Here is a 143,876-nt window from a genome sequence, read left to right as displayed (position 1 = left end):
ACGCACACATAGAACACACACTCACCACACACACAGAACACACACTCACCACACACACAGAACACACACTCACCACACACACAGAACACACACTCACCACACACACAGAACACACACTCACCACACACACAGAACACACACTCACCACACACACAGAACACACACTCACCACACGCACAGAACACACACTCACCACACACACAGAACACACACTCACCACACACACAGAACACACACTCACCACACACACAGAACACACACTCACCACACACACAGAACACACACTCACCACACACACAGAACACACACTCACCACACACACTCACCACATACATAGAACACACACTCACCACACACTCACCACACACACAGAACACACACTCACCACACACACAGAACACACTCACCATACACTCACCACACACACAGAACACACACTCACCACACACACAGGACACACACTCAACACACACTCACCACACACACAGAACACACACTCACCACATACATAGTACACACACGTAGAACACACGCGTAGTACACACACGTAGTACACGCACGTAGAACACACACGTAGTACACACACCACACACGTAGTACACACACGTAGTACACACACCACACACGTAGTACACACATGTAGTACACACACGTAGAACACACACGTAGAACACACACACAGAACACACACATAGAACACACACGTAGTACACACGCGTAGTACACACACACAGAACACACACTCACCACACACATAGTATACACACTCACCACACACATAGTATACACACTCACCACACACTCACCACATACATAGAACACACACGTAGAACACACACGTAGTACACACACGTAGAACACACGTAGTACACACACCACACACGTAGTACACACACGTAGTACACACACGTAGTACACACACGTAGAACACACGTAGTACACACACCACACACGTAGTAGACACACGTGGAACACACACCACACACGTAGTACACACACGTAGTACACACACGTAGTACACACACGTAGTACACACAGTAGAACACACGTAGAACACACGTAGAACACACACGTAGTACACACACGTAGAACACACACGTAGTACACACACACACGTAGTACACACACGTAGTACACACACGTAGAACACACACGTAGTACACACAGTAGAACACACACGTAGAACACACGTAGTAAACACACGTAGGACACACGTAGTACACACACGTAGTACACACACGTAGAACACACACGTAGAACACACGTAGTAAACACACGTAGAACACACGTAATACACACACGTAGTACACACACGTAGTACACACACGTAGTAAACACACACGTAGTACACACACGTAGAACACACGTAGTAAACACACGTAGAACACACGTAGTACACACACGTAGTAAACACACGTAGTAAACACACGTAGTACACACACGTAGTACACACACACACGTAGTACACACACGTAGAACACACACGTAGAACACACACGTAGTACACACACCACACACGTAGTAGACACACGTAGAACACACACGTAGAACACACGTAGTAAACACACGTAGAACACACGTAATACACACACGTAGTACACACACGTAGTAAACACACGTAGAACACACGTAGTACACACACGTAGTAAACACACGTAGTAAACACACGTAGTACACACACGTAGTACACACACACACGTAGTACACACACGTAGTACACACACGTAGAACACACACGTAGAACACACACCACACACGTAGTAGACACACGTAGAACACACGTAGTACACACACGTAGTACACACACCACACACGTAGTAGACACACGTAGAACACACGTAGTACACACACGTAGTACACACACGTAGAACACACACGTAGTACACACACGTAAAACACACACGTAGTAAACACACGTAGTACACACACGTAGTACACACACGTAGAACACACACGTAGTACACACACGTAGTACACACACATAGAACACACACGTAGTAAACACACACGTAGTAAACACACGTAGAACACACACGTAGTAAATACACACGTAGTACACACACGTAGTACACACACGTAGTACACACATGTAGAACACACACGTAGTAAATACACACGTAGTACACACACGTAGTACACACACCACACACGTAGTACACACACACGTAGTACACACACGTAGTACACACACGTAGTACACACCACACAAGTAGTACACACACCACACACGTAGTACACACGTATAACACACATGTAGTACACACACGTAGTACACACACACACACACGTAGTACACACACGTAGTACACACACGTAGAACACACACGTAGTAAATACACACGTAGTACACACACGTAGTACACACACCACACACGTAGTACACACACACACACGTAGTAAACACACGTAGAACACACACAGAACACACACGTAGAACACACACGTAGTAAATACACACGTAGTACACACACGTAGTACACACACCACACACGTAGTACACACACGTAGTACACACACGTAGTACACACACCACACACGTAGTACACACACACACACGTAGTAAGCACACGTAGAACACACACAGAACACACACGTAGAACACACACGTAGTAAATACACACGTAGTACACACACGTAGTACACACACCACACACGTAGTACACACACGTAGTACACACACCACACACGTAGTACACACACGTAGTACACACACGTAGTACACACACCACACACGTAGTACACACACACACACGTAGTAAGCACACGTAGAACACACACAGAACACACACGTAGTACACACACCACACACGTAGTACACACACCACACACGTAGTACACACACGTAGAACACACATGTAGTACACACACGTAGTACACACACGTAGTACACACACGTAGAACACACACGTAGTACACACACGTAGTACACACACGTAGTACACACACGTAGTAAACACACGTAGTAAACACACGTAGTAAATACACACGTAGTACACACACGTAGTACACACACGTAGAACACACACGTAGTACACACACGTAGTACACACACGTAGTAAACACACGTAGTAAACACACGTAGTAAATACACACGTAGTACACACACGTAGTACACACACATAGTACACACACGTAGTACACACACGTAGAACACACACAGAACACACACGTAGTACACACACCACACACGTAGTACACACACACACACGTAGTAAGCACACGTAGAACACACACAGAACACACACGTAGTACACACACACACACGTAGTACACACACGTAGTACACACACGTAGTACACGTACCACACTCAGACGAGAGTGGACACCTGTTCTGTGCGCGCCCCCTCCCTCTCTGCTCGAGCCATATTTAGTGTGTAGTAAATCCGCCCGCACATCGCCGCTTGAGGCGGCGCTCGGGACGCGAACTGTGGCCCCTGCTGCTCGAGAGTTTCACGGTGGCGAGGAGGTGCCAGGCACGGTTCATGACCCGCAGTGAAAAACGCTGAGTGTGATGTTTTACACACGCGCGCGCGCTCTTTTAAACAAAGACAAAGATCCCCCGTGTAGCCTTCACAGACTGTTGGGGCAAGTGCTGTCAGCGAGCACCTATGAAGGCCGGCACGGCACACGAGGGGGTGGGTGGCCAACACCACGCCCGGCCGCCTTTGTCTCCCCAGTGGTGATGTTTACACGTCGCACCAGGTACTCAATTTGAGGCTGAGTCGACCTAGGGGAGGCCTAGGACGGGGTCAGATAATCGTCGTTACTGGTGTTGGCCCGTGAGCGGGAATCGAACTCGGGTCGCTGGGTTCGTAGCGCAGCGCGCTTACTGCTACACTACCGCTCCCCCCCATCACACACGCGTACACACACGCACGTGTAACGCACACACGTGTGCACGAGGCGTCTATAATTAGCCGCTGGTCCTGCCACACGCAGCTCCTGTGCCCCTGCCATAATTGGGTGTCTGCTGATGTCACGGGAGTCTAACTTGGGCGCGATTCTGACGAGGGTAGGGGGCTGTTGGGAGGAGGGCGAGCGCTGTGGCCCATCGCTTCCTTCCTTCTGCCAGATCCCGCAGCTGTTGCAATGTCCGTGTACGTGACCTCCAAGGGACCACTTTGGCTGTCCCATCACCACAGCCAATCTGGCCGGAGAGGTCATCCACGTGCTCAGCACTGTCACTCCACTGCTGGATAAGGGGCCTGCCCACGGCGTGCGTGTAATGGGAAGGAGGAGGATAGGGGGGTGGGGGGTATTTGACCATACTTCCCCACGTTGGTCCGTGCGGATTGGTGGAGCCGTGGCGCATAGAAGTACAGTACAACAACGCACTCTGTTGCATTGCCCCTCTGCCGCCCCAGAATACGTCTCTATATTCACCATCCGATTGTCCACCAGTGGAAAGAGAATGACCCCAGCGCGTCACCTTTAGGCCGGCACTAAACTCTATCTGGTAGCCCAGGGGCTGATGAAAGTGATGTGGCGACCGAGCGGTGACGTAGCAGTTCGCGGACTACTACCGACCACGTGACCAAAGTCGCATTCCCGGCCACGGCTGAAACATAATCGGCGCTACTGGGAATCCCCCCCCCCCAACCAACCCACCACACCTCTAGGTCGACTCAGCCTTAAATTAGTATCTGCTACGGTCTATAAACACATCACCGCTGGGGAAGACAAAGGCGGCCGGAGGATTGGTGATCGGCCTTACCACCCATAACCCCCTCCTCCCCCCCCCCCGGTACGCATTGCCGACCTTAGGAGGCACTCGCCAACACCACTCAATCTCAATAGTCGATCATATAAATTATAAAACAACGACATAAAAATCCGCCGCCTCGAATATGTTGTCCACGCGCGTGACCTCTTGACCCCCGCCCGTCAGCTCGCTGTCAAACGTGGCCGCGAGAAGCTAAATAGCGCGGGCCAATTAAACAGCGCGGATTCAATTAGCGACGACCCCCCTCCTGCAACGCGTCTCAGTGACGTGTGACTGGGAGAGTGGCGGGGAGGTAGGGGCGGAGGGGGGGGGGCAGTTGAGAGGACACCGGGGAGGTCACGCGAGGGAGACGGGAAGGTCACGCTAATGAAAGTTAAATTAAAGAAATCGACAAAGACAAAGCCGAGCGATGACTGCACCAACACACGGGACGGCTCTACAGCCGGGGCCGCTGTGGTGCTGCTGTTGATGGTGATTGATGGTGGTGGTGGCGGTGGTGGTGTTGGCAGTGGTGTGGAGCTGTTTGTGTCGCTGGTTATGTGCTGGTGGTGGCGGTGTTGTTTATAGTGTTGGTTGTGGTGGTGGTTGAGATGGTGGTGGTGGTGTTGCAGTTGGCAGAGCACGGATTTTAAGTTTCCAAAGCTCGCCAGTTCCTGCTGTCGGCTGCGCGGTTCATTCCGCTCTGGATTTCATGGCGCCGGGGGAATCTCTATGCAGCCCTGCGGTGGAAGTATTCGTGGTGGTGGTGGTAGTGCTACAGGTGGAGGTGGTGGTGTTGGTAGTGCTGCAGGTTGTGGTGTTGGTAGTGCTGCAGGTGCTGGTGGTGTTGGTAGTGCTGCAGGTGGTGGTGTTGGTAGTGCTGCAGGCGGTGGTGTTGGTAGTGCTGTAGGTTGTGGTGGTGGTAGTGCTGCAGGTGGTGGTGTTGGTAATGCTGCAGGTGGTGGTGGTGTTGGTGCAGGTGGTGGTGGTGGTGTTGGTAGTGCTGCAGGTGGTGGTGGTGTTGGTAGTGCTGCAGGTGGTGGTGTTTGTAGTGCTGCAGGTGGTGGTGTTGGTAGTGCTGGAGGTGGTGTTGGTGGTGTTGGTACTGCTGCAGGTGGTGTTGGTGGTGTTAGTGGCACCTGCCACCATGAGGGGTGGACAGTCCTCTACACGGGGCAGCAGACTGCCAAACAACAGGGTGTGGCTCTTCTTTTGAACAAAAGAATGAAGGGGGCGTGGGAGCGTGGCGGTGAGGTGTGGGAAGCTGTAAGCCCCAGGCTACTTTGGGCTCGCCTTCCCATCAACCGAAAGCGAGGAGTGGTGGTCGTGGTTACTTATGCCCCCACCGAAGACGAACATCCGTGGAGGGATGCAGACAAAGCCGATGAGTCAGATGCCTTCTATGACCTCCTGTCACAGGTGCTGGCTAAAGTGGCACCTCGGGATAGAGTCATCATGTTGGGTGACCTCAATGCCCGAGTTGGTCATGATGCTGGCACCTGGTCTGGAGTGATTGGAGGGCATGGGCCAGATCAACTCAATAACAACGGTAGGAGGCTGCTAGATTTTTGTGCAGCCCATGGGCTTGTAATTACCAACACGCTGTTCCGGCATCAGCGCATCCACAGAAAATCATGGATGCATGCCGGGTCCAAGCAAGAACATCTGCTGGACTACATAGTGACGGACCAGCGGATGCGAGCCCATGTCCTTGACACCAGGACCTACCGTGGAGCTGATCTGCCCTCTGACCATCGACTAGTCATCTGTAAGATGCGCCTGCCATTCTTCCACTCCGGTGGTGAGTGTACACCCAGGACCCCATTCCAACCTAAAGTGGCCTGGTCTCAGTTATGTGATGAAAGTTGCGAGCGAGAATTTCATCATCACTTGCGGCTGGGATTGGCATCATCCTCCACTCCTCCTGATGTCGAGGGTAAATGGGCGAGGTTTAGGACTGTGACTCATGCAGCTGCAATGGCTGCTTTGGGTACGCGGTCCAGACCTCCCCAGAGACCCTGGCTGACAGAGGAGGTGTTCAGGATGGTTGAGAAAAAGCGACAGGCCCACTGTCATCGGCTACAGAATCCCACATCAGAGAATGAGGAGGCTTACCGCAGCCTTCGCTCGGAGGTTCGGTAAGCCGTGAGACGCTGCAAGGATGGGTGGTGGTCGCGGGTTGCTGAGGAGATGGAGTCTGCCTCAGTGGCCCGCGATCACAAATCTCTATTTAACTCCATCAAAAAAGTAACCTGCAGCGCTACACCTATTACCATCATTAGGGGAAAAAACGGTGATCCAATCTCCGACCCCCAGGAACAGGTTTGCAGATTTGCTGAGCATTTCTGTGAGGTCCTGGGGGAGGGAAAATCCCTCAGCCAGGAAAACATCGTGGCACAAAGTGAGGATGACACTGCTGAGGCTGCGGTGCCTAAAATATTGGAAGAAGTCACCCCCTGTGAGTGGCTGGCTGAAGTACAATCTGTTGAGGAAGTACTGAAGGCGATCTGGAGTCTGAGACCAGGAAAGGCAGCGGGCAGAGATGATCTCCCAAGCGAAATGCTGAGGGAGGGTGGCGTTTGTGCACAGACTGCCCTATATGACATTATAACAACAGTCTGGACCACCGGACGGGTTCCGCAGGATTGGAAGGATGCCCTGGTGGTCCCCCTCTTTAAGAAGGGGGACCGCACAGACTGGAACAACTACAGGGGCATCTCACTCCTCAGTGTGCCGGGAAAGGTCCTGGCAAGGATTATTCAACATCGCCTTGCCAGGCACGCTGAGGAGAGGCTTTCAGAGCCCCAATGCGGTTTCAGGAAAGGGCGGTCCTACACAGATGCCATATGTTCTGTCCGTCTGCTACAGCAGAGGTATAGGGAATTCCAACAAGACCTACATCTCTGCTTTATTGACCTGGTCAAGGCCTATGATACCATCAGTAGGCCTGGGCTCTGGGTTGTTCTTCGTGCTTTTGGAGTCCCTGACCCTCTGCTCATGATCATTAAGGACCTTCATGATGGTGAGCGGGCCCGGGTAAAACCACGTGGCCGGGAGTCAGAGCCATTCCCTGTACACCTTGGGGTGCGACAGGGATGTCCTCTGGCTCCCACATTATTTAACATCTGTTTTGACCACGTAGTTCGTGAAGCCTTCAATAGCTGTACCGGGGGAATCTCCATTTGGTAAAGATATAATGGGAGGCTGATCGATGCCCGGGTGCGGTCAAGGGATGGCTCCCTATTGCTCAACCACGTTATGTATGCCGATGATTTGGTAATAGCTGCTCATTCAGAGGAGGAGTTGGAGACGCTGCTGCTGAGGCTGGAGCGTGCCACTAAGAAATGGGGCCTTACCATCAGCCCCACCAAAACTAAGCACCTGCCTGGGTATTTTGTACCATCGGACACTCCACCCCCACAACTCCCAATCGGTGATGGGGCAGTTGTGGAGAGAGTCGAGAGTTTCCCATACCTGGGCAGTGTGCTTATGACTGGCTCCAGTTTAACAGCAGAGGTCTCACTCCGAATCAGTCGAGCGGCAATATCTTTTCATTGGTTGCGTAACGCTGTGTGGAAGCTATCTGGTCTGTCGCTCCACACTAAGCTTCTGGTCTTCTCGGTCACGGTCATTCCCTCCCTTCTCTACGCTTGCGAAACGTGGACCCCCTTAATGGAGCATCTTCGCCGGTTGGAAACATTTAGGCTGGCCTGCCTACGATCCATCCTGGGTTTAACCAGGCTGGATTGTGTGAGGAGCTCACAAATCCTTGAAAGATCTGGGCAAGGTCCCATTGGTGAGCTCCTCCGGCAGGCAAGGCTGCGTTGGCTGGGTCATGTAGCCCGCATGCCCAGCCACCACATGCCGAAACAGCTTTTGTTCGGCCGGATCGAGGGGGCTAACGGGCACGGCACGGGCTAGAGAAGAGATGGAGTGATGTGGTACAGGAGGACGTGGAGCTGAGTGGACTTGCCAATGACTGGTACCAGCGGTGTCAAGATCGGCCTCTGTGGAGGAGGCTCGTGAAGGACGCTATTGGGCAGTTGGAGGCAGTCGCCCTCCAACAACAACGGAGGGCGGAGGAGCGACGATCACAACAACGAGCGGAGCGCCGGGTGGCTAAAGCACAGCAGGTTGGCACAGTAGTGGGCACAGGTGGTGCACCAGCCAGTCATCTCAGTCAGTGGCACCTGGGTCTGCCCCGTGACCTCCTGCCCGCGGGCGTTCGACACTTCACGTGGCCTCAAGGTGCACATGGCCTGGCACATGCGTCGTGGTGACGTCAACGCCACTTAGTGGCGAATGGCGGTTGTTGTTGGTAGTGCTGCAGGTGGTGGTGGTGTTGGTAGTGCTTCAGGTGGTGGTGTTGGTAGTGCTGCAGGTGGTGGTGATGGTAGTGCTGCAGGTGGTGGTGTTGGTAGTGTTGCAGGTGGTGGTGTTGGTAGTGCTGCAGGTGTTGGTGTTGGTAGTGCTGCAGGTGGTGTTGGTGGTGGTGTTGGTAGTGCTGCAGGTGGTGGTGTTGGTAGTGCTGCAGGAGGTGGTGTTGGTAGTGCTGCAGGTGGTGGTGTTGTTAGTGCTGCAGGTGGTGGTGTTGGTAGTGTTGCAGGTGGTGGTGGTGTTGGTAGTGCTGCTTGTGGTGGTGTTGGTAGTGCTGCAGGAGGTGGTGTTGGTAGTGTTGCAGGTGGTGGTGGTGTTGGTAGTGCTGCTTGTGGTGGTGTTGGTAGTGCTGCAGGTGGTGGTAGTGCTGCAGGTGGTGGTGATGGTGTTGGTAGTGCTGCAGGTGGTGGTGTTGGTAGTGCGTCAGGTGGTGGTGGTGGTAGTGCTGCAGGTGGTGTTGGTAGTGCTGCAGGTGGTGGTGTTGGTCGTGCTGCAGGTGGTGGTGGTGTTGGTAGTGCTCCAGGTGTTGGTGTTGGTAGTGCTGCAGGAGGTGGTGTTGGTAGTGCTGCAGGTGGTGGTGTTGGTAGTGCTGCAGGTTGTGGTGTTGGTAGTGCTGCAGGTGGTGGTGGTGGCGGTAGTGCTGCAGGTGGTGTTGGTAGCGTTGCAGGTGGTGGTGTTGGTAGTATTGCAGGTGGTGGTGGTGTTGGTAGTGTTGCAGGTGGTGGTGTTGGTAGTATTGCAGGTGGTGGTGGTGTTGGTAGTGCTGCAGGTGGTGGTGGTGTTGGTAGTGCTGCAGGTGGTGGTGGTAAATGTACTCAGTTAAAAAGCCGTGCCATCATCATGATCATCAGATACGGTTGCTGAGAGCTAGTGGAGCTATCTCGATCGAAAACTAATTTCTTTACAGCTGCTTCCAGTGTTTAGTTGTTGCCCTTCCCCTGCACCTCCCGATGAGCACGGTTGGCTACGTACGGTGCGAAGGAAATTCAACAAACATACTATACTATACACTGCACTATACACTACGTACGGTGCGAAAGAAATTCAACAAACATACTACACTATACACTGCACTATACACGACGTACGGTACGAAAGAAGTTCAACAAACATACTACACTATACACTGCACTATACACTACGTACGGAACGAAAGAAGTTCAACATGCAAACAAAACCCAGCCATGTACTTGGACGCCGACCTATCCTCGTAAAGACACGGGGCAAGCGATGGGAATGAGAGGAGGATGACCCGAGACGAGATGCTCTCTGTACGGGTGTCTGTCGAACTCATGTCGCACACAAACACACGTACCGACACACACACACAGCCTCGCAGGCTGTCAGGGAAGGTGCTGTCAGCGAGCATCCATGAAGAAGGCCGGCACGGCGCACGGGTGCGGTGGTGTCGCTCGCGTCACGCGGGCCGCCTTTGTCTTCCCTAGTGGCGATGTTTTGACGCACCGCACCAGGTACTCGTTTGAGGTTGAGTCGACCTGGGGGAGGCCCCAACCCGGTGTAAGTATCCATCGCTGGCGTTCACCGTGAGCGGGAAGTCGAGACGCCGGGATCGTGGCTCATTGCGCTGGCCACTACGGCCACCGCTCCCCCCTTAACAGGCTCTTCTGGCCGTTAACGAACACCTACGGGGGCACACGAGGAGATGGGTGGCCTCCACCACGCGCGGCCGCCTCCGTCTTCCTAGTTTACACACCGTACAGGTGCTCATTCGAGGCTGAGTCGGCCTAGGGGGAGGCCCCGCACCGGTTCAGACATTCATCACTCGTGTTGATCGTGGGCTGGGGAATCGAACTCGGGCCGGCGAGTTTGTAGCGCGTCGCGCTAACCACTGCGCCGCCGCTCCCCCAACACGCGCGCTCATTAAACCCCAGGCAGGCGAGCGCCGCAATCTCCAGCGCGAGCAGGGCCCCCGTCTGTCACTCACCGATCCTCCTACTGCACTCCACTCATCTGGCCGCTCGCGATCAACGCAGATCGTGCGTGCCATCACGGCACCCACGATCGGCCACGGCATGATCCACACGATCAGCTGGGTGCGATGGTCCTCACGAGGCCAGCCCGGATCGAGGCGAAGGGTGCTGTGGGGACTATTTAAAGGGACTCTCGGAGCAGATGGTGGGAGACCGTGTTGGGAACGCAGGTCGAGTTGGTCAACCGCGCAGCAGATGTCAAGATCTGGCGGAGGGGAGCAGGAGATTGGGGAGTTTCGTGCGGCGGTGGCGGTGGTGCCGTCGACGGCTCTGGCCATGATCCTGACGCGGGATGAAGGTAGCGCGCGGTGGCGCATTGGGGTGGTCCCTAGTGGCACGCCGAGCCGACACCGCTGAGAACCTCGGTTCAGATCCCGGTTTTTCAACCGCCCATCACCAATCACTGCACTCAATCCCACAATGCACCGTGCCTATATAACAGGCGCTCGCCAACAGCACTCGCCTCTCATGAGTCCATTCGGCTACGCGGCACACTTTATTTAGCCGGGCGGTGGTGGCTGTGCTGCTGCTGCACGTGGCTACCGCCTGTGATCCAGCACTGTCGAGGGAGCAGCGAGGGAGTGGTGGATCACCACACACACAACACACAGATGGTGCGAAACTCCCTTCCCGTGAGCGTCGAGGTGCCGTACCCTGGCTCGCCAGGAGAAGGCGGTACAGCGAGTGGACTCATCGCCATCTGTTGACATCTGCACGGGGATAGAGCGTTGCTCCCTCGCGCAAGGCGTGGGGTTTCTCCAGGTATTCCCGTTTCCTCCCCCACTATAACAAACTCCGCCTGAATTGTCTGAGAACATCTTAACGAAACAAAAAAAAACTCAAGTGTAGCAGGAGAACTCTCCTGACGAAGACTCATACGAACTCAGTGTAGCTTTCCCGGATAAACAAGTAATTATTTAATATTTAGTTTAAAATATACGACGGTTAACAGCCGCCATCGTGTCATGAATCCCCCCCCCGCTCACTTTGGTCAAAGTCGAAGCCTGGCGCCACCTCGTGGCCGCGTCTGCTCCTTGCGCGTGGCGGCCGCGCTGTTGCCCTCCCGAGCCGCGTGACCACGCGACCAGGGCTCCGCCGCTCGCCACGAGCAGACGACTTGGGCAGAGTTCGTTCGCGTCGCTTTGCCATTCCCTCATCCTCCTCGGCCGTCGTCGAAGGGGCTCGGCCCTCAGTGGGTTTGCCGTGCGATCCACGGTTTGGGTGGCTCGCGTCTTAAAGTTTGCATTCGGGAAGGGGAAGGCCTGCCGATGTTCTGACGCGGTTGGCGGTTGCACCACCACCGGTGTCTTCAAGGAGTAGGAATGTCAAAGCCAGGAGGTTGCGATGTTTGGGTCTCGAATGAGGTCGTAAAAAATAAATACATAAATGCGCAGCCCTGCAATTGCTTGCAGAAGGGCCTGCGCAAGATTGCCCACCTCTGCTGAAGTTACTCATGGCCGGGTGTTCAACTCGGCTCGCTGGGTTTGTAAGCGCCGTTCGCTCGCCACGACACCACCACTCCCACAGAAGCAACTACCCCATGCAGCCTCACAAAGATCAACCCCCTCCTCCCCCCCCCCCCATGTCTTTACCAGACTGCAGGGGTAAGTGCTGTTATTAAGGCCGGCACCGAGAGGGTGGGTGGCCAACACCCCGCCCGGCCGCCTTTGTCTCCCCAGTGGTGATGCTTGCACACTGTGCTTGGTGCTCATTTGAGTCCGAGTCGGGCGAGGACCGCTTCAGGACCACGTCACTGGCGTTGGCCGTGAGCGGGATTCGTATCCTCGTGTGCGAACCACTGTCCCTCAGCTGCCTACCAATGCTCCCCCACGAAACAATAGACAAGGATCCTCCACGTAGCCTTGACAGACCGTCGGGGCAAGCGCTGTTAGCGAGCACCGATCGCCAACACACACGCGCACACGTGCGTACTCGCTCACACGCGTGTGTACTCGCGCACACGCGTGTGTACTCTCGTGCACACGCGTGAAAAGTGTAAATTCTTTATTGGCTTCAGAATCGCACGTGCTTCCGTCTTCATGCGGAACGCTCGACACTCATCACGAACACGACAGACGTCTCCCGAGATTCTCACCGGGCATCAGCCAGTGCCGGATTCAGCTAGTGCGGGGGGCCCTTAGCTTGATGTTATAAAGGGGCCCTAAATAAAAAAAGAAATATTGAAACATAAATGTTTAACTTGCATAGTAAAGTAATTGTATTTTTTCATTTGCTATACAGCCAGATAATACGACAAATCGCTAACCTTAAACAACCAGTCGTTCATAAAAGTTGAAGGCGGTATAGTGCTATAGTAATAGAGCAAGTGCAGAATCACTGAATCGGAATTGATAGCTTGAAAGCATTTAGCACGGGGCCCTTGAAAGTGCGGGGCCCGTAGCTACTACATGTAGCTACTACATGTGTAGCTACTTGTGTAGCGACATATGTAGCTACTTGTGCTACTGGGATAATCCGGCGCTGGCATCAGCACCGCCCAAGAGCAGCAGCCGATTTGGGAGAAACATCGGGGAGCAGAGACGACTGTCACGACGACCACAGATGGTGACAAATCAGGTGTGCGTTTAATTCATTCTCACGCGGAATCTCGCCGATTCCGCCGGTGCGAAGATCTATTCGACGTTCAGCAGGCGCAGCACCCAGGCGAGGGCCGAGGGCCCGGCGGACAGAGCGACAGGGGGCAGCCAAACCTCGAGGGCACCCTCCGAGCGCCACCTCAGGCCATCCGGGTACCCCAGCAGCGACACCTTGTGACCGCACGCACAAAAGACATAGATCACCCCCCACCGTATAGCCTTCACGAACTGTTGGGGCAAGTGCTGTTAGTAGCGAGTAGCGCCTACGAAGGCACGGCACACGAACGGGGAGGATGGCCGGCACCGTGCCCGGCCGCCTTTGTCTTCCCCCTAGGCGCCGATGTTTGAAGCGACCAGGCCCAGGACTGGCTCAGATAATTGTCACCTGTGTGTTGGTGGCCGTAAGCGGGAATCGAACTCGAGTGGTCGGAGGGTTTGTAGCGTGGTGCGCTAATCATCGTGCCACCGCTCCCCCACACGCACGCAGACACACGCATGCAGACACACGCATGCAGACACACAGACGCGCAGACACACGGACGTGCAGACACACGGATGCGCAGACACGCAATTCATAATGGATATTTTGTTGGTTAGGCCCGACTAATACTTCGGCCAGATTTGTGTCGTTATGCCTTCCCACCACCCGACACAGCCAAACAAAGTAAACTGTCCCTCTGGGCGTGGCTTGTCAGGGGTTTCCTGCCTTCAGGTGTCAGGAGGTCAGGGAAGGTCCACATTTTTAAAGCAGAGCGAATCATGGACCACACAGTCCATTACAATATTTGTCCAATAACCGACTGATTTGATTAAATGCTCTGAATGTCACCCAAGACTGATTCGTGGCGACCTGACCGTGACCTGGCCGCGACCTGATTGTGACCCCAGACCTTGACCCCGACCTGACCGCGACCCGACCATGACCCTGCGGAGGTCGTTACCTGTGTGTAGGGCGTGGCCTTCACGGACGTGAGGACCAGCATGTTGTCCTTGGGCCAGGTGAGCACGCCGGCGTACACGACGCCGCCCTTCTGCGTGTACCTGCAACCAGGGACCCAGCGCACAAAGACAAAAGATCTCCCCGTATGACGGGCCGTTGGGGCAAGCGCTGTTAGTGAGTAGCGCCTATTAAGAACGCCGGCATGACACATGGCGAGCGAGAAGTGAACTCGCGTCGCCGGGTCCATAGCCCACCGACCAGTGAGGGGAGAGAAGACCGGCTCTGAATGCTACCCAAGGGGTGAGCGAGTGGTGAGAAAGGGATGATGAGCGAGCGTGAGCGGTGAGCGAGAGGAGCAGAGGCCACGGCCACAGCGTCTTGCCGGAGGCGAGGGGGGCTGAGCGGCCAGAGTCGAGGCGGTGAGCGGCGGCGGCGGCGGCGGCGAGGCGACGGCGCTCACCAAACCCCCGGCGTGGAGCTGTCGTTCTGCGCTCGCCAGGGCCGCGAGCCGTAGACGGCTTCCCCGTTGACGCGCAGCCACTCGCCCAGCGCCAGCAGCGAGCGCTGGAACACGGGCGCCACCCAGCCCTCGCGCGACGGGCCCACGTTCAGGAGGTAGTTGCCTCCGCAGCTCACCGTCTCCAGCAGGCCCTGTGGCGAGCGACGGCGGGGGGGGGGGGGGAGAGCCGCCCTCCGTTATGCCGGGGAGACTCGGATGGATGATGGCTGACGATAATGACGATGACAATGATGATTATGATGATGACAATGAAACCGATGGCGATGATGATGTTGATAAAGATGATGACACTGAAGATGACGACGGCGATAACGAAGACGACCCGACGACAACAATGATGATAACGATGACAAAGATGACGAGGATAACACAGCGACGACGACGACGACTACGATGGTGCCCGTGGAACACGACGGCGAACGATGATGACAGTGACGACGACGACGACGACAACGATGACGACGACGGCTCACCGCGACGATGTCACGGCCGGTGAGGAGGTCGGCGGCGCGCATGTTCCGGCGGTAGCCCCAGGAGTGCGTGTCCACCGAGGTGCACATCTCCCATTTGTGCCGCTGCAGCGTGCCCGGCGCAAACTTATCGGCGCAGTTGTAGAAGCCACCGTGCCGGCACGAGGTGCCGGCACCCCAGCGGTCGTTCACCACCACCGTGTCCTAAATGGCGCCGTGCGCGCGCATGCACGCACGCACGCACGTGTCAGTCCTCATCTTACTTCATATTTATAGAGCGCGCCTCTTAGCTCAAGGCGCTGTCTCGAACAGAGTTTAAGAGCGGGAACAAAAAAATATTCGAGTGATTTAGATGGCAGGGGCAGTGCAAGGGCCGAGGAATGAGTGACCCTGACAGAGGTCACGTGGGGGTCACGAGAGGGCTACAGGGGAGGGACGGAGTGGAGGGGCGAGGGAAGCGGAAGGGAATGGGCGACGGGGAGAAAGCGTGGTGAGGCTTTAAGAGAGGAATGAGGGGAGGTCCATAAGGGGGACTGCTTAATGTACAGGGGTAGTGTTGAGTCTGGGCAGTGTTGATTCTATAGAGTGTTGAGTCTATGGGCAGCGTTGAGTCTATGGTGCAGTGTTGAGTTTACGGGGCAGCGTTGAGTCTATGGTGCAGTGTTGAGGAGTCTATGGGCAGTGTTGAGGAGTTTATGGTGCAGTGTTGAGGAGTCTATGGGCAGTGTTGAGGAGTCTATGGTGCAGTGTTGAGGAGTCGATGGGCAGTGTTGAGTCTATGGTGCAGTGTTGAGGAGTCTATGGTGCAGTGTTGAGGAGTCTATGGTGCAGTGTTGAGGAGTCTATGGGCAGTGTTGAGGAGTCTATGGTACAGTGTTGAGGAGTCTATGGTCCAGTGTTGAGGAGTCTATGGTCCAGTGTTGAGGAGTCTATGGGCAGTGTTGAGGAGTCTATGGTACAGTGTTGAGGAGTCTATGGTGCAGTGTTGAGGAGTCTATGGGCAGTGTTGAGGAGTCTATGGTACAGTGTTGAGGAGTCTATGGTCCAGTGTTGAGGAGTCTATGGTGCAGTGTTGAGGAGTCTATGGTACAGTGTTGAGGAGTCTATGGTGCAGTGTTGAGGAGTCTATGGGCAGTGTTGAGGAGTCTATGGTACAGTGTTGAGGAGTCTATGGTCCAGTGTTGAGGAGTCTATGGTGCAGTGTTGAGGAGTCTATGGTGCAGTGTTGAGGAGTCTATGGGCAGTGTTGAGTCTATGGTGCAGTGTTGAGGAGTCTATGGTACAGTGTTGAGGAGTCTATGGTACAGTGTTGAGGAGTCTATGGTGCAGTGTTGAGGAGTCTATGGTACAGTGTTGAGGAGTCTATGGACAATGTTGAGGAGTCTATGGGCAGTGTTGAGGAGTCTATGGTACAGTGTTGAGGAGTCTATGGTACAGTGTTGAGGAGTCTATGGTGCAGTGTTGAGGAGTCTATGGACAATGTTGAGGAGTCTATGGACAGTGTTGAGGAGTCTATGGTGCAGTGTTGAAGAGTCTGGGCAGTGTTGAGTTTATGGTGCAGTGTTGAGTCTATGGTGCAGTGTTGAGTCTATGGTGCAGTGTTGAGTCTATGGTGTAGTGTTGAGGAGTCCATGGGCAGTGTTGAGTCCATGGTGCAGTGTTGAGGAGTCTATGGTGCAGTGTTGAGGAGTCTATGGTGCAGTGTTGAGGAGTCTATGGTGCAGTGTTGACGAGTCTATGGTGCAGTGTTGAGGAGTCTATGGTGCAGTGTTGAGGAGTCTGGGCAGTGTTGAGTCTATGGAGCATTGTTGAGGAGTCTATGGGCAGTGTTGAGGAGTCTATGGTGCAGTGTTGAGGAGTCTATGATGCAGTGTTGATGAGTCTGGGCAGTGTTGAGGAGTCTATGGTGCAGTGTTGAGGAGTCTATGGTGCAGTGTTGAGGAGTCTGGGCAGTGTTGAGTCTATGGTGTAGTGTTGAGGAGTCTATGGGCAGTGTTGAGTCTAAGGTGCAGTGTTGAGGAGTCTATGGGCAGTGTTGCTCAATGCACAGGGGAAGTTTATTCCAGTGGTAGGGGCCCAAGGAGGGCGTGGGATCGAAAACTTGGATTGGGCACAGGGAGGAGGGACAGAGTGAGAGACAGAAAAGATTGTGAACGAAGATCATCACCCATAATCATCATCCATCATCATCAACCATTAGCAGCAGCCATCGTCTATCCACGGCGGTGGTGGTATTGGTGGTGGTGGTGGTGATGGTGGTGGCAGTGGTGGTGATGGTGGTGGTGATGGTGGTGGCAGTGGTGGTGATAGTGGTGGTGATAGTGGTGGTGATGGTGGTGGTGACGGTGGTGGTATTGGTGGTGGTGACGGTGGTGGCAGTGGTGGTAGTATTGATGATGGTGGTGGTGATGGTGGTGGTGATGGTGGTGGCAGTAGTTGTGATGGTGGTGGTGATGGTGGTGGCAGTGGTGGTGATAGTGGTGGTGATAGTGGTGGTGATGATGGTGGCAGTGGTGGTATTGGTGGTGGTGATGGTGGTGGCAGTGGTGGTAGTATTGGTGATGGTGGTGGTGGCAGTGATGCTGGGGCCGGTGGGCACCTTGACGGGGCTGGCGTTGTAGAGCCACGCGAGGAACCCGGTTGAGTTCCAGTACGTGTCAGGGGCCTCCCAGTCCCCGTCCGACCAGATCACCTCCGGCTCGTACCTGCAGGAGCAGCAGGAGCAGCAGCAGCAGCAGCGAGGGGAAACACAAGCTCTCTCTCGAGGTCTCTCTCGAGGTCTCTCTCGAGGTCTCTCTCGAGGTCTCTCTCGAGGTCTCTCTCGAGGTCTCTCTCGAGGTCTCTCTCGAGGTCTCTCTCGAGGTCTCTCTCGAGGTCTCTCTCGAGGTCTCTCTCGAGGTCTCTCTCGAGGTCTCTCTCGAGGTCTCTCTCGAGGTCTCTCTCGAGGTCTCTCTCGAGGTCTCTCTCGAGGTCTCTCTCGAGGTCTCTCTCGAGGTCTCTCTCGAGGTCTCTCTCGAGGTCTCTCTCGAGGTCTCTCTCGAGGTCTCTCAAGGTCCCCAAAACTCTCAGGATTATTTAGCTTTAGTAGGACCCTACATCAACATAAAAATATTCCACGCATTTTCTCTGGTCAATACCGATAAATACATTTTGAGGTCTCAAGGCGGGGGGTCGGGGGGGATCACGAACCATCTCCCTGTCGGACGTCGCACAGCAAGAGGGGGTGAGGCTACTGACTGTGCTGGGCCTTTGCAACCTCGGTCTGATTAGTGGAATCGTATTGTCGTGGCCCCACAATTGTGTGCGCGCGCTACCAGCATCACACCATCCCCCGTCGCTTATCATGCACGGCAGTGCCAGTCACCGTGTTAGAGAACGGCCCACAGAAGCGGACACCGCGGAGCTACCTCCGAGACCCTTGCAAGTGACATCTGCTCCACGAGGTCGTGGGGAGGAACTTTCCCACCCTCTCTGTGTGAGCAAGCAACGGAGGGAGAGCAAGCAAGCGAGGAAGGGAGCGAGCGAGCGAGCCGTACTTGTTCACGATCTCGTACAGCTCCGGCATCGTCTTCTGCATCACGAAGGACTGCGTCTTGAAGCCGCTCTCCTTGTCCTTGAGATAGAGCGGATGGAACCACTCGTAGAGCGAGTGGTACAGCCCAAAGTGGATGCCTCTGCACAGTGGGAGAGACACAGCGAGGTCGGGCACCACACATCAGCACCACCGTCACCGCCACCACCGGGCCAATCCCACGAATATCCACCGCATGCAGTTCGTCGGCGGTGTTCTGGTCGTGCCGCGCGTCGTTCGGCACGATGCCCGACACCTCGGCCCGTGATCGGCAGAGACTTTGGCGAACGGCTGACGATTGTGCCGCATTCGCGTCGTTTTACCCGTCGCGGTTTGCATCTTGCTTCCGTTGCACGCAACAATGGGTTTGGCATCACGTCGCAATTGGCACGCGTACGGAGCGACGAATGCGACAAACACGGACCCAGCCACAGACACAGACCCAGCGAAAGACACGGACCAAGCCACGGACACGGACCCAGCCACGGACACGAACCAAGCCACAGACACGGACCCAGCCACAGACACGGACCCAGCCACAGACACGGACCCAGCGAAAGACAAGGACCCAGCGAAAGACACGGACCAAGCCACAGACACGGACCCAGCCACAGACACAGACCCAGCCACGGACACGGACCCAGCCACAGACACGGACCCAGCCACGGACACGGACCCAGCCACAGACACGGACCCAGCCACGGACACGGACCCAGCCACAGACACAGACCCAGCCACGGATACGGACCCAGCCACAGACACAGACGCAGCCACAGACACAGCCCCAGCCACAGACACGGACCCAGCCACAGACACAGACCCAGCCACAGACACAGACCCAGCCACAGACACGGATCCAGCCACAGACACGGACCCAGCCACAGACACAGACCCAGCCACGGATACGGACCCAGCCACAGACACGGACCAAGCCACGGACACGGACCCAGCCACAGACACAGACCCAGCCACAGACACGGACCCAGCCACAGACACGGACCAAGCCACAGACACGGACCCAGCCACAGACACAGACCCAGCCACAGACACAGACCCAGCCACAGACACAGACCCAGCCACAGACACAGACCCAGCCACAGACACGGACCCAGCCACGGACACGGACACAGACCCAGCCACAGACCAGCCACGGACACGGACCCAGCCACAGACACGGACCCAGCCACAGACACGGACCCAGCCACAGACACGGACCCAGCCACAGACACGGACCCAGCCACAGACACGGACCCAGCCACAGACACGGATCCAGCCACAGACACGGACCTAGCCACAGACACGGACCCAGCCACAGACACGGACCCAGCCACAGACACGGACGCGCGTGAGGCAGGAGAGGCACCCTCAGGGCAGCCCCTCCACGAGGGCCGCAGGGGCCGCCACGCCCCACGCACCGTTTCCGCACAGCGGCGGCCAGCTCTCCGACCAGGTCACGGCGGGGCCCCACGTCCATCGAGTTCCAGTTCCACGAGAAGTTAGACGGCCAGTTGGTGAAGCCCTCGTGGTGTTTGGCCGTGAGCACCACGTACCTGGTGGGTGGGTGGGTGGGGGAGGGGGAAGTGGGGGGGGGGGTGCATGGGATGGAGGGGGACAGGAGGAGGAGCAAAAAACCACGGGGTGAGTTCATCCCAGAAGTTCACTTTTCACCGTGATATTATTATTTGCGGCTCGTAATTTATTTTTTGGGTTAGGCTAAGTTTGTGTTGTGAAGAGCCGCCACCAACCAACCCAGCTGAACAAATTGCATATTCTTTGGGTCTTTCGGTAAAGTCACGTAGATAGGTTCAATTTTAGATTGGTTTATTTTTATTAATTTGAACCTATCTACGTGACTTTACCGAAAGACCCAAAGAATATGAATTCCTGCAGTCACGAAAGCTTTAAGTCAAGATTTAACAAATTGCATTGTGGCGTGCACAGTCATTTAAACAAATACCTTATAAATGCGATGGGTAAGCGAGACTTGGAAGGAAGGTGGAATCGTTTTTTTTAGGGTCACGTAAAAACGAAAGATCACGTGTGCGCACAGACTTCACGGCAAGCCGTGTCGGGAGAACGGTCCACGTGTGACGACTGCCCGTGAGTAATCATTTACATGTGGAGGGTTCGTACAGAATGCAGGTCACGGACGGGGCACGTGTCAACTCCGTGCTCACGGCGAGACGGGAACACGGAGGTGGGGGCCGGGTCGCTCGGTGGACCTGAGTTCGACTCCAGGTAGCTGCCTATTAATGAAATTGCATTCTCAATTGTAGTGAGATGACGGTTTAAGCCCAGCCGCTAATGACTGCACGTAAAAAAGAGCATCGTCGCATTAAATTCGGTTCCGCGCTAAATTTGGCTAAATTCCAGCTCTGAAAATTAAATGTAAGGGCTTGACTGCCACGCGACCAACATCACTCCCACGGGTAGAGCCGGTGGGAAAGTGCTGCCCCATACTGACTGTGGACCAAAGGTTACTTGCAGGGCTCTCGAGGGGTAGTTCTGCGGTATCCGCTTCTGTGGGGCCGCTCTAACCACAAAGGGTCACACTGCTCTGCGTGACATTTTCGATAGATGATTTAACTCTCACATGACGCCAGTCGCACAATCAGCTAAAACAGATGTAAAGTTACATGAAATTACTTATTTTATGTAAGAGTCCATTGTGTTTAAAACATTTCACAATGCAATATGGATTTATATGGCATCTAAATGCGATTGCATACCTTAGATATGCTGTACAGACTCAGAGGGGATAGTCAGCATATTGAGAGAGGCAGTCAGTCACAGGCAGAGGAAAGAAGACAGGTCTGGAGCCTGGATCTGAACAGGAGCAGGAAGTCTACAGCACAGATGGCTGGGGGAAGGAAGATCCAAACTATGGGGACAGCAGGGAAGAATGGGTGACCTACAGAGTGAAGGTTGAATGAGGGCTTCGACTGAAACCCTTGGGTGCTGTAGTAGAATTTAGAGAGAGGTGAGGTAGGGGAGTCCGTGGAAGGGAGTGAGATGAGATGAGAGAGGTAGGAGAGTGTGTGGAATGGAGTAGAGTGAGATGAGAGGGGAGAGGAATGAGAGTGCATGGAGGGGAGGAGGGTAAGATGAGAGGGGAGAGGAATGAGAGTGCATGGAGGGGAGGAGGGTAAGATGAGAGGGGAGAGGAATGAGAGTGCATGGAGGGGAGTAGAGTGAGATGATAGGGGAGAGGTAGGAGAGTACGTGGAGGGGAGTAGAGTGAGATGAGATTGGAGAGGTAGGAGAGTACGTGGAGGGGAGTGGAGTGAGGTCAGAGGGCAGAGGTAGGAGAGTGTCTGGAGGGGAGTGAGATGAGAGGGGAGAGGTAAGAGAGTGCGTGGGCGGGAGTTGAGTGAGGTCAGAGGTAAGAGAGTGCGTGGAGTGGAGTGAGGCCAGAGGGCAGAGGTAGGAGAGTGCGTGGAGGGGAGTGGAGTGAGGTCAGAGGGCAGAGGTAGGAGAGTGCTTGGAGGGCAGTGGCATGAGATGAGAGAGGTAGGAGAGTGTCGGGAGTTGAGTGTGCGCCCATACTTGACCCCGGCGGCCAGGAAGAGGTCGGCCCACTCGCCAGCATCAAAGAACTCGGCGCGGAACTGCGGGGCGAAGTCTGCGTACTGGAAGTCGGGGGGGTAGTTCCTCTTCATGAAGTCCACGTACTCGGGAGTTCGATCCCCCTGGCGACACGCGGATGTGCACCGGGGGGTCTCGAGTTGTTAAAGCGTTTCATCTTTCGGAGATACATTTTTTTGAAAGGACAATTTTACGATATTTTTTGGCTCGGACACTGGGATCTCGTTTGCACTGCGTGGTAACTTTAACCAGCAAGTGATTGATGAATTAAATGAACAACATTTAGTCGATTATAAATTTATATTTTATAATACAGGTTTTTTTGTTAGTTCACGTTAATATATAAATGTGTCGTTAAACCCGCCACCACCCAACACAGCCAACTAGTAAGGATTGTCACGTAAACAGAACGTGGCCAATTCGTTACTAGTACAGCACACCGGTGTGTAGTGTATAGTGTAGTATACTAGTACAGCACACCTGTGTGTTTCAGAGCAAAGTCACAACATTTATAATCTGAGTACGACGTTTCGCCAGTAACTGCAACTAGCTTAATCAGGCAACAGCCAGATTCGTGTGCGTAACGAATTGGCACGTTCTGTTTACGTGACAACCCTTACTAGTTGGCTGTGTCGGGTGGTGGCGGGTTTAACGACACATTTAACAATTTACGCGATCTAACCACAAAAAAAAACCTCTATTATGGATATTGGTCGCGAAAGAGTACGTGTTAAATAGATTGTGTAGTTTATTCATCAGATTGCTTCCATCTGGATGCAGCTCTTACCCTGGCTCACACAACACACACACCATACATACAAAGACTGCCCGTATAGCCTCAACAGACTGTTGGGGCAAGTGCTGATAGGGAGCGCCTATAAAGGCTGTCACGATGGGGGGGGGGGATGGTGATGACCAGCACCACGCCCGTCCGCCTTTGTCTTCCCAAGTGTCTCCCAACACGCGCGTATGTTCATCCCAAGCCACGCGCGCACGCGCGCGCACCGCACGTCCGCTCACCTTCCAGTGCCACCAGAACCACTCGCTGCCGAAGCTGGGGACGGAGAAGACTCCCCAGTGGAGGAAGACTCCCACCTTGGACTCGTCGAACCACGCCGGCAGCGGCCTGGCGTCCAGAGACTCCCAGTCCGGGCTGTAGGGGGCCGTGCCCCCCGCAACCACGGAGGCGAGACACAGGGTGAGCGCGATCACCCGGGTGGTGGTCGTGGTGGTCGTGGTGGTGGCCGTGGTCGTGGCGGTGACCGCCCGGCCCAGCAGCTCCACGATGCGCCGCTCGCCCATTCCTGCGGGACCTGGGCGAGTCGAGATCGAATCCCGGGGGCCGCGTGCGTCCCGGATGACAACACACAGAGAGAGAGCGCGCGAGAGCGATATCCGAACCGGTTTTCTTGGAGTCTGCTTCCACTCTTTACGCCGAACCCGCGATGACCAGCGCGGTGAAGTATGGCCAAACCATCCCCGACGGCCAACACAGACGAGAGACCCGCGACGAGACGCTGCAATGGTGGCTGAAGGGCTTTGATCTACTGTTGTCTTCAAGTTGTTGCTTGCGACTGTCGGCCCGGCTTGTCGCTGTCGCTGCTGCTGCTGCTGGCGACTGGAGGGCGACGCCAGTTGCTTCCTCCCCCCCCCCCACTGTGGCGATTCGATTCCTGTTCGTCGCTCGCTCCCTCGAAAGGTTTCGATTCCCGAATCGATTCTTGTTAACAAGCAGGAGGCTGGGCGCAGGCAATCCCAAGGCAGCGGGCGAGCGGCCAGCAACGAGCAGCACCAACGTAGTCGCAATGCTGACGAGGGATGCCGACGTTATTGTCGTGGTTAGAGGTTGGGGGGATAGAGACGACGATGGTGCTGATGGGATCAGTCCAAGGGAATAAGCAGAGAGAGAGAGAGTGAAGTGAAGTGATATGCGGTGTGGTGAGTAGGTGGGTGAGTGATTGGGTGAGTGGGTGGGTGAGTGATTGGGTGAGTAGGTGGGTGAGTAGGTGGGTGAGTGATTGGGTGAGTGATTGGGTGAGTAGGTGGGTGAGTGATTGGGTGAGTGATTGGGTGAGTGATTGGGTGAGTGATTGGGTGAGTAGGTGGGTGATTGGGTGAGTAGGTGGGTGATTGGGTGAGTAGGTGGGTGAGTGATTGGGTGAGTAGGTGGGTGATTGGATGAGTAGGTGGGTGAGTGATTGGGAGGTGGGTAAGTGATTGGGTGAGTAGGTGGGTGAGTGATTGGGTGAGTAGGTGAGTGAGTGATTGGGTGAGTGAGTGGGTGAGTGGGTGGGTGAGTGATTGGGTGAGTAGGTGGGTGAGTGATTGGGTGAGTAGGTGGGTGAGTGATTGGGTGAGTAGGTGGGTGAGTGATTGGGTGAGTGAGTGGGTGAGTGATTGGGTGAGTGAGTGGGTGTATTGTGACTTGCAGTGTGGCGAGTGGGTGAGTGAGACAATCAGTGGGTGGGAGTTTGAGTCGGCTGTTGAGTAGGTGTGTGAACGATATGGCGAGTGCGTCTGGATGAGTGGGTGTGAGTGACAGTGAGTGATTGAGTAGGTGAGTGGGTGAGTCATTGGATGATCATTTGGTCCAAGTGTGGGTGGGTGAGTGAGTGGGCTACTGAGTATATTGGTGACTGACGGGGTGAGTGACGAGATGAGTGGGTGAGAGAATGAGTGATTTGGTGAGTGTTGGCGTGACCTGCACCTGCATTGTGCCAGCTGAAGTGTGGATGAGACGCCACAGTGACTCCTAGACCGAGTCCTCGACTCGAATGAATGGGGGGGGGGGTCACACTGTGGGCAGTGCAGCCAAATCCGTCGTTGTCACTGTAGTACTGCACTTCTATGCTCCCACATCTGAGGTTCACCAACCGGCACTTGACCAGCGTGGTTGAAGTGTGGTCAAATGAAATCACTCCCCGCGTCCCGCGCCTATGGGCGTGAGAGGCATTCGTCTCGCGGTGGAGAGACGCGAAGGGATCTCTAGCGGCCTCTAGCGGGCGTCTCGTGAATTCGTGGCTTGCGGCGTTCCATGCGAATCGAGACGCGTCGATTAAAACTCCTGAGCAAATCCGACGGATCGTGAGCGCGAGACTATGATTTTAAACCAGATAGATCGATTGTATTAGCCCCGATCACTGTTTGTACGCACGGGGAATGACGCGACTTGAATTTGCCGGTCTCCCCCGTGCATCAGCACCAATAGCAATTCCACTCAGAATCGTCTTTGTTTTGCACAGTTTTCGGTCAGCCTTTGTCTGGATGATTCCCCCCCCACACCCCCAGATCTGACGTGGGATGCGGTGGGCACGTGCCCGTCACGCGCCTCGTGGTCGACTCTCACGTGATCGTCTCGCGCGTGGGATTCAACCCAACCCAGCAGCCCTTACAATAATAAATCATCATCACCATCAGTTACCATATCTGTCAACCCCTTATCAGTGCCTTACCTTATTACAGACCAATTCAGATCTTATTGGTCACCCCGTGCCCCTTATAAATCTAGATAATGTTGCCCGTATTGAAACGGCTGTACGCCGTATGGACCTGAAGTCAATTTCCCTGTATAAGAATACGGGGTAAACTGTATATGTTGACACGGTATGAGTTACCATCACTGCCCACAACTTGACCGTCAAGGTGGCTAGGATAAGTTAACTACCTCGCCTGGTATGCATGAGGTCGTGGGTTCGATCCCGACCCTGAAACCTGTATATTTGGAGTTTGCGTGTCTCTCTCATCATCTTCACAGTGGCTAGGAGATGTTAAGTACCTCGCCTGGTATGCATGAAGTCGTGGGTTCGATCCCAACCCTGAAACTTGCTGTATATTTGGCGTTTGCATGTCTCTCTCATCATCTTTACAGTGGCCAGGAGATGTTAAGTACCTCGCCTGTTATACAGGAGTACGTGGGTAATATTCCGACCCTGACGCCTGCTGCTGTATATTTGGAATTTGCGCGTCTCTCTCCCCGTGGTCGCGTGGATTTTTCTCCAGGTTTCCTCCGGTTTTTCCCTCCACATTTCAATTCCACATCACGCGTTTCGAGTATTTGGCTGCAATACATTTCCCCGTGATGACGAAGAGCCACTTCGCTGTGCTATCATGTGGCCAGGTCGGATCTTAAAAAGAGCTGCATCGCTCAGTGGGCCTTACCTGGTCAAATAAAAGGTTTAGTTTAAGTTAGCACTTTACCGTCTCTGTACAGGAAGTTTTCCTCTTTCCAACGAGCTTCTCATATCCCGTGGTGGAAATTCCACAGTCCGATGCCTGGGGCCAGTCCATCCATAGGATGCACTCTGTTAACGTCCCATAGCCTTCTCGCCGTAACGACCACGTAAGGATGGCACGCCTTGTCCAGGAAACCCGCTACATTGGGATGTTTGGCCAATTTGAATAATTGCTACCATGCTCGATCCACTGCTGCATGGACATCACAATTATGCCCCTTGCGTAGTTCTCCGATCCATGCGTTTTGTCTCTCCATCGCACCTCCACGGCTCATCGAACACTTCCAGTGTTTCATATTCTTAGCTCTTTCGGTAAAGTCACGTTGAAGGGAAACATTAAAAGAGCTAAGCATATGAATTACTGCAGTCACGAAAGCTTTAAATCAAAACTTCCAGTGTTGTACAATTTGTGTTTTCTTCGCTGAATGTGGATGCTTCTGATCCACGTGGCATCAGCAGGCAAGGTGTACTCATAACTTATACTGCCAAACGCTTTGATGGCGAATTAAAGAAAAGACTGGCGAGAGAGAATGAGCTGAAGGAGGTGAGTGGGCAGGTGGTGGTGAGAGAGAATGAGTTGAAGGAGGTGAGTGGGCAGGTGGTAGTGAGAGGGAATGAGTTGAAGGAGGCGAGTGGGTAGGTGGTAGTGAGGGAATGAGTTGAAGGAGGTGAGTGGGCAAGTGGTAGTGAGAGGGAATGAGCTGAAGGAGGTGAGTGGGCAGGTGGTAGTGAGAGGGAATGAGTTGAAAGAGGCGAGTGTGTAGGTGGTAGTGAGGGAATGAGTTGAAGGAGGTGAGTGGGCAGGTGGTGGTAGTGAGAGGGAATGAGTTGAAGGAGGTGAGTGGGCAGGTGGTAGTGAGAGGAAATGAGTTGAAGGAGGCGAGTGGGCAAGTGGTGGTAGTGAGAAGGAATTAGCTGAAGAAGGTGAGTGGGCAGGTGATGGTAGTGAAAGGGAATGAGTTGAAGGAGGTGAGTGGGCAAGTGGTAGTGAGAGGGAATGAGTTGAAGGAGGCGAGTGGGCAAGTGGTGGTAGTGAGAAGGAATGAGCTGAAGGAGGTGAGTGGTCAGGTGATGGTAGTGAAAGGGAATGAGTTGAAGGAGGTGAGTGGGCAGGTGGTAGTGAGAGGGAATGAGTTGAAGGAGGCGAGTGGGTAGGTGGTAGTGAGGGAATGAGTTGAAGGAGGTGAGTGGGCAGGTGGTGGTAGTGAGAGGGAATGAGTTGAAGCAGGTGAGTGGGCAGGTGGTAGAGGGAATGAGTTGAAGGAGGCGAGTGGGCAAGTGGTGGTAGTGAGAAGGAATGAGCTGAAGGAGGTGAGTGGGCAGGTGATGGTAGTGAAAGGGAATGAGTTGAAGGAGGTGAGTGGGCAAGTGGTAGTGAGAGGGAATGAGTTGAAGGAGGTGAGTGGGCAGGTGGTAGTGAGAGGGAATGAATTGAAGGAGGCGAGTGGGCAAGTGGTAGTGAAAGGGAATGAGTTGAAGGAGGTGAGTGGGCAAGTGGTAGTGAGAGGGAATGAGCTGAAGGAGGCGAGTGGGCAGGTGGTGGTAGTGAGAGAGAATGAGTGTAAGGAGGCGAGTGGGCAGGTGGTGGTAGTGAGAGAGAATGAGCTGAAGGAGGTGATCGAGGGAATATGATCTGGGGAAAGACGGACAGGAAGACGGGCGATGCTGGACGACGTTCAACGAGGAAGGGCGACGTCCGGACAGAGCAAGGGTGGGAGGGGGGGGAGAGAACCGTACCTCGGAGCGGTCTGCGGACTGAATACACCACCAAGAAATACCTTCACGACTGCATACCTGTCAACCCGTACGGGGTTTACCCGGTCCGTACGGACGTGCTGCCGATTCAATGCGGGCACAAATTTGTTTAGCCCATTTGTTTGTGTTTCTCCCTTGTGATGGGACTTTGCAGGATGAACGTTGAGATTTATAAGGGCACGGGGTGACCAATAAGATCTTAATTGGTCTGTAATCATGTAGGGCACTGATAAGGGGTTGACAGGTATCCGGAATACAAAGGCGTCTCGAGATGCATCACAGAAGGCCGTACATGATTTTTATTCTTGATCGTTGCGCGTTCTGATTGGTGTTTGAATCTTTTTTTTTAATCGGTCCACATCGATTGTTTTATATTTTGTTGCTTTTTTATTTTCCGGTCACAAAATAATGCAGACACGAGCAAAATAAACGAGTAAACTCTCGATTATTTGGGGTCAGGTGAGGAGGAGGGTGGGGGGGGATAGGGGGTTGGGCAGTTTGAAACAAGACGCACGTGTAATAATAACACCACGTGTGTAAAATTAGCCTACAAGAACATAATTGCGTAATAAGATCCGCCACCTATAGTTCAAGTTTAATGTTGTTGAACCTGGTGGGGACTCGAGAGACCGGGACGAGAGTCCCACCGTCGTGTTTCTTAAACGTAAATCGGGAGATTTTGTTTTTTACCTGCCCACGTGTTGCCACTCGACGTGGGCACCGACTCCCTGACCGTCGTTGGGTGGGTGGGGGGGGTTGGGAGAGTAGCGTGAGGATATTCCACTCGTTCATTTGTTTTCTACCCGCGAGGCACGCTTAGATCCGCAAACCTGGGTAAATAATCGAGAGTTAACCGTGTACGCTTTTTGTTAAAGGGGCACGTCGCATATCCGACCGCACCACTTAACCGGCCGTTGGTGCAGTGCCGCACGCGGTCTACAGCAGTCGCGTGCCTTCGGTGTTCGTTCACACGCGGACTTGCGCCCTTACACCTCGCGTGCATTCGCGCACTCGTTAAAGCAACGGCGAAGCATCGCCCTGTGTGTTCGAAGGAGTTCTCATGTCCGTCACCCTTTTTTCGTGCGAACATCACATGTCCTACAGGTGCTCGCGTGTTCCATTGTTTTCGCCTAATTTCGCCGAACGTGCGGTGCGTGAAAGAAGTTCAACATACGTACACGTACAAAAGCAGCAAATCCGTGCCCAGCCAGTCGGGTATGCCACGATGTGCTGCGTATTGTATCGTCCGTTTTTGTTGCTATCGTTACAAAGTAAATCATCGAGGCGCGAGCAAATGAATGAGCGACTGGCAGGCATCAATGAGCTCAGGGTTATATCGCAAGGGCCCACACAGTCAAGACCAGATGCTACTGAACACAGACAAAATGCCACGGCACGACACGGCGTGAACACCTACAGCCAGCCCCCACACCGTCAAACGAGGTGGCAGGCTCCGAGCTCCGTGGTGCAATTCCACGTTCCCATGGACGGGGGTCAATATATCCACAGTACAACCGCAAAGTTGGTCAACTTTCTGCAAAGCGGAGGGGCCCTACTTGTTTTATTGACCCACAAAGATGGTGGTGGTGCTGGTGATGATGACATTTGGTGATGTGTTCATCAGAATGAAGAGTGGGTGATCAGGATTTGTGGGTGACGACGATTCTATGCCGATGATCGTTGGTGATGCCAATGTTGATGATTATGCAGACATTTGGTAATTTGTGATTATGCCACTGATGATGCTGATATTTAATAATGATTTGTGGTGATTTGTATATAATTATCAGTGATGGTTACAGTTGTGATTGGTAGTTATGAATGGTGGACAGGTGAAGCTTGAAATGTGATGATAGTTGGTAATGATATGATGATGCTGATATTTAATAATGATTTGTGGTGATTTGTATATAATTATCAGTGATGGTGACAGTTGTGATTGGTAGTTATGAATGGTGGACAGGTGAAGCTTGAAATGTGATGATAGTTGGTAATGATATGATGATGCTGATATTTAATAATGATTTGTGGTGATTTGTATATAATTATCAGTGATGGTTACAGTTGTGATTGGTAGTTATGAATGGTGGACAGGTGAAGCTTGAAATGTGATGATAGTTGGTAATGATATGATGATGCTGATATTTAATAATGATTTGTGGTGATTTGTATATAATTATCAGTGATGGTGACAGTTGTGATTGGTAGTTATGAATGGTGGACAGGTGAAGCTTGAAATGTGATGATAGTTGGTAATGATATGATGATGCTGATATTTAATAATGATTTGTGGTGATTTGTATATACTTATCAGTGATGGTTACAGTTGTGATTGGTAGTTATGAATGGTGGACAGGTGAAGCTTGAAATGTGATGATAGTTGGTAATGATATGATGATGCTGATATTTAATAATGATTTGTGGTGATTTGTATATAATTATCAGTGATGGTGACAGTTGTGATTGGTAGTTATGAATGGTGGACAGGTGAAGCTTGAAATGTGATGATAGTTGGTAATGATATGATGATGCTGATATTTTCCAATTATTTGAGATGGTGGTGATCTGACTATGGTTGATGGCTCATGACGGTCTCGGGAGACCCAGCTCCATTCCACTTCACTTGACCCCACGGGGTCACAAATTAAAGACCCAGACGACAATTTCTGGTCACAACTCAAATAAATTAAATAAATATAAAAAATACACCAAATACATAATTTTTAAAGGCTGTGCCTTTTTGTAAACACATTCCGTGACACGAATGTAACTTTGAACGCATTCATGATAATGAAACAAAGATTCCCAACGCCAAGGGCGTTCCGGTTGTTTTCCAGGTAAGGGCGATATGAACGAGGATGTCACAGCCTGGGCGACGACCTCCGTGACTGAGGTCGTCCACGGGTCACGATCAGAGGTGGCCCAGTGGCTCGGGGCGGGTTCAGAATGGCCGTGTCAGAGACATTGGGCCGGCCCTGCTGAGAAGCTGGCTTCAAATCCAGATTTCAGTCGCCTGTGGACTCAATGACTCACAGAGAGACCCGTAGACTCACAGAAAGACCCGTAGACTCGCATACCGAGTTTGTGGTTTTTAGCTGGTTACCTTTGTTAATGGTCTCAACCTGCTCACCATTGACCAAGCACACACACATACACAAAAAAACTAATTAAATTTGATTCATCACTTACATTTGGCAAAATTCCAGCTTGGATGAATGAATATAAAATATTAGTCTTGACTACCATCAAGGAACGCCTCGACAGCACGACGTGCGAGAGAGTGAACCACCACCTCGTGTGGATAACGGGAAATTCCTCCTTTGGAGAAGTACAGACGACAGTGGTTTACTATGGACCACAGTAAAGCATTGTTGTACTCTGGCCCATAATAGTACCATGGGGCACCACAGCAAACCACTGTTGCACTATGGACCACAGTAAGCCACTCCAATGTGTGCTTCTTTAATGGAGGAACATCAAAACGACACGAACTCTCCCCCTGAAGCCCTCTCGCCGTAGCTATCAGACCGACCTCGACATTGGCATCTAGCTCGAGAACATATTGCCATCATACGCAAGAATAGAACAGAACAGGCAATTTGAAAGGACCTCGGAAGTAGCTCTGCAATGTCATCTTCCAAGGTCGTTCTCCAACACCGGTTGACGCAATGCTTCATGATACAGCGATCATGATACAGCGGACACAGCGGTCTACAATCGGAATATAATTGTATAATTGGGAGAAAGACAAAACCGGGCATGAGCAGGAGGGCCCATGTGGTTATTAAGGTCCCCGAACCTCCCCCCTATCCCCCCCCCTTTCCCAAATGATTACGTAAAGCGCCCCCCTCCCACCATTAACCATGCAGTAAATGTATCAAATACCTTAGTGCATCGTCATAGATCGCAGTTGCAGTCCTGGCGAGTTCAGGCATGCAGTTTAAATGAAGACCGAGAAGTCGTAGCAAGCAATACCGTCTTGTGCCACCACACCCCGCCATAGTTTCCTTCATTGTGCCAGTTCCCACAGCTATTGCACAGCAGACACCCGGACCTTCAAGGTCCACTCAACAGTCTACTCATCGAGGTCATCTTCTGCAGCCGAGTTTCGGTCTCCTCCACCTCGTTGCAGAGTCGACACGTCCTTACAGAGGCTGCTATAACCGTTGTTGTCTCCGTCTGGGCTTCAGGTCTTTCCCCTTTGTTGCGCAGTTGACGCATAATTCAAGGGCCACTATTAACAGTCTCATCATCATCACCACCACCACCACTGGGCCATGTCCTCTTCCCTTGGGCACAGACCTTCAGGTGCCAATCGAACGTCCGTCTCTGTAACCGGCCATTCCACATCCTGCACACACGTGTCCAACCAATCCACAACCTTCTCTTCAATGATTACATCTATTTTGAATCACCATGTTGCTGATACCCCCTCCTTCCACACAGTTTCGATCACCCTCCACATGCACGGAGACTCGGGTTTCATAATTTTGAATCACCATGTTGCTGATACCCCCTCCTTCCACACAGTTTCGATCACCCTCCACATGCACGGAGACTCGGGTTTCATAATGGTCTCGCGCCATCCACACGACACATTTGGCTCATCAAATTGTGTTAGCAAGCAACCGTAAATATTCACACCGACACAGACGAGGTCTCACACTTACAGGTTACAGTCTATACAGCGTCTTGACACGACCGCATTTCAAGACAGCCGTACGAATAAAGGGGGTGGGGGTAGGCATGCACACCGATGGGGCTTGGAAGAGAGGATGGATTTTTGTTATTTTACGAATTATTTTGGAAGGTGGTACGGGAGTTTGCAAGGCAGAGGGGGATAGGAGAGGATGGGTTGGCCAAGATGTAGATCATGGATGGGGAACGCAAAGCCCCGTAAGCCAGATACGACCCACGACTTCATCTTGAACGGCACGAGGCCTCACCAATTATAGTTGCCGCCGCCTCCTCCGAGGAGGTGCAAACAAAACCGCGACACATCACGGGAAGAGGAGGAGCAGCTCTCGATGAGAGGGGAGGACTCGCACGTGAACACATTTGTCTAGAGTGCTGTGCGATGAACATCATTGTGCAATTGGCAAACACCTGGACTTTAAACGTCTTGGCAAGAGTTACAGATTTACCGGGACATCAACTGCCGGCGAACAAAATCCAGGACAGCTGACCAACATAAACGAAACGCATCGGTTATCGCAGGCGTCTTGGTCGCACTCATCGGGTACTAGAGGGGGGTAATTTTGACCCGGCAAAAGCCGTGTTTCTTATTGTTTTTGCGCACTCGGATCACCTCTTGTCGCCTTCTAAGTAGCTGAGAACACAGCTAAAGTTTGGTGTCATTTCACGTGTGGGCCGTCATTCGGGACACCGTGCTCAAGCCCTGGTGTAGATGAACACTCGATAGGAGACGGCTGAGATGATGAAGAGGAGGAGGGAGAGGATGTGCGCTTGGGGATATCGGACCAAAAGCCAACAGCGCAAAGGAGCAGACTTCACGCCCAAGCCCCGTGACCGACAAGGTAAGGCCGTCATCCAGCAGTGGATTGACAGAGGGGGGGGAGGGGTTACAATTTTAATAGACACGGATTATTTCATTCACCCTCGAACACATTTTTTTTGTTCGTCAAGCCCACGAGACAAACGCACCAGAGGTTTTCCAACAGGCGTTAGTTTAAGTTGGCAAATGCATCATGGGATTGTGTACGGGTTTGCAAGTTGTGCAAGCATCGTCAGCAGGGGGTGGGGCCCGTTCAGAACTTGTCTCTGGGCTATCCTGCGTTGTAGGCAAGAGCCATCCACGAACGCAGTGGGGTCCCGTGCAGTGCAGTACAGCAACATTGTGACACGGCGTGTTGGTGGCAAATCGCTGCTCGTGAGGCTTGGAAAGTGAAACCCGGTTCAAAGTTTGCCCGCTTTAATGAATGTAGCTGGAAAATATTGACCGAGCAGGCCAACTGGCTGATGGGCTGAAATATTATTTCATGTTAGGCATTGCATTGTGCATCAACTTCGATTCTGATGCTTATGGTAACATGCCTTCAAGTCGTGACCATCAGAAATGATTACTCACGAAGTGAACAAACGATATGCAAATGATATGCTGTTACAATGAGACCGATAGATTGAACGAAACGGCAAGCAGTACTGCACGATTTGAGAAAATACAGAAATTAGAAAAATAATTAATTCTGGTTTCGAACCACGAGCCTGAATCGTGACACTTCATCGAATCGCTGGCCAAAGGGGGTGGTGTGGAAAAAGTTGGGGGGTCAGGGTGTGATGGGAGGGATGAGGAGGGGAAGGGGATGAGTGGAGTGTATGGGGTTGAGGAAAAGCTTCCAAGTCTATGGGAAGCTCAACCAGAAATGACGGCAAACTGGCAGCCCCAGCCTCCCTATACTTCAGCCCCGCCTACTTTTACATAACCACGCCCACATATTCACCAGTACCGCCAACACGGAGTGGGGGCTTCCTCCATCTCTCCGACGTTTTGCCCACTGTTCAGGAGCCTCCGCCCACGACTCAGGTAGTTCCGCCCACGACTTAGGTAGTCCCGCCCACGACTCAGGTAGCCCCGCCCACTGCTCTGGCAGCTCAGCCCACTTGCTCAGGTAACATTTAAAACCCAGCGACAAAATCCCGATTTTCACGAAAACCTTCGAGGATTCCGGGACCACAGCATCCCCGAGACCACCGGGACTGTGCCGGTCGAACCAGGACGTTTGGTTGCCCTGCATGGATCGCTTCAACCTATGCCTGTTACTTATTACAAGGGCGGTCGTACATTTTCAGGCTGCAACCCACAACAAAGACAGTCACACACCGGGGACACGCAGGGACCTCGCAGGCCACCACACTAGAGGCCTGCCACCAAGATACCTCGTTGGGAGTGGAGCTATAAAACTGGCTTCAAGGGGGGGGGGGGGGGGGGGGGTTGGGGCGAATGAAATCACGACACGTTTCCAAATGCACCTAAATCTGGGATATCTTAAATAGAAGCGTTGTAGCCGAGGGGGCCCTTGACCGCCATGTGACAGACACGATTTACGTGATTTAGTTTGACGAGTTTAGTCATGGCCAGGTGGCAAAGTCGGGAGGAGGCCAGGTTCCCAGTGCACTCACCACTGTGCCACCACTGTCCCACTTCGTCACGATTCTGGGATGCTGGAGATGCTCGGGAGCACCAGGAGAGACACGTCCCCTCTGTCTATACGGATATTTAGTTGTGGCGATGGGGACGGTGCGGGGCAGGGGGATAGGAGGAGGGTGGGGGGAGGGGTTTAAGTATCTTCTTTTGGGTTAGACCACGTATAGCTTTCGATGTCCGACGTTTCGCTCCCAGTTCCGAAGACGCTCCCAGCACGTGGAGCGAATCGTCAGACCGTAACGTCGGGGACCCCCCTGCTGATAGCTGTCCCTGTGCGGCACGAGGTGAACGCAGCTCCGGCCTGCACGTGGGCGCTGTCTGCCAGTAGGGGGCTAAGTTTGTTACATTGTCGAGTCCAATAAAGTTATTTATTCGTTTTTGTCTCTTAACAGTTGGCAAATATGGACCGTGACGTCACGGGATCTTTCACTTCCGCTGCAAAGCGGACGGCGGGTCGTGGTATTGCGTGGTTCACACCGCGGTATTAACACCGCGGTATTTACACTGTAGTGTTAACACCGCGGTATATACACCGCGGTATTAACACCGCGGTGTTAACACCCGCGGGTGTTAACACCGCGGGTGTTAACACCGCGGGTGTTAACACCGCGGGTGTTAACACCGCGGGTGTTAACACCGCGGGTGTTAACACCGCGGGTGTTAACACCGCGGGTGTTAACACCCGCGGGTGTTAACCGGGGCGACCGGCGTGGGCAAGTGGGGGCCAGCGGGGAGGGGGGGGAGGGGGGGCTCGCACCACGAACCTCCTCAACAAGCGGCCACACCGCCGACTCCGGCAGCCTAGAGCTGTTGGGGCGCCACCCTCAGCCGGGAGAGCGCCAGCAGGCAGCAGCCGCGCAGCGCCGTCGCGATGTTGTAGAGCGGCTCCTGGCGAGCGAGCTCGCCGGCGCGGTGCCGGCTCACGAGCCAGGCCACCGTCGGCACGAGCGGCACCGCCACGGCCGCCCAGTCCAGCACGGCGTGGCGGCTCCAGAAGTGAACACCGACGTCGTCGTTGTTCGGCGACACGACGCCGCCGCCGCCGCCGCCGCCGCCGGCGGCCGCTGTGCCGAGGAGAAGACGTCTCCGGGGCGGCACGCAGCGGCAGCGGCGCCGGCCCGTGCCCGACGAGGGCGAGACCAGGAGGATGGTGGTCGGGTCAGACTGCGAGAGGTCGACGAGTTTGCCGTCGCTCGTAGAGGAGACGCCGCCGCCGGTGGTGGTGGCGGCGGACGATGATGACGACGACGAGGAGCTGGGAGGCCCCGTGTCGCAGATGACGATGTCGGCCTGGACGCCGAGTTCGGCCGACGTGGGCGACTTCCTGTACGGGCGGCAACGGCTCCGGATGGAGAGGACGCCCAACCCCACGTCCTCCTCCTGCTCCTCCTGCTGTCGATCGCTCCGGCCGATCTTCTCCTCCAGCAGCGACACCTCCAGGCCGAGAGAGCCGCGCGCCACTCCCCGCCGCAGGACACCGGCGGCTGCGGCCACGGCGATCCGCGGAGCTGCGATGTCCGTCGCCGCCGCCGCCCCCCGTGTTCCTCCTCCGTCTCCGCCGTCTGCTCCCACTCCCGCCCCTCCCGCTCGGCCGAGCGACTCGGTCGTCTCGGCGGTGAGCGATTCGTCGGCGAAGCCCAGGTCGTCGCCGCGGGAGACCGGGCTGTGCGCCGCATCGTGATCGCCGCCGTCGGCCCCGTCCTGGCGGGCGCCGCCCTGCGCCACCTCCATGCTGTGCAGCAGCGCCTCCAGCTTGCGGTTCTGGAGACCGATGTCGGCGAAGTACTTCTGGAGGCCCTGGTCCTTCTCGTGCAGGCTCACCTCCATGACGTCCACCGCCTCCCGCAGCTGCCGGATCTCGCGGCGCGCCTCTTTGAGCGCCAGCTGCGCCTCCACGCGGTGGCACTCCTCCTCCACCCAGTCCTCGCGCATGCGCTCCAGCTGGGACTTGAGCTCCTGCACCTCCCGCTCCCTGTGCCAGGTGGGTGGGTGGGTGGTGATGGGGGGAGGAGGAGATGATGGTTCGAGCAGCGGTAGAACACTCGCAGCAGAATATACAGCAGGCGCAGTAGCGGCGGTAGAACAGGGCAAGCAGCAGCAGCAACGGCAGCAGCAGCAGCAGCACAACCAAAAGTAGAAGCGGGAACATCAGAAGCAGCACCACCTGGAGCGCCGGGTGTTACCATCCCCCGGTGTAATGTGTGCAGAGATTTCTCTGGGAATTCCCGTTTTCTCACACGTGAAGGAAAGCATCGATCTGTAGTAATGCACGCCTCCATGTCCCACAACTCACGACTCTCTGATCATACTTGAGAACATTTTTCAATCAGTTGAATATCCCATGCCCCAGATGTACCCCACCTGTGCCACATGCCCCCCCCCAGCCACCTGTGCCCCAGGAGGCCCTCGCTGTCACGGAGCCGGGCCCGAAGGTGGCGGATGGTGACGTCGCGCTGCTGCTGCAGCGGGGTGAGGTGCTGCTCCGGGATGGTGGAGCGGGCCCCGTGGCCCTCGGAGGACGAGGGGTACCGCCACCTCCTGCACGCGCACAGCGGGTTACGCAAGGGGGGTAACGCCACCGACAAAACAGTATCTATTTTACCGACTCCATTATGATGATTGGCCGAGTTCCCCACCCGTAACCCACACACCTGGCCGGCGGGCTGGACGCGTCGCCCACGCGGTTCAGGCTGGAGCTGCTGCTGCTGCTGCTGGCCGGAGACAGCGCCAAGAGACCAGAGCCCCTTGTCGGGGGCCCAGGGGGTGAAACCAGACCCCCCGTTTTGGGGTCCGCAGACCCCACCGTTGTCTCCGTCAGCAGGGTCAGCAGAGGTATGGGACCATCCCGGGGGGAGCCCGTGGTGGGACTGGGCAGGGGCTTGGCCGGAGAACTGCGGGGGGACCATGGGGGATGGGGGGCACGGTGAGTGTGGGAGGCACGGTGTGGGGGGCACGGTGAGTGTGGGAGGCACGGTGTGGGTGGGGTTTGCTGTCTGAATTAATTCGTGATCGTGTCGCCTTCAGTCTCTACATCTCTTCCGATCTCCCCGTCTCGCTCTTTCTGACTCGTGTTAATTTATTTTACATACAGCTACAATCTGCCTCTTTTAGCAAGTCTGAACATTTGTTATCAGTCACTCTTATGAATTAAATCCATCACGAATGCGCCGCGCTTATCACGCACAGCGAGCTCTGCGTGTGATCATAACAACACTGCTTTCAGTTCGTTGCAAAACTGACTCGGAATCGAGGGTGGATCCCGAACATTTGCCGGTTACTGGGTCCTGGTCTTCGGGCCAGAGACCTCGAAACAGAGGAGTCTGCATCTGCCCATCCGTCTGACTCTCTCTCTGGCCGTCTCAGTGCAGAAACTATACACGCCACTGCTCCTGACTCGGTTATCTGGCTTGACCACCTGAATGTGAAATTGTAGTCTTTACTCTGCATCTACATCGGTCATACGAAAGAAGAAGAATCCATAAATGTAAATTATCAAGGGTTTAATTTCTCATGGAGCATATGTCAGGCGCTCAAACTCAACCTGGACCACGACACCATCCTCCACCCCCCCCCCCGGAGTCCCTCCCCCCCCCCGGGGTCCCTCTCCCCCCCCCCGGGGTCCCTCTCCCCCCCCCGGGGTCCCTCTCCCCCCCCCGGGGTCCCTCTCCCCCCCCCGGGGTCCCTCTCCCCGTCCTCACCGTGGGCCGAGCGCGAGGCTGTGAGGCGCCGCGCAGCGCAAGGGGAGGAGCAGAGGCAGCGCGCTGGGCCGGGCGCTCGCGGAGCCGGCGACTGAACTCGCGATGAGGCCAGAAGGAGAAGGAAGAGGAGGGGGAACACGGCCAGGGCTGGGCCGGGTTAGCGCAGGGGTCTCCGCGAGACCCCGACAAGGGGACGGGGTTCTCAGTGACTGGGCCCCTGTGATGCGAGCCCCTCGAGCCCCATGCTCCGACAGGGACATGCACGACGCGCTGTTGGTGCTGCCCGACGAGCTGATGTCCGCCTCGCAGCCTGAGACGCGGAGACGTGGACACAGTCGTGGGAAGATGGACGCGCGAGGGCACAAATGGATGGAACAAACGAAATATGGAGACACAGGAACGCACGGGGGTAGGGGGGACACAGGAGAATAGGATTAGGTACAGTGACACGGAAACACATGGACGCGTGGACATTGAGACACACGGAGACACAAGGACACGTGGACATTGAGACACACGGAGACACAAGGACACGTGGACATTGAGACACACGGAGACACAAGGACATTGAGACACACGGACAACACACAGGGGCATGGTTAGACAGTGACACGGGCGCGGGCCCACGCCCAGCTCGTGCCGCCCCTGCTCACCACCCTCCTCCTCGATTTGGCGTTCACTGCACCCACGGGACAGGGGCTGCGCCACTTAATTGGGCATCAATTCTAGAGCTCGAGCAGGAGACGGCGGCGTGGGGGGGATGGAGGAGAAATGTGCGGCTCAGTGTCTCACAGGGGGGGTTCTCCAGTACCTCGGGGAAAGGGGGGGGGTCTCACAATGGCCATTCCGGAGTGCCCAGTCGGTTGGGAAACGCCGATATCCAGGGGTTCAAATCCGGGTCACAGCCGCCCGTAAATGAACCTGGTACCTGTCCCATCTCTAATGTCTACGACACACAAGGCATCGTGATGCATTTCGTTTTCCGTTTACATGTGCTCTATTCTTACTCGGAGGATAATACAATTCGGTTTGACTTAGCAGGGCGCCTGAGAATGGCCGAACCAACGCCTGTGGTGCGGGGTGAGACGCAAGCAACCTCAGCCACCGTTCCGTGATTTAGTCCAGCGGAGCCGTTCTCCGGCACACTGTGATGCACTGCTTACCGTGAGAACTGCGAATGTGAACGGCTTCATCTCATGCCATCATTAGGCCAATAGCAACACAAGTGGAACATAAATAACATTTTATCATCACTCCAAGATTCTAAATATATATATTACACCATAGGAGTTCACTTAAATCTAACCCCCCATTTCCCCCCCCCCACACCCCTCCCCTTAATCACTTCCCCCCACCCCCTCCTCCTCCACCCCAATCCAATAGAATTTGGTAAAATCCATCCACCAGTTACCCGTAACAATACAACACACGGTGATCGACTTATAGATGTCCCTTCGATTTCTAATATTGTGAAATCGATGGCTCCCATATCTTACACGGGGAGAGCGTTACATTATTGATCCATTGTAGATCAATGAGAGTTATTTCTCAAATGAGCCATTCGAGGCATCGGTGTTCCTCTCGCGTCTACAGCCCTGCAGAGCCAGTGATGGAAATTCCACATTCGCTTGCCGAGAGGCGAGTCCGTGCATAAGACAACCGCTGCTGACTTCCCCGCAAGGTGGCGCTCACTTTAGCGGCCGCGTAGAGGATGATGGGGCCGCGAGTCAATCAATGTGAGAGGAATAGGATATAAAGTCGAATGCTGAAACCTGTTCATATACCGAATGAGTGAACCATGTTGCATTATTCACCGACCTGTGGGCTGTGGTCGTGACACGGGGTCTCTCCCCGAGCCGAATCTCCGTACTGCTCCACTCGTGATCTGCCCGGACAAGTCTCGGGGTCGTTTCTGCTGGGCTGATGGTTCCACTGCTGTTGCTGCTGCTGCACCACCATCTCCTCCACAACCACCACCACCACTACTCCTGTCTCCATGCAGCGTCAGGAGGCTGCTGGAATTGGACTGCGCGGGCGACCAAATGTGGCTGCTGCTGCAGTCGGTGTCATCGCCCTCGTCATCCTCATCACCACCGCCGCCCCCGCCGCCACCTGCGCGCATCGGTCGGGCACGCACGCTGCTGCTGCTGCTGATGACGACGACGTCGCGTCGCGTCGCGAACGAGCCGCGGCGATCACTGCGCCCGTCGCGACGTCTCATCGCGGCCGATTCTAGCCAAGGCGATCGCGAGTTTTCCCAGTAACACTCCGGGAAAACAAAAGGCGACACCGAGCACGGGCGGGGATGTGATGAACACAAACAGGATGAGCCACGCTGCCCGGCCAAAAGGAAACCACATGCGCGCTAGCGCGCTGGCGCACAACTGGGGTGGCTGGAAAATCCGGTCTGGATTGCTGGCTTCATTGGCGAACGAGGCTTGGTAAACAAAGGCGAAGGTGCGCGGCGCCTTTCATTCGCTCGTGTTACCGACGACAACCATCGTAATCGGAACCGTTTTCTATTTGCGCTGGTGATTTAGTAGCAGGTACATTGATCGATCGCGTGACTACCCGAGAGGGAGCCACGAAGAGCCCTCTAGCACAGGAGGGTACTTTGGCCTGTTCATCCACACTGGCCAAGACGTCTTCGAAGCGACGGCGTGTACTTACACATTACCTCAACACACTTGTTTTATTATAATTACCAGCCACTGTCTACCCACGCCGTCACCGTCTCTCACGATTTTAATAACAATCAATACAAAATAAATCACATGTCTGGGTTATAAGTTGAGACGTAGTTTTAATTGATTTTAAATTAATTAGTTCATTTAAATCGTGGCTGTAAGCTGTCTTATGTGGCTTTGCGTTTAAGGCGGCTGTTCTTTGCTCTCCCGGGGGCTGTTATTCGTCAGTTGGTGTTGGGTTTAACTCTGGCCACTGTGTTGATGTACAGCCCTGTTGATGTACAGCCCTGTTGATGTACAGCCCTGTTGATGTACAGCCCTGTTGATGTACAGCCCTGTTGAATGTGCAGCCCTGTTGAATGTGCAGCCCTACTGATTGTACAGCCCTTTTAAATGTACAGCCCTATTGGATGTACAGCCCTATTGAATGTACAGCCCTATTGGATGTAGATACCCATGTGTATGTAGATACCCATGTGGATCTGCAGCCCTATTGGATGTACAGCCCTGTTGCCAGTCTACTGCTGGATGAGGAACTCTCCACGCCGCACGGGTTGTGCTGGGATATTTGAGCATACTTCACCAAGATGAAAAGTGCGGGTAAGCGAAGGCCAGAAACATAGAAAATGCAACAATAAATGTTTTCTCCATTGCCCGCTGCTGTCCACCACGTAGCCACACAACTTATCGCAATCTGGTGTGCACGGTATTCGCTCATCCAAGCGCTATCCAGGCTCAACCTCAGCGTAGCTTGGTGGCATGACGACATCGGCCGCTTACCGAGTGAATTGCCAATCCACTGCTGGATGAAGGCCTACTCCTCACGCACGTGTCTACGGCAGTGGGGGTCCTTTTAACATACTTCACCAACGCTGGACAGTATGGATCACGAAGGGGGTGAATTACGCTACAGGGTAGTTGGAGGCAGTCGCCCTCCAACAACAGCGGAAGGCAGAGGAGCGACGCTCACAACAACGGGCAGGGTGCCGGGCGGATAAAATGTAGCAAGTTGGCAGAGTAGGGAGCACAGGCGGTGCATCTGTCGGTCATTTCAGTCAGTCAAAGCTTGGCACCTGGGTCTGTCCCGTGACCTCCTCCTACACTTAGCCTGGCACAGCAGTCAACCCATGGCACCTGGTTATTTCCAATGACGTGCTGCCAGCGAGCCACTGCATGTGACCTCAAAGTGCACCTAGCCTGGCACAAGCGCCGTGGTGACGTCACCGACACTTAGTGGCGAATGGCTGTTATTGTTGGGGTGCGCCAGGGGCGGTTCAGATATCACTCACCACTGATGTTAGCCGTGGCCGGGAATCGAACTCAATATCCAGCCGGGTTGATAACGCCTGAATATGTTAGGCGTGTATACCCCGTGTGGACTGCGTGGAGCGGCGGCACTGTCCATGGTGCTGAAGTTACGACCGCGTTGAAGCAATTGTCTGTGACGATCGATTGATTCGCATGTCGCATGCAATTGTTTCGCCCGATTCCTGCAACTAGAAGAGGCGTTATACATTTGAATATTTTTGTTGTTGTTGGTGTAAGTAATCGATTCATGTTTTTGAAATAGTGACGCAGAATCGTGAAAATCCAACGGATAGCGAAGGATGAGTTTGAGTTTACAATATTTTAATTAGTTTTGTTTGTTTAAAGGCCAACTCACTTTAATGACCCCATGTTGGAATGTTTAACTGAGTGTAACCCAGACCGGGATTTGAAGCCGGACATATCCCCAACTGCGAGTCCAAGGCTCTGTCTGGTGAGAGCGGGCCACCCGGGCTGACAATGAGCACAATATAACATCGTCAAGATGCACGCGCCATCAAAGCTAAAGCCGTTGATGCCACCACCAGACTTTATTGTCAGCGCTTCTACTCTCGACACATTCCCGCAGCTGCTGCCAGTGCCGGATGAAGCTAGTGCGGGGCCTGTAGCATATGTTATAAAGGGGCCCTAAATAAAAAATAAAAAACACGTAAATATAAAAACACAAATGTTTTCTTTGCATAGTCAAATTTATTGTATTGTTTCATTTGCTATACCAAGGCCGTAGCCATGGAGTCAACATTGGGGGGGGACCAAATGTTCCAGGGGGTCTGGGGGTCTCCCCCCAGAAAAAAATATAAATTTGAAAACGAATTTCCTACCATTTCCTGCCTAAAATATAAAAAAATCACTAACACATAGGATGGACTTTTTAATTTTTACAATAATGTCTAATAGTGTATTGTATTACATGGCTGTTTTTTTCTTTTTTACCTGTCCTTGTTTCATTGTATGTAATGGCAGAGATTAGGGATTAATAAAGTACAACCATAACCACAATCATATATACAGAAATCTATTTGATAGCAATATATTAGGAGGGACATTTTAAGCATATTTGAATATTGGGGGGGAATGTGTCCCCCCCAATATACATTATAATTACGGCCTTGTGCTATACAGCCAGATAATACGACAGATCGCTAACCTTAAACACCCAGTCGTTCATAAAAGTTGAAGGCGGCATAGTACTATAGTAAGAGCAAGTGCAAAATCACCGAACCGGAATTGATAGGTTGAAAGTATTAGCGCGGGGCCCTTGAAAGTGCGGGGCCCGTAGCATATGTAGCTACTTGTGCTACTGGGATAATCCGGTACTGGATGTTGCACAAGAGGCAAGCGGCGACCTCCAAGACCTGCCCTGACCGTCTCCCACCATCTGCCCCGAGGTCTTCTCCTCCCCATGGGACCTCCTTTGCCAGTGTCAAAATATAAGAATCGATTTTTCCCTTTTTTGGCAACAAAACAGCTGTGTTCAGACGTTAAAACACCAAACTGAAACCTTTTGCAAGGAATCATGTCTGCATTAAGCACATATACTTGTGGTGAACATGCAAACAAAAAAACATGCTCTGACAGTATATGCATTGTCTTTGAAACTGATTGGTCCACACCAGAGACAGCTTTCTTTACAGCCTCGTCTTAAACAGCGTTAGACCAGAGGACGCCAAAAGGCGAACAGCACAAAGACAATGCCACGATCAGGACAATGAGAGCTCGGGGTGAGTAGCTACATCATGGGAGAGGTTTTCCCCTTTTTTCTGGCAACAATACAGTTGTGTTCAGATGTTAAAACTGCAACGTCGGGTCTCGGTCACCGGCCCTCAACCCCAAATCTGCACCCATGTGTCCCTCACAGTGCAACCGTTTCTGTCCAATCAGATATACAACACTCGCATACGACGTTCTCTTCCCAACCTCCAAGTTGCTTACCATATAATCGAGGGTTGTTTTTTTGTGGGGGGGGGGGGGGGGTGGTTTAGATCGCGTAAATATAAACGTGTCATCAAACTCGCCACCACCGGACACAACCAGCCAATTGGTAAGGTTTGTCACGTAAACAAAGCGTGCCAATTAGTTACGAGTTCAGCACACCGGTGTGTTGGAGAGTAAACCCACAACATGTATAATTGCTTACTCTGTTCCCCTCCACCATGTGCACGTGTCCAATCCAGCGCAATATATATTTTTTTAGAATACTCACATCTACAGCACGGAGCTGCCACGTGCCCTTCCGGACCTCTGTATGCCTTGACTAATTATGTCTTGCCGCGAATATTCATCCTTCCCACCCACTTGAGATCAAATGCCAGCAACCCTATACTTTCGCACTGCTTGGATAAATATAAATCATAATTCAAAATAATCAGGAATTGGTTGCCGTGGTTAATAATGAATTACAGCAGGCGTGGATATTAACTTTCAAACAGCACTGATTTCGAGAGCCTTTAATATTTAACGACGATGAAATATTAATGATATGGATTCAGCGTCTCCACAAACACTGCCTGGCAGCTGCCTCACAGGGACGGGTTAATATTAGCGTCTCTATTCATTCAGTCCCTTTAGTCCCATGAGCAGATCATCACATCTCGGAAGCTAAGTGGCGCTCAGCCTGGACAGTAGCGCTTGGAATGGACGACCACCGCGCACGTGCTGACAAGGGCTACGTTGTGGACAGCAGAGGGCAGCGGAGTAAAATATGTTTGTACTTCTATGCTCCCGCGTCTACGCTCCACGCCAACACGCACTGACCAGCGTGGTGAAGTATGGTCAAGCAACCCCTACGGCACTTCAATCCTCATGCGGCTTGCTTGCTGAAGGCTGGGACCTTGTTCACGTAGCATCCGCTACTGATATTAGAGGTGGCCTGGGATGGAACTCAGGTCGCCTGTCCATAGTGTCGCTTGCTTGGCACCTCGGGACCGCTCCATGCCCATGACACCACGATCAGCAGGAAGACTGCTACCGTGTTAGAAATCATACTGCAATTTTAACAACCACACATTCAGTGCTTGTAATAAGTTCCGTGCGTTTGCAGTGGTGCACAAATAACAAACTCAACACGTCCATCAATAACATATATTATAGGCGACGTTTCGGGCAACGGCCTTCATAGCACACGAGCAGAGAGGCTGGAGAGATAGTGGATAGGAGTTGGAGACTTCACCTTATGCCGTGGGGCTTGAAAATAATTTAAATGTAAAAATGTAATTCTAATGTAGCGGGACCTTCCTTAAAAATAGTCTCGGAACTCAGGGAGGCTTTTCTGCGTATAGTAAAAGGTCACGTAAAAAACCTGGCAGCTGTCCAGGTATAATGATGAGCACACTCGAATTGCAATCCAGAGGTAGCCGGCTCGATCAGATCTCTCGGGGCGGCAGGTGAAACAATGGGACAAGTTTATTGAATCGCCCCGCACCACCGCCTCGGTCTACTCAGCAGTATAAATCGATCCACCACAATTAATCGATCGGCAGGGTCGCGTTTTCTGCTGCTGCTGCTGCTACTGGCGGTGGTGGACTAGAGCGAGGCGAATTGTGCGTACTCCCACCTCTTCCAAGACGTCTGACCTGTGTGGAATAGCAGGCCAAAAACACCATCTAGATGGGGCTCTCCAGAGCTCCCTCTCGTTGGAGGCCCTTCCGCCAGCAGTGGCGCGAGCGAGCAATTGCAGGGGCCGCGCCTTTACCCTGAACGTAAATTGTCACGGGAGCTTCAGACAGAGTGGAAAGTTAAAGAACTCGGATGCCCTGAGCGCCACTCCCCGGAGAGCTCGCGCAGAGCACAACACAGGATCCTCCTCCTCCTCCTCGCGCATCCTGCTGCCTCCGCCTCGCGTGAAACCAATTCCCCCTCCGACTCGGTGAGTCACTGCGGCTTCTCACAACAAACGGCTCCACCCAGCTCAACGAGGGCGCTCTCTCCCCCTTCTAGAAGGGCGACAGATTGGCGCAGTTGGAAACATTCGGCAAGAAGCGCCCGGGTTCGATTCCCGACTCGCCTGCATCCCTCTGTGGAGTTTATTTCTTCACCCCCTCTGTTCTCCCCCCCACCCCACCTCTGTTCTCCCCCCCCCCTGTTCTCCCCCCCCCCTGTTCTCCCCCCCCCCTGTTCTCCCCCCCCCCTGTTCTCCCCCCCCCCGTTCTCCCCCCCCTCTGTTCTCCCCCCCCTCTGTTCTCCCCCCCCTCTGTTCTCCCCCCCCTCTGTTCTCCCCCCCCCTCTGTTCACCCCCCCCTCTGTTCACCCCCCCCTCTGTTCTCCCCCCTCCTCCTGTTCCCTCCACCCCCCCCCCCCCCGTTCTCTTCCCCCATCCCCCCCCCCCCCCTCTGTTCTCCCCCTTGAGGTGGCGGTACCAACGTTGAACCTGGACCAGCATTCGTTTCCGTCAGCTTAAAACAAAAAAAATAAATGACAGTCGCGTAACCATTCCGCAGGCAGTGGCCCTGCAGCGACCGCCACCCACGTGGAGGGCAGGCGACGGTCACGGGAGCAGCGTGAGCGAGCCAGAGCGAGGCTGGCTCGGAGCATGGCGCTGCTCAGTCCCAGCTGAAGCGCGCGGCGCCCTCTGCCCTCGCCATGCTCGTGCCGCGGTCTGCTCCGTCTCGTCGGAGGCGACAGGCTGCCGCTGCTCTCCGGCGGCTCTTAATCGGCGCTCCCGAGGCGGCACTCGGTCCTTCTGCACGGGCGATGCGTGTCGATGAGTTTACACGCCTCCTGGTGGTGCACGTAGGGGTGTGGTTGTTTGCATGAGCCCTCGGGGCTCGGAATGAAAGGTGGTCCCCTATCCCATTCGTCACCGGAGCCCACGGAAGGGAGGACGAGGGGGGGGGGGCCTTCCTCCTCTTTGTAGCCCAGCACCCGCCCCCCACCCCACCCTCTCCAGTCCGTGGAAATCTGCGCAGTTGCACAGCCTGCACACTCACTAGCTACGCCACCGCTGAAGCCTCAGGCGCTCACCGGACTGGGAGGAGCCGCTGCGTTGCTCTCGGCGCCGCGAGCGCTCGGGTGGGCCGGCGAGACCCGGGACCTGGGCCGGGGTGGCCGGGGTGGACGGGGTGGAGGAGGGTGTGGTGGTGCCCCCTCCCTCATCAGGACCGTCGGGGCTGTGCCGGGAAACCAGGCGGGGTATGCGGCTCCGCGATGACCCAGCACAAGATCGCGACTGGGGCTTCTGGCCCTGGGCGTAGTTGGGTGGGGGGGGGGTGGGGGGCGGGGGAGGGGGGGCAAAGGAGAGCGGAGGGGGGGTTGGGCTAGTGGGGTAGGCGTCACGGATCGAAGACTTCCATGAGGGGTCATGTCTGTGCGTCTCTGTCGTTCTCTCTGGCTGATATCGGTCGCAAGAATCGACACTTATCCTGGACGTCCAATAGGCCGCCTCTAGCCTGAAGCGCGTGCCTGGGGCGGTGTCAACACGTGAGCCCTGGGTCCCCTCTCCCTCCCATTTAAACACGACCCAACGCTGCGCCCCCCGTCCCCCTCAACCCCCACTGCCACCCAGCCCTGGCACCATCTCCCATCCCTATCAGAGTCTCCGCGCCTCACTAACGAGGCCCGTGGTGAGTTACCGACATTCATTCCATAAGTGATGATCATTTACTCAGCCGATTACGATAATTTAGTTTCTGCCGTCGATGAGGATTATATGATATGATGATTAAGATTGACACCGCTGCTTCTGCTGATGATGATCTTGCTGCCGATCATGACGCCTTAGTTGCTGTATTCGCGATGCCCCCATTCAAAGTCACGGACTGTTCACTCTGCTACCGTCTGGTAGACGGTACTCGGACCAACAGATTACGAAACAGCTTCTACCATCAGGCCATCAGACTGCTGAACAGCCATCACTCGCTGTCTATCTGCCGTGTACTCTAACCTGCACCTTAGAGACCTTTTAGTACACATACACACACACTCACACAAAAATAGACACACGAGATCACACACACACACACACGAGCTCACACAGACACACACACGAAATCACACAGACACAGACACGAGCTCACACGAGATCACACAGACACGAGCTCACACGAGATCACACAGACACGAGCTCACACGAGATCACACAGACACGAGCTCACACGAGATCACACAGACACGAGCTCACACGAGATCACACAGACACACACGAGATCACACAGACACACACGAGATCACACAGACACACACGAGATCACACAGACACACACGAGATCACACAGACACACACGAGATCACACAGACACACACGAGATCACACAGACACACACGAGATCACACACACACACACGAGATCACATAGACACACACGAGATCACATAGACACACACGAGATCACAGACACAGACACACACGGTTAAAGGGGGAGGGAGGGGGAGAGTGGGGAACAGGTGGAGCCAATTGGCTCGAGCATCAGATCCGAGGAATCCTCCTCACTCGGGGTCTCATTCTGGTATTTTGCATCGAGCCTCCAGGAATATTTCAGTGGCCCTCGCACGACTGCTGATGATCTATTACTGATGACCATGGTGATGATGATGGGTTGACGATTATTATATATGATTATATAAATTATGAAAATTCCCTGAGTTTATGTTTATTGACATGCTGGTGGATGTACTCCTGTTCCTGCTAGCTATGATGAGCCTGACAATTATTTACGAGTGTTTATATTGAAGTCATGCATCTCAATAATGTCTCATGAACAAGGGCCATTGCCCGAAGCGTCGCCTCATATTTTCCCTTTTGAGAAAGGACCATTGACGGATGGGTTGAGTTTGTGTCGTTGTGGTTTGTGCTTCTTGCGCCTCTGCCAACGCAATATCACCAAATTATTTAAATGTTAATGTAGGTCATTGTTAATATGCACGCAGTACAGAGACCGACCGGGTCCCGCAACAACCAGCAAGCCCATATCGCCTGGTAAGCCAGCGGCGTTGGTTTCAAGGCACCAACCCTGCTGATGACTCAGATAAGTCGAAACCGGTCCAAGGATCGTCAGCAAACAACATCACCAACACATGCAAATGCACTAAAATGTTAATGATGTATTCTTGATCATTAACGTCATTTTGATTTAAAGCTTTCGTGACTGCAGGGATTCATATTATTGGCTCTTTCGGTAAAGTCACGTAGAAGGGAAACAATAAAATAATTATTGTTTTAATTTTTTATTATTTTATTGTATCCCTTCTACGTGACTTTACCGAAATAACCAATTAACGTCATGTTTGTCTGTTTCTTTAATAATAATGTTAAGAACTGTTCTCATCAATTGCTGGATGAATGCCCTATTCCGCCATAGGAGATGTGTGACCATACTTCACCACGGTGGTCAGTGCGAGTCGATGAAGCGAGGGGATCAAGGACCGGTTCAGATATCGTGCGCCACTGATGTTAGCCGTGGCCGGGAATCAATCTCAGGTCACTGGGTTGATAGCGAAGTGTGCTAGCCACTGCGCCACCGCTCTACCACGTACGTTTATTTTAATCTCTCTACACGTTAGGTTTTTACAGTCCTCTGTGAATCGACAGAGGGCTGTAAATTAGCCTCATCATTTATTTCAAACATATGTGTACAGTATGTATGAACGTGCCTTTGCATAGGAGATGGAGCTATGACATCATCTCGTGACCAGGTGCCGGGTGGATTGTTACATCGCAAGATCGTGAGCGACGCCTACGGCTCGGTGGTGGTGGAGGCTAATTCAGCAGTGGATTGAACCTGTCCGATTGTGGTTATGATTACAAGCAACACGACGCAAAGCACTGGCAGCCAAAGGAGGGAACGTGCCCAAGATATCGTCCTCCGCGGAGATGGAGCGACGGGATCGGTTCGCGTGCAGATACCGGTTGGATCGTCGCATCGCAGGATCGTGATGGATGGCGACGGCTTGGGGAGGCCTTCATCCAGCAGCGGATCGATCATGGCTAACGATGATGACGATAGGCAATCGTGAAATCATCGCGATATTGAGTGTCACACCGACATAAAATCACACACACACACGCGCGTGCGCATGACATCATTACAGCACCGCACGAATCGTCGTTCCAGCTTTGCACCATCATCCCCCGCCGCAGGCCTCCGTGATGCGCACGGATAGATCGCGCGGCGGTGGACAGAGAAACAGACAAGGACACAGAGACACGGTCAGAGATGGACAGAGGCGGTGACAGCCAACGAGACAGAGACACACACGCACACAGACAGACTACACACAATGACTGAGAGAAAAAGGACACGTGCAGACGTAGAAGCAGAAATACCCGGAGAGAGCAGGCACAGAGAGAGATATCCAGACAGTAAAGACACAGAGACGGAGAATAACAGAGAGACAAAGCCGCAGATAGACACAGCCTGCATCAATGAGCGTACGGGATTATTTGTGGCAGACAGAATGTGTGGGTGGATCTTACCTTGATATCCGTGAAGGGGCCCATTTCGCTACAAATGAAATCTGTCTGCTGCTGCTGTTGCCTCTCGTTGTCTGCAGCAGCTGCGTGCATGGAGACGTGCTCTACAGAGGGCTGCCCGCTGCTAATGCTGCTGCTGCTCCTGCTGCTGCTGTATCATGCGTCAACAGCCAACCAGCGGCCGCCCCAACCCTCCCTGACACCGCCGCTCCTCCACCCACCCAGCTACCTTCCACCGCAAAGCGAGACACTCATCTACCCAGCTAACCACCCAACCACTCAGTCATCAACCCAGCGAAACCACCCTTCCACCCAACAAGCCAAGCAACCATCCACCCAGCCACGATTATACATTAAGACCTGTAAAATCTGTTACGACCAGCTCACCCATCCAATCAATCACCCAAGCCAACCACTCACCCAACCACTCACCCAATTATCTACTCACTCAACCACACTTCTCCCCACCCACCTATCCAACCACCAATTCACCAATCCAACCATCGCCCCATCCACCAATCTAATAAAACACATTCAAATCTGTCATACCAAATCCCACCCCCGCTCACCACACCCACATCCAACTCACCCCACCCCCCACCCACGATAACACATTCAGGCTCGTGATCTCACTTAAAGGCAGCACTCACTATACACGATATGGGCACAAAGGATGCTTGTGAGCTGGCGGGGCGATTGTCGGAAAAGATGAACATCGTGCGTCGTCTAAATGCGTGCGAGAGTAAATGTAAGCGGAGGCTCCCTGGCACACTGACACACATTGTACGAGTGCCACATGTGCAAGTGAACTTGACGTTGCCACTGCCGCGTGCTGTGTCAGGGCCGTGCTCGTGGGTTGCGCGCAAATAATGAGTGGGATGGTTCTCGCAAGCAACAAAGGCCGGCACGACGACCGTGGACAGAAGGAGGGGCTATCCTTAGTATCACGCTTGATTCGCGAATTGGAAGCATATTTCAAAGCATATATAGCAGTGTGATCGTGATCATGATAATAATAGCAATAGGAACATCACGTTTCAATTAATCATTATGATGATGCTTTGAACAATATTGTAATTCAGACATCGGTTAACTCGCGAATGTGCTATGGGCCTCCCATGTCGTGAGCCCAGCGAATTTTCATTGGGAACTCACGGCGCCAACTGTGCACCACCACCCTGTGTGAGAGAACGAGTCAATAAAAACAATGGCAATTAAACTCACGCTTCAAATATTAAATTAACAAATAAACAATAATACAATCCACCCCCCACCCACCCCTCTCACCCCACCCCCGCAACTTAACAGTGACCCAGACGACCACACTTTAAAGAGACACGCAATCTCGGCAGCGACACACCTGATCCCATAAATTAAGCCATTGATTAATTGATCGGACACACCTTGAACGTGCCCTGCGCGGAGCGGTCGGGTGTGGATCTCACGGAGTGGTGACTCAATTAAAACCTCCCTGCCGCTCTTGGCCATCTCCTCTGGGGGGGGGGGGGGGGGGGGGTCGGCGGCTGAATGGGGCTGTGGGTGGGGATGGTGTCATAGTTGCAATCAAACGGCGAGTCGTAAGCCTCTTCACTGGCTGGGTGGTGCCGAGTCAAAAAAGGTTTGCTGAAGGGTTAGGGCGCTCATACCATCGATTCATTCCATCCATTCATACCATACATTTACACCATCTATTAATTACCATCCATTCTTACCATCCATTCATACCATACATTTACACCATCTATTAATTACCATCCATTCTTACCATCCATTCACACCATCTGGTCACACCATCTATTAATTCAATTGATTCCCTCGTCCGTCTACGAATGTGATTGATGTTATCAATTGATGTAATCAATTACACACATATTTAATAGTCAATCAACTGATTGAGTCACTCATTAAATGATTATTCCATTAACGGCTCATTAAATTATTAAATGTACTTATGCTTTCACAATCAATCAATGTATTAATTTACAAACCTGTTTACCAATTAATACACTCATTCACCCACATTCCCGTTCAATTTATGAATGAGTAAATCACTAATTATTTCATGAACGGCCTTATTTATTTACACACCAAATATAAATCTACTCATTCATTCAACCATCAATTTATGAATTCACTCACCTATCAATCACTTATTTATATATAACTAATTCACCTATTTAGACATTACATGCACTGATCTTTGAAGCCGGTATGTAACGATTAATCGATTTTTGTTCTCACGATTGATGTATCGAATTGTACATGCATTGATCGATTATTATTGATTCATATTTGCTACTTCTGACTTGTTTCTGATGAATCGTTGACTTTCGATTCGTACATACTTTACTGTTTTTGATAGCGTGGCCATACTTCACGGCAGTGCAGAGTCTGTATTCCTTCACACACGATACGCAGCTTGCATCTCATCTCAACACACTCTTATAGGGCGCACCCAATGGCACACGTCCCTGCGCCCGGCACAAGGTGACAGCACCCGACCTGCACAGACGTGAATCTGTCAGTAGGGGGTCATGATTCATTCGCCTAGGGCACCCCGAGGTGGCAGCTGTCTCTTTGCGGCACAAGGTAGACTCAAACCAGGCCCTGCAATGCCAATTAACAGGGGAGTTATTTTCCAAATGTGTACCGTGATTAATCCACGAAGGAAAGCATCACAACACAATCATCTTGTGGGCAATATAACAAACAGAATGCACAGGCAGATAGTGTTTGATTTCACGAAACTATCCCTTTACACAAACAAAATAAGTATTTTGTACACATCCTGTCAGCCACACGACCTTGTTGGAGTGTGCGCTTCCAGCAGCATTGGTCTAGGTCCCACATCTAAGAGAGAGGCATGTTGCCTACAAACAGCTGGGCAGTTCAGCAGCATTGCTTCAAGCAAAGCCTGACTGCTCATGAGACACTGCATTCCGAAACCCGTTCAGAGTCTTGCGTTGTGTTGAACCAATGCGGCTGAAATGATGCACGCTCCCAGTATGAAGTTCCGTACGGCTGATGGGATGAGCAAAACTAACTTTCGCTTTGTATGTGGAGACATAAATACATAGCTGGCAACCCATACGGTTTACCACGGATTCTGGTACAGGGAAATTGAGTTTGCAGGTCCATACGGCGTACAGCTGTTTCAATATGGGCAACCCCCCACCCCCCCATAATGTGTCTATTTGTGTTTCTCTCTTGTGATGGGACTTTGTAGGATGAACTTTGAGATTCATAAGGGCACGGGGTGACCAATAAGGTCTGAATTAGTCTGTAATAAGGTAGGGCACTGATACGGGGTTGACAGGTATGGAAATGAGGGCGAATTTTACTTATTTTATTTTGTAACACTATAAAAAAAATCGGACAATTTGCCGTATATCTCTTTCGCTTTTATAGAGTTATAAAACCCACTGTAGTCTGCGCTCCTTCGCCCGCAGGAACAGCGACACGACACGAAATCTCTGCCTCTCAGCCGAAGCCCTCTGACTCGTTGAGACCAGACCCTGCACACGAATACAACAATTAGCAGTCACGTAGGTGAAAATAAAATAACAAAAATAACAAAAAATCACGACGTTTCGGCCACAACACAAGCGGCCTTCATCAGGTGAACGGACGAGACTGTCTGGAGGACAGCGCTGGAGTGGTGGTTTGGTTACCTTTCCACTCCTATCGCAGCGCTGTCCTCCAGACAGTCTCGTCCCTTCACCTGATGAAGGCCGCTTGTGTTGTGGCCAAAACGTCGTGATTTTTTGTTATTTTATTTTCACCTACGTGACTTTACCCAATAGAACCAAAGAGTATGGATCCTAGCAGTCACGAAAGCATTAAATCTAGAATTAAACAATTAGCAGGTTCCGTGTCAGGTTTTTGATCGGCCCTATTCCGACGAAATTAACCCCCCACCAGAATATATATATTTTTTTGGTTTTACTTTGCAGGAGCTATTATTTGTGGACCAGGTCGCTTCTGAAACACAAGTCAATACCTCAAGTGGCCTCTCTACCTGTTAAGGATACCAAAAACATAGATTTGAAGCTTTCGTGACTGCAAGGATCCATACTCTTTGGTTCTATTCGGTAAAATCACGTAGGTAAAAAAAATGTTGTTTCATTTTTTACCTACTTGACTTTATCGAATAGAACCAAAGAGTACCAAAAACATAGTTTCGCTGTATTTGTATATTATTGGGTGATTTGGTTACCTTTCCACTCCTATCGTGGCTTTGTATTGTTTGTTCTTATAACGTTCTGATCCCCCCCCCTCTCCCGGCTACTGGCCAGCTATGAAAAAGAGCTTTATAGCTCATCGGATTCCTCCTGCAGGCTAAATGAACTATGAACTAAATAATTATTCTGAGAGTTTCAGACGGAGCCGATAATATAATTAGATTTTACAACACGGATAGGGACCATTGGCCAATGTTGTTGCCATCATTGGTCAATGCGGTAGTGGGGGGGGGGGCTCTGACCACTCACCGGGCGTTATTTGCCCATCACGTGACTAGCCGCAGCCACACCCCCCCCTCCCCTGCGCGATTCGGCATCGAGGGTCGCCGGTCCGCAGTGGGAATTTCAGTTCGGGTGTCACGGCCGGGGCTTGTGAATGAGGGGACGTAATTTAGTTGAGAGCAGTGAATAAACATTCGTCGTCGGGACAGCGTGAATATTTAATATCTCCGTGGGAGTTCAACATTGGGATCTGGTGTCGAGGGTAACGGGGCCGAGGAGCGCCGCGATGGTGTTTTATTTCGTGAGTAACGGTACGTGCGGCCTATTCGATTAGGCTGTGTCACGCTTATTGGTGTCCGAATCAATACGAAGCTAAATGACTAATACACGTCTTGTAACAGCAGTGACACTGAGGATAATGATACGGCGATCACGCAGGGATAGTTTTTTAAAAGACAATGCGCTGTAACGGTGCTGTAAATACTCGTACTGTAGTACAGTATATACAGTATATACTGTACTACATACGGTACTGTAATTTCACCATTACTGTGTTGTGTAAGATTGAAGGCAGACGATGCAGAAATAGTCCTAATCGAGGACACTAGCGTCCATTCGGCCGTTTTTATTTACATAGATTTGGGGGGGTGAGCGACTCGCTCTTACAATCACCAACATTTGCGTCTCGTCCATACAGTGCTAAGCTACCAACACTGCAAGCCACAGCACCCACTCGCTCTCACCCTTTGAACATTTCCCTGTATGGTTTAACAGAGGGAGGGGTCTACGGCAGCGAGCATTGGTGACTCAACCGTGCTGATGAGTCCTCATACGGACAAAACTGGTCCACAATTGTGTCTGCATCGCGTCTGCTGACAGTCGATGACATTTGCTCACATTTATTGTGATGGTGACCTAAGTCAAGAGGACCACAATGCACTTCTTAAGCCCATGCCAATCGTTGGGTTAGCATATGCACAGAGGCTGTGTTTTTTACACGTTTCTGTGTGTTGTTTGAAGTATTACCCTCCGCAGCAGGGCAGGTAGAGAAAGTGCTGCCCGCTAATTTATGGGCTGGAGGTAATTTGAAGGCATCTCAGAAGTAGTTCCGCTTTTGCATGCCATTTTCTAGTAGTAGGATAGGATGCACTGCTCTGCTAGTTCCAAATTGTTGCTTCTTCTCATCACATTACATCCACAGCACAATCACAATAAAACTGGTCGAAAAATAACTAAAGAAAAGTAATACGTACATTAATGACCATAACTTACCTTTTTTCACAGTTGGTTCAACACCATACACGATATACGTGGGCAAGGACAAGTACGAGAGTGAGTATCTGTTTGTGGCCATCCCTGTCCATCCTGAGAGCTGGGTGTCCAAGGAGTGCGGTGTCCAAGGAGTGCGTTGTCCTCCCGGGGATGTTAAGCTCGTTTCTTTTTTGTGTGCCACCCACCATCATTCAGTTAGTATCGCCAGTTGTGTCCCAGCAAGAGCATTGGAACGCCCGAAAAATTCCAAAGGTGTAATAACTACCAAAGGCAAGATTCCTCTACTCAAGACAATGACTCAACAATCCAGAGAGTGGGACCCCTTTTTATGAACTCAGCAACCTTAGTTCAATTCCTACCCACGGCCAACATTGGTCGTGAGTGGAGTCTGAAACGTTCCTGGGCTCTCCCTTACACGAACCCGCACTGACCAGCATGGTAAAGTTTAGTCAACCCCCATGACCAACGCGGGGAAGCCTTCAGCCATCAAGTAAACACTCATTAATTGATCGATAACACCTCGTATATAGAGGACTGTAGAGCTTGGACAATTGTTGGCTCTGGCTCGCCGCATTGCTGCCGTCCGGCTCGCTCCTCTTGAGTCGTTCTCCCTCTTCGAGACTGAGTGAATAGTGTGCGTGTTACAAGTTTACATTATTATACTTGTACTGACAAGGGACTGCAATTGTATTATTTCACGTATTGTATTTTCACATCTTATACAGGTTCATTTACAGCTTCAAATCCTTTTATGCCACAGATGAGGAGCTTATTAAATACGGCTGGCCTGAAGATGTTTGGTAAGAACACATGAAGGTGTTTAACGCTCCCATTTTCATCGTAACTTTATTTTTGTAAAGTCATAAAAAAATCAAATTCTACCAAACATATCACAGTGCCGTACTTGAAAGTGGCTTTTGGATGCAACAACAAATGCACACGCGATTATGGTAACACTACATTGATTCGGGGTTCCCCTTTTTCACTTGACTTTCCACACCACAGGTTTCACGTGGACAAGCTGTCTTCAGCACACGTGTATCTACGCCTGCAGAAGGTGAGCTCTTTTTCAAAAACTAATTTGAAATGTCTTCTTGGTTCTTTTGGTAAAGTCACGTAGAAAGGAAATAATAAAATAATAAAAATAAAAAATAAAAACTTCTCACGACGTTTCAGGCCACAACGCAAGTAGCCGTCCTCAGGTGAAGAAACAGAACTGCCGGAAAGACAGCGCTCCAATGAATCAGTCACGAAAGCTTTAATACGAAATTTAATTTGAAATGGTTTCCCTCTTAAAAGTAAAGAGAATATATAGCAGAAGGGCATTTGATGTGCTGCGGGGCAACGTTGCCTGCAGAGGTTAGAGATGAGCCGCAGTGACCGAGCACACAACGGTAAAACATAACGAAAACTAGGGTTATAATAAGATATTAAAACCAAGATGCACCATCGCGCTGATCGGCCGGATGTACAAAATCCTATCTTACAAAGTGGGAACCTATTTGCCATATTTTTTAAAAGTACATTTTCTAACCACAGGCCCGAAGGCTTAAAAATGCTCTAAACATCATGTGGCCAGAAAGTTAAATTCACGTTGCTTGAATTTAACTTGGTTATTATTATAAGAGCTTGGGGAAAAGAGACGCCGATGGGAATTCCAAAGTGGAGCAGTGTTAGAGAAGCAGCAGAAAGAGAAGTGTTGTGACCTGCAGTGTGGTGAGTGGGTGAGTGTATTAGTGAGAATGTGACCTGCAGTGCGGTTTGTGGTTGTTGAGCACCCATTGTGGGTGAGACGAAACAGTATTTTAGACCGAGTCCGTAACTGAGGTGGGATATAAATCCACGCTCGTGCATCAAGGCGCCACTGCACTTTGTAAACATTGCTTTGTCCCTTGCTCCCTCGCAGGGTCAGACCATGGATGACATCCCCACGGAGGTGCTCATCGATTGTGCTCAGCTCGTGAAGGCCAACAGCATCCAGGGTGAGTGGCCAATCAAGAAAGAGAGATATTTTAAGGCACCCTAACACTGCACGGGAGATGGAGCAGCAGTGGATATATGTACGTATGCATGTTGAACTTCTTTCGCACCGTACGTAGCAACCGTGCTAATTGGAAGTGTGGGGAAGGACAACTGATCACGGATCTGGGGATGATGAAAAATGTAATTAACGAACCCAGGCACTCCGTGGTTGCAGGGAATAAAATGAACAACATCGCCGTGGTCTACACGCCCTGGGGCAACTTGAAGAAGACGGCAGACATGGACGTGGGGCAAGTTGGCTTCCATAAGCAGAAGGAGGTGAGTGCGTGTGTGAGTACGTGGCGCTATCTATAGTCTGCTAAGGCTATACGGGGGATATTGGTCTTTGTGGTGCTATCTACAGGTAGCAGTAGTGTAGCGGTTAGCGCACTGCACTACGAACCCGGCAACTCCAGTTCGATTCCCGCTCACAGCCAACACCAGTGGCGATTATCTGAATGAGTCCTGGGTCTCCCCTAGTTCGACTCGGCCTCAAATGAGTACCTTGTGCGGTGTGTAGTAAACATCGCCACTGGAGAGACGAAGGCGGTCGGGCGTGGTGCTGGCCACCGATGCCCTAGTGTGCCATGGCGGCCTTCATCAGTGCTCGCTAACAGCACTCGCCCCAAAAGTAGTTTAAGGCTATATGGGTGAACTTTGTCTTTGGTGCTATCTGCAAGCTGTATCATGGGTGATCGCTTGAACGGAAGTTGAGAAACACTGATCAAGACTCATCATTATGATACTCATTAGCCCTTATCGGGTTTTCGGTGTCATGATAATCAGCATTATTGTCATAAGTCATCAATATCATCGTTATTGGCAACAGCCACCAACACCCGTGCCAATGCCCCATTGTTACCCACAATGCACAATGGTCTAGATAGTGATGGTGATAATGACAGTGATGGTCTTCTTGCTGTTGATGTAAAAGGTCACTACCCAAGTCGCTCAACTACGGTACTTGATCATCCCTAACTTCGTCTAGTTCACCCAGCCTTCTCACCGCACCTTCAGGCCGTCGTAAGGGACACTCATCATCAATGTGCATGGCTGTCACATGCGGTAGGGGTGGCGCACGTGCCAACACGGCGCCACGTCAACGTGCCTTCACTCCCATAGCTACGCACCGATTCTGTTGTGCCCGATCCAAGACAATATGGATATCTGGTGCCCGTGTACAGGACAATAACGACGAGGCTAATGACACTCACGATGATGTGTGGCAGGTGAGGACGGTGACCGTGGAGAAGCGCGTGAACGAGATCATGAACCGGCTGAACCGCACGCGGGATGAACGGCTCCCGGACCTGGCGAGCGAGCGCGAGGATAGGGACCGCGAGGAGCGCGGCGAGAAGAAGGCCCAGCTCCAGGAGCAGAAGCGCAACGAGAAGGAGGAGACGAGGAGGAAGAGGGAGCAGGAGGAGCTGCGGTACCACAGCTGACACCCTCCCGATACGATTTGCAAGGAATAATAATCGCGCACATGCATGGATTCCGTAAACCCTTTCAGATTGTCCGATTGACCTCGTCGCAAGTTTTCAATTGGTAATGATGGTGACGGATGACGGTATTTTCCGAGCCACACAGCAAGGTGGCATCACACGACATGGCGTAGGGCGATGGTGTCGCACCCAATTACGTCATAGCCATTTGCTCCCATGGATTATTCCTTTAACCCTAATATTTATAACTAAATTTTAGGCAACTGTTTTTATCAATTTGGTCAGAGTCCCTAATATCGACACAGCTTTTGACTAAATTATAGTTCATATTGGATTCTCTTTATGACACTTATCATGCCTCATCTACAGGCAGACGGACATAGCTAACGCAAAAATACTTTCATCATTCGTTGGAAAACGTCAATAACGTACAGCTGTCAATCCACTGTTGGATGCAGACGCCTCCAACCGTAACAATCATTGGGGTTGTTTGATCATACTTGACCATGCCAGTCAGTGCAGGTTGATGAAGGGGGGCGACCCAGGACCAGTTAGGATATCACGAGCTACTTAAGTTTATCCGTGGCAGGGAATGAAAGGTCGCCAATTCACTCGCAGTGCAGTGTGCGAACCACTGTGCCGCCACTCCACCCAACATTTGTACCACAATGTGAACTTGGGAAGCTTCTATATGCCGCCGCATCTCGAGGCGCTGTGCAGAAACTGGGCATGTTGTGTAGAGAGAGGGGCAGTCATAGGCAGGGGAGAAAATACTTGAGCCCAGACTTGAACGTGACAGGGAGTCAACAGCATGGTTTGATGGGGGAAGTAATATTTGTGGTTATTGCTGTAGAGCACCTGTTGTTGACACGCCGCTGATTATTTTTTTTCAGGAGCTATTCGGCACTCATGAAAGAAGAGAACATGACCTCAAACCAGGTAACGAACCGTTTTGTGATGAGAGCAAGTGCAGGCGTCAACTGGGACACCAGTCGTGCTATTGTATTGCAAGATGAGCCATACGCCTATTATCTAAATCACCTGGAATGCAGGTCTTGAAGACGCGAGCATGGTGTGCGATATCTTTTTGGCCGAAATGCTCACTCCGATTTCACTGGTTTATTATCGCTTAGTTTTAGGTATCGCTTTCAGCAGTTTTCTTGATTTTTCTATCGAGTATTTTTGTCATAGTAACACAAATTTTTACTTTAAACATTTTTTATTTATATTTGGGCATCTTTACAAGAGCTATTGTGACCGCTCTCTGACACAGATAAACGTGAGGACAACCGCCAATGCGTCGTGCTTTCAACCCGAGTTGGAACGCTTTGAAAAAGAGTGCATTTGTGAATGGTATTGCCGGGGAGATTAATATATTGTACCATTATTTACCCTAAAAAAGCTGAATATTTTGCAAAGCAGCATGGAGAGGTGGAACGCAAAGGATTTGAGGAACATGACGCAATTTTAGATGCATCATATCGGCCGTCAAAAGAGCGACCTTGGCTAGGCCACATCGTGAGAAGGGATGATAGGCCAGTGGTCGAGACTAACCAGAGGAGCAAACATGCGAGACGGGACGTCCACCGCAGAGATGGAGCGATGAAATCGTCTTGTTCGCTGGTGCCAGGTGGATCGTGGCTGGTTAGTGGGCATGACGAGGTGGACAGCATTGAAGCATGGGGGCTGGAGTTTGAGCGCTGGTGCTGTGTGAGCGAGAGGCAGGGTTGACGTTTTTGTTTCTCCTTCTGTCCAGGATGGAAACGACTCCGACGAGTTCATGTGACTTCCAGGAGTGCTGCAACCGGGAGCGTGGGACATTATGGGCAAGGAGGGAGCGGCAGTGGTTAGCGCACGCGCTTGCCTGCCTCACGGTGCGGTTTACTCGTGTGGTGGAAAGGGCTCAGCATCTGGGGCACCCGTGGGGGGTGAAATGTTCACTACCTCGCCATGTATGCAGGAGGTTTTGGGTTCAGTTCCGACCCTGGCACCTGTATATTTGGAGTTTGCATGTACTCCCCATGATCGCGTGGTTTTTCTCCTGGTCCTCCGGTTTTTCCCTCCACTTTTAGAAACATGCATTTTGGAGTATTTGGCTTTCATAAATTTCCACACGATAAGCCACTTGGGCAAACATTTTCCGCTAGGTCAGGTTTGAAATGAGCTATACAACTCGGTGGGCCTTACCTGGTCATTTTTTTTGTTTATAGTTTCATCTGAACTCAAAAGACACCTCGACCCAAAAAACCAACCAGCTGTTATCTACTGACTGCACACCCCTTGCCTCTGTGCGCCCCACGTTGGTGTGAAGGTTCGTTCATTAATAATGAGAAACACTTAAAAGTTTTAGCTCTTCCTCGACGTTTTGCCGGGTTGTGCCGCGTGTTCGGCTCGATGCCCGACGTTTCCGCCGCATGTGCCCGGGAGCTTCTTCAGAGTTCGGAAATTGCTTTGGCTCCTGCAGAAGCTCCCGAAAAGCGGAGCAAAACGTCGGGATGCCTTTGCCGAATGATGCGCGGCGCAATCTGAAACCTCGTCGTGAGAGCTGTACAGCACAGCGACAAAGAAAACCTACGCAGGTGTACTTCCCAAAAATAAATATTTAAGTGTTTAAAAGTCACGCGTAAAAGCATTCGCTAAATAAAATTATGGTCCAGCACACCAGCATCGGGATGTCAAGCAGGGCTTAAGCCGGCTCCGTCCAGGTAAATGGCCTGAAAATATCTCCTGACCCAGCACGCCACATCCAGGGTACCTCGCACTACGGCTGTGGCTGCTACTCGTCACGTGCCTACTCTAGTTTACCAGCGAGCTGGAAAATGTCAAGTGATAATTTAAACCCTTGCTGTCGGTGACGTTTTGCATCCGTTGATCTAACAGCATATGCCAGTGATGTCGCTGGATTACCATAATGATGTTCTTGACAATAACTGTAAAGCATTTTTGCTTGTTATTAAAGCCTCAACATGGAGTCATAACTCCCTTGGACACCCTGCCTAGGAATATACACGAGCCATTTGTTTTTGGGATTGCATTTTTATTCACGACCTTGCTAGCATTGAACCATTTACCCCCTTCCTAGCATTAAACCATTTACCCCCTTGTTTTGTACGTGTATCAGCATGACAGAAACACATTCTTGACACTTCCATTGATGTGCCAAACATGGTTAGTGCTGTCGTACCTAGGGCAGATATTTCATTCCGGGTCTGTCCAGGTCGGCGAGGTGGAAAATAATTCTGCACTTGGCACGGCACGCCCAGTGTACGTGTGGCTAAGGCTAGTCAACGGGGCCAGTCAGTCTACCAGTGACCCGGAAACGTTGTGAGAGGCGTGCTCGTAGAACTTCGCCAAACGTGTCCATCGAATTCCCGAAGCTGCTCGCATGATGTCTGCACTGCTTTGGCAAGCCTATGGGGTCTTTTTTTTTTTACATTTCCTATTTTGTCATGTTGCCCACCCTGTAGCGGCATCATGTAATGAGATAAATACTCCACGTGGAACTCTCGTAGAGTGGTACAACCCGGAGTGTTTAGTCAACAGCCCGCGGAAGCGGATACGGCAGAGCTACCTCGGAGAATCCTTCAAGTGGCCTGTCGTGCACACACTAGGAGACAGCATCGTCCCGCCTGCCCAGCTGCAGACAAATGTTCTTTGCATGGCACTCAAACTGATATTTTGAATCTCACAGCTGGTATATAGCCAAAATAAGGGCATAATCAAGTGGGTCCCATTTTATACTCAGACCACAGGAAACCGGCCGTCAGATGCCAAATGTGCTTTTTGGAAATATTTCCCCGTGTTTAAATGAGATGTATTTAAATCGACGTACATACGGTAGTGTACAATCGTTACATCGTTTTGGGTATTTTTTTGTACACGTTGAGATTTTCAAGTTGGTGACTTACTTGGCTGCTTTCTGTTTGGTCTTCTCGCGTGCATGTTTATGTTCGACGCTATCAGAGATAATTTTTACCTGTCGGCTTGGGATTTGGACGAACACTTGTCAAAGAGAGGAACATGCCTTAATTGCCGGATCGTTGGTCAGTGTGCACAAACTTGAAGTTAATCAATAAAATCAAACGTGAATTGCAGGTCTTCGTGATTTTGATTTCCGGAATAAAAGCCATCGTGTAAAGCATGTTCGTGAGTCGTGTGCCCATTGTCTACGTCAGGGGTGGGGCACATTTGCCTTCCCAGGGACCAAATAGGGCTTCTCAATACCTGTGGTAGCGGGCCACCTATTAACAAAGACACGCACAGTTCTGCCGCTACAAGAGGCCCCTAGCAGTGATATACACTCAGACTTTAATCTTTTCAGCTGGGTTAGGCCCCATTGTACGGTTGGCACCTCCCGATCACCACGGTTGGCAATGTACGGTGCAAAAGAAGTTCACCACTGAGCTAAGCTCTTTTTTTTTCCCAGGGAGAGCCACTGTCCAAGGGCGTCGGCAGGTTAGAGGACGTCGGAGTTACATAGAGTTGGCTATAAATCCATAGAGTTACAGAGAGATCCATACAGTTACACTGAGACCCAAAGTTGCAGATAGCCCAAGAAACGTCGGCAGTGGTGGTGGTTACAGAACATCGCAGGGTAGAGGGAATGTGCAAACTAACATGAAACCCACACTACAACTCGCTGTAAACAGGATAATAAATAGCGGTGCTCAAATACAAATCAAAAACACTCATTGGCATATTTGTGCAGGCAGCGGATCGGTTTCGCGTGTGGCCGCGTCAGCTGGTGGGAGGGTGCTTCGTGCTCATTGACATCCCACACGATCCAACCACACGCGCTCGCACACTCGCGCACTCCAACCCAGGTACACACAAGACGAGGACAAAGATCCCCCGTATAGCTGTTAGCAGACTTTTGGGGCAAGTGCTGTTAGCGAGCACCTATGAAGGCTGATGCGCTACGAGAGGGGGGGGGCAACACCAAGCCGTGTTTGTCTCCCGAGTGGCGATGTTTACACACTGTACCAGGTACTCATTTGAGGCTGAGTCGCCTTAGGGGAGGCCAGGACAGTTTCAGATAACCATCACTGTTGTTGGTGGCCAGGTTCGTCGGCGCGCTGTGCTAAGCGCTGCACCACCGCTCCCCCACAACACGTGGTGGACGTGTAACACGTGGTGGACGTGTAACACGTGGTGGACGTGTAACACGTGGTGGACGTGTAACACGTGGTGGACGTGTAACACGTGGTGGACGTGTAACACGTGGTGGACGTGTAACACGCGTCGCCCATCCCCAACTTACACCAACCAACCACTCCAGCGCAGTCCACGAGCAGTGAAATGGGGGTTAGGGGAGACGGGGGGAAGCTTCGCCCGAGCGGCTTAACCCACGTGGCTCGAGGGGGCTACGTGAGCCACGAGGCGGACCCCGGCGAGGCGGACCCCGGCGAGGCGGACCCCGGCGAGGCGGACCCCGGCGAGGCGGACCCCGGCGAGGCGGACCCCGGCGAGGCGGACCCCGGCGAGGCGGACCCCGGCGAGGCGGACCCCGGCGAGGCGGACCCCGGCGAGGCGGACCCCGGCGAGGCGGACCCCGGCGAGGCGGACCCCGGCGAGGCGGACCCCGGCGAGGCGGACCCCGGCGAGGCGGACCCCGGCGAGGCGGACCCCGGCGAGGCGGACCCCGGCGAGGCGGACCCCGGCGAGGCGGACCCCGGCGAGGCGGACCCCGGCGAGGCGGACCCCGGCGAGGCGGACCCCGGCGAGGCGGACCCCGGCGAGGCGGACCCCGGCGAGGCGGACCCCGGCGAGGCGGACCCCGGCGAGGCGGACCCCGGCGAGGCGGACCCCGGCGAGGCGGACCCCGGCGAGGCGGACCCCGGCGAGGCGGACCCCGGCGAGGCGGACCCCGGCGAGGCGGACCCCGGCGAGGCGGACCCCGGCGAGGCGGACCCCGGCGAGGCGGACCCCGGCGAGGCGGACCCCGGCGAGGCGGACCCCGGCGAGGCGGACCCCGGCGAGGCGGACCCCGGCGAGGCGGACCCCGGCGAGGCGGACCCCGGCGAGGCGGACCCCGGCGAGGCGGACCCCGGCGAGGCGGACCCCGGCGAGGCGGACCCCGGCGAGGCGGACCCCGGCGAGGCGGACCCCGGCGAGGCGGACCCCGGCGAGGCGGACCCCGGCGAGGCGGACCCCGGCGAGGCGGACCCCGGCGAGGCGGACCCCGGCGAGGCGGACCCCGGCGAGGCGGACCCCGGCGAGGCGGACCCCGGCGAGGCGGACCCCGGCGAGGCGGACCCCGGCGAGGCGGACCCCGGCGAGGCGGACCCCGGCGAGGCGGACCCCGGCGAGGCGGACCCTGGCGGGCCGTACAGCAGCAAGCACGCCGCACCGCCACTACCTCCTCCTCGCCCGGCGCGCAGCGACAGGACCTCTTCGGAGGTCACCCTCGTCACAATCTCGTCGTCGCATTTCCACCAGTGGCCTGGCGGCAGACGGGGAAACACGTTGGGGTATACAGGAGGTCGTGGGTTTGATCCCGACCCTGACGCCTGCTGTATATCTGGAGTTTGCGTGTTGTGAATCTTTCTCCGGGGTTTCCCTCCACATTTATAATCAACATGCATTTAGAGTATTTGGCCGCTTCTAAAAAAGAGCCATATAGCTCAGTGGACCTTACATGGTAAAACTAAAATAGTTTAGCTTAGACTCGCCAACCTTGATGAACCAGTTTAGCAGTGGGAAGAAGTGGCTGAAACAAGGATTCATACCCAGGCTTCCTCACCTGCACAGAAGAGAGTCTCCCCCCCCCACTCCCCATCCCCCCACTTCCCCCCCCCTACTTTCCTTACCCCCACCCCCCGTTCACCTGCATCCCAGTGCAGCCAGGACACATAATGGCCATCCCCATCCTCCTCCCAACGGGGCCTCGTCCACGATACGACTGCGCGGAGGTCGTAGTAGCCGCTGTTGTTGGAGCCCACGTCTGACAATTGGTTACAGAAAACATTCGCTGTTATAATAATAATAATAACACGAAGTAGGTCGTTTCCGCATATAAATATTACGATTGATGATTTATTTTTTTGTGCCAGGCTATGCACATTAATGATTTGGCCAAATTTGTGTGGTAAGACCGTCCACCACCCGACACAGCCAGGTGGTATTGTTTCAGCTCGCTCACTTGGTGAGTTGAAGAGCAATTATCACAACAACATGTGGCGATTAGATATACAGCGCGTCACTTACCGTCATCAAAGGAGCACTCGGATCCATCGTGACCCTCATCATCGTCGTCATTCGAGGCCGTGCTGCCCCAGGATCTGTCCTGAAGGAATTCACGGAGCGGAACGAGAATTAAGTTAAAAACAAGGACACGCGTTTTAGATTCAATCACTTTCCATGGCGCCCCACTTTGTACCTCTCATGTCTATATCCAGATTCATACAACTATTCTGGTCGCCTTGATGTCGTATGCTCTCCTTTCCGAATCATAATCGGTTCACTTTTGGGCGAGCCCACATCACGATCCGGCCAAATTTCTGTCGTAAGACCCCTCCACCACCTGACCTAGGCCAACAAATGACATTGTCACGTGGCGATAGTTACGGCGGCGGCCGCCGGCACCTGCTCGCCGTGCTTGCGGCGTCTGCGTTCCATCTCCTGGAGGCGCCTCCTGCCGGGCTTCAGCCGCTCGCGTAACGCCGGGCTGCACAGCTGCAGCGCGTCCACCCTCAGTGGGAAGGCCGCCTCCTGAAAAACAGAAACCCCCCGCAACCCGCACCCCGGGAGGTCGAGACAAGCAAATTATTTCAGGGCGGCGATGTTGGACCACCCTCGCAGAGGTTCACGCTTCCATTCTGGCAGGCCGCCCTGGTTGATTATAAACAACAAAAAAACAACCCCTACTGCTCATCGTCCGCTTCACAGACGACATTAAAGATCCCGTGACGTCAGTCGAATTGACCCGGTCATCGTGTGCCGGAGTCACGGTCCAACCACTGCCAATTTCGAAAAACGACACCGCTAAATCACTAAATTTGAGATGGCATGAATTTGCGATCATCCCCCCCTCGCCCCCCCCCCGCCCCAGACTGCGAAACCTCAGCTGAACCCGAACGGATTCTACGTGGCGACGGCGAGACACCGAGAGCACGGTCGGGATCATAACGTTAGGGGTGGGGTGGACAGGGCAACAAGAAAACTCTTAACACTTGCTGCACATCCCAGGGCGGGGGCCGGCACGGCCAAAGATGTCTGGGACACACCTGGAGGTGAGCGTCGTCGCCAGGGGAGCGAGACACGTGGACGCCCAGGTACGCGGGGAGGCGGACCACCCCGGCCTGTGGGTCAGAGGGCACGGTGGTCAGACGGAGGTGGATCTAGAAACCTCCCAGGGGGGTGGTGGTACCAAAATGTCAAGCTTTTAATAGAGGGCTCCTACATTTTTATGATTAAAACATGCAATGTATTTCTCTGATATCAATAAACTATACATTTTAGGGATATCGCGGCAGAATATGGCGTACGATGATATAGGATCATTATGCATAGGCTTACTTTCTAGTGGTAGTGCCTTACGCTGACAATCCCTACTCCAAGCCGGCATGGCAGTGTTTTGGAAAATATCGAGTGAGAGATTAAACGATTATTACACGGCTGACAAAACCAGGACCTTCAGTGTTGAGGGAAGACTTTTATAGACGTGCCAGGACGGCTTCCTACCACAACAAGAGGATCGATCCCTGGGAAACCAGGACAGGTGACAACCCTGCCGCTCACCCACCAGGTGGCAACCCTGCCGCTCACCCACCAGGTGGTAACCCTGCCGCTCACCTACCAGGTGGCAACCCTGCCGCTCACCCACCAGGTGGCAACCCTGCCGCTCACCCGCCAGGTGGCAACCCTGCCGCTCACCCACCAGGTGGTAACCCTGCCGCTCACCTACCAGGTGGCAACCCTGCCGCTCACCCACCAGGTGGCAACCATGCCGCTCACCTACCAGGTGGCAACCCTGCCGCTCACCCGCCAGGTGGCAACCCTGCCGCTCACCCACCAGTGCCAAGCAAGCCGAGAAGCCCAGCGCGGAGCCCGAGTCGCTTGTCGCACGGCGGAGCTCGATGAGAGACACCCGGGTCTCCCCCGTCTCCTGGGTCTCTCCATTGTGCCGGCTCTCTCCGTTTCTCTCGGTCCCTTTGACTTCTTGTGTCTTTCCATTCTCTGGGACTTCATTATTTCCCTGAGTTTCTCTCTTTCTCTGGGTCTCCCCTCTCTCCGCGGTATCTCCGTTGTTCTGGGTCACTCCATTGTCCCGGGTCTCTCCATTGTTTTGGGTCTCTCCATTGTTCTGGGTCTCTCCATTGTTCTGGGTTTCTCCATTTTCCCGGGTCTCTCCATTGTCCCGGGTCTCTCCATTGTTCTGGGTACTTCCATTGTACGGGGTCTCTCCACTCTCTCTGCTCTTTCCATTCTCCAGCGAATGCTGCGTCCTACCGACGTCACGGTCAAGGGTTGTGAACGGCACCGACTGTCCCATCAGTGAGTGGGATGCCACACGACTACCGCCCACGGCAAATGGTGGTGATCGCGATGCGGGTGACGAAAGGATATTTCTTCTTGTCCACCTTCACCCCGAAGAACTGTTCGACGAAGTTCAACTTTCCATCTCCGTCCACCCACACTTCCTGCGCGCAGTGAAAGATCGCGTGCCCCCAAGTCAGCACTCGACGCGCGCACGTTTATTGAGATAGCGAGATACAGAGAGAGATACAGTTAGAGAGATAGGCAGAGAGTGACACAGAGAGATAATGGAAAAATAGAGAAAGAGGGACAACACAGACACACATACAGAGAGAGAGACACACACGATGGAGACAGACAATACAAAATAGATGCGGGAAAGAGGCAGAGAGACAGACAGAGAGACACAAGGAGATACACAAAGACGTGGAGAGTAAACAGAGAGACAGGCGAATATAGAGAATCGATGGTTGCGCATTCAAGAAGGAGCAGCAGTACAATATCGCTACTGGGCGTGTCATCACATCTCGAGAATCCGAATCTGAGAAGTGAGCCTCAACCATCTCCCCCCATCTCCCGCCTTCAGCTTCTCCGACTTCTTCTGGCAGCGACCGCCGAGAAGGTGACAGAGGTCAGGTTGGATTACTCACCGGGTCCGCCCAGGCCGGATCTTCGACCTGCAGCGTCTCCCGCAGCAGCCGCAGCACTCGCGTCCAGCACTCGGCAACGTCCTGAGAGAGGGGGTGGCAGGGATGGGAGGGATGGGAATTATTGGAGGGATGCGAGGGAGTGGAAGGACGAGAGAGGTGGGAGGGATTGGAACGTTTGGAGCGATGGAAGGGTTGGAGAAATGTTAAATTTGGGAGGGCTTGGGAGAGATGCATTTATCATCATTAATGCATCCATCCAAAAAGACAAAGATCCCCCGTCTAGCTTCATCAGACTGTTGGGGCAAGTGCTGTAAGCGTGTCCCAATGAAGCCCGGCACGGCACACGATGTGGTGGGTGGCTAGCAACGCACGCCCGGCCGGCCAGTCGGCCGGCCGGCCGCCTCTGCCTCCCGAGTGGCGACATATACACACCGCAGCAGGTACTCACTTGAGGCTCACCCACCCACACTGCCACCCGCACCGATGCGCACAGTCCCACGGCCTTCACCTGCTGCAGGTGAAGGCCGTCGTGCCCCGTGCGCGCGAGGTCGGGCGCGGCGCGGTGCAGGGCCTTCCAGAGCGCGACGGGCGGCAGGGCCGGCGTGGGTCGCCCCTCGGTGGGGGAGCGGGGATGGACCGCATCGGCCGGATCGTCGGAGTCGGCGAGGGCGGCGTAGGGCCCCCGGGAGCCTCCCCGCGTCATCATGCGGTGCAGCTCCTGGGCCAGGCGAGACGGGGTCGACGAGGAGGAGGAGTCGACCGAGACGGCGGCGCGGGCCATTGAGTCGAAGAGGTCACGTAGCGCTGCTCGAGTGCGTCATGGAGAGAGAGGAGCACTTAGGAGACACACAAAGACAAAGGTCCCCCGTATAGCTTTAGCATACTGTTTGGGGCAAGTGCTGTTCGTGAGCACCTATGAAGGATGTCACGGAACAAAGGGGGTGGGTGGCCTTTGTTTACACTCCGCACCAGGTACTCATTTTCATTTGAGGCTGAGTCGACCTCGTGCATGCCCAGGACCGGCTCAGATATTCGCCACCGATGCTGTCGGTTTTGGAGCGCAGTGAGCTAACCACTGCGCCACCGCTCCCCGCTGACCGAGTGGAGTTCACCACCCTCTGACCTGCAGTGAAGGCCCCGGCAGCCTCTGTTCCCCCTCGCTTCGTCCGACGTTCCGTGAACCTGCAAAAGCCGCGGGAATATATTCACGATTATAACATCTCACGGCCAATCTTGTTGCTGCAGATGGTTCACGGTTCGAAGCAAGCAGGCCGCCCTGGTTAATACCGCGGTCTGCGTTAACCGTAGGCAATTGTGTGCCGGGATCGTAGTTCCAAATTTGGTTAGAAATTTTACACCGCAAAGTATTCAAAGGGGATTATACATGAAAGCAAACATTGCCCCCCTGCTGCAAATTAAATCTGGCAGGGCCCTCCTGCAAAATAATCATGAGACTCAGTGAGGCGTTCGTGGCTAGACAAGTGTAATGATAATAATGATGATGATGACCATGAACGATGCAGGGGAGTGATTGCACCGTGACGATGTTTCACACCGCAGTGGGGATATCCGGTCCCACGTGCTCCTAGCGAGCGCATCGCCACTGCGTGAGTGCACGTGTGGTGGTGCTGATACCGGAGAGGAGTGCGGTAACGTCACCGCCACTTAGTGGCTGTTTGTTCTTGTACGCGCATCTCACGGCTGCCTAGGTGAGTGCCGCCGCTCACCAGGTGAGAACCACCGCTCGCCCACATGGTGAGTACCACTGCTCACCTGGTGAATATTGCGCTCACCAGGTGAGGACCCGTGGCTCACCAGGTGAGTACCCCACCCGGTGAGTACCCGTCGCTGACCAGGTGAGTACCCGTGGCTCACCAGGTGAGTACCCGTGGCTCACCAGGTGAGTACCCGTTGCTCACCCGGTGAGTACCCGTGGCTCACCAGGTGAGTACCCCACCCGGTGAGTACCCGTGGCTCACCAGGTGAGTACCCGTGGCTCACCAGGTGAGTACCCGTTGCTCACCCGGTGAGTACCCGTGGCTCACCAGGTGAGTACCCCACCCGGTGAGTACCCGTGGCTCACCAGGTGAGTACCCGTGGCTCACCAGGTGAGTACCCGTTGCTCACCCGGTGAGTACCCGTGGCTCACCAGGTGATTACCCCACCCGGTGAGTACCGTCGCTCACCAGGTGAGTACCCGTGGCTTAACAGGTGAGTACCCCACCCGGTGAGTACCCGTCGCTCACCCGGCGAGTGCCGCTCGGAGCTCGGGGATGCTGCCCAGGCACTGCACGACGGCGCTCAGGTAGCAGCTCCTGCCCAGGTTCAGCAGCCCCACGGGTGGCGCCAGCTGACGGAAGCACACATTCACCATCACCACTACTATCACCACCACCCCCACCATCACCACCACCACCCCAAGCAGCCACTGCTGGATGGATGAAGAGCCTCGCCAATGCTCTGCTGCCACCGCCGCCGCCGTCCCTCGCGAATCCTGCGACGCAAAATCCCACCCAGCGCCTTGCGCGCGAGACGAGTTCGTCGCTCCATCTCCGTGGTGGACATCCTCTCTCGGATTGCGTTCCGTTCCACTTTGGGATCGGGGGGGAGGGGGACGGGTGAGCTGCGGTGTGCTCACCTGGTGAGCGGCGGTGCGCTCACCTGGTGCATTGTCTGCCCGTCTATGGGGCGACAGAGGCGCGTTGGTGTCGGGGTCACCGCCGGGTCTCACCGCAGAAGGGAGGTGCCCTCCTCGGGACATGTCCTCCGCAAACAGGGGCCGATCCGGTGGCACCAGGGGCAGCTCGTCCGTCGTGCCGACGAGCAGCACCGTCACACCCTGGGCACAGCGACAAAGATCGCCCGTAAAGCCTTCACGGACTGTTGGGGCAAGTGCTGCTAGCCAGTGGCGTCCATGAAGGCCGCCACGGCACACGAGGGAGTGGGTGGCCAGCACCACGCCCGACCGCCTCTGTCGTCCCCAATGCTGATGTTTACACACCGCACCTCGGGCTGAGGTCCAGGACCGGTTCAGATAATCCGTCACTGGTGTTGGCTGTGAGAGGGAATCGAACTCGGAACGCCGGGTTCGTAGCGCAGTGCGCTAACCGTTCCACCACCACTCCCCACACACCCTGGGAACACGCACAGATCTGCGCGTGTGTGTGTTTAGAACAGCGAAAGGCTCGCAATCAGAAGCCAGCGAGATCAACTCCTGGTTTGGGTGGTGGGGGGGGAGGTGACTCAGCCCATCATATCTATTGGGTCGATAAAATAGTACCACTTAGTAGGGAAGTCAACAGTGGTTATAGTATGGATATCATTGTCCCCATCATGGGAACATGAAATCTCCACCACTATAAACGGGAGATAAGTACCAATGCCTCAATAATAATTTCAACAGGAAATGGCTTTGACACTGGATGGTGGTGGCAAGATATGGTGATTCCATGTTCCCACAGGGGGGGAGGCCTTTGGCCCAGTAGTGGGAGGTCATTGGCTAAGAAAGAGCGAGTTGATCCTGAGAACCGAGTCTTCCCGAGATGTTAACTACCTCGCCTGGTATGCAGGCGAGGTAGTTCGATCCCAACCCTGACGCCTGCTGCTTTATATTTGGAGTTTGCGCGTCTCTCTCTCTCTGTGGTCGCGTGTAATTTTCTCTCCAGCTGTTCCCTCTACGTCTACAAAGCAACGCGTTTAGAGTATTTGGCTGCTATATATTTTCACACGACCAGCCACTTCGTTGGGCTATTGTTTGTGGCCAAGTCACTTGTGAAGAGGAGCTGCATAGCTCAGCGGGCCTTACCTGGTAAAATCAAAACAGTTGGTTTTGTTTTAATCGTTGAGACTCGATCGAGACTCCAAGTGAGAGAACGTGCGTGATGGTGACGTGCGAGGGCTGTGATGGGCCCACGTTGACTCACATCTCTGAGCTTCAATATCCCCCAGCTGTGGTCCTAAAGGAAGACAACATCAGCCACAGTCAGGAGGGGGTACGAACACGAATGTTATCATCACCAGCAGTCATCATTAATCCACTGCTGGATGAAGGTATCCCCATCTCTCATGGCCCTGCAAAGCAATAATCCATCGAATAATCCATGAATGCTCTTCGATATTATCTTTTCAAACTTATGCTCAGGTTGCACTTACAAACAAGGGTTACTTCTTGCTAAAACATGGTTTTTCATCTCAGCTGGTGATATAATTGGAATATCATTTTCATACTCCGAGTAATTTATGGAACAATCCTTCGTAATTCCGTTTCGAGAACCAAGATTGGTGCAAGGATCAGCTTTGTCGGCGAACATCGGCAAAGATCTTCCCCATCCAAACTCGGTTCCACCACAGCTTCATCTGTAGGTCTACGAGTCTACATGGAAGTCACAGGCGACCGAGGATAAAGCGTGGAGACGATCGACTCGACACACAGTTTGAGGTCCCGGTCTCATCACAGCTGGGTGGCTAAAAATCCCGGATTCAATCTGAGCTACCCAGTCATATTTCTGCCCGAGTAAAAAAATACAATATGCTGTATATATAATTCTAAGAAAAAAATAAAACACAAGAAACATAACACTGAAAAATAATTATTCTTCTTCTTTCGCATGGCTGATTTCACATTCACGTGGTCAAGCCCGGATAACCGCGTAGGGAGCAGCAGAGTGAATCGCTGCGATGTCTTCATCGTGTTTGTGGAGCGGGACTTTGCGTCGTTCTGAGTTGTACTACCGTCTGTTCTGGATGGCCGCAGTCGCACCACTCCCACCGGAGAGTTTATTTATTCAATTTAAATTTGTGCATCAGGTATCATCCGCATCTACTGCCAAGGTCACCCCCCCACCCCTCACCACACCTTGAGCTGTGTGCCCAGCAGCACCACTCTCTGTCGCTCGGGGCGCACCCCGGTGAGGGAGAAGAGGCGAGACTTGAACGCCAGCGGCGGGCGGCTCGTATCGAGCTCCGTGACGCAGTGGAGTTGGCGACCCCACTTCACCCGCACTGAGTGGACGCCACGGGGCCCAGGGGCCAAACAGCAGCATCAACAGTAGAAGCATCGACAGCAGCAGCATCATCAGCAGCATCATAATCATAAGCAGCATCGTTATCATCAGCAGAAGTAGATGTATAATAATCAGCAGTGTCGACATCGGAATTATCATCACGACCGCCATCAGCGTGATTACCACGACCGACACGATAATCTTTGTTATTACTCTGATCCACGTTTATTTTTGGGTTAGGCTACGTGATGGTAGATTTGTGCCACAATTCATGTCATTACCCCTCCACCACCCGACGAGATTGTCACGTTTACAAATACAATACGTTATCATATATACGTGGCTGATGTATTAACCACATTCTGACCCACAAAGCTTCTCCGACTCACCGGTGACTGAAAGGCTTTTCACGACCGAATTCAATCGACATCGACATTCTGCGGACGTTGAGCTCCATGAGGTCGTGACCTCGGGAATCGAGGGAGGCTGCTCCATCTCACCCACGTGCTAACGCCTCCGCCGTGACATCAGCCCACCGCAAATGCGCGCTTTGTAATTTGTGCCTGACTAAGTCTGACTTACGTTAATTAGTTCACGCATCTTCTACCGAAGCGGGCATTAGCTATGTCAGATTTTTTTTGTCTGCAGACATTCAGTTTTTCCTGAAGAAGCTCGCCCAGCAGCCCGCGGAGCGAAACGTCGGACATCGAGCCGAACAACACACGCCGCGACACACTCCCGAAATCACACAGTGGCGAAATCCAAACAGTAGCACAACCGCGCGCACCTGCACAGTATTACCACCATCATCATCATCATGTATTATCCGTGTGTGATTTAACACTCGGGCCCTTTGGCATATATCATGGAAATAAAATAAAATAAATCCCGTCCACTAAAAACGTTCTCCCAATCCCCATTTTAATCCCACAATCCCCGGGCCTCTTCCATTAGGGGAGGACTGCGCAGAGTGGCTCTCAGAGCGACTGACAACCACAGATGCAGCAGCCACGGCCCGCTGCTGTCGCCGGCCTCTGAACTGTCAGAAGGAGACGTCAGGCTGGTAAACAGAGGAGGGGACATGCGGAGGCAACCCGTGCCGACCCCCCCACCCAACTCCTCCCCCACCCCTATTGTGGAGCGGCGCAGGCTGCGGCACGAATACCGTGCAGGGGACATTTCGAGGTGGAAAAAAAACGTCAGCGCCACGTTGCGGCGACAAAAAGACAAAGATCCCCCGCGTAGCCTGTGACAGACTGTCGGGGCGAGTGCTGTTCGCGAGTAGCCCCTATGAAGGCCAGCACGGCACACGAGGGGGTGGGTGGCCAGCACCACGCCCGGCCGCCTTTGTCTTCCTAGTGACGATGTTTACAAATCGCACCAGGTACTCATTTGATGCTGAGTCGACCTAGGGGAGGCCCAGGACCGGTTGAAGATAATCGTCACTGGTGGTGTTGGCCGTGAGCGGGAATCGAACTCGGGTCGCCAGGTTCATAGCACAGCGCACTAACCGCTACACTACCGCTCCCCACACTCACACGCAATCACACCCACCCACTCACACACACACAACATGAAGCAAATCGCCTTACGAGCACAAAACACCCCAATACACGGCGCTAATCAAACGCCTTACTAAAAACACACGCACGAAAGCCAAAGTCTCATTCGTGGATTTGGCCAAACATCCGAATGTAGCAGCACCCCCCTCACTAGGGTCTTGAGACTCCGCGAGGCTGTTCCTGGGTACATCGTTGGCATTCCTTTTATTATCACGGGGGTCAGGGGGAAGGGGTGGGGGGGAGCGGTGGCGCAGTGGTTAGCGCACTGCACTGCGATCTCGGCCGCCTCAGTTCGATTCTCGGCCACGGCTTCCATCAGTGGCGCGCGCTACCTGAACCGGTCCTGGCCTCCCACCCCCTTCACCAATTCGTGCCCACCAACGCGGTGAAGTATGGTCAAACAACTCCCAGTTGTCTGACATCGCGTGCAGATAGATCTTCATCCAGCAGTGGATTGCCAAAGGGATGGCCATTATGATTACTATTATTAAATAACCATGATAAGCATTGATGCCATTATTAAGCGACATCTAGTCAGCCTAAGGCAAGGCGCTGCAGAGTAAACCCGATACAAGTCCATCTGTATGTAAACCTACAGCACTAGTTTCTATATCGCCTCGTACCAGGATGCACCAGCGGTGCCATAACAAGCGTTATGGGCTCTGTGGGCAGCGAGAAGGCAACTGGTGACACCGTGCATCGTCTCCGCTCCGACCAAGCCGCACTCACCAGCGTGGTGAAGTATGGTCAACTAAGTCGGCACGACCCACGCACGGCCTTGGCAGGAGGCCGCCATCCAGCGGTGGATTGGTAAATTCGGCTGTTCGTACCTTACAGTGAATTCACAAATTTAAACAACAACAAACAGCACGTGTCGCGTGCTTGGGAGGCGAGGGTTGGTGGATCACGTGCAGATTTGTGAATCCCCCGAAGCTTCCTGGGCTGTGAGGTGGCCCTCGTCCAGCAGTGGATAGACGGCGACGAGTGCCGTGCGAGTGCAACGTGTGGATAGGCAATGAAGGATACGTACCCGAGTACAGAGGCATGGCAAGCTCCAACAGCACCTTCACATCAATGCAACTCAATGGAGCGGTAGAGTGCAGTAGCGTTGGCAGGCGATGCTGGCTGGCTGAGTGTGTGAGTGCGTGGCCACTGAAGTGACTAGTCCACTGGGGGTTGCGCATTGACGAGCTGCTAAAGTTGTACCAGGATGAAGCGGCTTTGCTGCTGCTGCTGTTGTGTCTGCTGACACGATGGTTTGGCAGCTGCCGCGAGAGAATTGGTTACACGCGGCGAGAGTCCTGCCGGGGGTGGCAGACACACGGCGCACACCCGGGAGACGAGACGGAAAGATCTGGAGAGGGATGGGGAGAGACGGCGGCAGAGCACACGAGGAGAGACGGGGGCAGACTTATATGGAAACACGGGGAGATACGCGAAACTTTCACGGTGCTGGGAGAGACCAGGAGATCCACGGAGACCTCGAAAGACCGACGGAGACGAGTGGAGACAGCGGTTGTGGGTTTTAGCCGATACCGGGAATCGAACTTAGGTGCACCGCGTTGAGAGCGCAGCGCGGCACGCTAACCATTGCGCCACTGCTCTTAAACTACCCACGACTTGTTTAAGTTCACTAACCCAAGCAATTGTGTTCCACGCAACAAAGCAGAAGATCTCTGCAGGGCCGCTAAAATTAGTACCACCTTGCGGCAAGTACCTCGCGGTTTGTTCCGTGGAATTTCTGGCGCCCGCCATGGAAATGCGGAATTTCCACCACTGCCTCTTTGAGTCAGGGCATAGACCCCCACGCCTCGTCTTCACGGATGGTACGTGCAGCTACTGCTCGGTCTATGGTCGGTGCTGCTATTGCTTGCTCCCGATACTGTAACAATATTCTTTACAACTTGTGAGAATAGGTTTCCCCTTTTTTCTGGCAACAAAACAGCTGTGTTGAGATGTTAAAACACCAAACTGAAACCTTTCACAAGGAATCATGTCTGCATTAACCACAATACTTGTGGTCAGAATGCAAACAAAAAAACATACTCTGATAATATATGCATTGTCTTTGAATCTGATTGGTCCACACCAGAGACAGCTTTTTTTTTAGCCTAGTCTCAAAACGGTGTTAGACCAGAGGACGCCAAAAGGTTAATGCAGACATGATTCCTTGTAAAATAATTCAGTTTGGTGTTTTAACAGCTCAACACCTGTTTTGTTGCCAGAAAAAAGGGGAAAAGCTATTCTCATATTTTGGTCCTGGCAAAGGAGGTCCCACGACGTAGTCCTGGACAAGTTGTACGGTGAACGGTTGCCGTTCGCTCTCTTTGAGAGTGAGCGGCAACCGTTCACCGTACGGCTCCAAGCGCGAGGATTGCCCAAGCTCTGTGATCCTCTGTATATATTTAAGGTGTTTTTAGCCAATTACACATATGGGAGAAAACCGGAGCATCCAGAGCAACCCTACGTGTGCGAAGGAGCAACACTGTATCCCCATACAGATGGAAAGAGATGAAGATTAGTCCACGCTTCGCCGTACCCGCCACGCTCCTGGCCAGCCAGGGTCATGGTAACTGGAGGCGCACGGGCAAGGGAGCGTCACAGCATTCGAGCGGTGACCCACCAACCCTCGCCTCCACAGTGCTGGAGCACAAGCCACACGACCGTACTGGCGATTGCTATTTGCTTCATCGCTATACGCGATTTTTTTTTTCCTTTTGCCATTTTGTTCATGCCTCCGATCGCTCTTGCCAACGAGACTCACCCTGGTTTCCCCGCTGGGCAAACAAATAAACGTGGAACTGGTACAGCTGATGCAGCTGCTGCTGCTGCTGTTACTGCTCATGCTGAAGCTGCTGCTATCGCCAATGTTACCGCTGCCTCTGCTGCTGCTGCTGCCGCCGCTTACTAAATCCGACCATTCGTACCTCCGATACCCCTCGTAATGCTGACCCGACTTGATGCTACTTAACCTGCTGATGCTGCTGTCGTCACGAAGTGCTCGCGTTGGCGAAAAGATGACACCGTTCCAATTTTTGGTACAAGGCGATCCGGGGGTGGGGGGCACCAACCCCGAGTCACGTGAGCCACACACCCCCTGAGTGTCAACCCTCACAGAAGGTTATTTTTAAATTCTCATGTTTTTTCCCCGCTATTGATTTGTCTATTTATTGAGCATCATTTGGTGATGCTGCTGTTGTTGCTGGTGCTGCTGATGCGTGGAGGCGCCACGGTGGCTAGGAAATGTTAACTACCTCGCCTGGTATACAGGAGGTCGTGGGTTTCATCCCGACCCTGACGCGTGCTGCTGTATATTTGGAGTTTGCGGTGTCTCTCTCTCTCCCTGGCCGCGCAGATTTTTCTCCGGGTTCTCCGGTTTTTTTCCTCCGCATTTAGAATCAACATCAAGCGTTTAGAGCATTTGACTGCTGCGACAAAATGTCCACACTGTAAGCCACTTTGTTGAGCTATCATATGTGGTCAGGTCGCTTCTGAAAAAGAGCTATACAACTCAGTGAGCGCTTACCTGGTGAAATATAAAAAAAAATTATGTAGCTGCAAGTTTACAAGCCGTGGTGGTGGTGCAGAAGCACTCAAAACAAAATAGAACTCAACACTTTTTGACGACACTGTTCATTAAAATGAAAACAATATAAGGCGACGTTCCGGACAATGGCCCTTCTTCGTGACACGTGACGTTTCTAGAAATGGGTCTTTTTCTCATAGCACACGAGGTTGCGCTATGAGGACCATTGCTAGAATCGTGCCCCGTTCTATATATTATTTGTTAAGACCACACACTGTTATTGACGAATGTGTTGCGGTGTTCCGTTGTTGATCAGAGGAGGCCGGCTGGAGCAGACGTCATACCGCCGAGCTGGCAACTTGCTACCAGCCTGGGTTAGATTCCAGGTTTCAGCCGCATGTGGTGAAACGGGATTCTCAGGTGGAGCGAGTGGATGAATGTCTCAGCCCGGTCCACCAACCAATCACACGACTGCACGAAAAACACGACCCGTCGCGTTCGCTTAGGATTTGCACTTTATTTGGCTACATCGCAGCTGTGAGAATGTTTTGACGTCTTTATTTTTAAACCCCCATATCAGTTCGACTGACATGTCACAATCTCACAGCGCAGTGGTGTGCGTCCGATTGTGACCGGGCGTGGTGTTGGCCACTCACCCCGTCATGTGCCGTCCTGGCATTTACAGGCGCTCGCTAACAGCACTTGCACCAACAGCCTGTTGAAGGCTATGTGGGGGATATTTGTCTTTGTCCTGTTGAGTAAAGAATAACAAAGCCACTTGAAGGATGTTTTATTTTGTTTGTATTGGTTTGAGCACCGTGCGCAGAGCGTGTGGGTCGATGAGTGCTGCGCTCCACTGTGTGGGTAAGAGGTCACCTGAAGGGTTCTCAGACGTAGCTCTGCGATATCCACTTCTGCGGGCCGTTCTCAGACCCATGAGGTACGCTGCTGAGACATTTACGCGTGGATCGTTTGTCTCACGGCAGCAAAAAAATGTAATGCATTGAGAAAACAGATTAAGAAATGTAAAAAAAAAACGCACTTAAAACAAACACATTAACTTAATCGTCGACGCATTTCTCCATTCACACATTGACTACATGAACATCATCGCTCACATCTCTGCCCTGCAGCTCCAGTCCACTCTTCTCTCTCTGTCTCGGGGAGACCTTGATCCAGCAGTGGACTGATCACGTTTGACGATGACGACGTTGAGGATTCATCCTGGGCAGCGTCACTCGTAACCGAGGCTCGCCAAGCTTCAGGCTCGACCTCCCCCTGTCGCTGACTCTCGTGGGAGCTGGGGCCGGGATGGAACCGAGGAGGGGCTGGACAGGGAATTCCTGGGGCCGGGACGACGGCTGAGAACACACAAACACACACACACACAGAGACTAAGATCCCCCGTATCGGATTAATAATTTACTTTTGGGGCAAGTGCTGTGAGCGAGCCCTTACGAAGCCCGGACACGCACAGAAACACTCACACACACAACCACAGAGGCAAAGATCCCCCCGTGTAGCCTTAACAGACCGTTGGGGCAAGTGCTGTTTGCGAGCACCTACGAAATCCGGCATGGCACACGAGGGGGTGGGTGGCCAGCAGTACGCCCGGCCGCCTTTGTCTCCCCACTGGCGATGTTTACACACCGCACCAGGTATTCATTTGATGTTCAGTCGACCTAGGGGAGGCCCAGTACAGGTTCAGATAATCGTCACTGGTGGCGGGAATCGAACTCTGTCCACTGGGTTTGTAGTGGAGCGTGCTAACCGTTACACTCCCGGTTCCCCACAACCACACGCATGGACACATGCACGTGTTGATGCACAGGTGTACATCAACACACGCATGGACACATGCACGTGTTGATGCACAGATGTACATCAACACACGCATGGACACATGCACGTGTTGATGCACAGATGTACATCAACACACGCATGGACACATGCACGTGTTGATGCCCAGGTGTACATCAACACGTGGTGACGGTTGTCGTAACTCCCATGGCAGTGGCAGCAACAGAGAGACAAGGAGGTGACGAGGCAATGATGAAAGAATTCCTCTTTTTAGATAGTAGCAGAGCGACAAGGAGGTGACAGAGTGACCATGATGGAGTGGCTGTAGGGCTCTGAGTGAGAGCCGGAGACAATCACCCCGGAGTGTCTCTCGCCGGCCAGATGGACACGAGGCTGCAGTAACGCAAGTCGGACAGCACCTCCCGTCCCAGGAGCGGCGCCTGCAGGACAAAGCGCCGCGTGAGACGGAGCCGGCTGCGTCACGCCGACGACTCTCACCCGGTGGGAGGGGGGGGGGGGGTGAATCCAGTCCACGGTTTAAAAGTTTAAAGGAGCAGTCACCTCGCTCGTGCTGAGCCCGAACTGCGTTTCGCCTTCCGCTGGTCGCTCGGCTGGGAGGGCTCTGCGGGAATCGTCGCCACCCCCCCCCCCCCCCACAGCAAACACCCGCGGACCCATCGATACCCATCTGCCAATAATTAATGACTCGGTTTGACAATTAAACTCTTTCCCAATTAGAACCTCGCTTCAATTAAAACCTCGCTGCATTTAAAACCTCGCGTCAATCCTCGCTCCTGGCGTGGAACTGCCGCCCGATTGTGAGTGCATGCACGGCGAACCTCCTTCGCACCGTACGCAGCAACCTGCGATGAGCGCAGCGTGCTAATCGGAGGTGAGCGTGGCGATCTGTTTGGCCGAACGCGCGGCCCTCCTCCCGCGGGGGGGGGGGGGCACAGACGCCGCGATCCGAACCAAACCCCCCTCCCTGCCCACCCCTCCCCCACCGCCCCCCTCCCTGCCCCCCTCCCTGCCCCCACCCCTGGTGCTGTCAGCGGCGCAAATCTCAGCGCGACGTCGACCGCTTCTCTAATGCCGCGCACAAGGAGAGGGAGAGATAGCGAGAGTGGTCTTTGAAGTGGCCGCGTGCGGGGTCAGAGGTCAGAGCACCGAGCAGCGCCGCCGTTCTAAAAACAAATCTGCAGGGGAACAAAAACAAACCACGTGCCCCTAGCACGCACTCACAAAGACAAAGGTCCTCCCGCCCCCCGTGTAGCCTTCACAGACTGTCGGGGCAAGTGCTGTTAGCGAGCACCTATGAAGGCCGGCACAGCACACGAGGGGGTGGGTGGCCAGCACTACAACCGGCCGCCTTTGTCTCCTCAGTGCTGATGTTTACACGCACAGGTGCTCATTTGAGGCTGAGTAGATCTAAGGGAGGCCCATGACCAGTTCATATCATCGTCAGTGGAGTTCGCAGTGAGCGGGAATTGAACCCAGGTCGCCGGGTTCGTAGTGCAGAACGCTAACCGCTACACCACCGCTCTCCATACACACACACCCACACAGACACACACATACACATAGAGACTCATACACCCACACAGACACACACAGACTCACACAGACACACACAAACTCACACAGACACACTCAGACTCACACAGACCCACACAGACACACACAGACTCACACAGACTCACACAGACACACACAGACACACACAGACCCACACAGACACACACAGACCCACACAGACTCACACAGACACACACAGACACACACAGACCCACACAGACCCACACGGACGCTCGCTCGCTCTGGATTGGACTGAACGAAGGATGCGGCACTCACGGTCGGCTCACAGCGCTCCTCCTTCCTCTCGAAGTTCCTGCGCTCCTCCTGTCTCTGCTCACCACACGGGCAGCGACGGAGCCGACGTCGCACGTGAGCGCGTGCGCTGCGTAAATGCCCCGGCGACTGATTTCAGCCGCAGCAGTCCGGAAATGCAATTCCAGTGGGGGGGGGGGAGGGGGGGGATTTTGCGGTTGTTGCGCTGCATCCGTCACACCTCATTTTATCCTCATCAATTTTACAAACCTGGGTACACAATAATATCAGATTGCTGTGGATAGGCGTACTCTGTAGTCTAGTGGTAGTGCCTTACGCCATTGATCCCTACTCCAAGCCTGCCTAGATGCCTTCGATTGGCACGCCAGATGAAATCACGCGTGTACAATTGTGTAAACGCTCCGCGAATATACACGACACATACATACACAATATACACGACACATACATACACAATATACACGACACATACATACACAATATACACATTACATACATACACAATATACACATTACATACATACACAATATACACATTACATACAAACACAATATACACGACACATACATACACACTATACACGACACATACACACACACTATACACGACACATACATACACCTGCTGGTGAACTGCTGGTGACCCGCTGGTGACCAACTGGTGACCCGTGACCCGCTAGTGACCCCGTGACCCACTGGTGACCCGCTGGTGACCTACTGGTGACCCGTGACCCGCTAGTGACCCCGTGACCCACTGGTGACCCACTGGTGACCCGCTGGTGACCTGTGACCCGCTAGTTACCCGTGACCCACTGGTGACCCACTGGTGACCCGCTGGTGACCCGTGACCCGCTAGTGACCCGTGACCCACTGGTGGCCCGCTGCCGACCCGTGAGCTCACCCGCGCCGCCCTTTCGGCCACGCGCTCCTGCGCGTACATGGGGATGCCACGGTTGGTGCGGTGCAGGTAGCGGTTCACAAACGCCGGGTACGACCGCGGCGCCAACCCCGACGGCAGCCGGCAGATCGCACCGCTGCCACCGGAGTCACCGCCACCGACGACCACCGGGCGAGCCGATCCTGGGAGCTGCTCCTGTGGTGGCGGCAGCCAAGCGGGTTTGGTGGATCACCGCACAAACGTTGTGAAATTTGAGATTTTCAGTGACGGGGTGATGGTGGTGGTGAGGGGGGTCAACGGAGGGGGGGGGGCACCATCGCACCTGTCCTCTGCCAGCGGGCGCATCTGTCGTGTCGGGGGGGCCTTTGGGGACCCGGCCCCCCAGTGGGGGCAGCCGCCCTGGAGCGCGAGGACCCCGGTGCCTTTTGCGATTCCGTCTCCTCCGTGCCGGTTCCGGCTTGACCTCCGGCTCGGGGTCGCTGTTGCTGTCCTCGCTGCTCCTGCACGCGCACGCACAAGCCAGTGGTGAAAATTCCACAGGGTGACGGTGCAGCAAGTGGGTTGTTAAAGAGTCTACACCATCGGTTTGTGTTTTCTCTCTGAGTAGGTGTGAGATCTTTCTGCGGTCTCTGGGTTTCTCCAACACGCAGCCACTTCATAACGAACTGACCAGACATTCCAGGCAAGTGGTGAAAGTTCCACATTTCTATGGCCGGGGGCACGCTCATCCATAGAACATCCAATGTTTGTTTTACACAAAGCGGTACTTAACTTCATTATTCAACTCTGCAGTGATCATGAAGTTGAGATAAACTTCCCAATAATGTACCGACTCATTCCGTGCGTGCGTCGGGAGCAGTTCGCAGATGCCTCTCGTCGCTCCGTCTCCATGAAGCAGGGCAGCTCCAAGCCTCCTATGCCGGCTCATATCGTGCATCGAGTCCCCCCCGCCCCCCGGCGACTCACTCGGACTCCGCCGCGAGCCGCGCGAGCTCCAGCCGGCCGAGGCGCCGGTAGCACTCCTCCAGCGTGCGCACTTCGTCGGGGCCTCCGGCCCACGATGGGCCCGAGGCGTCAGGGCCCCAGCCTCGTCCCGCGGAGCCCCGCGTCCCCGTCCGCTCGGCGTCCCCCTCGCCCGGGCGGCGTCCCGGCGATTCCGCCGGAGGCTCCGGCGCGCCGGCCGGCTTCGTGTCGGCCTGCAAGGGCGTCCACGCAGCGGGGATGTCCCCAAATGGAGTCATTCGAAAGGTCATTTTTCAGTACTGGGATGTTTTTGGGCCAACACCAATTACACCATGTGATTTTCTTTTTATTAGCTATGAGGGGAAACTGGAGGATATCCAAACAGAACAGAGAGAGAGAGAGAGAATGTACAAACCTCACGGCGAGTGTTACCACTGCGTTGCCCCCCTGGAATTAACTTCGCGTGACAACAATAATTAGATGTTTAGGTCGCCCTTAAACAATGAATATCAGAGGGCCGTGCGTGTAGAGGTGGAAGGGATGAGTGAAGGAACCGGCGAGAGAGAGACTCCAGAAACAAGAGACCAGAGAGAGAGAGAGAGCTAGAGAGTTAGGAGGCCGTGTTAAACCGGTGCTGGGGTCTTCAGCCGGGACTCAGGTGCACTGTATGTTGAACCTCTTTCACAGCGCACGTCGCCATCCGTGCTAATCGGAGGTGCGGTGCAAGGACAACAAACTAGACACTGGGGGCAGGCAACTTCCAAGGGGGCAGGCAACTCCAGAAACTGGGCACCGTGGGGACAAAAATCTCAGTGGGCACCCCTACGGATCCGTGGATGCGATGCTGACCGGAGGTCACCGGCGGCATCTGTGCGAGGGGGGGGGGCACCTGCATGCGTCGGGGGTCGTGCGGTCGTGCGGGAGTCCGATCGTCGCCGCCGGCGTCGTCGATGCCGTCGGCTTCTCTCCGCGCGCTCTCCGTGTCCGAAGTCTCGCTCCGCTCCGAGTCGCTCGCTTGGGACATTTGAGCGGAGCGCGGAAGACGAGCGGCTGAATGGTCGGAGGCCCCCCCCCACCCCCCCGCCCCCCCGAGGGGGCAGCGCTGAGATCCGAGGGTTCAACACCCGGGGACTCAGCTTACCGACACGTGGTTACACCAGGCTGCGGCTCGGTCAAGCGCAGAGATCCACAGAGTCACTTTGAGACCCACAGGCTCAGATAGATATTCATCGAGTCACATAGAGACCCATCGTCACATAGAGACCCATCGAGTCACATAGAGACCCATCGAGTCACATAGAGACCCATCGAGTCACATAGAGACCCATCGAGTCACATAGAGACCCATAGGCTCACACAAGAGACCCACAGACTCGTGCACAGCGAGCCCAAAACACTTTTCTCAACTCTCAACGCGGTCTCTAACAGCGCGCTTGCTCTCCCTCGTGCTCCGATTCCATTTCAGGGCCTGCAACTCCTCCACAGCGCTTCTATCGTTCGAGCAGGAGCCATTGCCGATCCGTCCGATCGGACAGCCGGAGGAGAACCGGGTCGACTTGGGTCGTTGAGCCCCCCCCCCCTTTAGGGGAAGAAACGAACCTTGGGCGGGCGGTGAGCCCCGCGCCTCCTCCGTCGCCCGGGGCGTCCTCTCTCGCTGCCGCGGGGCGGCCGGGCCCTCGGGGCCGTAGCAGCCCCTCTCCGTGGCCCGACTCACGAGGGCGTCCGTCAGGGTCACCGTGGCCTCCGCGAGCTTCCTGGCGGAGGAGGAGGCGGTGGAGGGGATCGTGCGGGAAGGATGCGAGGTGGAGGAGCACGAGGGAGGATGTGAAGGAAGACGTGCGGTACTTTAGGTTGGCAACGCGTTAGGTTTGATGTACGTCGCGCCACGCGGGCGCTCGCCGGCTAAAGAAGATTAAATTAAATCCTCCGGACTGAAATTCCACAGCTGACCGTGGACTACACCAAGCCCCGTGAGTAACATTAACGTGCTGACAAAATGACTCGGAACGCTGCAAGAAGCCGCTGATCTCTTTCTCGGTGCGGGGGGATGGTGGGGATGGTGGAGGGTGGGGGGGCACGATCAGTTCAGTCGCAACCCGGGCCGGACAGCCACGTGGGGTGGTGGGGGGGGGCTGCCCGAACGTGCACTGGTTTGTTTGTCTGGTGGTGGTGGGAGTGGGGGGGGGGGGTCCGCAAGCATGGCAGGCTCTGCCCACACCTCTCCCACCACCACCCACACCCCCCCGTGCTCACCGTGGGTCCTCGCGCGTGCCCACGTAGTCCAGCACGCACTCGCAGAAGCTGCGGCCCATCGAGAGGAAGTCGCTCACGTCGTAGCTGCTGCCCCTGGCGCTGCTCCTTCTGGGGGTGGGGGGACACGGGGAGGAGAGCGGCGCCTTGGGGCCACGCGAGACCCCCCCCTCCGCTACCGATGCGGCTCACCCGCAGCATCGCGACGTCCTGCCACAGAGGCGTCCCCGAGGGGTACGGCCGGGTGGGGCCCCGCGCTTTGGGGGGCACGCTGTCAGACGTCACGCTCTCAGACGTCACGCTCTCAGACGTCACGCTGTCAGACGTCACGCTCTCAGACGTCACGCTCTCAGACGTCACGCTCTCAGACGTCACGCTGTCAGACGTCACGCTGTCAGACGTCACGCTCTCAGACGTCACGCTGTCAGACGTCACACTGTCAGACGTCACGCTGTCAGACGTCACACTGTCAGACGTCACACTGTCAGACGTCACGCTCTCAGACGTCACACTGTCAGATGTCACACTGTCAGACGTCACGCTGTCAGACGTCACGCTGTCAGACGTCACACTGTCAGACGTCACACTGTCAGACGTCACGCTCTCAGACGTCACGCTCTCAGACGTCACGCTGTCAGACGTCACGCTCTCAGACGTCACGCTCTCAGACGTCACGCTCTCAGACGTCACGCTGTCAGACGTCACGCTGTCAGACGTCACGCTCTCAGACGTCACGCTGTCAGACGTCACACTGTCAGACGTCACGCTGTCAGACGTCACACTGTCAGACGTCACACTGTCAGACGTCACGCTCTCAGACGTCACACTGTCAGATGTCACACTGTCAGACGTCACGCTGTCAGACGTCACGCTGTCAGACGTCACACTGTCAGACGTCACACTGTCAGACGTCACACTGTCAGACGTCACGCTCTCAGACGTCACGCTGTCAGACGTCACGCTGTCAGACGTCACGCTCTCAGACGTCACACTGTCAGACATCACGCTCTCAAAACGTCACGCTCTCAGACGTCACACTGTCAGACGTCACGCTGTCAGACGCCACGCTGTCAGACGTCACGCTCTCAGACGTCACACTGTCAGACGTCACGCTGTCAGACGTCACACTATCAGACGTCACGCTGTCAGACGTCACACTATCAGACGTCACACTATCAGACGTCACGCTGTCAGACGTCACGCTCTCAGACGTCACACTGTCAGACGTCACACTATCAGACGTCACGCTGTCAGACGTCACACTATCAGACGTCACGCTCTCAGACGTCACACTGTCAGACGTCACACTATCAGACGTCACGCTCTCAGACGTCACGCTGTCAGACGTCACGCTCTCAGACGTCACGCTGTCAGACGTCACGCTCTCAGACGTCACACTGTCAGACGTCACGCTGTCAGACGTCACACTATCAGACGTCACGCTGTCAGACGTCACACTATCAGACGTCACACTATCAGACGTCACGCTGTCAGACGTCACGCTCTCAGACGTCACACTATCAGACGTCACACTATCAGACGTCACACTATCAGACGTCACGCTCTCAGACGTCACACTGTCAGACGTCACACTATCAGACGTCACGCTCTCAGACGTCACGCTGTCAGACGTCACGCTCTCAGACGTCACGCTGTCAGACGTCACGCTCTCAGACGTCACGCTGTCAGACGTCACGCTGTCAGACGTCACACTATCAGACGTCACACTATCAGACGTCACACTATCAGACGTCACGCTGTCAGACGTCACGCTCTCAGACGTCACGCTCTCAGACGTCACGCTCTCAGACGTCACGCTCTCAGACGTCACGCTCTCAGACGTCACGCTCTCAGACGTGGCACTTCCCCCGTTTGGTTCAAGGCGTCGTGGGGACCCGCGCGCCGTGGTTGGGCCCGGGCCCCGCACCCCGCTTCCTGGCACCACCTCCGTTTGTTCCACCTCACGGTCTCAAAGGATATATAAATATATATTTTTCTAAAGACAAAGATTCCGTGTATAGCCTCAACAAACTGCTGGGGCAAGTGCTGTTAGCGAGCACTTACGAAGGTCGGAACGGCACACGATGGAGTGGTGTGGCTAGAAATTACGCCCGGCTGCCTTTGTCTCCCCAATGCTGCTGTTTGCACACTGCACCAGTTACTCGTGTGAGGCTGAGTCGACCTAAGGGAGGCCCAGGACTGCTTGAGAGAATTATCACTGGTGTTGGTGGACGGAATGGAACTCAGTTCGCTGGGCTTGTAGAAAAGCACACGCACACAGACGCAGTTCTGTGGAGGTGGTGGTCTCCATAAGGCTGACTGACGGCTTCCGCCACCTCCCCTTGCCCCCCACTCCTCCCCCCCACCTCACCCCCCACCCGGCCGTACGCGCTCAGTCCCCGCGAGCCGGCGAACGACGCCTCGAGGGTGAAGGCGTTGGTGATGCCCATGGCGCGGAACATCACGGCGCGTCCCGTCGACTCCTTCCCCTGCCGGATGCGAAACTTGCAGCTGCGCCAGTCGAAGCGACCCGGGGCCTGCGTCCGGCACGGACAGGCAAAGGTGGCCCGGCGCGGCCTCTCAACCGGGCCCGTTGGGGCAAGTGCCGTGGGCGGTGCGGCAGAAGGCCACCGTGCACACGCCGTGCGCACGCGACGCGGCCGGGAGGCTCACGCTCGCTGCGGAGATGGAGCGACGACATCGGCTCGTGTTGCTCTGGTGTTAGTTCCAAGATTCGAGTTGATGCGTCCGAGTCGAACGGCCTCACTTTGGATGGACGGACTGACTCGCACGGATGGACGGACGGACTCACTTACACGGACGGACTGACTCACACGGATGGACTCACACGGACGGACTCACTCACATGGACGGACTCAAACAGACGGATGGACTCACTCACACGGACGGACTCACTCGGACGAACTCACTCACACGGATGGACTCACACAGATGGACTCACACGGACGGACTCACTCACACGGACGGACTCACACGGACGAACTCACTCACACGGATGGACTCACACGGATAGACTCACGTGGACGGACTCACTCACACGGATGGACTCACTCACACGGACGGACGGAATCACTCACACGGATGGACTCACTCACTCACACGAACGGACTCACTCACACGGATGGACTCACACGGACAGACTCACATGGGCAGACGGACTCACTCACACGGATGGACTCACTCACACGGACTCACTCACACGGACGGACTCACTCACACGGATGGACTCACTCACACGAACGGACGGACTCACACGGATGGACTCACACGAACGGACTCACTCACACGGATGGACTCACACGGACAGACTCACACGGACAGACTCACACGGACTCACTCACACGGACAGACTCACATGGACAGACTCACACGGACGGACTCACTCACACGGACTCACTCACACGGACGGACTCACTCACACGGATGGACTCACTCACACGAACGGACGGACTCACACGGATGGACTCACACGAACGAACTCACTCACACGGATGGACTCACATGGACAGACTCACACGGACAGACTCACACGGACTCACTCACACGGACAGACTCACATGGACAGACTCACACGGACGGACTCACTCACACGGACTCACTCACACGGACGGACTCACTCACACGGATGGACTCACTCACACGAACGGACGGACTCACACGGATGGACTCACACGAACGGACTCACTCACACGGATGGACTCACACGAACAGACTCACACGGACAGACTCACACGGACTCACTCACACGGACAGACTCACATGGACAGACTCACACGGACGGACTCACTCACACGGACTCACTCACACGGCCGGACTCACTCACACGGATGGACTCACTCACACGAACGGACGGACTCACACGGATGGACTCACACGAACGGACTCACTCACACAGATGGACTCACACGGACAGACTCACACGGACAGACTCACACGGACTCACTCACACGGACAGACTCACATGGACAGACTCACACGGACGGACTCACTCAAACGGATGGACTCACACGGACAGACTCACACGGATAGACTCACTCACACGGACAGACTCACACGGATGGACTCACACGGACTCACTCACACGAACGGACTCACTCACACGGATGGACTCACACGGATGGACTCACACGGACAGACTCACACGGATGGACTCACACGGACAGACTCACTCACTCACACCGACGGACGGACTCACTCATACGGACGAACTCACTCACACGAACGGACTCATCACACGGATGGACTCACACGGACGGACTCACACGGACAGACGGACTCACTCACACGGATGGACTCACTCACACGGACAGACTCACACGGACAGACTCACACGGACAGACTCACCCTGCGCGCCATGAGCCAGGGGAAGAGTCGCTCGCGGAGGAAGAGCGCCGCACTGGCGTCGCCGGCGCCGCGTGGCTGTCGCGAGCTGCAGCCGTACATGAAGACGTTGTGCTTGCGGCTGTGGCCGTGCAGGTCGCAGTAGAGGATCACCTGCGCCACGAGGACCACACCGGCGGCGTGACGGACAGCGGTGACCGTCAACGCGACTGCTGCGGCCGTCTGGAACGCTCTCCCTTCCGATATTAGGAAGCTACTGGGAGCGACGCACTTTTAAATCATCGTCGTCTAGATGGACAAACTAATAGCTTTAGAACTAGTTTGCGTTTTGTTTGGTGTCCTTCCCCCCGCACCTCAGATGAGCACGGTTGGCTACGTACGGTGCGAAAGAAGTTCAACGTGCATAAATACGACCGCTCAAAATCCGCCTCTTGAGATGTTTTTTTGTTCAACAGCGATTTTTTTTTTAATTGCACAAACAATTGGAACAATCGAGTGCAACCGGGAGCAGTTCTCGAGTTAAACATCGTGGACAGAGCTACGAGGATCGTGGCTACCCGGCCATGACCTCTGGCGTCTCTGAAAGGGGACGGGACACGCGTGAGCTTCCTCAACGTGCTCCGGTTTACTCCCGCATGTAAAAGCTCATTAACAACTGGCCGATAACATCTTAATATATCGAGGACCGCAGAGCGTGGGGGTGGAACTTGGCAGCGGCTCCCTGCGTGGCTCCCGCTGCCACATTCCCGCGCCTCTGAGTCGTCCTCTCCCTACGAGGGCGAGCGAACGCTGTGCGGTGGCGCAGTGATAACAGTTGATGCAAATAATTATCATCGTTTCTTTTCGCGCGTGCGTGCATGCGTGTCTGCTGCTGCTGCACGCTGACCGGCCGGTCCTTCTGGAACTGCTCCACCATCTGCTTGGTGTGCCACACCGTGGGGAACTCGTCCTTGTCCGGGTGCCGGTAGTTGCGGTTGAGGTCGCGGGCCGACAGCGAACACCTGCGGCACGGCACACGGCAGCGCTGACACGGCAACAACGACGACACCGCCGCTGACAACATAGCGAGGTGAAGGCCAGGGAGAGAAAATTGGGGGATTTTTTATTGGGCCCATTCCCCAGGTTAGGTCGCGCCCGCCCTCTGCAAGAATAGCTGTGTTTTGGAAAAGGTGTACATTTTTTTGAGTATGGCTTGTTTTTCAATAATAAATTAACAATCGATGAGGCGAGTTGATAGGGGGATAGTGGCGAGAGTTTAGGCGAGAGCTGCGGGGTGAGTGGTGAGTGCGTGACGCGGGGGTCGCGCGAGTGTCACCCCACATCACACCTAGCTATGAACTAAAACTATTAAACTTTTTTTTATTTTACCAGGTAAGCCCCACTCAGCTACGTAGCTCTTTTGCAGAAGGGACTTGGCCACAAATGATAGCCCAACGAAGTGGCTTATCTTGTGGAAATGTAAAGCAGCCAAATACTCTAAACGCGTGATGTTGATTCTAAATGTGGAGGGGAAAACCGGAGGACCCGGAGAGAAATCAACGCGACCACGGAGAGAGAGGGAGACCACTCAAACTCCAAACATACAGCAAGCGTCAGGATCAGGATCAAACCCACGCCCTCCTACACACCAGGCGAGGTAGTGAACATCTCGTCCCGTACCTGTAGTTCCCCACGATAACGCCGTCGGGGTTCAACATGGGCACGATCTTGAACACCACCTTGCGCCGAAGCTCCTGCGGGGATTTTTTTAAAAAGATGTACCGATCGGCAGGACGCAAAAAACACAGCGAAGGACTTCACACGGGGAAGGTCGGGGAAGCCACCTGCTGCACTGGTGTATCGTGGCCAACCCCGCAGCAGCCGTGTGGGTTTAGAGTCTCGTGGAGCAAAAACAAATACAGATTTTTTTGTTGGTGATGCTGCTGCTGCTGCTGCGGTATCAGTGTTGGTGCACAGTTAACGATTAGAGCGCAACTCCAGAGCATCACGATCACGTGTACAATACGTGACGTTTCGACCATTGCCCGAAACGTCAAGTATTATGTCATTTTTTCTATTAAGGTCACGGGGTTATCGGTCGTTATTGTTTTGTCGGTTGTAAAAATTATCATGTTTTATGTTCAGCTCATTTCCTTCCTTCTCACGTTCACCGGCCACTTTTCACCGCTTCTCATTTACTCACCAATGCGGCGCTGCTCGGCGTCACAAAAAATATAAATATATGTACGTATAAAAGCACGGTTGTTTGGCGCAGGTCCGAAACACCTAGCGGACAGCAACAAACGGCACCATCGAAGGTGTACTCGGTAAGAGTGTCCAACGCATGGCTCGAATCCCATCGCCCGGCGCGGCAGGCGAAACAACGGCCGCGGGTTTCTTAAATCCTCCCAGCAGCAGCAGCGGCGGTGCTAAATGGGCTGGACCACAGGTGAGTCCATCGGCAGGTCAAGTGTGGTGGAGTCAAGGTACTCACACTTCTCCCCACTAAAAATGCCGCTGGAAACGGTTACCGGTTGCCGTGACTTGTATAACCGGTAATCGATTCTCAAAAACGGTTACCGGGTCACCGGGGTTACCGGATTACCGGTTAACAACCCGAGCGCGGAACCCACCTGGGCGCTGGGTTCGTCGGAGGTGAGGAAGTCGAGGGCTCCCTTCATGATCCAACTCGCCTGGCTCTCCCCGGGGTGCACCCTCGCCGTGAGCACCACTCCCAGCTTCCCGGCGTGCTCCTCCGTGCGGTCATCCTGAGCCGAGTCTATGGAGGGGGGGGGGGGGGGTGGAGGAGGGAGGAGGAGGGGGGAGGAGGGGGGGTGATGACGTACGGCTGCTGGTGGAAACTGCGATGACAGCTCAAAGAAGCGCAGGGAGACGCGTGCCTGGGATTGCACTGTTGAATCGATATATTGATGAATGAATAAGCGATCAATCGATCATTTAAACCATGATCAAATAATCAATAAATCGGCCGATCAATCAACAAATCAATCGACCGATCAATCAATAGACCAAACGGTCTATTGTTACATAAATCGACTAATCAGTGGACGGATCAGTCAATAAGCCAATTATTTGGGTGATATTTAAATCGTCTGATCAATAAATCGACCCATAAATCAATCGAGCAATCAATCGAGCAATCGCTCGAGCGACGCACGTACGAATCATTCAACCCATCGATAAATCCCGTAAATATTCACAACGATGAACGTTATGAGACCTCCTTTGCCAGTAACAAGATAACTGGCACAAAAACTGACACCTTTATTCAAGGCATCATGTTTGCAATAACCACAACACAAGCAGTCACAATGCAAACAAAAAAGACAACTCTGAGACGGGTGTGGACCAATCAAATTCAAGGACAGTGCATATTATTATCAGAGTTGTCTCTTTTGTTTGCATTTTTAAAGCTTGTGTTGTGGTTATTGCAAACATGATGCCTTGAATAAAGGTGTCAGTTTTTGTGCCAGTCAAAAGGGTAAAACCTATTCCTACAACGATGAACGTGTCGAGCAAATCTGCGAGGTGCTGCCGTCACAGCCAGCGGGCCCGGCCGGCCCGGCCGGCTGGCTGTGCCGCGCGCCGTACCGGGCGGGAAGTCGGTGACGGTGAGCAGGAAGCAGCTGTTGCCGGCGCGCGTGCAGCACAGCGAGTCGCGGCGGAGGCGCGCGGCGCGCCGAGGGTGCGCCAGCAGCGCCCGCACGTGCGCCTGCAGCTCGGAGAAGGAGTAGGGGTAGCAGTGCGCCAGGTAGCACGTGTCGCCCACGTGCGCAAACTCCTGCCGCTCGCGCGCCACCGGCCACGGGAGACACACACACACACACGCGCGCACACAGAGAGAACCAACAGGACAATCGATCAGTTGACCGGTCGATCGACTGACCAATCGATCAGTTGACCGGTCGATCGACCGACCAATCGATAAGTCGACCTGTCGATCGATAAACCAAACGATCAGTTAACCGGTCGATCGATAGGGCAATCGATCGGTCGAGCGGTCGATCGACAGACCAATCAATCAGTTGATCGTTTGATCGACAGGCCAATCGATCAGTCGACCGGTCGATCGATAGCCGCTGAGCGCACATTCGGCCCAAGGGCCCACAAATGTCAAGCGGCCAGCAACAAGCAGCGCTGTTTGAGTTGCGATCGATGCCGCGTGTAACGCGCCTCTTGAATCGAGCGGAGGAAGCGGTGAGCCAAGCTCACAGGAGAAGTAGCCGTGGCGGTCGCGGATAAAGAGTGACGAGGAGGGGAGTGAGCGCCGGAGAACGAGCGAGTGACCGGAGTGAATCACCGAGTGCTGGGTCACCATTCACCCTGACTGCTGCTGCTGCTGCTGCTTTGGGACGACTTTTGACCCCCCCCCCCTTGTCACACGGCGTCACAAAAAGTCAGACCCCCCTCAAATATGACGTCACAAAGCTCTGCCCCCCCCTCCCCCAAAACCATATTTCCATTTTTAAAATAAAACATGCTTCAAATCGCTTTAAACTGTTGTCATTGTAGTGGGTGTTTAATGTGGCGCTGCACTCTGATGCTGTAGGAGAGTTGTTATAACAATTCTATATTTATTTAAAGTTGCGCATTTTCATGTGACGTCACATTTCTCAAACCCCCCCCCCCCCCCCTCGTCACACATCGTCACAAATGTCTGACCCCCCTCCCGCCCCCCCAGGTGCGTGACGTCATTTATGGACGGCCCCTTTACTCTCAATTCCAGTATAGGGTGCGGTGAGGCAGCAGGTGGGCGCTCCACTCACCATGAGGAAGTCGAGGCAGTAGAACTGCACCCCGGCGGGGAGTAGCGGATTGCGGCTGGGGTTGCTCCAGGGTCCGTAGCGGATGTGGTGTCCAGTCCGGCACCAGCCCGGAGCCCCGGACCTCGCCGCCACCTCCGAGTACACCAGCGGGCGCATTCCTGCTGAGGTTCGCGGTTCGAATCCGGCGAACCGCCCCGGTTAATAGCGCGGTGTGCATTGACCACGGCAGATACACGCCGCCGTCTGCTTCGCCGCGATCATCTGACGTCACTAACCTGTCTCAACCACCCATACGATTAACTTACAACCACTCACAACCACCGACTCACGACCACTCTATTATCTCAACCGCCCACACCCCCCACCCCCTGGCTGCAGCTCTTCCGCATCGTGTAGCCGTGTGGAGGAGCTGCAGCCGAGGGGAAAGGACAGGAGGCAGCCCAGTGAACCCATCCATCCACAACCACCCAACTCACAAGCTTCCTAACCAGGGCACGGAGCGACTGCCCCGGGCCCCGCGCTTGGGGGGGGGGGGGGCGCTGTGTATCGACGTCACAGTGTCAGATGCAACACTTCCGGTTTAGTTTGAAAGCGTAGTGGGATTTGCCCCGAGCCCCGCACCCCCTCCCCCCACTATGGCCCACCCTGACCCTGACCCCATCTCGCACGGATACCCCCGCCGGCACCGCACCGTGGCTGTAGAGGCTGTCCCGCTTGAGGAGGTTGGTGATCACGAACCGGTACGAGGGGCCGGGGACCGCTCTCTGCACGCGGAAGTAGAACCACTGCGTGTGTCGCTCCGTGTGCAGGTCGCTCCGCAGCACCAGCTCGTACTCGAACTCGCCCCTGCCAAAGACAAAGGTCATCACCCTGCCGTGTGGCTTCTGCAGACCGTTGGGGCAAGTGCCGTTAGCGGGTAGCACCTGTGAAGGTAGAGACGGCACGAGAGTGGGGGGGGGGGCAGCACCACGCACCACGCCCGGCCGTCTTTGTCTCCCGGGTGGCGATATGTACACATTGCATCAGGTATTTGAGGCTGAGTCGACGTAGGAGACGCCCAGAACTGGTTCAGATAATCATCACTGGTGTTGGCCGTGAGCGGGAATCGAGTTCTTAGTGCAGCGCGCTAACCGCTACACTACCGCTCCCCACACACACACACAGGTACACACACAGGTACACACACACAGGTACACACACACAGGTACACACACACAGGTACACACACACACACAGGTACACACACACACAGGTACACACACAGGTACACACACACAGGTACACACATAGGTACACACACAGGTACACACAGACACACACAGGTACACACACACACAGGTACACACACACAGGTACACACACACACAGGTACACACACACAGGTACACACAGACACACACACAGGTACACACACACACAGTTACACACACACACACAGGTACACACACACAGGTACACACACACACACACAGGTACACACACACAGGTACACACACACACAGGTACACACACACAGGTACACACACACAGGTACACACACACACAGGTACACACACACACAGGTACACACACACACACAGGTGTGCGCACACGGCGCTCGCTTACACTCGCCGTGCTTGTCTCAGGTTCCCGGACTCGAACCGCGACTCAAAGACCAGCGCGGGCGCACAGAGCCCCGTGCGGGGCGCGGAGAGCGAAGCGGTGGACGAGGTGGCGTCGGTGGACGACGTGGACGAGGTGAGCGGGACCAGAGGCCGCGTTCCCCATCGGTCGGGGTCGAACACGACCTGGCGGCCTCGCCACGCGGCCGCTGAGGACGCTCGACCGCCGCCCCCCGTGGCCCCGTGCCGCCCACATCCCGGCCACGTGGCCTCGGCGAGGCGCTCACCTGGGCACAAAGATTAAAAACTACTCAGCTGTAAACTATTTTAAACTATTTGGTTTATTTTACCAGGTAAAGCCCACCGAGCTGTATAGCTTATTTTTAAGAAGCGACCTGACTATCACAAATGATAGCTCAACGAAGCGGGCTTATCACCGTCATCGTGTGGCTATGTATGGCAAGCCGGACACTCTAAACGCGTGATGTTGATTCTAAATGTGGAGGGAAACGCCGGAGGAACCGCAGAAAAATCGACGCGACCACGGGTGGGGAGAGACACGCAAACTCCAAATATACAGCAGCAGGCGTCAGGGTCGGAATAGAACCCACGACCTCCTGTGTACCAGGCGAGGTAGTTAACATCTCGCCACCGTGGCTAAAACGGTTGATGTCGCCACGGCCACCGCGACCATCAACCTCATCGTTACCAACGCTTCCTACCCTCCACCAGTTCCCGTACGGGGCGACCTGCAAGACCTGCCCTGACCGTCTCCCACCATCTGCCCCGAGGTCTTCTCTCCTCCCCATGGTCGCCAGACTCTTAGAGACCGCTCCAATGTCGGGTCTCGGTCACCGGCCCTCAACTCTAAATCTGCACCCACGTGTCTGTCCCTCACAGGGCAACCGCTTCCGCTCAATCAGAGCTACAACACTCGCATGCCACGGTCTCTTCCGGACCTGTGCATTGCTTCTCCTATCTGGGACACGACATTCACAGCGTCCGTCTCAGACACCTGGGCACAAATGCCTGCGACTTTATTTCCGAGATGATTAAGGTTGAGATCTCTGATCCCCACAGCAACACAGATCCCTCTGTAGTCTCTGGTTCTCACTGATTCCCACAACAACACAGATCCCTCTGTAGTCTCTGGTTCTCTCTGATCCCCACAACAACACAGATCCCTCTGTAGTCTCTAGTTCTCTCTGATCCCCACAACACAGATCCCTCTGTAGTCTCTGGTTCTCTCTGATCCCTACAGCAACAGATCCCTCTGTGGTCTCGGTTCTCTCTGATCCCTACAGCAACACAGATCGCTCTGTAGTCTCTGGTTCTCTCTGATCCCTACAGCAACACAGATCCCTCTGTAGTCTCTGGTTCTCTCTGATCCCTACAGCAACACAGATCCCTCTGTGGTCTCTGGTTCTCTCTGATCCCTACAACAGCATAGATCCCTCTGTAGTCTCTGGTTCTCTCTGATCCCCACAACACAGATCCCTCTGTGGTCTCGGTTCTCTCTGATCCCTACAACAACACAGATCCCTCTGTAGTCTCTGGTTCTCTCTGATCCCTACAGCAACACAGATCCCTCTGTGGTCTCTGGTTCTCCCTGATCCCTACAACACAGATCCCTCTGTGGTCTCTGGTTCTCTCTGATCCCTACAGCAACACAGATCCCTCTGTAGTCTCTGGTTCTCTCTGATCCCCACAGCAACACAGATCCCTCTGTAGTCCCTGGTTCTCTCTGATCCCTACAGCAACACAGATCCCTCTGTAGTCTCTGGTTCTCTCTGATCCCCACAGCAACACAGAACCCTCTGTAGTCTCTGGTTCTCTCTGATCCCTACAGCAACACAGATCCCTCTGTAGTCTCTGGTTCACTCTGATCCCCACAGCAACACAGATCCCTCTGTAATCTCTGGTTCTCTCTGATCCCTACAGCAACACAGATCCCTCTGTGGTCTCTGGTTCTCTCTGATCCCCACAGCAACATAGATCCCTCTGTAGTCTCTGGTTCTCTCTGATCCCCACAGCAACACAGATCCCTCTGTTGTCTCTGGTTCTCTCTGATCCCTACAGCAACACAAATCCCTCTGTAGTTTCAGGTTCTCTCTGATCCCCACAGCAACACAGATCCCTCTGTAGTCTCTGGTTCTCTCTGATCCCTACAACAACACAGATCCCTCTGTGGTCTCTGGTTCTCTCTGATCCCCACAGCAACACAGATCCCTCTGTAGTCTCGGTTCTCTCTGATCCCCACAACAACACAGATCCCTCTGTGGTCTCGGGTGCCCTGCTCTTTGTGCTCAGACGTGGCTCTCTTCTCTTCCAATGTGGTTCCATTTCACAAAGGGTACCCAATGAATGAGGAAACAGAACCACGCACGCCCAAGATGGCATTTTACAAAGGGTACCCAATTAATGAGCTGACAAGACGCATGCCTTTTACAAACTGTACCCCAACGGCGAACCTCTGCATCATGCGGCAAACACACTGCCGCTCGGCCACGTCACCGTCCTAATTAACAAAAGAATGAACGAACAAACGAACGATTCAACGAGTGAGTGAACGACGTAACGAATGAATGAAACGTGCCGCACCGGAGGGCGGCCACGCGTCGCGCTCCTGGGCCGTGGCCGCTTCGTGGCACGGGGTGCCGCTGCTCGGGCCCACGCAGTCCCGGGGCCAGAAGGGCCCGTGCGAGGATGGGGGGCCCAGGAGATCCTCCTTCACGGGCCCCATGTCTCCCCCCCTCCTCCTCCTGGGCCATCGCCGCATGCCGCACGCATCCCTACGCGGCCGCTCGCCGCCTCGCTAATGCCACTTGGCGTCGGTCGTCGTTGTCGCCGTCGTCATCGTCGTCGTCATAATCATCGTCGCCCCCCACGTGGTCAAGCTGTCATCGGTCAACGTCGCCGCCTGAATCTTTGTCACCGATGGGTTGATACGAATGTGATGGGTGGACGTGGTGGTGATGGTGGTCGTGGTGGTGTTGGTTGTGGTCGTGCGATGGAAGTGGCGGTGGTTGTGTTGTTGTGGTGGAGGTTGTAGCGGTGTCGTGGTGGTGGTGGTGATCGGTCACGGCAGTGGTCGCGATGTTGGACTCGGTAGTGGCCTTGACGCTCACGCGGTACGACAGTGGTGACGGTGGTGATGGTGAGTCAAGGTGATCACGTTGATGGTGGTGGTAGCTACGTGGCGTCTTATATCCGAGCAGCTCACTCCCCGTTTAAATGAAACCACATGGCCACAAACATGTTTTATATACAACAAAGAGGTTGGTGGTGGTGGGAGGAGGAGGTGGCGATGTGAGAGGGTGGTGTGAGGGCCTTTCACATTTCGCACCACACCCACCAGCTGCTCTCTCGGGGATCATTGAGATGGCTTCGTGATTTATCGACCTCTGAATAGCGTGGGCCACACCTCGTAGAAGTGCGCCCTCTGAATGGGGAGAGCGGAGGGCGGTAGGAGAGGGGGGGGGGGGAAGAGCGATCAATGAAGCGAAATCGCCCACGTGGCTGTGGCGTACGGAGGCTGGGGGCCACGGCAGCGCGGTGGCAACGCCGCACGTGGTCTGGCAGCAAGAAGACTCCGACGCTGGGTTCGATTTGCGACTCGGGCGCCTCCCTCTGTGTAGGCGTTTGTGTGTTTGTGTGTTCTCCACCTGATCTGCATGGGGTTTCTCCGGGTTCTCTGGTTTCCCTTCATCCCAAAACATATGTATTCGTAAATACAAATCGTGCAATGGAACTGGAATTGGAAATGGCAATAGGAATGCTGAAAGATTCCCAGCAAATAACTCAGCTGGGATTACACGCGGTCACCATCGCCCCCCTACAGCAAAAAGCTGGTAGGGCCCTCCTGCAAACAAGGTCTTGAGACTCCGGGATGATGTCCTGGGTAAGCAAGCGGTGTAGAATAATTTACATTGCTAATTGATGCGAATTTATATGAACGACACATGAATAACTCCAGTCCGTGACCGTACATGTTAAATACTGTATTAGTCCATCGATCTATCGGCTTTCCAGGCCAATAGTTTACATCAGCATTTGTTTAAGTCAGCAAACATCGGTGTGCTGAAGTAGTCCTGAAAATAATTGGCGCATTTTGTTCACGTGACAAACGTCAGTACTGTAGTATGCTGTATTGGGTGGAGGTGGGTATACGACACATTTACGCGATCTAACACAAAAAAAAACGTAATAATGAATTACTTTTATGATTACTGAGATGGTAATTACGATGACGTTAATGTTGATGGCGACGATAATGACGATGTTGGAAAAGTGACACTAACAATTACGTAATGATGATCGCGATAATGGTGGCGATGTTGATGACGAAGATAACGATGACGACACGAATGCATTAAGATAACGATCACAAAGTTGATTATCGCCTCCAAAACATCAGCTGCACGACTCCACTGTGCCCCCCCCACCAGCCCCCCACGTTCCATCCCGAACCAAACAGCAGAACGCCAAGTCGGCAAAACATCCCAACTATTCACACGGTTCCTTATTTTTTTAGTGGAACAAGTTACACGGATTATTAATTATTTTTATTATTATTTCTGAGAGGCTTAATGATCGTGCACTCGTGCTGCGTTCACGACTGAACGCTTCGTTAGGCGCCACTTGCTCAGGGGGCCTTGAGGAGTGACCTCTCCACACCCCCTTCCACCCCCCCCCTCCACACCCCCTCCACACCCCCTTCCACCCCCCCTCCACACCCCCCTCCACCCCCCCCTCCACACCCCCCTCCACACCCCCCTCCACCCCCCCTCCACACCCCCCTCCACCCCCCCCTCCACACCCCCCTCCACACCCCCCTCCAAACCCCCTCCACCCCCCCTCCACACCCCCCCCTCCACACCCCCCTCCACCCCCCCCTCCACACCCTCTCCACCCCCCCCCCCCCACTCCGCGGGGCTCTCCAGAGCCCTTCACCAGGACCTTTGAGGTCCGCTCTCAACGTGGGCATCAACAAGCCAGGCTCCTGCTCCTCCTCTCTCTCCCCCAGCACGCAGAGAGAGCTTCAGTCGTGCCCTTGCTTGTCTGCTGCTGCTGCTGCGGTGGCTAGGAGATGTTAACTACCTCGCCTGGTATACAGGTCTTGGTTTCGATCCTGACCGTGACGATGCCTGCTGCTGTGTATTTGATGTTTGCGTGTTCTCCTCGTGGTCGCGTCGATTTTTCTCCGGATCCTCCGGTTTTTCTCTCCACGTTTAGAAACGTGCGTTTAGAGAATTTGTCGTAACGTTCTGACCCCGTGCCCCGACTGGCTATCTGTGCAAAAGAGCTTTACAGTTCATCGGATTCGTCCTCCAGTCACAAATACACATTCCGATTCCGATTATGAATCGGAGGTGCGGGAGAAAGGACAACACATTGACACGGAGCGACAGTAGCGGCAGAGACAGCGTGGCGTTGGGAGACACGGGACAAGCCTTCAGACAAACTCAAGCGGCCTCGAGCGGAGCAACGTCGCTACCATCATGTTCGATGGCCAGTGGTCGAGAAGAAGGAGCGGAAACGCACGCCCGAGAGCGTACGTCCACAAATGGAGACGGAGCAACGAAATCGGCTGCTTGCGCACACAGGATCCCGATGGATCGTTGCAAAAAAAAGGAGTGATCTGCACTGCCCCAACACAGTCGCCCGGCAGCAGCAGCCAATCCATAGCAGAAGCTGCCGCGTGCAGCTGTGGGCCATCTCAACACTGCCCAGAGACTCAAGCCCGACTGAGCTCCCGAGATCCGACGTCGGCCGAGCGCATTCTGTGCAACGTGGCCACGGCGGCCTGGGGCGCTCTCCATTGTAGTCACCATCGCATTGCGCGCGCCTTCCGTTCCATCACTTGCACCCCCCCCCGCGAGATGTGCAGACCGCGTGGGAGTTTGCGCTGCGTCGCGCGCCTAAGATGCATTGCGTGGCAAATGCGGACAAGTGCCCTCATTGCAAAACAAGCGGCGGCCAATAGCAGCAGGGAGGCGAGCTGGTGTCAAGTTCCTACCCCTCTGCTTTTGTTCACTCGCCCGCTGTGGCAAAGGTAATGAATGGCGCACGGGGTGAGCAGCTCGCTCTGCGTTCAGTGTGGGGGAGGGTGTGGGCGTGTGCCGTGCTCGCCTTCACAGGTGCTGCTCGCTAACAGCACTTGTCCCAACAGTCTGTTAAGGCTACACAAGCAGGGATCTTTGCCTTTGAGTGTGTGGGGGCTTGGGGAGGGGCAGCGGTAACGTAGTTGGTTAAAGCACTGCGCTACGAACCTGGCGTCCCGAGATCGATTCCCACTCACGGCCATCGTCGGTGATACATATCTGAAGCAGTCCTGGACCCTCCTCTTGGTCGGCTCAGCCTTAAATTAGTACCTGGTCAAAGAAATGGGGCCGCGCGTGATGACGGCCACCTACCCCCTCGTGTGCCGTGTTGGCCTTCATAGATGACATATTCTACGGTGATAGTTTTTCTACATGGTGCCAGGTTGTGGACGAGTGTCGTTTGGCATGCTGTCCAACGTTTCGCGCCGCGTGCTGGGAGCCTCTTCAAGCGATCGAATGTATCTTCCTCAATGAGCGAATTCAGTTTCCGGAGAAGCTCCCCGGCACGTCGAGCGAAACCCGTGGCACCGCAGCCTATAACACCTGTCAAGCACTGCACCCAGACTTACACAGTGATTCGTGAGCAGTACGATAGAGGAACGAGGTAATCCCAGACGGTGGTGGTGATGGCGATGAGATCGTAAGCGCCGTCCTTGAAGGAGGCGTCAGTCAACTGCGGTAACAAGATGAAGACTTAAAAGCCAGCCGGTTTTCGGCAGCGACAATGATGCGAGCATCGTGGGCGGCTGTCGACTTTGTAACCGCCGCAGAAGCGAGCAGGAGGAAGGAAGCGGTGGCGAGGTGTAGTGACCTTTTGACCTTGCCCTTGAAGCATCAGTTCTTGTATCCCCCCAGTTTAACACAGTGAGCTCATTCCTCCGGCTCACTCGCGCGTGCAGTGAGACTCTGCGCAGGAGGAATTTCGCATTTGCATCCTTCGCGTGCGCCTCTCTACTCACAGAGACCTTCACTGAGACGGGGGGGGGGGGTCTCCACTCCATGCGCCCCTCCCCCCAGAAAAGGGGGTCTGCTTCTCCCGAATCCACAAGCAGAAAGACGTTTTTGGAAATCGCGGATCTCGCGATACAAGTTAAAGGCGCAGCCCTGCAATTGCTTGTTCACGCCACTGCTGGTGGAAGGATCTCCGCAAGAGAGAGTTCCAAAGAGGCCCTCTGGAGCGTGTTTTGGCCTCTTACATACTGGCCCGGCAACGTAGCAATAACACAAATTATAATTTACATTTGCAAAGTGGGGCATTTCATCCGTGTATCCTAATGCGTCCATGTACGAGGAAGCAAGACAAGAACAGAACCTGCAGGGTAAACGGCCAGAACTAGGTGGGAATAAAGACCCACTTAAAGGAGTGAGATTTCAAGAAAGACTGAAATAGCTCCAAGGACTCAGATTGGTTGTTTTACCAATGGAACAAAAGCATTGTTCCATAGTCTGAGAGCTGCACATTGCCAGGCAAAATCTCGATCACCCCAGGAACGGAGAGCCTTGACCTCGGAGTCCTGAGAAGACGGTGATCCGAATATTTCAGGGACATCGTTGGAGTATAAACACGGATCAGTTCCTGGAAATATTTTTGGGGCTAACCCCACTCGATACCTGTTCCGCTTTGCTTCGCTAAACACACGTGGCGACAACACGAGATTCGTTACCATTGCGAGCCGTTGCAGCAAGCATGACATTGCATCTCGAGCGCTTCAAAGCTCTCCGGATTCTTCCAGTCTGAATAAAGATTCGGATTCTGATAAGGCAGATCGATGATTCATGTATGGTTTGTTGGGTCAGCTCGCGTAAGTAAAATGCGTGTCATAAACTCTCCTCCACACGGCGCAGCCGGTTAATAAAGTTGTCACTTGATGAACGCTGGGAATGTATGACTGCTTTAGCAGCAGCACCACCGCTGGTCATCTGAAACCCATTTAGCAATCGCATAAGCGACGTTTTGTTGATAGTTGCAACCAGCAGCATCAGAAAATTGTGGGAATTCTGGTAACTAAGCCCATTTTACTGGCGCGACCGGACCCCATAGCATTCACGTGGTAAACTCGGACGCCGCTAATGCTGTTGATGATGAGCAGGCCTTGCTGTTCTGATGCTGGTGCTGATGACGATGCCTATTCTGTTATTGCCGATGATGATTGCATTGCTGACGATTATATTATTTCTGCTGCTGCTCCTATGAATAATGCTGCTGCTACTATGAATAATGCTGCTGCTACTATGAATAATGCTGCTGCTACTATGAATAATGCTGCTGCTACTATGAATAATGCTGCTGCTGTGAACGCTGCTGGTACGAATGATCATCACGGCGATTCTGACTATTACCGCCCCAGCTGCTCACAGCAACCACGACCTCAACAGCCCAGCCACACCACCAACGCACCTGGAGACCTCCCTTCCTTCACCGCGTCTCTCCAAGGGGCCCGGCTCGACTCCCCCGACACCGCGGCCGCCTCGCACCACGGCAGCCTCTGCAAGAGCTCGCCGCGTCGCGCCGGCCAGAAGGGCCCGTCCTCTCCCAGGAGGGCACCCCTCTTGTCCACGTAGGACCCATCCCGGCGACGGCGCAGCCTCGAGCCGTCCCCGAAGCGGCCCGTACGCATGGCCGACAGAGCCTCGGCGCGACTGTAGCCGCCGAAAGTCCTTGGGAAGACGGGGCGAGGTGGGGCCGTGCTGGTGGTGGTGGTGGTGGCCGCGTCTTCGACGGTCTACACGGGGCGGCGGGGGGCGAGGTCACGGGGTCATCGCACTTTTGACTGCGCTGTGCAACTCCCAAGCTTTGGAACAACGCTTTGCGCCTTTGGCTAATAAGATGATGAGAGTCGTTACAGCTGTTATTTGAGTCGTTCTTGAAAACTCACCTCTTTCAATTTAACTTTTTTTTTTACCAGGTAAGGTCCCACTGAGCTTTACAGCTTTTTTTCAGAAGCGACCTGGCCACAAATGATAGCTCAACGAAGTGGCTCATTACGTGGAAATGTATGGCAGCCAAAACCTCTAAACGTGTGTTTCTAAATGTGGAGGGATAACCCGGAGGACCGGAAAAAAATCCCACGCGATCACGGTGAGAGAGACATGCAAACTCCGAATACACAGGCATGATCGAACTCCACAAGCTCCTGCACACCAGGCGAGATAGTTAACATCTCGCCACCGTGAAGAGATGTTTTCTACCTTTACCCCCTATAGTTCTGGCCGTTTACCCAGCATGCTCTATTTATTTCCTTCTTTCCATCCACACAGTGGCGCATTGCAGGCATCTACGGATGCAATGCACCACTTTATCAACGCAAATTATTATTATTATTTTTAATAACCCGACTGCCTGTCGGCGTCCTCTGCCCTAACGCTGGTGGTGAGACGAGGCCCTAAAGAAGGCTGCCGACTCTGGTGCAGGTTTCAAAGACAACGCCAAATATTATCAGAGCCACGTGTTTGTGTTTGCATGTTCACCACAAGTACGCGTGTGGTTAATGCAGTTACTTGATACCTTGCTAAAATGTTTCATATTCGGCGTTTGAACATCTTAACATAACTCCTGCTTTATTGCCAGCAAGGGTAAAACCTATTCTTATTTTTTCATACTTTGATTCTGGCAAACAGGTCCCAATTATTATTATTCGGATTATCCAGGAAAGCCTCACTCGTGACTCAGGGTCCTGCCAAGTAATGGGCGATGTTGTTACGTGTAATTCTAATCGAGTCATTTATTATGACTTTTTTTATTTAAAAAAAAAATTTGACCGCGGAGTCGACGCACGACGGCCGACTCTTCACGCAAGGCGGCCGCTGGATTCCAATCGTGAACAAAGCACCGAGCACCGCTCTTGGAAAAACCAAATCTGCAACAACAACAACAAAAACACGCAAGGCACAAAGACAAAGATCCCCCGCGAAGCCTCAACAGACTGTTGGGGCAAGTGCTGTCAGGGGAGCACCTATCAAGGCCGGCACGGCGCTCGAGGCGGTGGGTGTCCAACACCACGCCCGGTCGCCTTTGTCTCCCCAGTGCTGATGCTTACACAACGTATTAGGTACTCATTTAAGGCTGAGTCGACCTATGGGATACACGCCCACACACACACACGCGCGCTCACCTGCCACTCCCCTCTGCTTCTCTGCCCGTAGCTCATGTTCGCCTCTCTCTCCTCCTCCCTCTGCGACTTCACCCTGCGACTTAGGAACTCGGTCCAGTACTCAGCGTCTCTCCTCGACACCGTGAGCGGCCACAGACCGGGCCGCGGTGCCTCGGGCAACGGGACCTGAGTTCGACTCCTGACCCCGGCTCTCACAGTATCCTCCTCGCCCTCGTCCAGAGCTCTACCGTCAGCCGCCTCGCCGCTCAGGGGTGGCTGAGCGACAGCAAGCATGCTGCATCGACACATCACAACCAGTGTCATCATCATCAGTATCGTCGTCATCATCATCAGCAGCAGCAGTATCATCATCAGTATCGTCATCATCATCAGCAGCAGCAGCACCAGTATCATCATCAGTATCGTCATCATCAGCAGCAGCAGCAGCACCAGTATCATCATCAGTATCGTCATCATCAGCAGCAGCAGCAGCACCAGTATCATCATCAGTATCGTCATCATCATCATCAGCAGCACCAGTATCATCATCAGTATCGTCATCATCATCAGCAGCAGCAGCACCAGTATCATCATCAGTATCGTCATCATCAGCAGCAGCAGCACCAGTATCATCATCAATATCGTCGTCATCATCATCAGCAGCATCAGTATCATCATAAGCAGCAACATCATCATCATCAGCACCAGTATCATCGGCAGCATCATCAGCAGCAGAAGTATCATAATCAGCAGCAGCAATAGCAGCATGAACAACAAGAACAGAAAATAATCAATACGGTCATCATCGGTGAAAACGGTAGCATCATCATCAACAGAAGCAGCAGCATCGGCACCACCAGAAAAATATCATCATCACCAGCAGGAACAGGAAAGGGTGTTAACGACAGCAGCGATACATCATCAGCAGAAGCAACAATATCAACATAAACAACAAAAGACAAGAATCAATATGGTCACGATCAGCGGCATCATCATCAGCAACAGCAGAAATAAATTAATAACGCTCACCATTGACATCATTATTACCAGCAGCATCATCTTCAGCTGTAGTACGAACAGTATTAGCAGGAGTCAAATAATAATAATCGTCAGCAGCAAAGCAGAAGGCAATGATGAATCTGCATCAGCATCACCCAAATCATCAACCACAAAAAATAGCGATAATCATCAGTACCAGCAACAACAATCGCAGACTCAACACCATCACCACCATCATCATCATCCGCCGTACACAAACAGCGTGGACAATGCAGCACCGATTGGCGACACAGCACGGGAACTGGCCACGCGGTGCACAGGACACCTGGATTCGATCCCGGGTAACGGTGCCACACACCTAGGAAGAGCCTCTTCATCCGTCGCTGATGCCGCACTGATCCGATCCTCCCCGATCCTCCTCCGATTCTATCCCATCCCCGAGATCGTGTGACTGTGTGCGCGCGCGTGTGCACGTGTGTCGATTTGCGTGTTGCAGTCTGCCCCTCCGTGTGTTATCTACCTGTGTGGAGCGGTGGCGCAACGGTTGGCGCAATGTGCTACAAAACCCAGCCACCTGAATTCAATTACCTATCCACCGCCTAAACATCTGTCGCGAGCGTGACATCTGAACTGGTCCCGATTCCTCCCCCTAGGTCGACTCAAACGAGCAGCTGCAGTGCTTTACATCTACGGCACACGAGAAAGTGGCTAGCTGACGGGTGCGGTGCTGGCCACGCTGGGCCGGCCCTCAAATCGGTGCTCGCTGACGGCGCCGGGCGCTCAGACGACTGCTGAAGGCTCCACGCGTCGAGACCGCTCCGCGTGAGGCTCTCGGTACGCCTCGCTGCTCGCACGGGTGCTGAGCAAACATGGGGACGCGCGCACAAAGGTCCCCCGTATAGCCAGCACGGGTTGTTGGGGCAAGTGCTGTTAGCAAGCGCCTACGAGGACCGGCACGGCGCAACCACGACGGGAGGTGGGTGTTGATGTAAGCGCGACGCCCGGCCGCCTTTGTCTCACCGGCGCTGATGTTTTATACACCGCAAACCAGGTGCTCGTATCGGGCTTAGTCGACCTAGGGGAGGCTCAGGACCAGTTCACGTAATCGTCAGCGAGGTTGGCCGTGAGCGGGATTCGTAGTGCGACAACCATTGTGCCACCGCTCCCAACACACGTGGGTGGTGTAGCGGTGAGCGCTACGCTGCGCTACGAACCCGGCGACCCGGGTTCGATTCCCGCTCACGGCCAACACCGGTGACGATTATCTGAACCGGTCCAAGGTCCCCCCACCCCCTAGGTCGACTCAGCCTCAAGTGAGTACTTGGTGCTGTGTGTAAATATCGCCACTAGGGAGACAAAGGCGACCGGGCGTGGTGTTGGTCACTCCTCGTGTGCCGTGCCTGTCTTCAAAGGTGCTCGCTGACAGCACTTGCCGCAACAGTCTTGCCAAGGCTATACGGGGGATCTTTGTCTTTGGAGGGGGGAGGGAGGGGTGCGGTGGGAGGAGGGTGGGCCACCCACGTGCGTCACGTTCACCTGTGCGGAACGGAACACACACGCGCGCCACACACGCGCGCCACACACTAACGCCAAGAGCAGAGTGGAGGTGGCCACCCATGAACCTGACCCCGAGGCTCACGACCACAGCCTGCGTCGCCTTCTCCCTGTGTGAGCGCTGTGCAGCTCGCTCTGATCACCTCCACGTGGAACGCTCGGCCCATTTCTAAAAGGCGGATATGATCCAACAAACACGGTTTGACATCTCTTGTAATTACATCGCAAATCGCTTCTCACAGTCATCCGTGCTGTCGACTTCTGCCCCCACCTCCACCAGGCTCCCTCCTTTCGCGTCCGGATTCAAGACCTTCCGACTCTGCCTGTAATTGTAAAACTTACCACTGCTTCTGTGCAAGCGCCGTGAGACGCAGAGCCACATCGTAGCGTGTGGGCGTCGATGAAGTTCCATACCCTGTCTCGCCAGGAGAAAAAGGCAGTGCAGCAAGTGGGACTAATCGCCGTCTCTTTCCATCTGTACGGGGATATAGTGTTGCCCCCTCGCACACGCGGGTATTCTCCGGGTGCTCGGGTTTCCTCCCCACTTGTATAACAGACACTCATCCTTAATCGACTGAAAACATCTTTAAACTAAAGAAAAAGCCAATGTAGCATAACCCTCCTGAAATATAGTCCTTTGACTCGGTGTGGTTGCTCCTCCATGTGTACACTGAGTCCTCGTTTAACGCGGTTAGATACGTGCCTGAAAAGTGTCGCGTTATAGGAAAAACGCGTTCAGCGAAAACAAGTTCGCCGCTAACGGCGTAACGATCAGCTGTGGCGATAAACGATGTACGCACGCACAGTGAGATAGCGGGACACATAGCTGAAGGTTGATGTATCATTCCGCAAACTGTATCATTCCGCTCAGCCGCGCAGCTCAAGAAAGTAGTTCGTCGTCGACCACTCAGGAATCGTATTATAACGGTGCACGTCCCACGTTGCGCGAAAAGTGTCCCCGAATGCAAACAAAAACATGTTGTAGCAAAAACGTGTTGTATAAAAGTACGCGTTAAGCGAGTACTTACCATAAGTAAAAAAAAGTGTCGTGAAAACTATTTTGTGTTCATGACAATGCAGCCAATAATGCCACAGATGGCGCTGTGAGCAACAAAACTCTAAACAAGTGAAAAAATCTTCTTTGGTTCTTTCAAAACTCTAAACAAGTTAAAAAATGCCACGTGGACCACTAGAGGGCGCAGCAAGCGTGAGCCAATCAATAATAATACTCATTGTTATTGATTCACAATACTCATTGTTATTGATTCACAATACTCATTGTTATTGATTATTATTGAACAAGGCGGCCGTCCAGAATAGAACACCTCCTCTTTCGAGACCCAGACATCATGGCACATCTCCTGGCTTTGACATTCCTCCTCCTTATCGAAGACACTGCTGGTGGTGTAACCATCAACCGCATCGCAACATCAGGAGGAAATGTAATGCAAGCCGCAAAGTAGTCCCATTGTGTAAATGCAACAAAAAACTATGAACCGTATATTAAACCCACAGTTCACATTTAGATACATAGAGACCCACAAAACCCCATAGAGATACATTGAAGACGGATTAAAAACGAAATTCTCTAGAACTGCTGTTTCTGTTTAGTTTGTCCTTCCCGCGCACCTCCGATTAGCGCGGTTGGCTACGTACGGTGCGAAAGAAATTCAATATACTTACACGTACATTCATACATACATACATCTATCAACCGTTCCAACAATATACGTGCGTCGTCTGTTGCGATTGTTAAGATGGGTTCAATTAAAAAAAAAGTTTAGCCAGCAAAAATGGAACTGTTGTATATACAGAGACTCCTCTTCTTTCGAACATTCGACTTCGTAACTTTCGGAGATACGAACAAATCTGTCCCGTATGTACAGAGTCCTGTACTAGTTATTTTCGAAGTCACAGTTGCTGGGAAGCGCGGCATGGGATTGGCTGGGAGGTTCAACAAGCTGGTTAGGCAATGTGGTCGCCCATACAAAGTAATATCAAAACACAAGCGTTACAATCCAGGCTCGACCCCGCTTAGCGCGCGAGATCGGATCGAGATCGAGCGAGCGATGAGCACTGAACACGGCGCTCACCTCTCGAATGAACTTATCCGCGCCGTGTACCATTGCGACATCACGGGCAGGGCAACAACTCGAGAATGAACGTACAACAACAACAACAACGCCTCCGATTGGCACGGCTGGCTACTTACCGTGCGAAAGAAGTTCAACGTAAATTTTGATTTAAAGCTTTCGTGACTGCAGTAATTCATATTCTTAGTTCTTTCGGAAAAGTCACGTTGAAGGGAAACAACAAAATAATAAAATATATATAAAACAATAAAAAAAATTCTCACGACGTCGTGAGAATTTTTATTGTTATATATATTTTATTATTTTGTTGTTTCCCTTCAACGTAACTTTACCGAAATAACTAAGAATAAGTTCAACATACATACAAAGGCAAAGATCCCCCGTATAGTCTTAACAGACTGTAGGGGCAAGTGCTTTTAGCGATGCCCCGATGAAGGCCGGCACGGCACACGAGGGGGTGGGTGGCCAGCACCACGCCGGGTCGCCTTTGTCTCCCGAGCGGCAATGTTTACACACCGCACCAGGTGTACTCATTTGAGGCTGAGTCGACCTTAGGGGGAATCACGCCCGGTTCAGATCAGCATCACCGGTGTTGGCCATGAGCAGGAATCGAAATCGCGTGGGCGGCTTCGTAGTGCAACGGGCTAACCGCCGCTCGACGTTTTCCCCACGTATACACTCACCCACCCACACTCATCCAGGCCACCCTGGCAAATGAGACTCATATCCTCATGTCTCTGAGCTTCCCAACCTGGTTCAACGAAACCAAACCGGACACAACATTCAGGTTCCACGGCACTCCTTGCGCCAACAGATCCATAGCGAATCCTACAGCGAGCGACACCACCGCGACAGCGACCTTCAACCCCCCCCCCCCTCCTTGTCCCGCATCCCGCGGGTACCGAAGGGGGTCGCGGAAGGTTCGGGGTGAGAATCCGCATCATCGGTTCCTTCTCTTCCGAGAGATCAAAGCCCATCGGCAGAGCCCCCCCCCCCACCGCGCCTGCCCCCAACCTCGCGTCCCCAGATGGCCTGTGCCCACGACAAACACAAACACGAGATGAAAATTCGACCCCCCAACCCCCCCCCCCCCCCCAGCTCTGAACCCAGCAGAGAAAGCGGCCGAAGCTCGGCTCTGCCACGTGGCGCGCGGCCAACCACGTGGGCCTTAAGGGGGCATGGCTTGCAAAGCGGGGATTTATATGTAGAATTAGTTTTTGTTTTAAAAGCACGCCAGTCCTCGCGGCCCACCGCGCATGATACGACGCCTCTCCCTGGACACGCAGCTCCCCTGCAGCATCGCATGCTGCTTTCGCCCGCCGCGTGAACAATGTCAACGCGTTTTGATCCCGGGCCGCCTTCAATCGTTGTCGTTAGTACACGGGCCTCTCTGAAAGTGTTAATAGTGAAGAGCAGCATCGTAAGGTGCCCAGAGGAGACATGTTTTCACTATCATCATCATCACCATCGTCGTCATCATCACCCGTGGTCATTCCACTGCTGGATGAAGGCTTTCCCCAATATGCTAGCCAGGGTTGTCCATAGGGGGGAGGGGTGCGGTGCCCGGGGCAAATCACGCCGTGTGGGCCCCCCCCCCCCACCGAAACGACAATTCTTACATCTATCACCGTGACCGCAAAGCGTGGGCTCCCCGAAAGCGCGGGGTCCGGGTCGGTCGCCCGATTCGCCGTTCGCCAGGGGACGGACTCCGCCCCCACCCCCCCACTTCTCTCGCGACCGTGCGATGTGACGCATCCACCTCGCACCGTGCTCACGAGCTGCACCATCCCCGTCGCTACATCTCATTGTTGTCGATTGACTGTGGGGTTTTTTTTCTTCTGCGGATGTCGTCTCGGGACGCGTTCCGTTCCTCGGCGGCTGCCACTCGCTAATGGTCCTTGGCCGATTGACTAGAAACGCGGCCTCTCTTTCGGGACGTGAACCGAAAATTCAGTTGAATTGGAAGTGAATGAAAATCAGCTTCCGAAGAGTCGCGCTCACACAACTGCGCAGACGCGCGGGAACTGAGCTTGTGAGCTAAACACGCGCGTGGTTGGGTACCCAATGGGAATTGCTCGCTCAGGCCAGTGTTACGGACCACGGCACAGCGTAAGTGTTCGCGGTCGATTGCGCCGTCGAGCCGAAACGTCGGACATAACGCCGAAACAGCACGCGGCGCTTAAGAGAAAGTCGCTGGAGTAAATCAAACAATGCGTGTGTGGCGGTGAGCGCGCTGCGCTACGAACCCGGCGACCTGAGTTCGATTCCCGATCGCGGCCAACAGCAGTGACGATTATCTGAACCGATCGTGGGCCTCCCCGAGGTCGACTCAGCCTCAAATGAGTACCTGGTGCGGTGTGTAGTAAACATCGCCACTGGGCAGGCAGTCGGCCGGGCGTGGTGTTGGCCACCCACCCCCTCGTGTGCCGTGCCGGCATTCATAGGTGCTCGCAAACAGCACTTACCCCAAAAGTCTGTTGAGACTATACAGGGGTTTTTGTCTTGTGTGTGTGTACGTGTGTGTGTACGTGTGTGTGCGTGTGTGTGCGTGTGTGTGTGCGTGTGTGTGTGTGTACGTGTGTGTGTGTGCGTGTGTACGTGCGTGTGTGTACGTGCGTGTGTGTACGTGTGTGTGTACGTGTGTGTGTGTGCGTGCTTTTGCAAGGCCGGAGACGGTTGTCCCCGCATCCTCTCGATGTGTGGGGGCGCTCAAATGCAGAGCGCCAAGCGGAGAGGACGCCGCAGGTCCTCCACGTTTTCTGGCCGGCGCTTTGGCACTCGCAATCAGTTTCTCACCCCCCCCCCCCCGGCCCTCATCTCTCCCTGGCTCGCTCTTTACCTCCCCCCACACAACTCGGCCCACCCCCGCCCCCACCTCTGTGTTTCCCCGTTTCCAGAAAGCTGTTCCTACGCTTACCATAAAACACGTGCTCCTCTCTCCAGAGAGGGGCATAAACACACAAACACCGCCCCCCGCCCCCCGCCGGTGTGGAGGGGGGCGAAGGGTGGAGAGTTCTCTTGCGAAATCAGCTGCGTGAATCCCGTTCGCGGAGCGAATGCCCAACCGTTTTATACGGCCAGCCACAAGCAGCACGTATCAAAGTTGTAGAATCTCGATTTGGGCGAGGTTGTTATTGAGTGTTGTTGTTGTTGTCAAGAACTTGGGAAGAAGGGGAGGGAATTCCATCAGAGCAGCGCGAGGGAAAGTAGCAGAGAGAGGAGTGATGTGACCTGCAGTGTGGTGGGTCAGTGGGTGTGTGGGTAGGTGTGCGGGTGTGTGCAGTGGGGAGCGGTCGGATTGCGGTTAACGCGGCCAACACCAGTGACGATTATCTGAATCGTTCGTGGGCCTCCCCTAGGTCGGCTCAGCCTCAAGTGAGTACCTGGTGCGGTGTGTAAACATCGACTCTGGAGGCAAAGGCGGCCGTGCGTGGTGCTGGTCACCCACCCCATCGTGTGCCGTGCCGGCCTTCATAGGTGCTCGCTAACAGCACTTGCCCCAACAGTCTGTCAAGGCTACACAGGGGATCTTTGTCTGTGTTTATGTAGGTGTGTGGGTGAGTGAGTTGGTAGTTGAGGGTGTTTGGGTTGGTGAGTGTGTGGGTGGTTGAGTGAGTGTGTGGGTGGGTCAGTGTGTGGGTGGGTGAGTGTGTGGGTGAGTGTTTGGGTGGGTGGGTGAGTGTGTGGGTGAGTGTGTGGGTGAGTGTGTGGGTAGGTGAGTTTGTGGGTGGGTGAGTGAATGTGTGGGTGGGTGGGTCGGTCAGTGTTTGGCAGGGTCAGTGGTGGGTGGGTGAGTGTGTGTGTGGGTGAGTGAGTGTGTGGGTGAGTGAGTGTGTGTGTGTGTGGGTGAGTGAGTGAGTGAGTGTGTGGGTGAGTGAGTGTGTGGGTGAGTGTGTGGGTGAGTGAGTGTGTGGGTGGGTGAGTGTGTGGGTGAGTGTGTGGGTGAGTGAGTGTGTAGGTGGGTGAGTGTCTGTGTGGGTGGATGAGTGAGTGCGTGTGTGGGTGAGTGTGTGGGTGAGTGAGTGTGTGGGTGGGTGAGTGTGTGGGTGAGTGAGTGTGTGGGTGGGTGAGTGGGTGCGTGGGTGGGTGGGTGAGTGTGTGGGTGAGTGAGTGGGTGGGTGTGTGGGTGAGTGTGTGGGTGGGTGATTGTGTGGGTGAGTGGTTGGGTGGGTGGGTGAGTGTGTGGGTGGGTGAGTATGTGGGTGAGTGTGTGGGTGAGTGTGTGGGTGGGTGGGTGAGTGGGTGAGTTAGTGTGTGTGTGGGTGAGTGGGTGTGTGAGTGTGTGGGTGAGTGAATGTGGTGGGGGAGGGGTGGCGCAGTAAATCGCGCGTTGCGCTACGGACCCAGCACTCTGAGTTCGAATCCGAGCCATGATTAATTGCCGGCTTCCTGTCGGTCGACTCAGCCTTAAAAAGTAGCTGGTACAGTGCGGTGTCAACCCTCGACTCCAGAGGGAGAGAATGCGGTCTTGGCGTGGTCCTGGCTACCAACTCCCTCGCGTGCCGTGCCGGCCTTCGGAAGTGCTCGCTAACAGCACTTGCCCCAAACGCCGGTAAAGACTACCCGGTGGAATTGTGTCTTTGTTCTACACACACACACACGGTATAGCACCCCCACTTAGTGTCCAAGGGCTTCGCTATTCTTAAACTATGGTCCTTCCAGGAGTGTTTCCCCCCCCCCCGTGTCCCGAACTTATTTCTCTCGGCGCACATTGAAAAGCCACGGAATCTCAAACATCCACCGCGCGCCGGGATCGTGAATGCCGCCAAAGTGCCCGCTCATAACACGGTCACGAAACACGCGCGCGTGAGCGGCAGCGCGCGTGCGAGCGCGGCAGCACGCGTGCTGCGTTTCACTTAGACTGCTTCCTGACCGCCGAGCTAACACACAAAGGCAAAGATTCCACACACCCCCGTGTAGCCTTCGACACGCTGTTGGGGCAAGTGCTGTTCGCGAACAACCTTTTGAGAACGGTACGGCACGCGAAAGGGGGTGGGTGGCCAGCATCGCGCCCGGCCGCCTTTGTCTCCCCGATGCTGATGCTTTACACCCCGTAGGAGGTACTCGTTGAAGGCTGAGTCGACCCAGGGGATGTTCGGCATCGGTTTGGATGTCACTCGGCACTGATGTTGGCTGTGGCCAGGCATTGCTTGCTCGTTCACGACAAGCATAGAGACTCGAGCACTTCATTGCAGTGGCGCGCCAATGACCGTCCACGCGCATTGCGATGTCTACATTCATGGGATCCTTTGGCCAGTGTCAATATATGATGTTGTGTTGTTGTGATGTTGTGTTGTTGTGATGTTGTGATGAAACACAGGTCAGACGGCAGAGGTTTCGCTTCAGCACATCGAACCGGGCCAAATGCACTCGCACGTGGTCTGTGTTATTGTCAAGTGATGGTCAACGTCGTGGGTTCTAATCGGTGGGTCATGTCTCTTACCCCTCACCGCCATCACCACCACTTCCCCACAACAATCACGCTTTCACCACAACCATCACCACAATAACAACCATCACCACCACTACCCCGCCATCACACACATCACACCACCACCAATACCTACCGCACTATCACCACCACCATCACAACCATCACCAGCACTACCCCGCCATCACACATCATCACACCACCACCAATACCTACCGCACTATCACCACCACCACCATCACAACCATCACCACCACTACCCCGCCATCACACACATCACACCACCTGACCAATACCTACCGCACTATCACCACCACCATCGCACGCATGACACCAACATCGATACCCCCCCCCACCATCACCACAACCACCACGACCCAACCACCACACACATCGCACCACCGCCATCATCACCGCCACCCCAGCATCGTCACTCCATAATTACCACTATCTCACCACTACCACCGCACCGGCCCACCACCATCATCACCATCACCACCATCTCTCCTTCACTCCCCCCCCCCCCGTACAAACGCAGCGCTCGTGACTAACCAGGAACACGTGGCTACTTGGCAGTGTGATGTAGACATGAGCCATTTAACCCAAGCGGCTGTTTCCATCAAAATGCACAACACGTGGGTGAGCGTGGGTGTGGGGGGAGATGTTGTGCATAAGGGGGGGGGGGCGGAGGGGGTTACAACGATGCATCGATTCGTCCGAGCAAATAGGACCACAACTCCGTACTCCTGTGTCTCCACAAATACGCAACTGTGTAGACAATTCGTCCGTTGGCATAGACTCGCGGTTTCAAGCAGCATGTGTTCAAGCGAGCAAATCGCTGGATTGGATTCTAGATTAATGGTCTCATCAGCAGAATCGTGCTCGTTCAACCGATGTTCCTGGATCTACCTACCCAGACGTGATTCATAATCGATCAGGCCTCATTATTAATGATTCTGTAAGTTCGCGTCAATGTGAACCGAGTCGTGGATGTTTTGTTGTGCGGTGTTGTCATGTGACGCGTTCATCTCATAGCCCCCAGAGGCCGCTATTGTTCAGTGCCACTGCGTGCGGCCTTAAAAAGCAACATATTTCATAGGCGACGTTTCGGGTAATGGCCCTTCTTCATGGCACATTCATTGGGAGGCCAGTCGAGATATATATCGGAAGATGAAGGTTGGAGACTGAACTTGTTTACACCGTGAGGCCTGACGAGAATCACAACTCGACATTGTTTCCTGATGAACAGTTTGTAAATAGGAATAGCTACTCCATAGTAGCGACTGAGTTACAGACAACCCATTTAATATTCTAACATGCATTACGGCCACGTAAACTCGTTTGTAGTTAACAAAAAGTAAAATAATACAATGCTGCTGGAACTGCGTTATGGGTAGTATCGCTGCAATGACGTCAGGGGGACTAATAATTGGCACATTCCACTGAGCGACCCATCATTCAGAGCACTGTCTTTTAAAATATATAACTACACCATTAAATTGGCAAAGGCGGTAAGTTATGAATTATTACAAATACCCCGCGTGCATAGAACAAAAGAGTGCAACAATAATCAATCCAAGATCTGTCACGTGCTAGTGAAGAAGAGAGTTGATTTGAAGCCCCGCGTGCCACCCTCTGTGGCGTTGGTGAGTAACGCGCCCACGTGGTGAACCGGGAACGTAACAAAGTGAAAAATGTGTAAACAGTCATGGCGAACAAGCGTGCTTGGCATTACACCGAGGGACGAAAAGGTGGAACGCGCGGATTAGCGACCACGCGCAGGGACGATTCCTGTCTTTGATTCCACGCGTCGAGGCTTGAGCGGGACGCGTCACGGCCAGAAGGGTCGATGCCGGATGGTCAAGAATAATAACGGAGAGGCAGCTAAGGAGTGGAACGCGTCCGAGAGGCCGTGACACCCGGGAGATGTGACGTTGAAATAATCGGTTTGCGCACGGGTACTGGATCGAATTGCCGCATTCCGGGATCGTCCAGCGGTGGATCGATAATGGCTGATGATGATAGTTCCATAGTTCCATAGTTCCATTTATTTGGTATAGCCCTGTGAGCCATTCGGCTCTTGAATCGGGTGCAACCGCAACAAACAAAAAACAAAAACATGAACAATAAAACATCTTAAAATGACTATGTGACTGTGCAAACAGAAAATCCAGGAAAAAATATCAAAATATTCCTGAAATAGCACCGTACACCAACGCTGTGTGCAAAAAATCCCAGTGGGATGCAAGTCAAACAACAACAACAACAACCACAAGACAACTAAGATTAAAGCCATCAGTCTAACTCCGTACTACAATAAACAAAAACATGGCCAAACCAAAAAACGTTTTCGAAATCACCAAAATAAAGCCATAAATACAATGTAACAGTGATCATAGGGACTGTGACCGAATTTTTAACAATAAACTACATAAATAGCATGTAACACCAAACCCTAGAGCCATAGCTGGCTGCATGAGTCACTCCACAACAACAGGAGCATCAGTCGGAGTATCACATTTTTCAATGAACCTTTAAGATCAGCACACTAAATCAAAATACAGATAATACTTTGCAGCGGTCATCCGGAGCGAAACATTTTATTTTATTTTAGGCCACTGAATAGCAGCGGCAGCTAGGGGTGTACAACTCCTCTAGAGCAGTTTTGAGTGAAGATCTCATAGGTAGTGATTCAAGTTGCAGTTTATTGGCAATAGCATTCCAGACCCTGGGGGCATCGATAGCAAAGGCCCTTCCTCCGGTTTTTGTACGGCAATAGGGAATGTGAAGCTGGTAAATGAGCGAAGACTTGAGGTCAAATTTGTTCTTTGAAAAAGAGAGGAGATCCAGCAGGTAGTCTGCGGATTTTTTTGTAAGTACATCGTGAATAAATAAGATCTGGTGCACAAGTCGTCGAACATTAAGAGATGTTAAGTTTGACCCAATGTAGAGATCACAGTGGTGAGTCCTGTATGGGCAGTTCAATGCAAATAGATGGAATCAAGCTTCTTCAGTACAGTACTTGGGGCTGATTTATACACGATGTCACAGTAGTCAAGTAGAGGCAGTATGGTAGCTTTAATCAATGATGATGATGATCACGACGATTACGAACATATCCAACGACGAGCGTTTACCCGTCGCTCGGTGTGCGATAAATCATCCAAATCTCCGACGACGTCTGTGTCGTTGGCTACTCGGCAACACTCGAGACAGCCCCGGTCGCACAGATAACGAACACGAGATTGGGTCGGGGGGGGAATACTAAACGAAAGCCAATAAACACGCGTTGCGTCCAAAGGCGAGCACGTGTAAATAAATGCACGTGTCCTCGGCTTAGCTGGATAGAGAATGTATCCATACAAATGCTCCAAAAACTTTGGCCACAAAAACCACGTGCGGTGCAAAATTCCCTCCATAGCCCTCCCCCCCCCGCCACTTCACCCTTCACCCCCCCCCTATCTCCACCCCACCCCCAACGTGAATGCCAACACATGTTCTTAGCACAAGATGCCAGGCTTAAGATCATAATAGCGGCGTCATCATTTAGCAAGCGTCAGGGATGGTCGATCCACTGCTGGATGAAAGTCTCCCCCGTTACCACCCCACCCCCGTGCCTCCAATGAGCCCTCGCCACCTCTGGCCCGTAAAGACTTCACCACGCGTCACGTGGTCAGGGCTGCCACACAAAAGATCCGCACCGGACGGGTTTCACGAACCCGCTTGCTGTACTGCCATCCCGTCGCCACCTCGCCATTCAACGTTGATTGGTCAACGTTGCCTAACTTCAGTTCCCTGGCGCTTCCAGTGCCTGGTGCGGCGTGTACACGTCAGCACTGGGAAGACAAAGGCGGTCGGGCGTGGTTCTGACCACGCGACTGCCTCGTGCGCTGTGACTACCTTCTTCGTCGATGCTCATGAACAGCCCTTCGCCCCCTCCTTGTCCGTCGAGGATTGATGGGGGGAGGGGATCTGTATTGTATGTGACTGTGATTTGTGTGTACATGCGCCTATACAGTGCCGGATGAAGCTAGTGCGGGGCCTGTAGAATGATGTTATAAAGGGGCCCTACATAAAAACACGTAAATATTAAAGCACACGTTTTTTTACTTGCATAGTAAAGTAATTGTATTTCTTACCTGCTATACAGCCAGATAATACGACAAATCGCTAACCTTAAACACCCAGTCGTTCGTAAAAGTTGAAGGTGGTATAGTACTATAGTAATAGAGCAAGTGCAGAATCACTGAACCAGAATTGATAGCTTGAAAGCATTTAGCGCGGGGCCCTTGAAAGTGCGGGGCCCGTAGCTACACGAGTAGCTACTACATGTGTAGCTACTTGTGTAGCTACTCGTGCTACTGGGATAATCCGGCACTGGGTCTACACGGTTCTCTGACTTCAGAGGTGAGTGTCGCAGTCGTCCATGAGCTGCAGTCCCGGCGACCTGAGTTCCACACCCGGTCACGGAAAATATCACGCAGTGGCGAGTGACACAAGAAGCGCCCATTGAGCTCCCTGTGCCCCCCCCCCCTCCCTCGCAAATCACCCCCTGCTCCCTTCACTAACCCGCAATGCCCAGCGCGGTGAAGTATGGTCAAATAGCCTACACGGCTCACACGGCTGTGGACGAGCCACCTCCACGAGCAGTGGGGGCGGTGGGTGTCTGGTGGGGGGGGGGACGTACGACAACAACAATAATATTTTGATAACAACTAGAAATCCAACATGTGTGTTTGCGCGCGTGTCGAGCACCAAAGCCGAATGTCCCCCAATGCCGACTGTCAAACAATGGGCAATCACTCGGACGAAAAGCGCCTCATCCATCACGGTGCTGCGAACAACAACAAACGACGGTGCCGTCCCGGCGATCAGATGAAGTCGCTGACAGCTCCCTCCCTCCCTCCCTCTGGTGCCGTGGGCTGGAGGTCGCACTGCAGTCGCCTTGGCACATCCTTCCTCCACTGTGAGCCCCGTGGCTCACAACAAAGACGCTTTTGATTTTCGCCCAAATATCCTATCGCCACAGCCGTCCCTAGGGTACACGGCGAATCGGGGCGACCGCCCCGGGACCCGCGCTTTGGGGGGTTCCCCGCGTGTCGATGTCGCGGTGGTGGCATACGCGACGCTTCCGGTTTAGTTTGAAGGCGTCGGGGGGCTCCGCACCCCCCCCCCCGCCCCCGAGTCAGAGAACGTCACAGAGCCACGTCTGAGATCCCTCCCAGTGTCCTCTACAAGTGTGCGGCTCTCCACGACAGAGCCCGTTGCCTGTGTACGCCTTCGAGTCTCGGCGTAAGTCGTTGGTGGCCGAGCTAGAGCCCCCTGGAGAACTTTGTTTCATCGCGGATGCCGACTCAGCGCTTCCGACACGGCCACTGTGAGCTCCCCCACCTGCCCCGAGTTGACCGAGTACTGCATCACTCGGTTCGCTGGCTCGTTTTCCCGGCGCGGCAGTGGACAAATGAAGCGGGTTAATTTACACCCCCCCACCACCCTCTCCGCCTCCGTCTACCCAGCACCAATGGATCGGCAGGTCGCGTGGGGCAGCATGTGGGTGCTCCCACCTCTCCCAAGACGTCTGGAAGAGTAGGGCCAACGCACGTTCTCGAGGGAGGTCTCTAGAAGAGTGGAGGCCCCGTCTGCCGGCGGTGGCGTGAGAGCGGGCAATTGCAGGGCTGCGCCTGCACCTCTCACTGAGATCCGCCCCCCCCCCCCCCCCCCCCCTAACGATCGGCGCTGAGATGTTGGTCCGGCTACGGGGCCCGTGGACCAGAGGGACGAGGCCACAGCGTTCGTTTGCCTGCTCCGAATAATTCGGCGGTGGCCACGGGTTACGCCTTGGAGGAAGTCGTTTATCACATTCTGTTTTCGCTTTTCTCCATTTCCTCGCTTGTCCTCCTCCTCTTCCTCCTCCTGCTGCTGCTGCTGCTCCTATGGGCAGCCAAAGATCTGCCGGAAACCGCAATTGAGCGGCACAGAAATGCGCACGCACATGGCGAGTTAAGCTCCGTTCAGTCCACGCGAGCCGCACTCCACAGCAGTCCACGCGAGCCGCACTCCACAGCAGTCCACACGAGCCACACTCCACAGCAGTCCACACGAGCCACACTCCACAGCAGTCCACACGAGCCACACTCCACAGCAGTCCACGCGAGCCACACTCCACAGCAGTCCACACGAGCCACACTCCACAGCAGTCCACACGAGCCACACTCCACAGCAGTCCACACGAGCCACACTCCACAGCAGTCCACACGAGCCGCACTCCACAGCAGTCCACACGAGCCACACTCCACAGCAGTCCACACGAGCCACACTCCACAGCAGTCCACACGAGCCACACTCCACAGCAGTCCACACGAGCCACACTCCACAGCAGTCCACGCCAGCCACACTCCACAGCAGTCCACACGAGCCACACTCCACAGCAGTCCACACGAGCCACACTCCACAGCAGTCCACACGAGCCACACTCCACAGCAGTCCACACGAGCCACACTCCACAGCAGTCCACACGAGCCACACTCCACAGCAGTCCACGCCAGCCACACTCCACAGCAGTCCACACGAGCCACACTCCACAGCAGTCCACACGAGCCACACTCCACAGCAGTCCACACGAGCCACACTCCACAGCAGTCCACACGAGCCACACTCCACAGCAGTCCACGCGAGCCACACTCCACAGCAGTCCACACGAGCCACACTCCACAGCAGTCCACACGAGCCACACTCCACAGCAGTCCACACGAGCCACACTCCACAGCAGTCCACACGAGCCACACTCCACAGCAGTCCACACGAGCCGCACTCCACAGCAGTCCACACGAGCCACACTCCACAGCAGTCCACACGAGCCACACTCCACAGCAGTCCACACGAGCCACACTCCACAGCAGTCCACACGAGCCACACTCCACAGCAGTCCACGCCAGCCACACTCCACAGCAGTCCACACGAGCCACACTCCACAGCAGTCCACACGAGCCACACTCCACAGCAGTCCACGCCAGCCACACTCCACAGCAGTCCACACGAGCCACACTCCACAGCAGTCCACACGAGCCACACTCCACAGCAGTCCACACGAGCCACACTCCACAGCAGTCCACACCAGCCACACTCCACAGCAGTCCACACGAGCCACACTCCACAGCAGTCCACACGAGCCACACTCCACAGCAGTCCACACGAGCCACACTCCACAGCAGTCCACACGAGCCACACTCCACAGCAGTCCACGCCAGCCGCACTCCACAGCAGTCCACGCGAGCCACACTCCACAGCAGTCCACGCGAGCCACACTCCACAGCAGTCCACGCGAGCCACACTCCACAGCAGTCCACACGAGCCACACTCCACAGCAGTCCACACGAGCCACACTCCACAGCAGTCCACGCCAGCCACACTCCACAGCAGTCCACGCGAGCCACACTCCACAGCAGTCCACACGAGCCACACTCCACAGCAGTCCACGCGAGCCACACTCCACAAGGGATGGCTGCGTGAGTGATGCAGGACCGGTTCAGACATCACTCGCCACTGACGTTAGACGTGGCAGCAAATCCAACTCGGGTGGCCGCGGGTTCATAGCCAGCTCGCTTAGGCACATTGGACGCTACCACAGTGGTGCAATGGTCAACAACACGGGACTTGCAATCCAGAGGTCGCCGGTTCGATTCGATCTCCTGGCGCGGCAGTCGATGCAATGGCGCCGTCCCACCCATGCAGTGTATGTACGTTGAACTTTTTTTGCACCTTACGTAGCCAACCGTGCTAATCGGAGGTGCAGGAGGCCATTATACTAAACACAAAAAGCAGTTCTACATACGTGAGTTTGTCAACCCAGATGATGTAACAGTGCATAGCTCCAGTGACCTCCTAATATCGGAAGGAAGAGCGTTCCAGACGGCCGCAGAAGCGCATCTGAAAGCGCCGCTCGATGCGGTGGCAGCCGTCTTTGGCTCAATAGTCATCGAGCCAAAGACGCTGCGTATATGGGTAACACCACAGTCAGTCGATCAGCGAGGTCGCGCGTGGTGGGGTAAAGTGTGGGTACTCCCACCTCCGGCCATCGTGAAGGCGAAGGTCCGAGTGGCCGCTAGAGGAATGCTCTCCAGAGCCCCGTCTAGTGGAGGCCCCTCCCGCCAGCAGTGGCGTGAGCGAGCGAGCGCAGGGCTGCGCCTTTACCTTTACCCGGGCACCCTGTTGTCTGAGCACGTGCGCGTGTGTTTACTTTAGCCTGGTGGGTGGAAGCGCGTGGTGGGGGAAGTGGGGGGCTGCACGAGCCCGACCCCCCTAACCCTCACTCAGCCCATCATGGTTCTCATTAGGAGAACCTCAAAAAAGCCACGCACACTAACACAGACAAATGTCCCCCGTATAGACTTGCCAGACTATTGAGGCAAGAGCTGTGAGCGGGCACCTCTGAAGGCAGGCACGGCACATTAAGGGGTGGGTGGCCAGCATCACGCGCGGCCGCCTTTGTTTCCCCAGTGCCTATGTTTACACACCGAACCACTCCTTTAATGCTGAGTCGACCTTGGAGAGGCCCAGAAGCGGTTTAGATCTTCGCCACTTGTATTGGTTATTAGGGGGAATGGAACTCGTGTCGCCGGGTTCGTATCCCGGTGCGCTAACCACTGCGCCACCGCTCCCCACGCACGCCAACACACACATCAACACACAGCGGACACGTGCACTGATTACTACATACCGTGCATGCCCTCACTGACCACTCACCGGAAGACACCAACACATTAGCAACAACAGCGACCACTCGTCACTAAGTGCCGGTGACGTCACCACAGCGCTTGTACCAGGCTAGGTGCACTTTGAGGCCAACACGTGAAGTGTGGAAGGCTCGCTGCGGGCAAGAGGTCACGGGAAAGACCCAATTGTCATGGGTTGACCGAGATAGGCTGGCCGATGCACCACGTGTGGGCCCACTGTGGCAACTCGTTGCGTTTTATACACCTAGCGCTCCGCGAGTGGTTGTGAGCGTTGCTCCTCTGCTCTCCGTTGTTGTTGTTGGAGGGCGCCTGCCTCCAACTGCCCAGTAGCAGGGTCCTTCACGGGCCTTCTCCACAGAGGCCGATCTTGACACCGCTGGTACCGGTCATCGGCAAGTCCACTCAGCTCCACATCCTCCTGTACCACATCACTCCATCTCTTCTCTAGCCCGTGCCGCGCCCATTTAGCCTCCTTTTTTCGGCCAAACAGAAGCTGCTTGTGCATGCGGTGACTAGCCATGTGGGCTACGTGACCCAGCCAACGGAGCCTCGCCTGCCCCAATAGCTCACCGATGATGGGGACCGAGTTCAGATCTTTTAAGGATGTGTTGAGCTCCTCACACAATCCAGCCTGCTTAAACCCAGGATGGATCGCAGTTCAGGGCCAGCCTGAATGTGTCAACCCGGTGCAGATGTTCCTTTAAATGGCTCCACGTTTCGCAAGTGTACAGAATAGAGGTCATAACTGTGACCGAGAAGATCCAGAGCTTCCTGTCGAGTGACAGACCAAGACAGCTTCCACACAGCAGCGTTACACAGCCGTTGCAAAGATAACGCCGCTCGACTGACTCGGGGTGAGACCTCCGTTGCAAAAAACAAAAAACCGGAGCTTAATATGATCACATGCTCAGATTTGGGAACTCCTCCATACCCTTTGTACAACCACGCCAATACTCATTGATATTCGAGGGAGTGCATCGTTTGATGGCACAGAGAACCTGGCAGTTGTTTTGTTTGACAGGGGCCCACTCTCCGGGTTGAGGGGGGAGTGGTGGCGCAGTGGTTAGCAGTGCCGGATGAAGCGAGTGCTGGGCCTGTAGCGTGTGATGTCATAAAGGGGACCTAAAAAAACATTCAAACACAAATTTTTAACTTGCATAGTAATATAATTGTATTTTTTCATTTGCTATACAGCCAGATAATACGACAAATGACTAAACTTAAACACCCGGTCGTTCGTAAAAGTTGAAGGCGGTATAGTACTAAAGTAATAGAGCAAATGGAGAATCACTGAATCGGAATTGATAGCTTGAAAGCATTTAGCGCGGGGCCCGTAGCTACATATGTAGCTACTTGTGCTACGAGGATAATCCGGCACTCGTGATTAGCGCGCTGTGCTACTACAAACCACAAACAGTGGCGATTATCTGAACCGGTCCTGGGCCTCCCCTAGGTCGGCTCACCCTCAAATCAGTACCTGGTGCAGAGTTTAAACATCGCCACTGGGGAAGACAAAGGCGGCCGGGCTTGGTACTGGCCACCCACCCGCTCGTATGCCGTGCTGGCCTTCATAGATGCTCGCTAACAGCACTTGCCCCAAGTCTGCTAAGGCTTTACGGGGAATTTCTGTTCAGCAGCAGTCTCCAATTCTTTCTTAGAGTAAGCAGCAATGTCCAAGTCATCAGCACACATACGGTAACGATGACCTGATCACACCCAGACATTTGTCAGCTTCCCCACTGTATATATACCATATGTAAAATTCACTGGCACAGCCTCTGAAGGCTGTGCCAAAATATTAAATAATGCGAGAGCCGATACATGCACACACATTCACAGTTTTACTATCACACAACCCATATGCTGCAATATTTATTTACATTCATTAAAAAGCACAAACCCAAGCACGGAGGCGTGCAATCACCCACACATATCATACTTACATACTAACTCACCAACACATACACGACAACAACCGCCATTCGCCACTAAGTGGCGGTGACGTCACCACGACGCTTGTGTCAGGACATGTGCACCTTGAGGCCACGTGGAGTGTCGAACGCCCGCTGGCAGGAGGTCACGGGGCAGACCCAAGTGCCACGGGTCGACTGACTGAGATGACTGGCCGATGCACCACCTGTGCCCCCTACTGTGCCAACCTGCTGTGCTTTAGCCACCCGGCGCTCCGCTCATTGCTGTGAGCGTCGCTCCTCCGCCCTCCGTTGTTGTTGGAGGGCGACTACCTCCAACTGCCCAGTAGCGTTCTTCACGAGCCTCCTCCACAGAGGCCGATCTTGACACCGCTGGTACCAGTCATCGGCAAGTCCACTCAGCTCCACGTCCTCCTGTACCACATCACTCCATCTCTTCTCTAGCCCGTGCCGCGCCCGCTTAGCCCCCTCGATCCGGCCGAACAAAAGCTGTTTCGGCATGCGGTGGCTGGGCATGCGGGCTACATGACCCAGCCATCGCAGTCTTGCCCGCCGGAGGAGCTCACCGATGGGACCTTGCCCAGATCTTTCAAGGATTTGTGAGCTCCTCACACGATCCAGTCTGGTTAAACCCAGGACGGATCGTAGGCAGGCCAGCCTAAATGTTTCTAACCGGTGAAGATGTTCCATTAGGGGGGTCCACGTTTCGCAAGCGTAAAGAAGGAAGGGAATGACCGTGGCCGAGAAGACCTGAAGCTTAGTGCGGAGTGACAGACCAGGTAACTTCCACACAGCGTTACGCAACCGATGAAAAGATATTGCCGCTCGACTGATTCGGAGTGAGACCTCTGCTGTTAAACTGGAGCCGGTCATAAGCACACTTCCCAGGTATGGGAAACTCTCCACTCTCTCCACAACTGCCCCATCACCGATTGGGAGTTGTGGGAGTGGAGTATCCGATGGTACAAAATACCCAGGCAGGTGCTTAGTTTTGGTGGGGCTGATGGTAAGGCCCCATCTCTTAGTGGCACGCTCCAGTCTCAGCAGCAGCAGCGTCTCCAACTACTCCTCTGAATGAGCAGCTATTACCAAATCATCAGCATACATAACGTGGTTGAGCAATAGAGAGCCATCCCTTGACCGCACCCGGGCATCGATCAGCCTCCCATTATATCTGTACCATATGGAGATTCCCCCGGTACAGCTATTGAAGGCTTCACGAACTACGTGATCGAAATAGATGTTAAATAATGTGGGAGCCAGAGGACATCCCTGTCGCACCCCAAGGTGTACAGGGAAAGGCTCGGACTCCCGGCCACGTAGTTTTACCCGGGCCCGCTCACCATCATGAAGGTCCTTAATGATCGTGAGCAGAGGGTCAGGTACTCCAAAAGCACGAAGAACAACCCAGAGCCCAGGCTTATTGATGGTATCATAGGCCTTGACCAGGTCAATAAAGCAGAGATGTAGATCTTGCTGGAATTCCCTACACCTATGCTGTAGCAGACGGACAGAGAATATGGCATCTGTGCAGGACCGCCCTTTCCTGAAACCGCACTGGGGCTCCGCAAGCCTCTCCTCAGCGTGCCTGGCAAGGCGATGTTGAATAATCCTTGCCAGCACCTTTCCTGGCACACTGAGGAGTGAAATGCCCCTCTAGTTGTTACAGTCTGTGCGGTCCCCCTTCATAAATAGGGGTACCACCAGGGCATCCATACACGCACACTATCACACTCACATAGCAAACTATAGGGGCAAATGCTATTCGCGAGCACCTATGAAGGCCGGCATGGTACACGAGGGGGTGTGTGACCACGCCCAACCGCCATTGTCTCCATAGTGGCAATGTTTAAACACCGCACCAGGTACTCATTTGAGGTGAGTCAATATAAAGGAGGCCCACGACCAGCTCAGACATTCGTCATTGGTGGCCAGTTTCCTAGCACAGTTTCTAACCACTCTGCCACCGCTCGTGCAATAAGAAATACAAATCTTAATTTGAAGCTTTCGTGACGGCAGGAATCCATACTCTTTTGTTCTTTCGGTAAAGTCACATAGGTAGAAATATATATCACGGCGTTTCGATCGCAACACAAGTGGTCGTCCTCAGGCAGAAAAAATAATCCAGCAGTGGAACTGCTGAACCAGCGAGAGAGCAGCTACAACAACAAGGAGGTTATTTATGTGGCGATGGGCAAGCAAGCGGGGTCTGAGCTGGAAAGGAATTCCATCCCCGGACGCAAGCACGTCAGTTGTGTTAATGGGGGAGATTAGGGAGAGAGATTAGCATGAAATGAACTTCCGTCACCGCATAAGAGTACCGTCCCCGCATCTGCGCACAGCAGCAGTGTTAATGGGAGATTAGCACTATGTTGATGGGAGAGTTCAGACAGATAGATTAGCAAGTTAATGTCATGTCTATGTGTAACACAAGCTGCGGTGCTGCCAACTGCGCTGTGAGGCAAGCGCGTCAACGCAAGGGAATCACCAACGGTGGTCGTGCCAGTGAGACATAAAGCCCATCACACAGCCACAACCATCGATACATCGAGGCTAAGGAAGCAGATGTGGCCATGTTAGTGAGACCCCAGCCCGTTAATGCAGAGGCACCCAACAGGGCAATGCAACTCAGAGAGTCGAGATAACAGCCAAACGGAAGGGAAGAATGGAAGCACCGCAGCAAGTTACGACTTTGCTTGGTTAATAACGTCCTTCCAATGATTGCTCAGCTTATACCCATCTTCTCGGTTGAAATTGTCTTTGTGTTTATATATCTGGATGGCTTCATGGACAAATCTTTGATGGTAACCCGAAGGTTTACAGAGTACCTTGGTCTCGGAAAAAACAATATCATGCGAGCCCCCTGCGTTATAACAGTGATCAGCCACTGCAGAGGTATTGGTTCTGCCGTGTTTCAAATCTGCCTTGTGTTCGTGAACACAGTCCGAGACATGTCGCTTCGTTTCCTCAAAGTAACTGCTGCCGCAGACACAACTTAGTTTTGTAGACACCAGGGTATTGCACGTCAGGAATGACATCCTTCACAGATGGGATCAAATCACGGATGTTGTGTACTGTACTGAATTAGATCTGGATCTTGTGTTTGTTTAAGATTTTGGAAATCTTTTTGGTAACACCTGCTATGTATGGCAAGGTGATGGTTTTGATTGGGTCCTCAGATGGTTGTCTCCCCATGGTTGGAGCTACAGCTTTGCGGATTGTGCGGTCTGAGTATCCATTCATCTTGAGGGTTTGGTGTACGTACTCCAGTTCACTGGCTAGGTGGCGCTGGTCGGAGATGCAGCAGGCCCTATGGTGTAGTGTTTTGATGAGAGAGTACTTCTGGGCCGGATGATGGTGGGAGTGAGGCTTTAGATAGGAATCCGTGTGGGTGGCTTTCCTGTAGACGGAATGTCCCAACGAGCCATCAAGCCTCTTCTCGATCAAAACATCAAGGTATGGTAACTTGTTATAATTTTCTACTTCCATGATGAATTTGATGGATGGGTGTATGGACTTTGTGGTTGAAAAACTGGTTCAGTGCACCTTTTAGCGTCATCTGGTCCAACACCATGTGAGACTAGGCTCTAAGGAAAGCTGTCTCGGGTGTGGACCAATCAATTTCAAGGACAGTGCATACATTATCAGAGTTATGTTTTTTGTTTCCATCCGACCGCAGGTATTGTGGTCAATGCAAACATGACTCCTTGTAAAAAAAAAGGTGTCAGTTTTGTTGCCAGATAAAAGGGTAAAAAAACAATTATCATGGTTCAGTGCTGGCTAGCCATGTGGCCAGATGACGAAAGTGTCATCTATGTATCTCTTCCACAAGGACGTAGGGTGGATGTCAGGATGGCATCTGTTTCAAATGCCCTCCATGAAAACATTCGCTACCACTGGTGATAAGGGAGAACCCATAGGGGTACCTTCATTTTGTTTGTAGAATGGACCATTCCAGATGAAGAAGAAGTAATTGTTGGTAAGGCAGTGCCTCACCAAAGTTGGTACATCAGGATTCAGTCCCTGTTGGACCAAGTCTTAAATTATTGCTATGGTGTCAGGTACAGGTACCTTGGTGAGCAGAAAGACTACATTGAAGCTGACAAGCAAATCATTTGGAGACATTGATATGTCCTTAATTAGAGAAACCGATTGCATTTACACTCACATCTGCTGCGGTCACTTATCCTAACGCTAAACGGATCTTGTTAAAAGCTCTAATAAAGGACATTTCACTGTCTCCAGATGATTTGCTTGTCAGCTTCCATGTAGTCTCTCTGTTCACCAAGATACCTGTGTCTGACACCATTGCAATCATTGAAGACTTGGTCCAACAGCGACTGAATCCTGATGTACCAACTTTGGTAAGGCACTGCCTTACCAACACTTGCTTCATCTGGAATGGTACATTCTACAAAAAAATGAAGGTACCCCTATGGGTTCTCCCTTATCACCAGTGGTAGCGAATGTTTTCATGGAGACATTTGGAACAGATGCCATCCTGACATCCACCCTACGTCCTTTCCTGTGGAAGAGATACGTAGATGACACTTTCGTCATCTGGCCACATGGCTAGCCAGCACTGAACCAGTTTTTCAACCACATAAATTCCATACACCCATCCATCAAATTCACCATGGAAGTGGAATATGATGGTAAGCTACCATTCCTGGATGTTTTGATTGAGAAGAGGCCTGATGGCTCGTTGGAACATTCCCTCTACAGGAAAGCTACCCACATGGATGCCTATCTAAAGCCTGACTCCCACCACCATCCGGCCCAGAAGAACTCCTTCATTAAACCACTGCACCATAGGGCCCGCTGCATCTCCGACCAGCGCCACCTAGCCAGTGAACTGGAGCACCAAGCCCTCAAGATGAATGGATACTCAGACCGCACAATCCGCAAAGCTGTAGCCCCAACCATGGGGAGACAACCATCTGAGGACCCAATCAAAACCATCACCTTGGCATACATAGCAGGTGTTACCAAAAAGATTTCCAAAATCTTAAACAAACACAAGATCCAGGTTCGATTCAAAACAGTACACAAAATACATTATTTGATCCCATCTGTGAAGGATGTCATTCCTGATATGCAATACCCTGGTGTCTACAAAGTAAGTTGTGTCTGCGGCAGCAGTTACATTGGGGAAACGAAACGACATGTCTCGGACCGTTTTCGCGAACACAAGGCAAATTTGAAACACGGCAGAACCAATACCTCTGCAGTGGCTGATCATTGTTATAACACAGTGGACTCGCACGATATTGTTTTTTTTCCGAGACCAAGGTACTTTGCAAACCTTCGGGCTACCATCAAAGATTTGTCCATGAAGCCATCCAGATATATAAACACAGAGACAATTTCAACCGGGAAGATGGATATAAGCTGAGCAATCATTGGAAGGACGCTATTAACCAAGCAAAGTCGTAACTTGTTGCTGCAGTGCGTCCATTCTTCCCTGCCTTTTGGCTGTCATCTCCGACTCTCTGAGTTGCATTCCCCTGTTAGGTGCCTCTGCATTAACGGGTTGGGGCCTCACTAACATGGCCACATCTGCTCCCTTAGCCTCGATGTATCGACAGTTCTGGCTGTGTGATGGGCTTTGTGTCTCACTGGCGCGACCACCGTTGTGATGGTTCTCTTGCGTGGATGCGCTTGCCTCACAGCGCAGTTGGCAGCGCCGCAGCTTGTGTTACACATAGACATGACATTAACTTGCTAATCCCCCTAATCTATCTGTCTGAACTCTCCCATCAACATAGTGCTAATCTCCCATTAACACTTCTGTTGTGCGCATATGCGGGGACAATACTCTTATGCGGCGACGGGCGCTCATTTCATGCTAATCTCTCTCCCGAATCTCTCTCCCTAATCTCCCCCATTAACACAACTGACGTGCTTGCGTCCGGGGATGGAATTCCTTTCCAGCTCAGACCCCGCTTGCTTGCCCATCGCCACATAAATAACCTCCTTGTTGAAGCTGCTCTCTCGCTGGTTCAGCAGTTCCACTGCTGGATTATTTTTTCCGCCTGATGCCGACCGCTTGTGTTGCGATCGAAACGCCGTGATATATTATTTTGTTTTATTATATTACATATTTCTACCTACGTGACTTCACCGAAAGAACCAAAGAGTAAGACATACAAAGATCCCCATATAGTCTTTCACAGGCCTTTGGGACAAGTGCGATTACAATACTCCAACTAAGACAAATGCACACAAAGCAGCACACATCGGTCCTGTGTCCACGCATTACACAAGGACACACACACTCGCCAACAGAAACAGCAGCTCATATTCTCCACCAAGTGATGGTGACATACCCACAGCGCTCGTGACAGGCTAGGTGCACTCACCAACACACACTAAAAACTTCAATGCAATCCAACACCACACTGGTTTACGCACATCTTAACGTTTATATGCCATTGATGTATGCATATATATATATACAGTACAGTAATTATTGTTTGTGTCAAATATAAAATCTTTGGTGCTAAAATTGTACGATAATCACAAACGTGACACCATATCATCATATACGGCAAGATTCCGCTTCGGAAGCAAGTGAAACGTGTATTCAATTAGTGATACAGAAATCGGCTCTGGGTAATAATACAACAACAAAAAACCGTGTAAATGTTGGACTGTAACGCATCATCTTTCCACCAACAATCAGTCAGGGCAATTAACACCGCACAGCCCGGAATAATTCAAACTCCGATATTCGACGCACATTCAAGGAACAGCAACGGTGCGAAAGAGCAGAAAAAGCGCCCTCCAATTCGTTCGTCTCTCGCCGAGTCATGACACTCCCAGCACCCCCTCCACCACCCGTCGCGCTCCACGTCACGAGGGGCTTGCACGTGGAGTCGACGCCATTTTAAATCGGTAAAGCGCACACACGAACAACATACTCGTCAACAATACTGTGTGGCCTCAATAATATAGTTATAAATGGGGAGACGTTTGAGACAATGGCCCTTTACAGCACACAAGACGGGCGATTGCTCAAAACATTGCTGATTATATTTTATTTTATTATTATAAGGCCACAGTGTGGCTGTTGACGCGTGTGTTGAGTGTTTGTTATTGTTAATTGTGTTTGTTTCCCATTGCCAACACAGCAACAGCATCCCCATTTAATGTGTCATCTTTTGATGGATTGTTTTTGTTACTCCACCATCCTCACAATCCTTTAGGGGGGCGGCTTAGGGAGACGTGAGGAGTTTCTGCCATCAACAATCCACTAATGCATGCGTTCCCATTCTAACGCTCTGAACGTCCTTCAGTTTTCTATGCACCCCGGATAACAAAGCAGGTGACGCTCCGCTTGCAAAAACTCCGTGGCTCAGATCGTCGGTGTATTGCTCATTTGTTGGTCTGAGCTTTATTGACGAAAGGGGGGAAGTGAGGAACACCACGCTTCCAAGATTATGCTCTACTCTTGTGCACGATGGCAGCAGCGATATGGTTCAGGAGCTGGATGTCAATGCGGATGTCTGCTGGTGCTGCTGGCCACGACGAGAGGGCTTTAGCAGAGAGAGTTCGTGTCGTGTCGCTGTTCCTCCTCCTCCTCCTCCGGTGAAGGCGCACAGACTTCAGTGGTTTACCATACGGTCCATTAGACTGGCATTGCCCATAGACATTCAATGCCCGTAGACTATTCTATTACTGAGTATGGCAGCAATGTGTTCATGAGCTAGATGCCAATCTCGAGGTCTGCTGCTGGCCACAACGAGAGGGCTTCAGCAGAGATAGAGTTCGTGTCGTGTCGCTGTTCCTCCTCTTCCATTCAAGGAGCGCGCACTACAGTTCATTACTCTACAGCCCATAGTTGGTGTTGCATGGCCATAATCACACCAGCATGGCTCGTGCCTTTAATCCTCCATTCGTGAAGGAGATGTGTGCATCGCCCCTGTCCACGATGTTCTGCTGCCACCACGCTCATCGGCCCAGACTTCGTCTGACTTTGCCCCTTGTGCCGTGTTATCCCGATACGGGCCCACGACGAGCTGCCGCTAATCGAGTGCAGGCGAACGGGAACTCGCATTTGTTTTTTTTACATTCGGACTCGGGTTACCACCGTTCAAATCACGCGGTCAACTTTTGCAGCTCGGCATGAGCGAAAAATGAGCAGCAGCAGTACTCACATACATTACTGGCCTCCACACCCCCCACCAAAGAAACATCACAGATTCTGTTTCCCGTGTGGCTCTATGTGGGTCTGGGGGAGCGATGGCGCAGCGGTTAGCCTGCGCTGCACGACGAACCCGGTGACCCAAGTTCCGAGTCCCGCTCACAGCCACCAACACCGGTGAAGATTATCTGAACTGGTCTTGGCCATCCCCTAGGTCGTCTCAGCTTCAAAGGGGCACCTCTTAGTGCGGTGTGTAAACATCGCCACGTGGGGAAACCAAGGCAGCCGGGCGTGATGCTGGCCACTCACGGCTCTCGTGCGCCGTGCCGGCCTTCATTAGGTGCTCGCTAATAGCACTCGCACCAACAGTCTGTTACAGGCTATACGGGGAATCTTTATCTGTATCTGCTGCATAGCCAAACACACGCGGCCATTTCAAGGTCTGGCCAGCCTGCATGCAATGACTCTTGCGGAAATAACATCGACTTATCTCTCCGAGTTTGAATTTGTTCAAATATTTGAGTGATGTAACCGCTTGGCCATAGGGAAACCGTGGGTCTCCGGCGAGGGCCACTCCCAGTGCCCCGCACTGAGACTCCACGCTCCGGGTTTTACTCGGAACTTTTAAACGTGAATCCACGCCCCGTGTGACGACTCGCAGGCATGACACCACCACGAGACCTTGTCGTCATTACATAGGCCAGGCTCAACGCCTGCGTAGCTTCCGAGATCACAGTATAATTGGGTATTTAGAGACACGGACTGCGCGCTTTGAGCCTGTTAGATCGTGCTAGAAGCGACGCGCCTGTCACAGTGGTGGATCTGTAATGCCTCAAATCCTGCATCGTCGCAGTGCCATCACCTCTGACCTATGCCGGCCTGGCACGTCACAATAGCCCCCCCACCCCCTCCACCCGACCTCTCAACATCCCCCCCCCTCGCCTCCCCACCCCTCAACAATGAACCTCTCCCTCCCACTCCCTCCCAAAACCCCTTGGACCGTCACCCCCTTACCGAGCGTTGCCAGGTCCGGAGACCGAGAAGCTGTCGCCGAATTCGGACTCGCGAACAATAAACCTTTGGCGGGGCGCCACACGTGCGAACACGCGGTGGCTACAGGGTTATCCAATAATAACGGCAGTGGGTGAACGCCGCTCGACTTAGCAACGCCGCAATGCTGCGTTTGCCAGCTCAAAACGTTCGCCCCCAAGCACACATGCGCACTCCGGACACCCGATTAGTGCGGATAAAGATGCTGGCAGCGACGGCATCGTTTGCTGGACCGGCGGTTTTTGCCAAGTGGTAGGAGGTCTCGTGTGGCCGCGTGAGGTGAGGCCGAGGGCCACGAGAAGTGAGGCCCACGGGGCCGCGCTAAGTGAGGCCCGCGGGGCTGTGCAAAGTGAGGCCCGTGGGCCCTGCTAAGTGAGGCCCACGGGGGCCGTGCTCAGTGAGGCCCGTGGAACGTGCCAAGTGAGGCCCACGGGGCCACGCTAAGTGAGGCCCGCGAGCCGTGCTAAGTGAGGCCCATGGGCTGCACTAAGTGAGGCCCGTGGGACATGCTAAGTGAGGCCCATGGGCCACGCTAAGTGAGGCCCGTGGGCCACGCTAAGTGAGGCCTGTGGGCTGCACTAAGTGAGGCCTGTGGGCCACGCTAAGTGAGGCCCATGGGCTGCACTAAGTGAGGCCCATGGGCCACGCTAAGTGAGGCCCATGGGCTGCACTAAGTGAGGCCCATGGGCCATGCTAAGTGAGGCCCATGGGCTGCACTAAGTGAGGCCCGTGGGCCGTGCTAAGTGAGGCCCGTGGGCCATGCTAAGTGAGGCCCGTGGGCTGCACTAAGTGAGGCCCGTGGGCCACGCTAAGTGAGGCCCATGGGCTGCACTAAGTGAGGCCTGTGGGCCGCGCTAAGTGAGGCCCGCGGGGCTGCGCTAAGTGAGGCCTACGGGCCTCAAAATCTGAAACCATCAGGCTCATCACAAAGTTTACAAACAATGTGCCAAATGTTAAGTGAGTTCAAAAGCAGTACTTTAACAAAGGCATTCACACAGTATCGTCATGCTGAGATAACTTTCAATCCATTATTCGATTTAGATTGACAAAATATGAATTTTTTTAAGTGTAACATTCGAGAATAAATGCTTCGAATCATCGGTGCGAGAATCGTCGTGAGATTTTACACAAATTTGCATTCCATCGTTATGGCTATGTGTCGGGGCTGATGGGGGAGTGTACGCCTCTGCTGCTGATGCTTGACAGCAATGCGTGATAGAGCTCCAAGCCGGACTCGGCCTTTACAATCTCAGCTCTTAGGGCCCCCGATTGAGATAAGCAGCCCTCTCACAAGGACGGCCACGGCACAAGAAAGAGGGAGGTTACGAACGAGACGGCCGATTGCGATTCGAAACGCCCCAAGATACAAAAAACCAAACTCCCTCGAATCCCGAGGGAGTTTTGTGCATCGCTCGAGGGGAGAAGTGGGGGTGGTGGATTGAGTGCGGTGGATTGAAAAAAGGACCCTGTTTTAGTTGTGTCATTGATAACGATTGAATGCCCAAGTCGGCCAGCTCAGCAAAGCACCCAAAAACACTTTGAAAATTGATGTCCACGGGTGCACAAGGGCCGAGTTTCTCTCTCAAGCTCGCCCCTTCTCCATGGCTTCTCAACTCTGCTGCTCTCCAAAGTGCAACCTTTTTTACAAGCCTCGATCGAGATATAAAACCTCTAATCTGGGAACCCTGTGCTTCCAGCCTGTCAACTCCTGTTACAGTTCCAAGTTCAATGTGGCTCAGGTTAGCTCCAGGTAGCCCCTACCCCCTCACCACATCACCACCCCCCAACCCACACAACCTTAGTGGCTTGTGTATCGAGCTTGGCATGAGTGGCTTGGTCCAATTTTCTGCCCTCTCCGTAGCATTTCGGTGCCTTGGGGGCCCCTTTGGTCCGTGGGCCTCGGTGCAGTTGCACTGCCCGCACACTCGATTAGCTACATGGACCCGGGTCCCAGAATTTCCGGGACCATCGTTTTCTTCTTCTTTTTTTTAACCAACCCCCAGGAGAGTTAATGGGCCTGCACAAACAAGTTAGGCGATGGCAACCTCTCGGCGTCCAATCGGCCCAATCGACGCACCGATGAGAGTGTGGGAGAGCACGGCGAGCGCCAGGCGTCGAGCGCGCAAACTGCTGCTGAAAACCTGGCCTGGGGAAGGAAGCGGCGATGACGACGATGCGACGATCTTTTGAACGGAGACTCAAGACCGCATCCTCGTCCCCCGCCAAGGAGCTATCTCTGAATCCTCGGGCGATGTGGGGGTGGGGGGGGAAGGCACGGGAGGGGGGGGGCATCGCTGTTCATTATTAGGAGTAAAAGCCCTCCACACCCTCCTCCTACACAACCACAGCCGAGTCCACGTCCCTCTCGCACACGAAGTGAAGCTGCATGGAGCAGGGGAAGTCGTTCCACTGCCCGCCGAAGGAGAAACCGGCGCAGTCTTCGCGGCCGTTCAATGACAGTGCCCAGTTGTCGGGCTGGCCCTCCCCCCAGAAGCTGCACGCACGCACGCACACAAAGACAAAAGGTCACCCGTGTCGCCTTAGCAGGCTTTTGGGGGGCAATTAGCGAGTAGCACCTACAAAAGCCGAAATGGCACTGGAGGGGTGTGGTTGGAGACCACCACGTCCGCACATAACACACACACACACACGTACGCATGCACACAGGCACACACGCAAGTACGCCCGCACGTGACCTATGCGGGGTAAGTATCTTGTGCACTGATATGATTCTGAATTGCACACAATAATAGCTGGGCAGGGTTGACGGCCGACGGTCAAAGAATAACTTCGGAGCGGCAGCCAAGGAACGGGCAGGGGGAAATGGAGCTATAAAATAATCTTGCATACAGACGCCGGGTGGATCGTTACATCGCGGAATCATGCGCAGCGGCGGCGTCGTCGTCAACAGATTGCAGAGGCCTTCATCCAGCAGTGGATAGACCACTGCTGCTGATGATGACGACATCAACGACGGTGAACAGTTAAACGTTACGCAATGCCCACACCGCGCGCTGGGCGCACGCCCAGGAATGCGTGGGAGACCGTCAATGGGAGCCACACGTGGCACGCGTGTGCGGCTCCCGGCGAGAGTGGCTCTCAGCGCTAGCAGCGAGCGAGGCTCTCAGCAAGCGTGGCTCCCAGAGAGCAAAGCTCCCGGAGAGCGTTGCTATCAGCGGACGTGGCTCCTGGACAGCGAGGCTCCCAGAAAGCGTGGCTCTCGGCAAGGGAGGCTCTCAGCGAGCGTGGCTCTCAGCGAGCGAGGCTCCCAGAAAGCGTGGCTTCAGCGAGCGAGGCTATCAGCGAGCGAGGCTCTCAGCAAGCGAGTTTCTCAGCGAGCGAGGCTCTTAGCAAGTGAGGCTCTCAGCAAGCGAGTTTCTCAGCGAGCATGGCTCTTAGCAAGTGAGGCTCTCAGCAAGCGAGTTTCTCAGCGAGCGAGTTTCTCAGCGAGCGAGGCTCTCAGCGAGCGAGGCTCTCAGCGAGCGAGGCTCTCAGCGAGCGAGGCTCTCAGCAAGCGAGGTTCTCAGCAAGTGAGTTTCTCAGCGAGCGTGGCTCTCAGTGAGCGTGGCTCTCAGCAAGTGAGGCTCTCAGCGAGCGTGGCTCTCAGCAAGTGAGGCTCTCAGCAAGTGAGGCTCTCAGCGAGCGTGGGCCTCAGCAAGCGAGGCTCTCAGCAAGCGTGGCTCTCAGCAAGCGAGGCTCTCAGCAAGCGAGGCTCTCAGCAAGCGTGGCTCTCAGCGAGCGAGGCTCTCAGCGAGCGAGGCTCTCAGTGAGCGTGGCTCTCAGCAAGTGAGGCTCTCAGCGAGCGAGGCTCTCAGCGA

The 143,876-nt window shown here is 53.7% G+C and overlaps 5 protein-coding genes across 12 annotated transcripts in view; 1 reads left to right on the top strand and 4 right to left on the bottom strand.

The window, feature by feature from the left end:
- Positions 1-13,059: 13,059 nt before the first annotated feature.
- On the bottom strand, positions 13,060-24,652 carry FUCA1 (alpha-L-fucosidase 1). Of its 2 annotated transcripts, XM_076068923.1 has the most exons (10): positions 23,774-24,652; positions 22,715-22,857; positions 20,584-20,718; positions 19,134-19,271; positions 18,197-18,302; positions 15,601-15,801; positions 15,068-15,258; positions 14,609-14,708; positions 13,671-13,838; positions 13,060-13,231 (listed from the first exon to the last, which is right to left on the bottom strand). In XM_076068923.1, the coding sequence occupies exons 1-9, from the start codon at positions 24,053-24,055 to the stop codon at positions 13,704-13,706; spliced, it is 1,431 nt and encodes a 476-aa protein (XP_075925038.1). In that variant the 5' UTR covers positions 24,056-24,652; the 3' UTR covers positions 13,060-13,231; positions 13,671-13,703. The 2 variants fall into 2 exon arrangements, with proteins under 2 accessions (XP_075925038.1, XP_032815268.2); XM_032959377.2 differs by having other exon boundaries at positions 13,060-13,838.
- Positions 24,653-29,016: 4,364 nt separating this feature from the next.
- LOC116945166 (syntaphilin-like) lies at positions 29,017-52,558 on the bottom strand. Its single transcript, XM_032959376.2, has 7 exons — positions 52,023-52,558; positions 48,576-48,795; positions 41,422-41,715; positions 39,604-39,913; positions 38,557-38,796; positions 38,294-38,443; positions 29,017-37,877 (listed from the first exon to the last, which is right to left on the bottom strand). The coding sequence occupies exons 1-7, from the start codon at positions 52,110-52,112 to the stop codon at positions 36,707-36,709; spliced, it is 2,475 nt and encodes an 824-aa protein (XP_032815267.2). The 5' UTR covers positions 52,113-52,558; the 3' UTR covers positions 29,017-36,706.
- A 4,008-nt stretch (positions 52,559-56,566) lies between these two features.
- CCDC25 (coiled-coil domain containing 25) lies at positions 56,567-65,315 on the top strand. Of its 4 annotated transcripts, none has more exons than XM_032959372.2 (9): positions 56,567-56,793; positions 57,767-57,814; positions 58,515-58,554; positions 58,760-58,811; positions 59,661-59,736; positions 59,952-60,055; positions 61,006-61,208; positions 62,115-62,160; positions 62,978-65,315. In XM_032959372.2, exons 1-9 carry the CDS (start codon positions 56,769-56,771, stop codon positions 63,005-63,007), a joined length of 624 nt encoding a protein of 207 aa, XP_032815263.1. In that variant the 5' UTR covers positions 56,567-56,768; the 3' UTR covers positions 63,008-65,315. The 4 variants fall into 4 exon arrangements, with proteins under 4 accessions (XP_032815263.1, XP_032815265.1, XP_032815266.1 ...); XM_032959374.2 differs by having other exon boundaries at positions 56,569-56,783; XM_032959375.2 differs by having other exon boundaries at positions 56,569-56,783; positions 58,515-58,570.
- Positions 65,316-81,936: 16,621 nt separating this feature from the next.
- On the bottom strand, positions 81,937-115,000 carry LOC116945163 (uncharacterized). Of its 4 annotated transcripts, none has more exons than XR_012942620.1 (21): positions 110,144-115,000; positions 108,430-108,754; positions 99,932-100,214; positions 99,018-99,172; positions 98,327-98,484; positions 97,152-97,341; positions 96,173-96,318; positions 95,220-95,293; positions 94,447-94,561; positions 93,564-93,713; positions 91,587-91,735; positions 89,202-89,309; positions 88,548-88,702; positions 87,838-87,962; positions 86,952-87,181; positions 86,308-86,485; positions 85,989-86,180; positions 85,091-85,144; positions 83,597-83,679; positions 82,558-82,800; positions 81,937-82,384 (listed from the first exon to the last, which is right to left on the bottom strand). XR_012942620.1 is itself a non-coding variant. In XM_076068919.1 (21 exons), the coding sequence occupies exons 2-21, from the start codon at positions 110,414-110,416 to the stop codon at positions 82,701-82,703; spliced, it is 3,243 nt and encodes a 1,080-aa protein (XP_075925034.1). In that variant the 5' UTR covers position 110,417; positions 111,480-115,000; the 3' UTR covers positions 81,937-82,700. The 4 variants fall into 4 exon arrangements, 3 of the variants coding, with proteins under 3 accessions (XP_075925034.1, XP_075925035.1, XP_075925033.1); XM_076068919.1 differs by having other exon boundaries at positions 81,937-82,800; positions 110,144-110,417; positions 111,480-115,000; XM_076068920.1 differs by having other exon boundaries at positions 81,937-82,800; positions 110,144-110,417; positions 113,018-115,000.
- A 22,267-nt stretch (positions 115,001-137,267) lies between these two features.
- LOC116945162 (uncharacterized) overlaps positions 137,268-143,876 on the bottom strand; it is a 26,569-nt gene continuing 19,960 nt past the window's right edge. The window contains exon 9 of the mRNA XM_032959369.2: positions 137,268-142,552. Coding sequence (XP_032815260.2) covers positions 142,393-142,552 — 160 coding nt within the window. The 3' untranslated portion in view covers positions 137,268-142,392. The remainder of the gene's footprint in view (positions 142,553-143,876) is intronic.

The sequence above is a fragment of the Petromyzon marinus genome, chromosome 23 (genome assembly GCF_048934315.1).
Source record: "Petromyzon marinus isolate PM22_M1 ecotype Great Lakes invasive population chromosome 23, UKy_Petmar_22M1.pri1.0, whole genome shotgun sequence".
Classification (NCBI taxonomy): Eukaryota; Metazoa; Chordata; class Hyperoartia; order Petromyzontiformes; family Petromyzontidae; genus Petromyzon; species Petromyzon marinus.
Note: the sequence above shows the minus strand (reverse complement) of the source record. Positions and strands in the feature narration are given on the sequence as shown.

Excerpts from the sequence above, each read along its gene's own strand:
- FUCA1 (XM_032959377.2), bottom strand. The coding sequence starts at position 24,055 with ATGGGCGAGCGGCGCATCGTGGAGCTGCTGGGCCGGGCGGTCACCGCC. Across the intron at positions 22,858-23,773 it reads GGTTCTGGTGGCACTGGAAG|GGGGATCGAACTCCCGAGTA; the intron begins GTGAGCGGACGT and ends GCGTGTCGCCAG. Across the intron at positions 18,303-19,133 it reads CTGTACGAGATCGTGAACAA|GTACGAGCCGGAGGTGATCT; the intron begins GTACGGCTCGCT and ends CTGCTCCTGCAG.
- LOC116945166 (XM_032959376.2), bottom strand. The coding sequence starts at position 52,112 with ATGCACGCAGCTGCTGCAGACAACGAGAGGCAACAGCAGCAGCAGACA. Across the intron at positions 48,796-52,022 it reads GCCCCTTCACGGATATCAAG|GGCCAGAAGCCCCAGTCGCG; the intron begins GTAAGATCCACC and ends AACTACGCCCAG. Across the intron at positions 38,797-39,603 it reads AGCCTCGCGCTCGGCCCACG|TTCTCCGGCCAAGCCCCTGC; the intron begins GTGAGGACGGGG and ends GTCCCCCCGCAG.
- CCDC25 (XM_032959372.2), top strand. The coding sequence starts at position 56,769 with ATGGTGTTTTATTTCGTGAGTAACG. Across the intron at positions 58,555-58,759 it reads GGCTGGCCTGAAGATGTTTG|GTTTCACGTGGACAAGCTGT; the intron begins GTAAGAACACAT and ends TCCACACCACAG. Across the intron at positions 61,209-62,114 it reads AGGGAGCAGGAGGAGCTGCG|GAGCTATTCGGCACTCATGA; the intron begins GTACCACAGCTG and ends ATTTTTTTTCAG.
- LOC116945163 (XM_076068918.1), bottom strand. The coding sequence starts at position 110,890 with ATGCTGCTATTGCTGCTGCTGATTATGATACTTCTGCTGCTGATGATG. Across the intron at positions 99,173-99,931 it reads CTGAGACAAGCACGGCGAGT|GGGCGAGTTCGAGTACGAGC; the intron begins GTAAGCGAGCGC and ends TGTCTTTGGCAG. Across the intron at positions 87,963-88,547 it reads GGGCTCACCGCCCGCCCAAG|CGAGCGACTCGGAGCGGAGC; the intron begins GTTCGTTTCTTC and ends AAATGTCCCAAG.